Source organism: Dasypus novemcinctus, chromosome 25 (genome assembly GCF_030445035.2).
Source record: "Dasypus novemcinctus isolate mDasNov1 chromosome 25, mDasNov1.1.hap2, whole genome shotgun sequence".
Lineage (NCBI taxonomy): Eukaryota > Metazoa > Chordata > Mammalia > Cingulata > Dasypodidae > Dasypus > Dasypus novemcinctus.
The window spans coordinates 47,486,169-47,630,347 of NC_080697.1; the positions used below are offsets into that span (position 1 = coordinate 47,486,169).

Below are 144,179 nucleotides of genomic sequence, written 5' to 3' on the forward strand. Positions count from 1 at the left end.
GTTTAAAGTAGGACAGAAGGGAGAAAAGTGAGTGTTAAGGAAAGGCTTAGGCTTGAGGTGTCAGACTCCACTTGAAAGATGCAATCATGAATAATGAAAGGGAAATACAGGAGAGCTTGTGGGTGGAATAACCAGTGAATATGAAGGCACTTGCAGTCAATGGTTTGGTTATCTACTGTTTTAAAGAAGTCAGTACCACTCTGAAGCAGGATAGTTAGGGAATCAATAGATGGGTCTGGAACCTGGCAGAAAAACCACCACCATTACCACGTGGACATCGGTACAAACAAGACGGCTGCTGGGAGATTCCTGTGAGATTCCCCTATTTGGAACAAGATTTCCTCCAGAAGTCAGGAGAAGCCCCGGATATTCTCCAGGGGCCTTATCATTGGGCCCTTCCAGGGGGATTGATGGGTGGGGTAATCAGTCAAAACAGCAAACAACTGGGACTCCTCCCATGCCATTAGCAAAGGGGCAGAATAATTAATGGTTCAAAAGGCAGGCACAAAGGCCAAACTGCCCTCTCTGGCCTTCTGCCCCCTCTTCTGGCCTTCTTCACCCCCCACCTGGATCAATATGCAATTAAACCTGGGGATTTACAGTTTGTAATGGGGAAATGTGGTCTGTAAATCCACCCTCTTTATCACTCTTCAGCCCCTTCCCCTCTACCTGGGACCCATGATCTGTTATTTTCTCCCATTTCTCTTCTCACCATTCCATAATAAATTACTGACCTAACTAACCCGACTTGCTCTTGAAATTCATTTCTTGTAGCTTAGCCAAGACCTAGGGAAAATCCAGCTACATCTCTATATTAGTCCACCTTTTTAGAAAAAGACCTTTTTTCTAAGAGAGAGTAAATTTTGAAATGCATAAATAAAAATAAGTAAAAATATACTACTATAACTACTACATTATTGTTCCTGAACTGGATGCAAGGGGTAAAAACTTGCTTAAGGCTCTAACACATTAAATACCTGACAGGAAAATAAAAAACAGAAGCCAGGGCACGGCCCCAGCGCTGCCCAGTGACCTCTAGAGCGGACGGGGTGCAGACCCGGACACGCGTGTTAGGAAGAGCCCGACGGCTGCCATCCCGCTCACTCGCAACCCTGCACGAGCGCTAATTATTATTCACAGACGAACATTATAAAAGGGCAGTTCAAATATGCAAAGATACATCATGAAAACTCAGGTTGAAATTGTTCATTTATTTATGAAAAAGTCTACATGTATTGTTTGCGTTTTAAAATAAGGTTTAAAATGTCAAGAAAGGTACCATTAGCTCTAAGTGATTAGTTAAAGCCATAGTCAGCATTTATATTTAAGCGGATGTCAATATTCATGCAAACTAATAATGAAAGATAAAAACAATATTAACAATACTTTTATTTAAAAAAGAAACCCTCATCATTAAGAATGAATCCTATCTTCTTTAAAGCTTATCACTTTCCTATCAAAAAATAATAATAAAACAACAGTTTTAAGGAGTACAAACAACTCTTTCTTCACACAGTGAAAGACTATATAAGTGTTTACAGAATTCAAACAAATACCCCAAAGTCAAAACTTCATTCTCTCATTAACCTGTTAACATAATAAAGAAATTTGCTTTGGTTAAGTTCTTCTCTCAACAAAATATACTTTGCTCCCAAAGCATACCAATAAATATTCATATTGACAATCACAAACACAGTCATTTTAATTTAATCAGATACAACAGAAGAAAAAATTTTTACATTAATAGATCTCTGTAGATAAGAAAAATCTGATTGACAGCTCACAGCCCAATCCTAATTTGGCTTTGGCTTTGAATTTTGAGAAACAATATTATAAAGAACGGTTTTGTCAAGTGTCCATCACATACTAGGTGAATTACAGGCACTTAACATAACAAGATATGAGGCACAACAAACTTGCGGTTCAGAATTATAGAACTCCCAAAAGGCTTAAGGAAATGGTCTTACCGACCTCCCCACAATTTAAGTTTCAAAACATCATTTACTTTCCTGGGCCTCAAGACCGTATTAGCCAAAGACATGCCTAAACCCGGCTCCTGCTTTAAAATATTTGTATAAGTCATGAAATTCTGCGTGTTTGTACAATCATCGCAAGCATTTCTTTAAAGAGACCAAGGGTTAGTCTGTATACCAAGCTATTTACCTGAGGAAACTTCAGATTTTTCAACTTAGTTATTACCTTAAAAATGGTAAGCTTTCCTCTACATTAGGAAATGAAGAAACCCTCCACAATTTCCTGGAATTTATATTTTAATACCATTTTAAAACATGCTCCCCTTTCAAGGCTTTGTCAAGTAAACTTCTTGTTCTAGTAAAAATATATATTTATTTACTTACTCATACACTATGTTATATTATAACATGTACTGCCACCAGGCATGCTCAGAGATTCCAAAGGAATGCTAATGGAACAGCCCCTTAAAGGAAACAGCACAAAAGTGCACAATGAACAACTTGAGGACAGTGTGTTTTGTTTTTTCACATGAGGGGAAAGCAGAGTATAACTGGAGGTTTCTTGTTTGTTTCTAACAACAACAAAATGTATATATTTATATATATACACACACACAGCTTTTCTTTCAAATCACTTTTACCTAAGATAGATGTCTGCACCACCTGCTTAATAAAAGCCATATTGCTAGAGACACATTACTTGTGAACCTTATACACAGAATTCCATTATCAAAGACAATTAGCAAGTCTAGAGACAACTTTAATACGAACGAGAGTGAAAGAAAAAATTCCACAGTGATGTTCTCAAATTAACCATAAATTATTCCTGTGGGGGAAAATATACAACTTCTTACAGACGTAACATCAATCACAAGTATCTCATTCTGAAAAACCAAAAACCTGGGTATAATAGAAAAGAGGCACTTCCAGTATTTTATATACAGTTTAAACTCTACAGTGAGCAAGTTAATGCTTTCCAAATGAAATTAAGAGCATCAAGTTACTAGATTTATCCACACGTTATAGCATTCTTTAATTCATCTATAAACAAAAAAGGAGAACTTATTTTTCGAAGAAAATAAGATCAAAATTTAAAAGTTTAGGAGAAATAAAAGTAAAATCTCAAAACAAGAACCACCTTTACCTATGTAATGTGTGCACCGGAAGCTGCTTCCCTAGACAATAGGGAATATGCACTTAAAATTGAATATGTATTTTTACTCAGCTACAACCTTTGTTTTTCCAGTATTTAATTTGCATTCGAATTTTTTTATTTAATAATAAGAAATTTTAGTTTGCTACACATTTAACATGACCTTTGAAAGATTCATTTTACCACCTAGATTGCAAATTTCTGGCAACAGAAAACGACTGCACGACTGCTACATTCTGGTGTTTCACAGACAGTACATACATGTTACATGCAAGAATAAAGTATGTAAATTCTGAAACAAAGAACTACAACTAAGGATGGCATGAGAATAGTTTTATGGCAAACTGCAATTTATACCTGATATCTTATGAAACAACATCAAAAATTCACATCTCCAGTTTCAGAAAAACATGGACTGGTAAGCAGTGGATATTTCTACAATAAGGCAATCAAATGTAAAACCCCCGTATATATTTACTAAGGAATCACAGTATGCTTGGGAGTTTCCAAATTTAACATATGAAATAAAATTCCAGATGTGAAACATAAGCACAAAATAGATTCTCTACTCTTTTTAATATGGGAAACAGACCAAACAACTTAATGATATATCAATTTTTTAAAAAATTCTATGATAACAGCAAACTCCAAGAATCTTAATAAAATGAAATACAAAGGTGCAATATTAGGCGGATATTGGTTTGAAAATACATGGAAATTGTGGACTTTTACATAGCATTTCCTCTTACACATCATTCTAATTCTTCCCACTCATCAGTAAGATTACCTTTGCTGTGACGTCTAATACTGACCAACTTTCCAGCTGACTTGATGCTCCACCGGGAGCTATTTCCTGAACTGGCCAGGGTGGTATATTTAGTAGAGCCTTTAGTATCATCCTCCCAGGCAGGCCAAGACATATGGTCGCTCAAGGTGTCACTTGAATCAGCTGCTACATCGTCAAGGGCAATTTTTGGAGGCTCCCAACCTTCAATCTCATCTGGTTTTTTAGACTGTATATTCTGTTTCAAAACCAAATTGTCCCAAAATCCATATTTCTTCTCTGTCTTCAACTCTTCCTTTAATCGCAAATTAGTTCTATAGAGATGAAAGAGTTAAGTGTTGGTGATCCAGTAATTTTTAGGGCCTCAAACTGCAATAATTTCATACGGTTAACATTCTTTAAAAAAAAAAAAAACACAAACTTTGTTTAGAAAGTTAACACAAATCTATTTATAAAATTTAAAATATTAACACCAGTAAGGCTTTGAAGGAATTGTATGGTATGTGAACATATCTCAATAAGAATGCTTTTAAAAACTTAAAAAGGAAAAATTATCATCACTACATGTTGGTAACAAAACTTATATATGCCATATTTTGTGGCAGAATATCTTTTGGCAAAATAAAAGCAAAGAATTAGTTCTCTGACAAGAAGACAAAATTAAGATTACAAAAAGGCAACTGTTTCAAAGCAATATGAAAGGCAGTGCTCTGGTATTTGAGGAAACCAGGCACATAAAAAGCCATGGTCCAAATTAGGGAGTAAGAGCAGGAATTTATTCCATTTATTTCTATGCCAAAACAGATTCAACACGGTTACTCATACAGCAAACTATCACATGCATTTAATTGATAATTTCCTAAGCAAAAATAAAAATTCAGAATGTCTACTGTTAAAAGAATATGAAAAGACAATTAGCAAAATGGCGGCAGAGTAAGGAGCTCCTAGAATCAGCTCCTGCTACAGCGCAGTTAGTAATCAATCACCCAGAGCTAGCTGAAGCACCTGTGTGAGGGCTCCAGGAGACCAAAAGAGCATCCTGTAAGATCCCTGAAGGACGGCAGGAGGAGACTGCCCATCCACAAAGAAGACTTGTAAGTAGAGGCTCCACGCCATGGAGGCCGGTGTCCATCCTCCACTGGAGGCACAAGCCGCCCCGGGGAGCTGTTCTGCGGCTGGAATTGAAAGCCCAACTTCCCAGAAACAGGGGAGGAAGAGACAGTTAGGCACCAACTTCAGCTACTGGAGCGTAAATTCAGCAGGCTACAGTATAATCTTGAGAACAGCTAAAGTTTGAACCTGTCTAAGTCAGAAAGAGGCCGGGAGCCGCCATGTTAACTCCGCACCTGGCATGAGAGGAAGCAGAGTAGACTGAAAATCCCAGTGCTGGTGGGGACCGGCTTCTGTCCATCCAGGTCAGATTGCAGCTCTAGCCTAGGTCCCAGTGCCACCTCCAGCAAGGAGGAAGCTGCGGGGACCTATGTCAGCCTCTCTAGGAAAATACAGGCCATGCCGCGGAGGCCAGTGATCATCCTACTCTGGTGGCACAAGCTGCCCCAGGAGCTATTCTGTGGCTGGTATTGGAAGTTCGATTTCCCAAAATCAGGGAAGGAAGAGATAGTTGGCCACTGACTTCAGCTACTGATTAGGAAATTTGGCTGGCTAAAGTATAATGCTAAAAACAGGTAAAGTTTAAACCTGTCCAAGTTGGACAGAGGCCAGCAGCTGCCATTTTGACTCTGCCTCAGGTATGAGGGGAAGCCAGGCTGACTGAAAATCACAGTGTGGTAGGTACCAGTTTCTTTCACCCAGACAGCCTGCAGTACTAGCCTAGGCTTCATCCCCACCTCTAGCAAGGAGGAAGCTGGCAGACCCTGCACCAGCCTCTCCAGGTACCTCTAGCAAGGAGGAAGCTGGCAGGCCCTGCACCAGCCTCTCCAGGTAACTGCAGGTACATTCAGCTGGCACAGACTAAAGAGTCGAAGTCTACCAGGACAACTACAGTCATTCTGGACCCACACGGCATACAGTGTTGCCCACACCTGTAGCTCCATCCTCACCCCAGGCAAAAGAGAACAGTGGGTGAAGCCTCATCAATATCTCTGGGCAACTACAGTCTAGGCCTGCATGACTTGGATTATTACACATGGCTATGGCTCTGTTCCTACTTCCAGCAAAGGGGAGAGTTGGGAGTAGCTTTATTGGTCCCTGGGGCAATGAGGGCAGCTTGAACCTCAAAGCTTACAGTACCAACTAGATCCTTGGTTCCTATTACACAACCACCAAGGAAGAAAGGGCAAGAAAGCCCTAAACTAAAAAGAGAAACTGCACCCAGAGTACTCTAATAAGCCAGATGCCAAAACACCAACAAAAAATTACAATCTACACCAAGAAACAGGTAGATATGGCCCTGTGAAGGGAACAAGATAAGCCTCCAGATGACATAAAGGAGTTGAGACAACTAATCTTAGATGTTCAAACAAATCTCCTTAATATATTCAACAGATAGCTAAAGAGATTAAGGATATTAAGAAGACATTGGATGAGCATGAAGAAGAATTTGAAAGCATTCATAAAAAACTAGCAGATCTTATGGAAATGAAAGGTATAATAAATTAAATTAAAAATACACTGGAATCATATAACAGAAGATTTAAGGAGGCAGAAGAAAGGATTGGTAAGGTTGAAGAAATGGCTTCCAAAAGCCAACATTCAAAAGAACAAATGAAGAAAAGGATGAAAAAAACTGAACAAGGTCTCAGGGAAATAAATGACAGCAAGAGAAGTGCAAACATACATGTCATGGGTGTCCAGAAGGAGAAGAGAAAAGGGGCAGAAGGAATATTTAAAGAAATAATGGTAGAAAATTTCCCAACCCTATTGAAGGACATAGATATCCATGTCCAAGAGCAATGTACTCCCATCTGAATAAATCTGAAAACACCAACTCCGAGACACATACTAATCAAAATGTCAAATACCAAAGAGAGAATTCTGAAAGCAGCAAGAGAAAAGCAATAACTTGTAAGGAATATCCAAAAAGATTAAGTACCGATTTCTCATCAGAAACCATGGTGGCAAGAAGACAATGGTATGATATATTTAAGATACTGCAAGAGAAAAACTTCCAGCCAACAATCTTATATCCTGCAAGATTGTCTTTCAAAAATGAGGACTATTCACAGATAAAGAGAAACTGAGAGAGTGTGTAATAAAAAGACCAACTTTGCAGGAAATACTAAAGGGCATGCTACAGTATAAAAAGAAAAGACAGGAGAGAGAGGCTTGGAAGAGAGACTAGAAATGAAGATTTTACCAAAGTAAAAGTCTCAAAAGAGTGATGAAAATAAAATATGACAGATAAAACCCAAAGGTCAAAATGGTGAAATAAAAACTGCCTTTATAGTAATAATATTGAACAGTAATGGATTAAACTCCCCAATCAAAAGATACAGACTGGAAGAACAGATAAGAAAATATAAGCCACCCACATGGTATCTGCAAGAGACTCACCTTAGACCCAAGATACCAATAGATTGAAAGTGAAAGGCTGGAAAAAGATATTCCATGCATGCAGTAACCAAAAAAATGAAATTTAAAAAAAGCCAGAGTAGCTATACTTGGATGAAATAAGCTTTAAAAAACATTAGTAATGCACAATCTGAGGAGGAAGTCAGGAAAAAATATTCCATTTACAACAGCGACTAAAAAAATCAAATATTTAGGAGTAAGTGTAACCAACGATATAAAGCACTTGTATTCAGAAAACTACAACTCATTTTTAAAAGAAATCAAAAAAAAGACTTAAATAATTGGAAGAAGATTCCATGCTCATGGATTGGAAGACTAAATATCATTAAGATGTCAATTCTACCCAAATTGATGTACAGATTCAATGCAATCCCAATAAAAATTCCACCAGCATTTTTAAAAATAAAACTATCAAATTTACTTGGAAGGGTAAAGGGTCTTGAATAGCCAGAAACATCTTTAAAAAGAAAACAAAGTTAGAGGACTCTCACTTTTGGACTTTAAATCATATAACCTAGCTACTGTGGTAAAATTAGCACGGAACTGGCATAAAGACAGACACATACACCAATAGAACCGAAAAACAGCCCCTCACATCTAGGATCAAGTGATTTTTGACACTATCATCATTAGTTAAAAATGTTTAAAAACAATGCAAGGTATTGGTGGTAGTGAGGTATGAGAGTCCTGTATGTTATGTATGTTTGTTGTATAAGTTTTCAACTATTACTATACACTTATTGTTTATGTATGTCTATGTATAAGTGATATACTTCAATAAATTTTAAAAAAAGAATAAGAAGTATACATCTCATGAAGAAAGATTATTGGGAATAACAAAAACAACAAAGGACTATATAGAAATGCCATTAACTAGATCAGTGGTTCTCAACCCTGACTAAATGGGAATCATCACCTAGGAAACATTTTTAAAATATCACTGCCCAGGTCTTACCCTAGAGTCTAACCTAATTGGTCTGAAGTGGAGCCAGGGCATAAGTATTTTTAAAAGCCTCCCCAGGAGATTCTAACGTGCATCCAGAGTAGTGAAGCGCTGACGTACTAACAGATCATCCTGGCAGCAAAGAGAACTGACTCACACTGTGGTTTATAGAAAAACAGAAATAAAAATACAGCTTAAGTCGAGTTCCCTTAGCCAGAGCAAAGTTAAGGGTCATATATTTGCCTGATAAATGCAGAAAAGTGCTACGAAGGTTTCCACAGTCCTCAAACAAAAGCAAATTCCTTACTTCTAGGTTTACCAACATGCATCATCTCATCAAATAACTCTTCATATCACTGGGAAAATATGCTGTTAGAAAGTGCCATCACTGAGTTTCTATTTTCAATTTGAAATACACCTTTTAAAATTTCAAAATATTTATAAAGTAGCAGCAATACATCAGTTTAAATGTATTTACTTTTCGAAAATTTTTACCAATCCCTATTTTTAACTGCCTTTTTCTTTATTTTATGAAAGTACTAAACCTCTTAGGCATGGCTCAGGCTTCTATAAGGCTAGTATATTCAATTTACAATGCTAAGTTCAATAGCTGGTTTGAGAAACTTTTTTTTTTTTTTTTTTTGCTTTTCCATAACCTTTTAAGATGCTTATAGTTGCTCCCCCAGCCGCCACCAAAAGTACATTTTACTTTCTTTTGCCTCCAGTACATGAAAAAATAGTTCAGTTTATTTTTACTCATAAAGAAGAAGTAAATCTTTTCATATGAGAGGGGTCCCTACTACTATTAGCCACTCCACAGGAAAAGGGTAGGGGTAAGGGAATGAGAGAGAGAGAAAGAGATGGAGAGGAAAGGGACAGACAGACTTTAACAAATAAACAAGTTACCAAGTATACACAAGGAGTTTTAAGCTAAATTTTATTTATATACCATTAAAACAATCATTTTCCACCTTCCTGAGTGATTTCCAGCCTCTGTGAAATGATCATTTTCTTTAAACACTTATGACTTACCCTTTAGACTTGGGAGATTTACATCTTTCAAGTAGATGCTGTTCATCATCCTTATTAAACAGAGAAGTCACTTCCTTCCAACCTCGGAAACTTGCTCCCTGAACCTAATAAAAGGTTAAGAAAAAGATCCTGAAATATGATATAGTGAATAAACAGACGACAATTTTATACTCTAAAAATTATGCAGCTAAAACTTAGAAATTAGCACAGATTTCCTTGCACCTTGCTGTATCTGCACACATTTAAAACTGTCCCAATTAGCTACTAGTAATCTATCAATATTGTTGAAGAATGCCTAAATTTAGTGATGACAAACCAATAATCATGCAATACTATATCTAAAATGGGTTCATCGTCATATGATGAAACATATAAAATTTTATATTTGTGGTGCATTTTCTTCAAAGACTTATAAAAATGCTAGATCCTGCTAAGACCAATAAGAATTAGGTCTCTTTAAGAAGCAGGAGGTGAAAACTAGAGAAGGGAAACTTGTCAAAGGTCATTTAGCAAATTTGTCACTATCTTTGTGATGATCCTGCACTCACTTCTTCATAAGTACAGACTCATAAGTATAGACTCTATAGAAATAACATCTTTTGTAGATTCTAAGACAAATAATTGTCTTTGGTTTTCATTTCTGATATCAGAATGTGTCTTAAAAATAATAGCATCTCATGGTCAATCACACCAGGGAACTTAAGAGTATCTACAACTCCAAGCAGGAGAAGCACGTCCATGAACCATGTGGGATCTAAGCCCCCTCTCGATAAAAAGGTGGAGTGGACATCACCATCCCAGGGACTACAGGATGGAGGAATAAAGTAGGATTAGAATGAACTTACTGGTATTCTACAATGGAACTAATGTGACTAAAAATGGAAGAAACTATAGCTTTGATCTGGAGAAACTGGACACAGTAGTTGCTGCTGAGGGTAGTGAGAGGGAAGAAGAGATGAGAGAGGCGAGGCATTTTAAGGACTGGGAGTTGTCCTAAATGATATTGCAGGAACAGAGGCTAGACATTATACATCCTGCCATAACCCACTGGATGTACTGGGGGAGAGTGTAAACTACAATGTAGACTATAATTCATGCAGTGCAGCAGTGCTCCAAAATGTACTCAGCAAATGCAATGAATGTGCCACAGTGATGAAAGAAGTTGTTGATGTGGGAGGAATGTGTATGTGTGTGGGAAGGGGAGGAATATGTGGGAACCTCTTATATTTTTTAATGTAACATTTATTGTGATATATGTAGCTTAACGAAAAAAAGACAAATATTTTTTAAAAATAAAGCAACAACATCTTAGATGCAATGAAGTACATTAATAAGAAAGGAATGGAGAGAAACAAACTAATCTTTCCTAAAAGTCCTATTATGAAGTGCCTTTAGCATTAGCTGATTAACACCCCCTAGAGTCCATAATCACATGATGGGCTTTGGTTTTGGAGAGTGAGGGGTTTAGGCCGAGGGCCTCCCACGAAGCAAATCTAGCATATATGAGATGTTGTGGCTGGGGGTAGTCCTAGGAGGTTAAAAAAAAAAAAAAACTAGTCTATGAAATATTAAAAATAAAGCAATACTGAAACCAAACTTAAAGGCTGCATGATAGAATCAGTATAAGACTATCCAGCAGAATAGAAAATTAATACAATTGAACTAATCTATGGAAAATACTGTGTGTAACACAGCAATGGGAAGGAAAAAGATGTAAAAGCTGATCAGTAAATTATCAAGTCCACTTTTCACTTCATTAAGTCTGACTTGCTGAATTTCCCTATAGGCAAAAAGGACTATGTCCTGACACTGGTGATTAAACACTAAATTGGACGACTAGAAAGATGAAATTGTTTACAAAAAAGAACTAAGTATAAGGTATCAGGTTTCAGTATCACATTCTATATTAAAACCTACCAGTTAGCAAAAATAGTCAATCTAATGATCCTGAAATGCTTATATGCGATTACATAAACGACTTTACATTTAATCCTCCACTGGGCTCCATTACATGATGGAGTTCCTGACATGAAGCCATGGTCAACTAGCAATAAAGAACCTATACATAAAGGTTAAATTACATAAAAGTGTATTCTAGACTTTGGACCTTCCAGACTTTAACGGAAGAGTTCTACGAAATTACTAAGTGCCAAGCACTCTGCTAAGTTTCCCGTTCACTTGATCATTAATTCTTAATAATAACCCCATGTAATCGATACTATGATTATTACAAGCAAGGAAAATGAAGCTTAAAGACTTTAAGTAATTTGGCCAAAGCAAACAGCTAAAAAGTGGCAAAGCCAAGGCTTGAACTCATCGCTTACTCCAGCACTGATATGTTAACCACTAGAGCAGACCTCCCCCTTGGCAGATATCACTAAGTATAAACCTGTTCTACAAAGTCAACAAATTCCCTCAAATCTTAACACCTGTTTACATGTATTTTTCCAGGGATATTATCACAACTTTTAAACAGTTATTTATTCCATGCACACCTGAATGCCCAAACCATGATCCCCTTAGTTATCAGTTTCTGATATCACAACAAAAATTGTTAGGAAAGGGAAATTACTCCATTTAAACTGACAAAGCACTTAGGTTGAACTTATAAAGAAGAAAACAGGAAAAACAGTATCTATTTAATGAGCTTAAAACAAATGTCCCTGAAAAGGAAAAATCAACAAACAAAGGAAAAGTATTAAGAGAGAAGTCCCCAGAAATGAACTTAACAGTGAATCAGCAAGTCGAAAAGGCATTATAGCAGTAGACCAGCATGGCAGTGTAACACGCACCAGGTGGCCATTCTACCACAGAATCTTTGAACAACTAGCAAAACTGGCAGAGTCATCTTCTTCAAAACTCCTTCTCAGCTAAAGGGTTTCGATAAAAGGGCGTGTGCAAAGAAAACGTGACTTTACAAATAGTGGCACCTTACTGGTCCCTTCTACACCACTCCCAGGTACTGTGTGGAAGCATCCTGTGCTCCACTGTACATCACTAGTTCTCTTCTGGAGGGAAGAGAACAAGCCCCCTGCACTTACTAGGGTGCCTGTATATCAGTGCAAATCTACCAGGTGGCAGCCTGAACAACTGAACCAGAAAACTCATCTCAGGCTCATTCCTGGAGAACCTGCCTTGCAGGCAGAAGCACCTCACAGAAACCTAAGGCAGTGTAACAAACAATTAAGTAAAAGCATCCTGGAGCAGAGAATGACAAGCTTGAAGACATACAGGAGAGCACTCTGGAGGGGAGAAAGCCTATTTTATGAGGAGTACAGAGGGGACTTTTGGATTCCTGTAAATTGGGAAATTCCTAAGGACTGGAACAAGTAAAAGTCCAGCTCAGAAAAGGTGCAGCAGACCCTGCACTTCGCTTTCACCTTGGCTGCTGATCTTCCTAATGGGAAGGCTAAATTGTGGAGAATACCAGTCAGCACAGAGTCAAAAGACTTTCGGTTTCTCTGCCTTGGTTAGCTTATTTGTTTGTTTTTTTAGTTCCTGACACACAAAAACATCTGTTATCTCACTAGCTGGATTTAAAATGAAAGGAAGAAACAGCTCAGGGAATAAATACCAAAATTAATACATTAAAATATGAAAATGTACAGTGTACTACAAAGATTACAAGGCAAACAACAAAATAGGAGAGGATGGCCCATCCAAATGAACCAGATAAAAATCAGAAACCATTAAAGAAGAATACCACACTTTAGATATGTAAGACAAAAAAAAAAAAAAATCATCTTCAATATGCTAAGAGAGATTTTTAAAAAAAACAACAGAAAGACATAAAGGATAATCAGGAAAATGAATGAATAAAATGAAAATTTAATAAGGTGAAATTTTAAAAAGGAAACAAATACTCCAGTATTTACTGGAGTTAAAGACCACAATAACTGAAAGGAATAATTCCCTACAGGGTTTCAACAGCAGATAAGAGCTGGCAGAAGAAACAGAGAACTCAAAGACAAAAACTGAATGATTCAGGTTGAGCAGCAGAAAGAAAAAGAATTTAAAAAATGAACAGAGCCTAAAAAACCAGTGGGACACCAGCAAGTACACCAATATATGCAAAACTAGCATTCCAGAAAGAAAAGAAAGTGTCAGAAGGAATATTCAAAGAAATAATAAAGGCAGAAATCTTCCCAAATTTAACAAAAGACTCAATGAATAGGCACATTCAGCAAGTCCAAAGAAGCACAAATAGGATAAACTCCAAGAAAACCACACCCAGGCACACAGTATGCAAACTATCCAATGCCAAGGACAAGGAGAAAATTTGAAATCTATAAAAGAGAAGCAACATGTTACTTACAATAAGATTAAGTGGGGAAGTAGATTTGGCTCAACTCACAGAGGGTCCGCCTACCATATGAGAGGTACAGGGTTCAAACCCCAGACCTCCTTGACCCGTGTAGAGCTGGCCCATGCGCAGAGCTGATGTGCGCAAGAAGTGCTGGGCCACGCAGGGGTGTCCCGCGCCTAGGGGGACCCATGCACAAGGAATGCATCCAGTAAGGAGAGCCCCCCACGTGCAAAAAGTGCAGCCTGCCCAAGAGTGGCACCGCACACACAGGGAGCTGACGCAGCAAGTGACACAACAAAAAGAGACACAGATTCCCAGTGCTGTTGACAAGAATGCAAGTAGACACAGAAGAACACACAGCAAACGGACACAGAGTAGACAACAGGGGGAAGGGGAGAGAAATAAATTTTTAAAAATAAATAATTTTTTTAAAAAAAGATTAAATAATGATTTCTCATCGGAAACCAAGGAGGCAAGAAGGCAGTGGACTGAAATACTTAAATTACTGAAAGAAAACAACTGCCAATCAAGAATTTTATATCAATGAGAATATCTTTCAAAAATGAGGGAGAGATTACAATATTCCCAAATAGAAGCTGAGGGAGTTCATCAACCTAAGACATGTCCTACAGAAATATTAAAGGGAATTCTTCAGACTGAAAGGAAAAGACACTAGGCAATGGATCAAAGCCATCAGACCCCCGATCCCATCTTTCTTTTTGTCTTTCATTCCTGATACCCTTCGACAATTCCGACACAAAGCAGCAAAGAGAAACACAGGTAACCATACGGGTAATTACCGGAGCCAGTACTATTAAATTGTATATTTTGGTAGACAACGCCACTTATTCCTTACAGGTGCTAAAATGAAATGGCACAAAAAGTAACAATAAATCTATGGATTCAGACACACAATGTGTAAAGATATAATTTGGAACAAGTAGAACAGAAAGATGGGAGGGATGATAGGGGAAACAGTGTATACTACTGAAGTTTTGCTGGTACCAAATCAAATGTGATTTTATAGATTTAGTATGTTAAATTTAAGTATCATGATTAACAAAAAGAAAATGCATGAAAAAAATAAACAGAAAGAAATAGAAGGCAGTCTGAGAGGGAAATTTATAGCTCTAAATGCTTACATTAAAAAAAGAGAAAAATATCTCAACTAAGAGAACTAACCCCATAGCTGGTAGACCTTGGAAAATAAAAAGAAAACTAAACCCAATGTAAGCAGCAGAAAGGAAATAACGAAGATCAGAGGGGAGTTATATTAAATAGAAAATAAAAGAATAATAGAGATAATCACCAAAACCAAAAGCCAATTCTCTGAAAAGATCCATTAAAGTGACAAATCGTTCGCTAGATTGACAAGAGTAAAAAGAGAAGCAAATACTTAAAATCAGATATGAAGGGGAGGGGGCATTGCTACAGACCTTAAAGAAATAAAAAGGAATTTAAGAGTATACTATTAATAACTGTATTCCAACAAATTAGATAAACTAATGAAATGGACAAATCCCTAGAAAGACACAAACTACCCGTACTGGCTCAAGAAGAAACAGAGATCTCAACAAACCAATAAAAAGCAAAGAGAATGCATCAGTCATCCTTAACCACCCAACAAAGAAAAGTCCAGGATCAGAGAGCTTTACTGGTGAATCTTAGCAAACAATTCAAGGAAGAATTTAAAACAATTCTGCTCAAACTCTTCCAAAAAAAAAATAGAAGAGGGGTGAACATTTCCTAACTAGTTCTAACGAGGCCATCATCACCCTAACACCAAAGTCAGATAAAGATACCACAAGGAAAAAGAAAATTGCAGGCCAATATCCCTTATGAATGTTGATATAAAAATTCTCAACATATACTAGCAAACCTAACACTTTAAAAGGATTAAACACCATGACCAAATGAGATTTGTCCCATATATGCAAGGGTAGTCCAACCTAAGAAAATCGATTTAAGTATAATATATTACATTAACAGTACAAGGAAAAAATCCCTATAATCAATTCAACTGATACAGAAAAGGCATTTGACAAAACACAGCACCCCTTCTTGATAAAAACATAGGAATCTAGAAAAAGAAGAAAACATCCTCAGCATGATAAAGGGCATATGTGAAAAACGCTCAGCTCACATCATCCTCAAAATACTGAAAGCATTCCCTTCGAAGATAAGGAACCAGAGAAGGATGCCCACTGTCACCACTGTTATTCAGCACTATACTATTCAGAGAATAGTTCAATTCAGAGAAATTAGACAAGAAAAAGAAGTAAGAGCATCCAAATTGGACAGAAAGAAGTAAAACTTTTCCTATGTGTAAATTATGTAATACTATACAAAAGAAATCCTGAAAAGCTATAACAAAGTTCACTAGAGCTAATAAATGAATACAGCAACATAGTGGTGTCATCAACATGCAAAGATCAGCAGTATTTCTATACAATAGTAATGAATGATCCAAAGAAATCAAGAAAAAAATTCCATTTGCAATAGCAACTAAAAGAATCGAATATCTAGGAATAAATTTAACCTTTGAAGGATGTAAAGGACTTTGTACATAGAAGATGTTGCTAAAAGAAAGCAAAGACCTAAATAAATGGAAAAACATTCCTTGTTCATGAATTAGCGGGCTAAATATTGTGAAGACGTCAGTTCTACTCAAAGCAATGTCAAGATTCAAGGTAATCCCAATCAAAATTCTATAGCCTTTGCAGAAATGGAAAAGCCAATCATGAAATTTATATCAATGGTTAAGGGGCACTGTATAGCCAAAACCATCTTGAAAAAGAATAAAGTTGGAAGACTCACACATCCCAATTTTAAAACTTACTACAAAGCTACATCAAATCAGTGTACCGCCTGCACAATGACAGAAATACAGATCAATGGAATCAAACTGAGAGTTCAGAAATAAACCCACACATTACAGCCAAATCATTGTTAACAAGGGTGCCAAGCTTACTCAATGAGGAGTAATCTCTTTGACAAATGGTGCTGGGAAAACTGAATATCCATGTATAAAAAATGGAGGAGGATTCCAACCACACATCATATAAGAAAATTAAGCCAAAATGGGTTAAAAAAGACTAAATAAAAGAACTAAAGCAAAAAAAAATCCCTAGAAGAAGAAAGGGGAAACATTTTCAGGGCCTTATATTAGGCAGTGGTTTCTTAGACGTTACGCCAAAAGCACAAGTAATGAGACCTCATCAGAATTAAAAACTTTTTATGCATCACAGGACTTCATCATGAAAGTAAGAAAGACTAACTATACAATGGGAGAAAATATTTGGAAACGACTTATTTGATAAGGGTTTAATATCCAAAAATTTATAAAGAAATTCTTCAACTTCAACAACAAGAAAACAACCCAATTAAAAAATGGGCAAAAGACTTGAGACATTTCTGCAAAGAAGATATACAAATGGCCAATAAGCATATAAAGATATGCTCAACATCATTTGCAATTAGGGAAATGCAAATGAAAACCAAAATGGGATATCATTTCAAATCCACTAGAATGGCTATTATTTAAAAATTTAAAATAAGTACAGAGAGGACGTGGAGAAGTAGGGACATTCATTCATTGTTGGGGGGTTGGTAAAATGGTGCAGCTGCTGTGGAAAACTGTTTGGCTATCTGAAAGTTCCCAACTTCTAACATGGAAAGTTAAATATAGAATTACACCTATGATGCAGCAATCTCACTTCAAGTTATATACCCAAAGATTTGAAAGTGGGGATTCAAACAGGTATTTGCACACCAATGTTCATTGCTGCATTAGCCAACTGCCAAAAGATGCAAGACCAAGTATCCACCAACTAATGAATGGTTAAACGAAATGTGGTCCTTACACACACAAGGGAATATTATTCAGCTGTAAAAAAAAAAAAGTGAATTTTTGAAAAATGCGGCAATACAGAGGAACCCTAAAAGATTCCATGTTGAGTAAAATAAACTAGACAAAAAATGACAAATATTATAAGAAATCACTTACACAAAATTATTAGAATAAGCAAATTCAGAGTCAGAAACTAGAATACAGGTTACCAGGGGCCAGACAGGGGGTAAGGAATAGGGAGTAAATGCTTAACTGGTACAGTGCTTCTGTTGGGGTAACAGTAAAGTTTTAGTAACAGATGGAGGTGACGGTAGCATAACATTGTGAATGTAAACCACATCACTGAATTATGCACTTGAATGTAATTAAACAGAAAAATTTTAGGTTATGTATGTTACTAGGATAAAAATCTAAAAATAAATAAATACACCATGGGACTGTACAACACAGGAAACCCAGAGTAAACTGTGGTCTACAGTGCATACAAATTATTTTTTTGTAGAGATTGAAGTCGCTTCTGTCCATAGAGAAAATAAATCCAGAACTTACAGTTTTATTGTCCTGTAGGAATTTAACTAGTTTTGTATTAAATTTTGTTACCAACACCACTACTCCCAAACTAAGAAAGAATCAACTTCTCAGATCCTCTTTTGAAAGAGCTTTGTCATCCACTGGTTTCCACATTAACGAGTTAATTAAAACTTTGACCAGAACACATCATTTTTTTTAACATTTTGAGAATTATGTTTAACAACAAAAGTCAGGAATAAAGAGAAGAGGCAGACACAAGTCTAGTCTTGTTTACAGCAGGAAACAAAACAATATTGTCTAAAATGAAAATCTTTTTTTTTTTCCTTAAAGAACTGGATCTGCTCTTCTAGTGTTTCATAATTTTTTTTCTTAATCTTCTACGGATCTTTTAAGAACTCCATCTTGTGAAGAATAAATATTTACCTGGCATATAACTATTTACTGTTCTGCTTCAAGTTTTTTCCTTCTATTAAAGAAAAATAACTTTAAATAAAAACAGCATTTATACTATGATCCCCAACCTGCACATATATTGTGATTGATTTGTGATCCATTTTCTGTCTATGTTCCCTACTTTCTGCATAGAAACATGTCTAGAATTTTGTTTACTAAATGTCAACCCTGCTTATTCTCTGCTCTTTTCTTTGAATAATCCTCTATTACTTAAATAAGAATATTAGATATATTAAGTTTATTTTTAAATACAAATATTCTATTAAAAGCCATAAGAGACTGCAGCAACTGGTTCTACAAACCTAAGAGGATGAAATTTATTAAGTGTAATTAGATGATCCTAGGAAGTGGATGTGGCTCAAGCAACTAGGCTCCCATCTACCATATAGGAGGTCCACAGTTCAATACCCAGGGCCTCCTGGTGAAGGCAAGCTGGCCCACGCGGAGTGCTGGCCCATGGGAGTGCTGGCCTGAACAGAGTGCTGCCCCACACAGGAGTGCTGGCCCATGGGAGTGCTGGCCTGAACAGAGTGCTGCCCCACACAGGAGTGCTGGCCCATGTGGAGAGCTGGCACAGAAAGATGACACAACAAGAAGAGACACAGAGGAGAGATAGTAAGAGATGCAGCAGACCAGGGAACTGAGGTGGCACAACAGAATGATCACCTCTCTCCCACTCTGGAAGGTCCCAGGATCGGTTCCGGAGTCTCTTAATGAGAATACAAGCAGATACAGAAGAACACACAGCAAATGGATACAGAGAGCAGACAATGAAGGGAGGAGGAGAACTATATAAATAAATATTTTTTTAAGGAATGGATGGTCCTACACTTGAATCCATAAATACAATGTAAAGTCACAATATTGGGGCAGGAGGAAAAAGTAGGAGTAAATCACAGTTTAGCTGTGGAATACAATAAACTAAAAATTATGGGATTATAATTGATAGAGCAAATGCTAACCCCTGAAATAGAGAATCTTCGTAGCCATGATAAAATTTAATAGTAAATTAAAAAGACTCATTAGTGTCCTCTTTTAAATAAATGTTATATCATACATAGAAATTAAAAATGAAGAATACTTGTTTAGGATGATTTATTTTTATTATGTAGCAGTCTTTTAAACATGCCTACATACATACACACATCTATTTAATGGTGTAGAGCACACTTCTAACAGAGTTTTCTCTATAAGAGGTGGGATTACTAAACTTTTAATACCAGACAATGCATTATAAGGTATTGAAATGAATACAGGCTGCACTAACAGCAATACAGCTCACCCCTTCCCTTTACCTCTAAACAAGGGAGTACTGATATGCAAGTTCACTAAGACAAGTCCTTACCAGGACCCCAAGGGCACCAAGGTGCCCCTGAGGGGAGGAGGGAGGAGGGAGCAGCGAACAGGGAGGAACTGAGTCAAACCTCTCTTCTCTCAAGGATGCTCTATTGATCATCTCTTTGGGGTCTTTTCTCTGCCTTTCCAACATCTCACCCACATGCTCAGCCGCTGTGGAACAGCAGGTCCTGGGCCCTGCTCTTGAAGGGCCTGACACCACAGAGGGACATTAGGAAAAGGGAAAAAGGTGGCTGCATACTGCACCAGGACTACAGACCAAAGAAGTTCTGGTGTGACAGTCTGTCACTAGAGTAGGAGAGCCAGCCCCAGTTAGTAAATTAAAAAATAATCAAAAATAAGTATAAAAGGTAGGAGTGTCCCCTGTGCAGAGCGAGATCCCTCGGGAACTTTTAAATTCATGGTCAGCTGTCAGGGTCAGGGCCTCACACTTAGCCACTGTCCTGCCATTTCCATCTACAATTAAAATATACAGTCCTGTCACATTGATTTTTGGTTAAGCCATACCTAGAGAGTTACTGAAAATACAATGTGAAATTAATATTTAAAAACTGAGAGTTATCGAGAAGGAAATGACTTAGAAGGTGAGGTGGTTTGAAACTATGTCTCTAAGAAATGACTAGAGCTCACATTATTTAGTGGAAAGTAAGGAGACAGACCGCTATCTTCGCATATTGAAGGGCTGTCGCATAGAAGAGAAACAGACACTTTATTATGATCCCAAGAGGGTGAAAAAGAAAAACAGGTGGAAGAAGAGAAGATAGATTTCAGTTCAATATTCAATAACTTTGACACTCAAAACTGTTCAAAGATGGAATCAACTGGTGTCATGGTTAGATACGTTTAACAGGGACTGACTGCTAGCAACATTTACAAAAAGGATCAACTAACCGGCCTTTAGTGTCCCTTGCTAGGATAACAAGGTTCAGTTCAAATACCACTCCCAGAAGGGACTGCTCTTTTATACTCTGTCGTAGCTCTTGCTCTGTATTTGTGTTCATCTGCCAATTTCACTATATTGGAATATAGTAGATAGAAGAGACCCTTTTTAAGTACACGATTGTATCTTGTTTAATTACAAAGATGACTTGAAGGAAAAAGACAAAGTATCTTAAGCCCATGCATTCTCTGCAAGAAAATATAATACTAGAGCACACAAACAGCTATTTAATATTTTTAAACAGAAGTACATTAGGCATTATATTGGATCAAATATTATTTTTCAATGTCAAAGATGATATTTATATTTTCTATTTCCTCTCATCACCTGTAATCTATTCCTAACAATTTCTGAATGTTAAGGAAATTTTATTCATATTTTTCAGTCTTTCTTACAAGCACACTTTGCAAAACTTTGAGAACATAGATTCATAGACTATTCTTTAATAAAGGAATCCTCTTCCCATGAAGTGGACTGTTCTTTTCACCAAGAAAATCAGAGAGAGAACTGGGGGAATAAATGTAGCTCAGTGGTTGGGCACCTGCTTCCCATGCACAAGGTCCCGGGTTCAAACCCCAGTACCTCCTTAAAAAATAAGAGTTAACTGGCTCATTCTGTATGACATTAAATCCTTTGTAAGTTTAAGTATTTGTCAAAAATGTTTAAATATGTATATTTTATTTTACTAGAGTTAGGTGGGCAAGGAAAAATCGGTCCCACACCTAAGGTCTGATGGTTTTTCTGAAAGTCATTTTCTGTTCCTGACTCACTGAGACTAATATTAGGCAAATAATTGTCCTCCTACAATCTGCTGTGGCAATGTTATCATCAATGATCTATTCGCCAGGTGCTTTCACAGGGCACGGCACTGAACATGTGCACAATTGCTTAACGAAAGACTATGAAGATGACATGTGCTCTATGGAATTATAGAATGATTTAACTTTGGCAGCTGAAGTGTATTTCTGGAGAGCTGTCAATGCTGAGACTGTAAGCCATGTAAATCTTCTAAACCCTACTGAGCATTCATTTAGACCCTTTATATTGAAGACAATTATGATTACTTCAGACTCCTTGAGCTTTTATAACTGAGATGCTAAGGAATCAAGGGCAGTGCAGCTTGTCTTGTATCATAAAACAAAGTTAGGAACATACTAGTGAGAAAAACAGATGGGCCTCTATCCTTAGTCCCAAACCAACACTCATGAAATTTGGATATTTTCATTCAGTCAATAAATATTATCAAACAAGAACATAATCAAAGCTTAGAAAGTACTGCTACAACTACTCCCTAACCCTACAGGCTAGAAACTAAGCACAAATCATCCAATCTTAAATTTAGGCCAGTTTTTTTGTTGTTGTTTTTTAAAAGATTTATTTATTTATTTAATTCCCCTCCTCCCCCGGTTGTCTGTTCTCTGTGTCTATTTGCTGCATCTTGTTTCTTTGTCCGCTTCTGTCATCCTCACCGGCACGGGAAGTGTGGGCGGCGCCATTCCTGGGCGGGCTGCACTTTTCTTTCGTGCTGGGCAGCTCTCCTTACAGGGCGCACTCCTTGCGCGTGGGGCTTCCCTACGCGGGGGACACCCCTGCGTGGCGCGGCACTCCTTGCGCGCATCAGCACTGAGCATGGGCCAGCTCCACACGGGTCAAGGAGGCCCCGGGTTTGAACCGGGGACCTCCCATGTGGTAGACGGACGCCCTAACCACTGGGCCAAGTCCGTTTCCCTAGGCTACAGTTTTAAAGAGTAAATCTCTGATGTATCATAAAACAACTAGAAAATAACCACCAAAAGACGCATTTTAAAATACTATTTTCCAAAAACCTAACACAAACCACATGTACCCTTCTGTGTAGTTAGAACATGAGGTCTAAACTCTGCTCATTAATATCCCTAATATTTTTTAAGAACATATTAGCTTACAGCATATCTCCCTGCCTTCTCTTCCCCTCACCCCAAACTTCTTGCCCTTGAATTATTCCTTTTCCATTTTATTATTACTTGTAATTGAGATACAGAAATGGACTTACATTCTGAGTAGATGCAAAAATGTACATGAGATGAGCAGCTCTTTCCAAATTCTCAGTTTTATACTGGATGTGGAAGAGCTTCAGATCCCACCTGTGATGGTAAGGCTATGTGTCAACTCAGCTAGGTAACAGTGCCCAAATTTTTGGTCAAGCAACCGCTGGGCTAATTGTAATACAAGGGCATTTCATGGACTTTAATCATCAGTGAGTTGATTGCATAGATGGCTGATAACATCTACAATTAACCAGGGAGACTGCCGTCAGCAGTGAGTGACATATCATCCAATCAGTGGAAGGCCATAAAAGGGGAAGTGAGTTCACCATTCAGAGAGAGAATTCCCAGCTCCACATTAAACACCTAGCATCTCCTGGGAACTCATCATGGTCCTTCTTCCTCAGAGCCCCTGGTGTGCAGCCTCCCCCACAGAGTTTGTACTTGTGCATCCCCATGGTTGCATAAGAGAATTTTATAAAATCTCCTACTATTTACAGATATCTCCTGTCGGTTCTATTTGCCTAGAGAACCCTGACTAATACACCATCTCAGACCCTGACCTCTAACCAAATCTCAGACCCTAATCTCCAACTGCCTGTTGGACATTTCTATTTACATGTCCATTCATCACTCTTGTATTAGCCAAAGGGGTGCTGATGCAAAATACCAGAAATCAGTTGGTTTATATAAAGGGTATTTATTTGGGGTAGGAGCTTACAGATACCAGGCCATAAAGCATAAGTTACTTCCCTCACCAAAGTCTACTTGGAGCAGGATGGCTGCCAATGTCTGTGAGGGTTCAGGCTTCCTGGGTTCCTACATTCCTGGGGCTTGCTTTTCTCTGGGTTCAAGGTTCCTTTTCTTCCTGGGGCTGGCTTCTCTTTCCTTTGCATGCTAACTTCCTGGGGGTCCAGCTTAAGACTTCAGCATCAAACTCCAACATCAAAACTCCAACATCAGAAACCCCTCAACTCTGTCCTTTGCCATGCCTTTATCTGTGAGTCCCCACTCTTAGTGGGTGGGGACTCAATGCCCTAATCATAACTCAATCATGCCCAGGTACAGATCAGATTACAAACATAAGCCAATATTTGTTTTTGGAATTCATCAATAACATCAAACTGCTACAACCCTCATTGCTCTCGTACACCCCCTTCCTACCCCCACGCCACCCCCCAGCTTGCCCTAACCTCCCCCATTCCTGCTGGTTCTAGAGCTATCCCATCCCAGTCACCAGACTCAGAATCGCTAAGTGACTCCAAACACCACGCACATGTGTGCTTATTAATCCACTCTGCTGGCTGTGTAACCTCCCACCACTCACAAGCCAGGACTACCATTTACCAGTATCTCTATAATACCCACCCTAATGCTGCAGTTCACAGTAGGGCTGGAAATACTTGCCAGATGGCTTAAGAGCTGAGGCTTCGATCCCTACCAACCAGCAGATTTCCTGGCTCAATATCTCTTAGGCACTTCAGAAGAAATCAAAAAAGGAAAAGAAAATCTCTCTCTTTATTGCATGCAGTTATTACAAGAGGTTGGAGTAGTGTAAAAATATATAACAAATGATGGTGCATACACAGACAAAAGCAGTAAGTTCTGAGAGAATAAAATATTCATACACGCTATGAGGCAAATAAGAATCCCTTGGTGCTTAAGAGAGAGAGCAATATTTCAGCAATATTTATTGAATATCAACCATAAGCCAAGTATTGTCCTCTTAGAGCTTACAGTAATCATGGCTGGACTTAATGATACAAAAAGAATATATCAAAACCAAACACCTCTTTAATTGGAGGTATGTTCACATTTCTGTAGTCAGCAAAACCTTGGCTTTTATCTGAATTCTTCTAAGTACATCAGAGGCCTCGCCCCAAGACAGAAAATGATGGAATTTCACAAGTAGATATGAACACTGCTACCAAACAATTTTCAGCAGGGCTCGCAGCCTGAAAGCACTGCTCTTTAAGTCAGTGACACTACCCTCCACTGAAGGAGGTGCCAGTGAATACATGTGCTAAGAACATGAAAATTCTCCTGACTTGGATTAAAATTGTAGGCTGTCTTAAATGGAAGCACTGTGGACAGTGTGGGGGAGAAAGACAGTTTTTCTCATTAGAAGCAGAGTATCCGCAGAGCATACCCTTTAAAGTCCTGGCAAACCCAAATTATTCCTGGAGAGCAGTGAGAATGATGGGGGTAAAGAAACTTTTTGAGGTAAAACAGGACAGCCAAAATAATGAAGACAAATACGATATGCTCTAAAACTCTGAGTGGTACCAAAGACAGCCGACTAGAGAGAGTAAGGGAATAAGTTTCAATGCAGAACTACAAAGAACAAAGAACCTTTTTTCCCTTTTAACAATACCTCAGCTGCAAAGAGCTTCAAAAAAAACTGTGAAATACTAGAAAGAAAACTTAAATTATCCGTAACTTACCAAAATTTTTCTGCTGGAGAGATTAAGTGGAAGTCTCTTGTCACAAAACCTGTTCAGAAACTAGATGTCCCTTGAGTGGGACGGTGTCGCTGACTCTGAGTCTACATGTGGGTGCCAGGGGTTCTGTGGCCTACAGTCCCTGGCTGCCCTAGGAGTCTAAGGTTCACATCTACAGCCCAAAACAGAGAATAGAACCTCCTGGAAAATGGTTTTCTTGAAACAATTGACACTACCAAACGAAATCTCTTTGGATTAGGAAATAGACCCTTATCCAACCAAATTAAAACTCTCCAAAGAGCAATCCTTCAAACTTAATCTTCCAATTTGTAATATTAAAATTCTGAGGAAAAGCTCCCAAATTTAACTTAAAAACAAAGAAATAATGTAATTTGCAATTTCTCCTACTTTTTCTAGAAAAGTTGAAACTAACTTCAAGTGCTTTAATTATTCAATAAAAGAGATACAAATTTCTCATTTGAAAATTTTCTTCCTTCATATGTAATATTAAATTATTGGAAAAGGTCTGCCAATATTATTTATCTACTATGCAAAACCAATAACAACCTATCCCTCAAGCTGCCAGCAGAACTCTTGGTCCAAATATAAGATCAAAACACAAATTTTATCAGAGCGAGAAAAATTGACACCAAAACTGAATGATCCTGGGCGGTGGATGTAGCTCAGTGGTTGAGTACCTGTTTCCATGTGGGAGGTCCTGGGTTCAATATTGAACCCAGGACCTCCTAAAAAAATTTTTTTTAACCCAAAGTGTACAATCAGTGGTATCTGGTATAATCACATAGTTGTGCATTCACTTCAGTCATTATGAGATCATTTTCATTATTCTAATAACAAAAAAACAAAACAAAATTGAATGATGACTCCTCAAAATTAAATACTTTTTCTTCATCAAAAGACTTTGTCAAGAAAGTAAAAAGGCAGTCTACTCAATGGGAGAAAACATTTGGAAACCACATATCCAGTAAGCGTTTCGTGTCCACGTTATATAGAGATCATAGAACTCAATGATAAAAAGACAAGAACCCAATTAAAAAATGGACAAAGGACTTGAAAAGACATTTTTCCAAAGACGAACTACAAATGGTCAAAAAGCCATAAAAAATGTTCAACATCGCTAGCTTTTAGGAAAATGCAGATTAACACTACAGTGAGATATAATTTCATACCTTACAGAAGAGCCATTATTTTGAAGAAAAAGAAAAAGAAAGAAAGAAAGAAAGAAAAGAAAAGGAAAGAAAGAAAGAAAGAAAGAAAGAAAGAAAGAAAACTGCAAGTACAAGAAAGAAAAGGAAAGAAAGAAAGAAAGAAAGAAAGAAAGAAAGAAAGAAAGAAAGAAAGAAAGAAAGAAAGAAAGAAAGAAAGAAAGAAAGAAAGAAAGAAAGAAAGAAAGAAAGAAAGAAAGAAAGAAAGAAAGAAAGAAAGAAAGAAAGAAAGAAAGAAAGAAAGAAAGAAAGAAAGAAAGAAAGAAAGAAAGAAAGAAAGAAAGAAAGAAAGAAAGAAAGAAAGAAAGAAAGAAAGAAAGAAAGAAAACTGCAAGTACTGGAGAGGATGTGGAGAAATAGGAACACTCCTTCTCTGTTGGTGGGAAGGTAGAATGGTGCAGCCTCCGTGGAAGACAGTTTGGCAGGACCTCAAGAGGCTGAATACAGAATTGCTGTATGACCCAGCAATATACCCAGAACTAAAAGCAAGGGCGCGAACTGACATTTGCACATCCATGTTCACAGCCACATTATTCACAAGTGCTAAAATACAGAACCAGCACAAGCGTCCATCAGATGATGACTGGATAAACAAAATGTGGTATATACACATAATAGAAAACTATTCAGCTGTAAGATGAAATCAGGATTCATATGACAACATGGATGCACCTTGAGGATATTATGTTGAGTGAAATAAGCCAGACACAAAAGGACAGACATTGTATTGTCTCAGAAATATGAACTAAATATATACGATGAGTTGGGAAGCAGATTTGCCTCAACTGAGAGAGTGTCCGCCTAACACACGGGAGGTCCAGGGTTCAAACCCCGGGCCTCCTGACCTGTGTGGTGAGCTGGCCCATGTACAGTGCTGATGTGCACAAGGAGTGCTGTGCCATGGAGGGGTGTCCCCCGCATAGGGGAGCCCCATGCGCAAGGAGTGCACCCTGCAAGGAATGCCACCCCACGTGAAAAAAGCGCAGCTTGCCCAGGGGTGGTGCCGCACACAGGGTGAGCTGACACAGCAAAATGACACAACAAAAAAGAGACACAGATTCCCAGTGCTGCTGAAAAGAATGCAAGTGGCCAAAGAAGAACACACGGTGAATGGACAGAGAGAGGAGACAACGGGGCAGGGGGGGCATAAGGGGAGAGAAATAAAAAATAAACACAATGAGTAAACCCACGGAGGTTAACTCTAGAACACAGGTTACTAGAAATAGAATGGAAATAAGTTGAGAATGGGACCTGATGCTTAGCATATGTAGTATTTTTAATAAGGCTTATTGTAAAAGTGTAGACATGAATAGAGTTGTTGGTAACACATTATAGTGAGTATAACCAACACTACTGATTTATAAATGAGATTGTGGTTGAAAGGGGTAGTCTGTAGACATAAATGTCCACTGAGAGGAATCTAGAGAATAATCTAGGGAATGTATAACATAGTAGTTTCCCTGATAGATGAAGATTGTAATTAATAGTATGAGGGTTCTTTTACAAAGTGTTAAGAATATGGTGATACACAAGTAAATTACAACTAATGTAACATAATAGTTAACATAATATTGTAACATTTTTGCAGCAATGGCAAAGAATATCAATTCTAAAAGTAATGAAAATGGGCAGATTTACTGAGGTGATGGCAGCACAACTCTGTGACAAAATGAGAGCCACTGAGTATACACTTTGAATGTATGTATATAACAGGGAATCCAGTAGTGGAAAAATGGACTGTGGTTAACAGGACAAATATGAGGATGTTCTCTCATGAATTAAAACAAATGAATAATACTATGACAGAGTAGTTATAATCAGGTGGGATGAGGGAAAAAAAAATGCACCAAATGTAAGATATGGGCTATAGTTAGTAGTAATATTTTGACGATACTCTCTCACAGTTTGTAACAAATGCTTTACAATGGTGGTGGGTTGATGTATGGGAGCCCTGTATGACAATATTAATGTTTCTTCTGTTAAGTTCGAAACTTTTACTATACACTTATTGTTTACGTATGTTCATATACAAATGATTAATTTTTTTAAAAAATTTTTAAAAATTGAATGATGACACTTACGTCAAAGGGATCCACCAATCAGTGAATGTGGACAAGGGAAAGAGTATACCAGGATATCTTTGAGAATTGGAGAGGGGTGAGAGGAATGCTTAGTAAGAAAAATATAAATACAGTATTTTGGTCAATTCAGTGTCTGCCGTATAACTCCAATTTTCCAATCTAGTCCAGATTCCATGTAATTTTACTATTTTGATTCCAAATTGTATACTTTTTAAAGGTATGTAAATTCACAGGTCAGAAAAAAAGGGAAAAAATCCTTGTTAAGCCATATATCACAATATGGTATTTGGAAAACTTTGTTACCAAATCCCACAAATAGAGAATTCAACTTCAGGGTCACAGTATTATCTTACTTTAGGTGTGAGCTGTGTGATCTGAGGCAAATAATTTATTTATGTAAACTAACAAGTGTTATTATCCCTTTAGTTATTTGCACTCTAATATGTGTCCTCGTGAGGATGAAAATTAGGGGAATGAAGCTAGAGCTAGCTTTATAAAAGCTAAGACCACATTCTCTGTCACAGCCTACTCTAACTCCAGAACTTTAATGCAGAAGGAGCTAAGACCAGCACTGTAGCTGCCAGGATGTGTCTTAAGCTTTTTCACACAAGCAGCACTAAGGTTGTGCAGTTTCGGAGTGGCCCGGCGAGGGAGGGCCATGGGAGGAGCTAAGCACGGCTTCCCCCAGAACCCCTTCTCGGCACCACCACGAGCAGCACCAGCCACAGCACACTGTGACTGCAGAGATCACCAGGATCACATATCGTAAGCCAAACGTAGAAGAGTATCCCCAAATGTTGGCACTCACGATGGAGTACCATACACGGGGTGCTTTGAAACTTGTGCGTCTCAAAGGAAAAACAAGCAGGAAGCCATGGCCAGTTTAATTATGATACCGAAAAAAAAAAAAAGGCATGGAAAATTGGCTTAATTTTCTAACCATTCTAAATTTGAAAATTCATATTTGTTTACACAATCTAAAGTTATTGAGAAACTGGTATTTCTGGAGAAAATTAGTTTCATAACAGAGTTCACGCATTTAGGTCAAATTTTGAAGTCAAATCCTAGACCCTATTTCCAAAGACTAGAATTATCAGGTTGGAGAGAAAATTCTGGTGAGACATTCATAAAATTATAGAATGTTTTAGTTGAAAAGGAGCTTAGAAGTAATGTAGTCTGACTCCCTGATCTTACAGATGAGAAATCTGAGGTTTAAACAAGGAAGGGAAAGGCCAGGTTCAGCCTGCTCAGTACAAAGGAAAAACCTGGGTGGCTGCTGAGAGAAGGTTGTCCTGATCCCTGCCTGTTACTGCTGTCCAAATCAAAGAGGCTATTTAGATGACACAGACATACTTAAGGCACACACAACACAAATACATTATTTAATACCGCAAACATTTTGAAAGGAATTATAAAATGAGTAGCCCTTCATTCTTGCCGATTCTTAACAGATGGGTAAGAAGAGGCTCCACTACTACCGGTGCTGTCAGGGGTGATGAAAGAAAAGCAGATGGCAGATGTCTGCACAGTGTCTTTGTGTTTTTTGCTTTTTCCTCCATCTAAAACATGGCATAAACATTAGCTATTTTACTAGAGAATACAGCCATACCGAAATGCCAGGAGTATAGTGGGGCCTTCACAATTTTCAAAACTAAATTTAGAAGTGAAGCAGAGCCAGGCTGTGGCAGGCCTCTACCCGGCTTGGTGGGGTTTTGTATCTGTTTGCAAGTTGTAAAGTTGGTCCACAGCAATAAACTCCACAAAGACTGCTTAGATTAAGCTGAAAAACAGCTAATTCTTCACACCACACGCTTGCTCTTAAAATAACATTCTCTACAACTACTTCCTGTGGAAATGATCCTTATCTGAGAATTTACAATTCAAAGTGACTTATAACCTATATAGCAAAATAACAAAAATGGGTGCTTACTCTGAAGTTCACATACCAACACTGCATTTGTTGATTTTAACAAACACTTTTAGTAGTTCCTAAAAACAAAAAGAAATATTTGTGCTCAACCACTGATTAAATTTTGGTTATGAGGTCACTTATATCTTTTCTTTTTAAATACCCTAATCATCTTTTTTTAAAAAGATTTTTATTTATTTATTCCCCATCCTTTGCTGTTTGCACTAGTCATCCACTCTCTGTGCCCATTTGTTGTGTGTTCTCTGTGTCTGCTTGTCTTCTCTTTAGTAAGCACCAGGAACCAAACCTCGGACATCCCAGGTGGGAGAGAGTTGCTCAGTTGCTTGAGCCACCTCAGCTCCCTGCTTTGTGGTCTCTCTCATTGTCTTCTTTTGTCTCCTTGTTGTGTCATCTTGTTGCGTCAGCTTGCCACGCCCACAAGCCGTGCCAGCTTGCTGTCTTACTCATCTTCTCCAGAAGGCACAGGGAACCAAACCCAGGCCCTCCCATGGGATAGGCGGGAGGTCAATTCCTTGAGCCACACCCACTTTCTACCCTAATCATTTGACAGTCAATTCTAAATTATTTATGCTAATGGAAATAGAGTTCTCTCTTATTCAAAGCAAATGTCTTTGTGTACAACAAAGCCCATTTACAAGAAAAATACTTTGTGATAGCAAAGGGTATAAACAACTAAATGTCCATCAATAGAAGACTGCTAAATAAAACAGAATGTGGTATATCCAAACAGTAAGAATATGAGAATGAGTAAATTCCACATGTTCTAATATGAAACTATCAACATAATGAACTCAAGTCAAAAAAGTTACCAAACAGTAGGTATCGTATGCTCTGTAATTGAAATTGATATGTACGTGTATTTTTCTATATACATAGAGTATCTGCAGAAGGATAAATAAGAAACTGTTCGTAAGAGGGAAAAATTGCATGTCTGGGAGATAGGAATTTCATTCAATATACCCTTTAGTACATTTTAAGTTTTATACCACACGCATGATTATCAAAAAATATATATTCCTTAAGCTGTCATCTTAAAACATTGTAATATTATAACTTTCTCAAACTACATTGTTCACCTGAACTATAAAAGGATTTGACTGTTTTCTCAATTATTTTAGGAATATACAAAACTAGTATCACTCTAGATACACAGAGAAGTTAATTTGTTTCATGCAATGGATGCACTAGAACATTAGCACTTCATTTTCTCAGAAACCCCAGTTGCAAAAATCATTCTAATGCCCAAACTTCAAAAAGCAACAGTAAGCAGAATGAATTAACCAGGTGGAGAGAAACACGCAGGCTTACTATCCTAAACAACCTTAATCCTTCCCTAGTCAGGTGATTTCAGATCACCAGCTAGGGACTGACTCAAGCTTCTCCTTTTCCAGAGAAAGAGAAGTTAGTACATATTTGGAAGAGGTTAGGAGAGAAGATGAACAGAGAACAAGACTAGGAAATCAGACCATCAAAAGGCATGACAAAGTAAACTGAGCCACTTATACAGAGCTAGAGCATCAAAATGTACTCAGTGTTCTATTAGTGCACTAGAAAAATTCAGTCCTCCAGCATGGAGAAAAAAGGAGGAAGTCTGTATTCATATAGGATTGTCTGACTGGGTGGTAGAGGTGGAGAGGAAGCAGATTTGAAGAAATTAAAATTCAAATGATGGAAATAAAAAGATCAGCTATTACTAAATAGATAGCAAATGAACTGGAAAATAGATCGGAGGAGAAGACCCAAATACAATACAGGAAGATCCCAAGATGGAAAAAAAAACGATAATGATTAATAACCAGACAAAGCAGAAATCAAGACAGAGTCAAGATATTAATATATTTAATGTAAGTTACAGAAAGAAAAGCAGGAAAACGGTTTAATGTTTTCCACAATTAAAGACTGACATGAGTTGGCACTGAGGCAGCACGCTAGTTTAGTTCAAAATTAAAAAAACAAAACAAAAAAAAATCCCCCCCTACATGCAGTCATGGAACTATATAGAACACTATCGGAAAGTAAAAATGCAAAAGGCTACAGGAGCGGGGGGTGGGGGGGGGGGTGGTTGGAAATTCCAACAATACAACAAAACCTGGATAGTAAGCAAAATTCTTAACAGAATGTAATATATGTTCAAAGTACTAAAAGAAAATAACTGTTTATCTAGAAATCTATACAATAGTAAGGTTAAAAAAAAAATAAGATAAAAACCTAGAGCCCCATTTATAACCCACAATTTCAACCTTCTCGGATAGCGTAACTCTTTCTCAAATGCTACAGCAAAGTACTTATACTAAAAATACTTACACTCTGAAATTCCAGGGCAAAAAGGAATCAGTCTCTAAAGGTATTCTTTCTTTTTTTTAAAAGATTTATTTATTTATTTCTCTCCCCTCCCCGCCCCACCCTGGTTGTCTGTTCTGTGTCTTTGTCCGCTTCTGTTTTCGTCAGCGGCACGGGAATCTGTGTTTCTTTTGGTTGCATCATCTTGCTGTGTCAGCTCTCCAGTGTGTGCGGCACCATTCCTGGGCAGGCTGCACTTTCTTTCGCGCTGGGCGGCTCTCCTTACAGGGCGCACTCCTTGCGCGTGGGGCTCCCCTACGCGGGGACACCCCTGCGTGGGCACAGCACTCCTTGCGCCCATCAGCACTGCGCATGGGCCAGCTCCACACGGGTCAAGGAGGCCCAGGGTTTGAACCTCAGACCTCCCATGTGGTAGACAGTCGCCCTAACCACTGGCCAAGTCCGCCGCCCTAAAGGTATTCTTATTATATAAGTTTAAGGCAAATAAATACTACACTTTGAAATATGGGGAGATATAAAAGTTGTAACCTCTGAAAAGAACTCATGGATAGGGAGAAGTGAGGAGCTTTTTTTTTTTAATTATAAACTTTTTAGTTCTTTTTGGATTTGGAAAAGAAAAGCAAAAGACTAAGAAAAAAATTGCTATATAATAATCATGAAAATCCCATATCCTCAACATAAGAGTTTTATAAAACAATATGAAAAATAAAACAACCAAGTAGAAAAATGAACAAATTAAAAGAAAAGAAAAATATCTTCTGAACATTGGAAACATCACCTCGGTTGTAAGAAAAACATGTTTAGACATGGGTCTTATAAATTTAGCATTTTCCATAATGAGTAAGTCAAAGGCATTCAGTTTCCTCTGCCCCGTCTTAAGTTATTTTAGCAAGGCAGAGAATTTTTACTGTACCTAAAAAATAAAAAAACAAAGTATGCAAATCAAGTGGCAGCTCACAAAACCTCTTGTTCAACTACTTTTGTTCTAGTGCTACAAAGAGAAACTGACAGGGTTTCTGGCCTTTGAAGACACAAAAGAATCTTTGTTGACTTCCAATCTACTGTCATTTAAGAAGCCTCCTGATAGCAAAAAATTTTTATCCTAGGTTCTGATTCCAGCTGATTACTTAACTTGTTGCATAAGCTCCTCATCTGTGAAAAGTTGGGATACTTGACCTACAGGAGTTGTTTTACCTTTCTGTAAAAGATATCTTTAAGAAACAAAGGAGGGCAAGGAATCCTTAAAATATTTATTTACCAAATGAAGTAAGCATTGATATCCCTTTCGATAAGCATGAGGAATCTTGTTTACACAATATTCAAAGTAGATTTCAGGCTCCAACATAGACTCTGAATTAACACTAATTTCCATATGATCCTCTTATAGAAGAATTTCAACGATTTTATAAGCATACCTCCTTTGATTGTGTTTCACTTTACTGTACTTCGCACATACCGGGTTTTTTTTACAAATTGAAAGTCTGGGGCAACCATGCATTCACGAAGTCTATCAGAGCCATTTTTCTAACTACATGTGTTCACTTCATGTCTCTGTGTCACATTTTGGTAATTCTCACAGTATTTCAAAATTTTTCATTATTATCTTACCAGTTATGGTCGTTCCCTACACCCCGCCCTGCTCCCGCCCCAAGAATTCTTGGTTTATTATCACTCTGTTTTAGTTTGCTAAAAACTGCTGGGTGCAACCTACCAGAAATGGCTTGTCTTTTACAATAGGGATTTATTAACATACAAGCTGACAGTTTGGAGGCAGTAAAGGGCCCAAATCAAGGCACCATCAGAAGATGCCTTCTAACCTGCAGCTGGGGTCCATCAAGCACATGGTGGTGTCTGCTTATCTCTCCCCTCTTCTCCTGCCTCACTGCTTTCAGCTTCTGCTGAAGTGGCCTCCTCTCAGCTGATACTCCACTGATTTCATCTTCTGGCTCCTGGGGCCTCCTTTCTCAGCTTGCAGGAGTTTTTTCTCTGTAAAGAGCAGCTTTTCTCTGTATCTGCATGATATGGCCATTTTTTTTTAAATTTCTCTCCCCTCCCCCCCCCAGTTGTCTGCTGTGTCCATTCGCTGTGTGTTCTTCTGTGATCGCTTCTATCCTTATCAGCGGCACCAGCCATCTGTGTTTCTTTTTGTTGTGTCATCTTGTTGTGTCAGCTCTCCGTGTGTGCAGTGCCATTCCTGGGCAGGCTGCACTTTCTTTCACACTGGGCAGCTGTCCTTATGGGTACACTCCTTGTGCGTGGGGCTCCCCTACAGAGGCGACACCCTTGCATGGCACGGCACTCCTTGTGTGCATCAGCACTGCACATGGGCCAGCTCCACACAGGTCAAGGAGGCCCGGCGTTTGAACCACGGACCTCCCATATGGTAGGCGTCCTATCCATTGGGCCAAGTCCACTTCCCAGATATGGCCATTTTTGATCTTTGATGTTACTACTGTAATTGTCTGGGGCACCATGAACCACGCCCATATAAGACAGTGAACTTAACCAGTAAAGGTGTGTGTTCTGACTGCTCCACCCATCAGCCATTCCTGTCTTTCTTCCTCTCCTTGGGCCTCCCAATTCCCCGAGACACACTAATATTGAAATCAGGCCAATTAATAACCCTCCAAATGGCCTCTAAGTGTTCAAGTGAAAGGAAGAATTGCCATTCTCACTTGAAATCAAAAGCTAGAGGTGAGGAAGGCATGTTGATTATAAGCTTAGTGAGAAAGGCCAAAAGTTAGGCTTTTTGCACAGTCAGCCAAGTTGTGAATGGAAGGAAAAGTTCTTGAAGGAACCTAAGTGCTACTCCAGCGAACACGCAAAGGATAAGAAAGCAAAATAGCCTTATTGCTGATATGGAGAAAGTTTGAGTGGTCTGGATAGAAGATCAAACCGGCCACAGCAGTCCCTTAAGCCAAAGCCTAGTCCAGAACAAGAGCCTAACTCTCTTCATTCTATGTAGGCTGAGAGAGGTGAAGAAGCTGCAGGAAAAAAGTTTCAGATAGCAGAGATTGGTTCATGAGGTTTAAGTGCATAACATAAAAGTGCAGGGTGACCAAATGAACGTTATAGACCATAGTTGGTGGTAAAAGTCTGATGATATTATCTCATAATTTGTAGCAAATGTCCCACAACAATGTAGTGTGTTGATGGAAGGGTGCTGTATGGGAATTCCTCAAATGTGCATGATTATTTTTATAAGTTCACCATTTCTCTAATAAAAATATATTTAAAAAAAAAAAGGTACAAGGTGAAGCATCAAGCGCTGATGTAGAAGTTGCAGCAAGTTATCCAGAAGATCTAGCTAAGAATGAAGGTGATTCCCAAGCCATAGATATAACCTATTCAAACATGTTTATGCTATCCATTCTGTTTTTAAATTGAAAAAATGTTAAAAGTGTTTATGAAGAAAAGTTTAAATATTTTTAATCTTTAAAAAAAAAAAAAGAATTAAGTTGGCTACTCTAGACAACAGATTTTTCAATGGAGATGAAACATTGAAGGAGATACCATCTAGGACTTTCTTACTGACAGAAAGTCAATGCCTGGCTTCAAAGCTTCAAAGAACAGGCTGACTCTTATTAGAGGCTATTGCAGCTGGTAACTTTAAGTTGAAGTCAATGCTCATTCAACATTCTTAAAATTCTACAGCACTTAAGAATTATGCTAAATTGACACTGCCTCAAAGCTTGGATGACAGCACATCTGATACAAAATGGTTTCTGAATATTTTAAGTGTACTGTTGAGACCCTATTCAGAAAATAAGATTCCTTTTGAAATATGACTGCTCATTGATAACATAACCTGGTTGCCCAAGGGCTCTGATGGAGATGTACGAGATTAACATTGTTTTCATGCCTGCTAACAAAATATCCATTCTACAAGCACATGGATCAAGGAGTCATTTCAACTTTCAAATCTGATTATTTAAGAAATACATTTCTTAAGCTCTAGCCACAACAGATGTGATTCTTCTGATGGATGTGGGCAAACTAAATTGACAACATTTTGGAAAGGATCTTCATTCCATAAACTGTTAAAAATATTTGTGATTCATGGGAGGAGGACAAAATGTTCACATGAACAGAAGTCTGGAAAAAGCTGACCCAGTTTTCATGGCTGACTTTGAGGGGTTCAAGACTTCAGTGGAAGAAATAACTGCAGATGTGGTAGAAATAGCAAAAGAACCAGAATTAGAAGAGGAGCCTGAAGATATGACTGCATTGTTGCATTCTCATGATAAAACTTGAAAGGATGAGGAGTTGCTTCTTGTGGATGAGCAAAGAACACGGTTTCTTGAGATGGAATCTACTCCTCATGAAGACACTATGAGCATAGTGGAAATGACAACATAGGATTCAGTAGATAAAGCAGAGGTAGAGCTGTAGAGGACTGCCTCCAATTTTGAGTTGGAAACTACTAGAGAACCGAGGATTTCAGCTGCCAGAAAGAAGAATTTCTATCTCTACGTTAGCTGGCCCCCTTTTTTCCTGAGGAATTCAAGGGTAACCTTAATCGGAGTTTCAAACTTGCAGTCTGCCCTACGGAATTCAGACTTGCCAATCCCCATGGTCACATGAACTAATTCCTATAAAAAAATCTCTTTTGTGTTGGTTCTGTTTCTCTGAAGAACCCTGCCTATTATACTTATTTACGCACATTTAGGAACTCAGATTTGATCAATTCATTTAATGCTTTTAAACTCAATTTTTAATCATTTCCCCTTCTAAAAGTCTTCTGTCTCATGTCCTTTTAAAATATGTATTTGAAAATTAAATGGTTAATTATATATTAACAGTATATTAATGTTTTTGGAGTGGTATTTGGGGAGTAGGAAAAGGGAATTTTTATTTTACTTTCCACAACACTGAATTTTTTTTAACAAAGTATTTGGCCAAAACACAAGTTAACCTTCTTAAATGACAATATTCAATTTCAGTAGGCAATATACATTACAACTTTCACATAATCGTGTATGCCTTGCGAAAACAAACATAACTTAATTAATATATTTGGAGTTGTTAGATAATCACAATAAAAAACCAGAAATACTGCCTACTTAGCAAATGGATCTATAAGCCTTAAAACAGTCTTGGTACAAATATTCTTTTGTTCAACAGATTTGTGAAAGACTGAAAAGGATTAATTCAATAAGTACATTAACTGTTCCTTACAAATCCACACATACCTATGTCAGTAAGTACTAAATCAGTTCTAAAAGCAGATTCAATATGCAGGCCTGGCCCCTGGTAAAACTCAGGGTGAGAGAGGTCCTTTAAAAGGATGAATATTGCTTTTCACAATATTTAAGATACTTAAATTTCTCTTGTTTTTAAGAAACTAAAAAAATCAATCCCAGTGAAGAATGAGAACCCATTACTTTTGCCAACCAAAATACAAAAGACTTTTTTTCCCTAGAAATATTTCAGAGATGAATTTAATCTGTTGTCAGAAGTCAATGTAAAATTCCATCTGCTCCTAACCACTTCCTATAAGGTTCTTTGAATTTCTTCTTCAATCATAACAACGGGAATATAAGAGCTCACAAAAACCTATGTTGTCATATAATCAATATTTCACTGAAGCTTGGGTTGAGGATAACAAGGAAAAAAAGATTATTCTCAAAGTCCACACAGGAGCTTAACAGTGAAGAACTAATAAAGCAAAATCAAAACTTCCCCCAATGAATAATTCTCCAACTAAAGGTCATCATCCAGTGAGATTTTGGGGCTTGGGGCAGGACATTAACTATGGCCAGAAGCTGTCACCAGAGACCTAAAATCACACACAATCACAGGCATACAAACATAGGACATACTGGCTCAGGTCGGGCCAGTCGCGTAGGTCCTCAGAGCAACAGAGAGCAAGCTCTAAAGGAGAACTTCTGGAGATAGGGAGGAGAGGCTGCTCCACTATGTCCAGCTGTGGGGGCACCCACCACCAGCCTACCTTGCCTCCTGGGATGCGGTCATCTCCTCTCTTCTCCCCAACTCCCCCCAAGTCCTCCATCATCCTCCCTCTCATCTTCTCTTCCCTCCTGAGATAAAGAGCGTCACCACGGTCATCTTCAATTGTTATGACAATGCAGAGCAGGCAGGCCCAGACTCATACTATTCTTTCAAGAATCTGATACTCCAGGTTTCCTGTTTTTGCTGTGGGAAGAAAATGGAAAGGATCCTACAACTTAGTGAAGATTAAGAAAATGAAAGAGAGGGGTGAAGATCAGAGCCAAGGTACAAAGAAATAAGCCTAGGCCATTTAAAGATGAATAAAGTGGAATGAAGAAAAGATTCTTTCATATTCTGACTCCAGTAACTTTTTGTTAATCACACAAAGCACTACATGAGACACAGAGATGCATATGAAGAGGAACAGAAATTCACAACCATTTAAGACACGCAGCTCTCCTCTTCTTCCTGAGCCACACAACTAGAATGTATTTCCCAGCCTTTCTTGCAATTGTGTATGGCAACGTGACAAAAGTCTAGCCTACGAAATCTATGGAAGTGAATGTCATTTCCAAGCCAAGATTTCTAAGAAGCTGGTATGCCACCAAACAAACCCACACCTGCCTAGACTGAAATAAGCAAGAAATAAACTTCTAAAATGTTTGATCACTGTAAGTTGAGGGTCTATTTGTTATAGCAACTGGCACTATCTTAACAAATGAGTCATAAATGTGAAAAATTTAGCAACAAATGATTGCACAAAGTACAAAATAAGCAGTTTGAGGAAAAAAGACTTAAGTGTTAATAGATTCTACAATAAAAGTGAAATTTGTCAGTTCTGAAGAATAGATATAAATTAGACAGATTGGAGTGAGGGTATCAAAATGAAGAGTAGTAGATAAACAAAGGACAAATAAATAAACAGTGCCCTGCCATGTGCTAGTGCTATAATTTCCATCGTTCAGTTTCCTCTCTGTAAACCAGGGGCCTTACTAGGGCCTACCTACGTGATTAATTAAGGAGATAACATACATGAAGCACTTAGGACAGTACACTGCCTTCAAAGTACAGAATAAGTATTCAATAAGCTTTAGCTATTATAAATACTGTTATTATAAACCAAGTATTGCAGAAATAGTTCTGGTTGGTATAAAGCAGGAGGCTGGAATGGATAAAGGGTCCAGATTTCCAAGGCTTAAAATACAACACTGAAACTGTTGGAAGGAAAAGGGGATCAGAAGAAAAAGGAAGAGGGGAGAGACATGCTTAGATAGAAAAAGAGAAAACAGAAGTACAGAAATCCACTTTAGAAAGCTGTTGTAATAACATAACAAAGGAGTGATAAAAGGAGAGATCAATGCGGTAATGACACTAAGACTAGAGAGAAAAAGATATGTGTACTGTTATTAATAGTTGGCTTTTAAAACTCAAACTCCTTAAAACCCTTCCAGGACTTATTATCTTTAGGATAAAACATACAATGGTTACTACAGCTCTGCAGCCTTACATGACCTGAGCCCAGGCTGACCTCTCCAGTCTCAAGCTGCACGTCAAGCTGCACGAGGTTCTGCTTATTCAGGACTCCATAGCTACAGGGGCGTCACCTCATATCAGGAAGTGCCCCAAGCCTGAGGCCTTGCATGCATCACACATGTAATTCCTTCAGCCCCAAATGCTCCCAGCCCCCGCCTTTCTTTTTTCCATTTGTACCACCCAGTAAATTATAAAGCATTATAATATAATGAACAACACTGACCTACTACCCAACCCCAAAACTAGAACATTACAGCAATCTGGATCCAGGTGCTGTTCTTCATCTGTTTCTCTGATTAAAACTATGAATTTATACATAATGCATTTTAAGCAATGTCTATACTGGCTTGCTCAAAGCACCTACCAAAACAAATTATATTCTAGCCGACATAATCCACTGAAGTCAGGAAGATGTGGCATCGCTCTAACATTATTAGTAAACATTATTCTCTAAGTTATTATAATAAGTACATGGCATGAAACAGAAAAAAAAGTTCTAACTACTGGAAAGGAAAATACAATTATTGCTATTTAGGCAAAGACTATATAAGTGAAAAATGAAAGAAAATGAAGAACCACTGACCTGCTGAAATGAGTGACTGTAAAATATATATAAATAAAGAGCTTTATTACAGCTAAAAAATAGGGAAAAAATGCCTTTCAGAAGAACAAAAGCATTTAAAACATTCAGAAAAAAGTTACAAGTTTCCTTAACAAATTGTATTAAAAAGAAGATCTGGATAAAGGAAAAGAAAATTAGCTAGATGGCACAATAAATATTTACAAAACATCATTTATTCTCAAATTGATATATTGGTCTGGGAGAGTAACTCCTAAATGTGGTAGGGGTGGGAGAGAGACAGAATCTATTATAGCTCCAATTAATTCAGACAGGTCTTTGAAGATTCAGATCTGAACCCAACTGTTTTGCCCCAAATGTAAGCTACTGTCACTACTGCACCTCTGTCATATCCCTCAAGAATGTAGACTATATTTGAAAAAGTTGAAATTCTGAGATTACCTTTGCCTAAAAAGTAAACAGGGAAAGGCAGATATTATTTTAAAGTCTAATAAAGCAACTTGTACTATGAGTTATTAAATGCATTATAAGACTTCAATAAGTAAAAATGTGGAGATGAAATAAGAATACACAAACTCAATAGAACAGAATGGAAAACCCAACAAATCCCAAAATAGATTTTAGGTATACAGAAACAGTGTGATAAAAAAGGGGGAAAAAGCAGAAAAAAGAAAATTGATTTTAAAAAGTGGCACTAGGGCAACCAGTTAACTATTTTAAGAGAAAAAAGTTAGATCCTTATTTTCACAACAGACAGCAAAATAAATTCCACACAGATTAAAGTTATTCCTTTTAAATGAAACCATAAAAGAACTAAAAGAAACTAATCTCTGAGAAGGAAATGCCCTTCTAAGCACAAGAACAAGAGGGCAAAAAAACAGAGACAAGACAGATTTTCAACATTTTTAATTTATATTTTCATATTTAAAAAACATACAAAAACCATAAGACAAATGACAAAACAGTAAAAATATTAATACCTAAAAATCAGCAACTATTAAAGAGTATTTGAAAATCATAAAGAAAAAGACAAGCAACACAACAGGGAAAAAAATGAGTAGAGGTCAAGAAACAAGCATTTACAAAATAAAGATATGTAAGTGATGATAATTATGAAAGACCACCACTATTAATCTGGAAAGTATAAGACTCCTTCTCTCTCTCTTTTAATACTAATAATGTTTCGTTGAACTAGATACCTCAAATTCTGCAGGTGAGAAGTTCGTCACATGTGATGGGCTTCTCCCTTCTCTGGAACACCTCCTAGTTTTCTCTTTGGAGAACTAGTCCTCCTACACCTCGCAGGTAGTAGTCCTGTGGTTCAGGTATGGCCGGCCTCAACTATCAGAGGTGGCACAAGGCTGGCCAACTAGAGCAGTACATAGCTTGGGACAAAGGGACTGGTTCAGAGATGGGCGTATAATCAAACTAAGTCAATAGGAGGCAAAAATGCTAAATTCCAAGGTTTTTCTTTTGAGGGTTAGGGGTAGGCACAGTATAAAGAAAGCGAAAACTCTCTTTCTACCAGGGCTGCTGTGGACAAGCAAGCAGTCTGCGTGAAAGTGGATTCAACACGGAAGCCAAAAGAGCTGGGAACAAGTGCAAGCATTATGGGCCCTTTGGCTAAGTCGTAGGGGCATCAGTTGATTCTCACACCTCAGATGACTAGAGCCCCTTTTTTGCTTACACCAATTAGAGCTGTCGGTTGCAATCACGTCTTGATTAAGTGCAATTAGTACAAACATTCTGGAAGGTAGCAGCTACATGAATTAAGAAACCTAAAAAAACACACATACACTTTGAACCAAAAATGTAATAGCCTATGTAAAAGCCTCAAGTATTCCATACACAGTTGTAATTTAAACATTATTTACAGCAATTTTTTTTATATCAGGAAACCTGATCAGGACAGAGATCTGATTAAATAAAACACATTCGTAGCACAGAAATTTAGCAGTCAAACATATCTGCAAAAAATATTATGGTAAAAGAAAACATGCTCATTAAAGAATGTTGAATGAGAAAGAATATGTATAGTATGATACTACTTTTTAAAATAGTTATTCAGACATGAGAAAAAAGATGAATTAAATACTCTAATTCTAATCTAAAATATTAACAGTGGTGGACTCCAGGTAGTTTTTATTTTATTTTTTGTACTTTTGAGTATATTTCTCAAACTTTTCCTGGTGAGCATATACCCATCATATGTTTAAAAGCCCTAAACTTGTGGACTTGGCCCAGTAGACAGGGCATCCGTCTACCACATGTGAGGTCCGCGGTTCAAACCCCAGGCCTCCTTGACCCGTGTGGAGCTGGCCCATGTGCAGTGCTGATGTGCGCAAGGAGTGCCGCGCCACGCAGGGGTGTCCCTGAATAGGGGAGCCCCACGCGCAAGTAGTGTGCCCCATAAGGAGAGCCGCCCAGCGCGAAAGAAAGTGCAGCCTGCCCAGGAATGGCACCGCACACATGGAGAGCTGACACAGCAAGATGACGCAACAAAAAGAAACACAGATTCCCGTACTGCTGACAACAACAGAAGCAGACAAAAAGAAGAACATGCAGCAAATGGACACAGAAGACAGACAACTGGGGCGGAGGAGGGGGGGCGGAGAAGAGAAATAAATAAATCTTTAAAAAATTAAAAATTAAAAAAAAGCACTAATATATGAAAAGTAAACTGTCAGTAAAAAAAACACACACCAAAAAAAACATTGACACGGGAGAAAAAAGCAGAGTCAAATTAAAAGTCAAATCTCGGGTGTAGGTACAGCTCAGTGGTTGAACACCTTCTTCCCATATACGAGGTGCCAGGGTCAATCCCCAGTACCTCCTAAATAAAGAGAAAAAAAAGGCATATCTCACCACTTGCCAAAGCTCTGTCTTAGCGGACAGCTTCTAACACAGAAATGAGATGCATCATATTACCATATTATCATCCCTGATGCCATTAAATATTTTAATCATACAACTAACTTCCCTTACTTTTGGAATATGCTCACCAAGCACCTTTCCAAATATAATTTAACTATTTAATTTCTGATCAACAGTAAATCCAGTAGTTCAGCTGAATGAGCCATTCAGCATTATGATATACAAACATATGTGTGTACATATCAGTCTATAAATCAGATATTTATGCATTTCAATGATGCAGGGGTCAGGCAAACTACAGCCTGTGGGACAAATGCCCCCCCCCCCCATTTTGTAAATAAAGATTTTTGGAACACAGCCAAGCCCATTCATTTACACTTTTTTAAGGCTACTTTCTTACTACAACTGCAGTGTTGATAAGTTGCCACAGAAACAGTAGGGCCTGCAAAGCCTAAAAATATTTACTATCTGGCCCTTTACATAAAGTTTGCCTACCCCTGTTCTAAAGGTTATAAACCAAGAGCCAGTCTTTAGACCACTGTGACATCTCCAAAGCAAATGCCACCCTTTAAGGTATTTAACTCTTTGCCACTGATGACAGCCACCCTACCTCAGCCATGTGTCACTTCTAACCTTTAAGAATACATAACCATCATCGTCTAAGCAGTTAAAACCTGGAAAACACCACCAAGCAGGCTATCACACACTACTCTCTCCTTATGTTAGCTGCTCACTTTAGGCCAGAATCCTGATATGAAGAAAGCTCCAGGAAATGCAAGGAGCTTTGCCTGGTTTCCTCACTGCTATATGCCCAGCATGTAGAACACTGCCTGACATACTGCCAGAGTGCAATAAATATTGATGAATGAGTGAATGACTGAAATACAACTTTAAAAGCTAAGGATGATGTGACAGACACAAAAATAGAAGATTTTCAATCAAGTACAACTCTGAAGATACTAGAAAAAAATTTTGCTGCCAGGAAGACTTAGTATAAATATGTCAAGATTGGATGAACCCCTAAGAGTTTAAATTAGCTTATTTTGTTTGTTGTTGCTTTTTCTAAGCTGGTAGATGAGTATGATTTATTTACCATTCTAACTTAAACTTTGCCCCTAGTCATGACAGTGAATTTCAAATGTACCAAATAAAATCATTACCATTTCAAAAGATATTAAACTGAGACTGGGGAAAAAATAATGGAATACTGTGACAACTTGGGATTATATTATGAATCCCAAAAAGAAAGATCACGTTTATAAACAAGTCTATTCCCCTGGGTGTGATAGCCTCTGCTATATTTAATTCAGCTGAGGGGCCCTTGATTAGATTACCCATTAACATTGTTTTGAGGGCTTTCCTTGATATGACCATGTCAGTAGGTGTGATTCAGGTTGAGTCCCTGCCCCTTTGGTGGGTCTGATATAAAGGAACACTCACATGGACAGACAGACACAAGAAGACACAAAGGAGAGAATGCTGTCATTTTGATCCTGCCCTGTGACAGAAAGGAGACAGCGCAAACAGCTAAAGCCCCAGGGAGAGATGAGCCATTCGCCTGATAGTTTGCAGCTGGCCTTGGGAAGAGACCAGAACAGCTGAGACTACAGATGTAGACGGTTCGGAAGGAGGCCTGGAGGGCCAGAGGGGAAGGAGAGACCAGGTGGGGATCCAAGACCATCTTGCTTCAACACGCAGTGGCTGACTGTGGTCTTTCCACGGCCTTGGGACTGGAATCTTTTATTCCAAATGATGACCCTTTCAGATTTCTGGTATTCTGTATCAGCACCCCTTTGGCAGACTGATACAAATACTATCAACTTGAATATCTGATTCCCACATAGTTTAACCACTCTGAATCCTTGAGACAGAAGTTTGTCATCTCTTTTATTTTTAAGTTCTTTTTTTTTTTGGACCTTTTTTAAAATTATTTCTCTCCCCTCTCTCCCCTGCAAGCTGTCTGCTCTGTGTCCATTCGCTGTGTGTTCTTCCATGTCTGCTTGCATTCTTGTCAGCGGCACTGGGAATCTGGGTCTCTTTTGGTTGCATCATCTTGCTGCATCAGCTCTCCATGTGTGCGGTGCCACTCCAGGGCAGGCTGTGCTTTCTTCACATGGGCGGCTCTCCTTATGGGGCGCACTCCTTGTGCATGGGGCTCCCCTATGCGGGGGACACCCATGCATGGCACGGCACTCCTTGCATGCAACAGCACTGCATGTGGGCCAGCTCACCACATGGGTCAGGAGGCCCTGGGTTTGAACCCTAGACATATGGTAGACAGACACTCTTTATCAGTTGAGCCAAATCCACTTCCCTATCATCTCTTTTAAAGAAATCATTTACTTAAATATTGTCTTAATAAAAAGTCTAATTTGAAATGGATATACATCTATAACAAAAATTTAGGGACACATTTTTCAATGACAAAAATGAAAAGTTACAAGAATATAGCACCCTTAGTCTTTTCCCTGTAAAATTTCTTAGTATACCCTCTGACCCAATTAAACAAAATATCATAGTTACATTGTAAGAAAAACTTTTTTTTTAAAGTACTAGGGGCCAGGGATTGAACCCCAGATCTCATATGAGGGGGGCCAGTGCTCAACCACTGAGACACATCAGCTTCCCTGACTTTTTCGTTTGTTTTGCTTATTAGGTTTTTTTCAGGAGACAATGGGAACGAAAATGGGCCCTCCCATGTAAGAGGTGGGTACTCAACTGTTTGTGCCACATCTGCTCCCTCCATTTATTTTTAAAAACCACAATAAAACAATTTTGTTTTGAAAAAGTATTATTCACCTTCAGTCAACAAGCTTAGTATTAGCCACAGCCAAATATCTGGTAAAGAAAACCTAAAAAGAGAAACAAGTAGTTAAAAGAAAACGCAACATTACACCAGGTTTTATTTTAAAGTTCAAGTAATAGAGGCAGGGGGGCAGCGGATTTCAAGTAGCACTGCATACTGTAGGTGGAGGGGGCAGAGTGAAGTGTTTTGTTTGTAAGAGTCTGCTGTAACAGAAAAAAAGAAAAGAAAAACAAAAACCAATCAGAACTGTATTTCTCTTTCACCTAAGTCCAGAAGAGCAAGTCCAGTGCTCAGTGTCAGGAATCCAGGTTCCTTCATCTTGTTCCTCTGCTGTCTCTGGGAGCTGCTCTCATCCACAGGGTGGAAGATGACCCATCATGTCTACTAACCCAAGTGAAGGGGGAAAGAGGAAGCAGGGGGCGCATCCAGGCCCTTTAAAGGCACGTGTAGTTTCTGCTCACATACAATTGGCCAGAACTTAGTCACAGAGCTACTGCTGCCTGAAAAAGATGTTGGGAACTGGTCTTTAGATGGAAAGCCAAGTACCCAACTAAAACCTGAGGGTTACTACTAGCAGAAGAAAATAAAATATATTAGCAGAAAATCAGAAGTCTCTCCTGGAAAGGTATCTGTTAGCTGCAAGTTCTGTAGAAATAATATGATGAACACAATTCCTAACTGTCTAAAAAATCCAGGGCAGCAGATCTGGCTCAAGTGATTGAGCATCACCTGCCTACCATGTGGGAGGTCCAGGGTTCAAACCCAGGGCCTCCTGACCCATGTGGTGAGCTGGCGCACGCATAGTGCTGATGTGCATAAGGAGTGCCGAGCCACGCAAGGGTGTCCCCCGCATAGGGGAGCCCCACACATAAGGAGTGCGCCCTATAAGGAGAGCCACCCTGCGTGAAAAAAAGTGCAGCCTGCCCAGGAGTGTGTCACACACACGGAGAGCTGACGCAGCAAGATGACACAATAAAAAAGCGACACAATTCTCGGTGCCGCTGACAAGAATGCAAGTGGACAAAGAACACAGCAAATGAACACAGAGAGCAGACAACAGGGGGCAGGGGGAAAGGGGAGAGAAATAAATAAAAATAAATAAATCTTTTAAAAAAAATCATTATCCAATTCCTTTTAGTCCCTACACTGTCAGAACAAAGAATAATGAATATTATCACACATGGTTCTTGATGTCTTTTTCCTGACTGCAAGATCATTGCCCATTTTTTCATGGAATGACATAAAAGATCAATTAAGACAATTTCTATGAAAGCACTTAAAGCTATATAAATGAACACTTGTTTATAAGCAATGAAACAAATATCAATCACAATAAAGCTCATCACATGAATTTTTTAGTTTCCCAATGCATATAAAAGTTATATTTGCAACAGCAGTATGTCTATAAAAACAATGTGCATACCTTACTAAAAAAATACTTAATTGCTAAAAAATGCTAGCCATCATCTCTGTGCCTTCAACAAGTCATGATCTCTGTGCTGGTGGATGTGCTCTACGCTGATGGCTGCTGACTTATCAGCGTGGTGACTGCAGAAGGTTGGGGTGGCTGTGGCGATACCTTAAAATAAAACAATGAAATTTGCCATGAAAATGGAATTTTCCTTTCAAAAAAGACTATTTGTAGCATGTGATATTGTTTGATAGCATTTTACCCACAGTAGAACTTCTTTCAAAATTGGGAGTCAATCCTTTCCAGCCCTGCTGCAGCTTCATCTACTAAGCTGATATAATATTCTTGATCCTGTTACCATTTCAACAATGTTCACAGCATCTACATCAGGAATAGGGTCCATCTCAAGAAACCACTTTCTTTGCTCATTCATAAGAAGCAACTCCTCATCTGTTCAAGTTCTTTGTTGGTTTGCTGGTTTGTTTTTAGGAGATAACAAGGAATGAACCCGGGACCTCGTACATCAGAAGCAGGTGCTTAACTACTGAGCTACACCCACCCCCCATCTGTTCAAATTTTGTCATGAGATAGCAGTAATTCGGTCACATCTTCAGGTTCCACATTGAATTCTAATTCTCTTGCTATTTCCACCACATCTGTAGTGACTTCTCCACTGAAGTCCTGAACCCCTCAAAGTCAACTTCTTCCAAACTCCTGTTGATGTGGATATTTTGACCTCTTCCCATGAATCAAGAATATTCTTCATGGCATCTAGAATTGTGAATCCTTTCCAATCTTGAAAGTTTTCAATGTATTTTGCCCAGATCCATCAGAGGAAACACCATTCATACTAGATAAAACCTTATAAAATGCATTTCTTAAATAAGAAAACTTTAAAGTCATAATGTCTCCTTGATCCATGGGCTGCAGAAGGAGCATTATGTTAGCAAACACGAAAACATTAATCTCATTGTACATCTCATCAGGGCTCTTGGGTGACCAGGTGCATTGTCACTGAGTAGTCATAATTTGAAAAGAATCTTTTTTTCTGAACAGTAGGTCTCAACAGTAGGCTTAAAATATTCAGTAAATCATGTTGTAAACAGATGTACTGTCATCCAGGCTTTGTTTTTCCATTTATAGAGTACAGGCAGAGTCAATTCAGCATAGGATTTTAGAAATGTTAAATGAGCACTGGCTTCAACTTAAAGCCACCAGCTACATTAGCCCCTATAACAAGAGTCAGCCTGTCCTTTGAAGCCAGATATCTACTTCTTCTCTCTAGCTATGAAAGCTCTAGATGACATCTCCTTCCAATAAAAGACTATTTCATTTACACTGAAAATCTGTTGTGTCATACAGCCACCTTCATCAATTATCTTAGCTATATCTCTGGGTAATTTGCTGCAGCTTCTACATCAGCACTTGCGGCTTCACCTTGTACTTTTATGTTATGGAGACAGCTTTTTTTCCTTAAGTCTCATGAACCAACCCCTGCTAGCTTCAACTTTTTCTTCAAACTTTTTTTCTTACTTCTGCAGTTCCTCACATCTCTCAGCCTTCATAGAACTGAAAAGAATTAGTCTTGCCCTGGATTAAGTTTTAGCTTAAGGGAATGTTGTGGTTGGTTTGATATTCTATCCAGACCACTAAAATTTCTCAGTATCCGCATTAAGCCCATTTCGCTTTATCATTTGCAAGTTTACTGGGAGTTGCACTTTTAATTTCCTTCAAGAACTTTTCCTTTGCATTCACTACTTGGCTAACTGTGCAAAAGGTCTAACTTTTGGCCTAGCTCAGCTTTTGACATGTCTTCTTCACTAAGCTTAATAATCACTTCTAGCTTTTGATTTCAAGTTAGAGACTGGCAACTCTTCCTTTCACTTGAACACTTACAGGCCATTTGGAGGGCTATTAATTGGCCTAATTTCAATAGTGTTGTGTCTCTGGGAATAGGAAGGCCCAAGGAGAGGAAGAAAGATGGGAATGGTCAGTTGGGGAGCAGTCAGAACACACACCCTTACTGATTAAGTTCAGTCTTATATGCATAGGGTTCGCAATGTCCCTAAACAATTACAGTAGTAACATCAAAGATCAGAGATCACCATAAAAAGTATAACAATGAAAAAGTTGAAATATTGTACAAATCACCAAAATGTAATAAAAAAAGCACAAAGTGAGCACATGTTGGAAAATGGTGACGAAAGACTTGCTTAACACAGGGTTGTCACAAGCCGTCGATTTGTTAAAAAAAAAAAAAAAAAAACACATAATATCTGCAAAGCTCAATAAAGCAAAGCACAATAAAACAAGGTATGCCCGTAAAGTATTTCATTTGCTGCATGCAATAGCAAGCAGTCATTAGAGAATTCAAACTATCTTTCAAATGCTAGAACTGATTAATACCTGCCACGTTTTTTACCCAATAAAAGTTCTGTATAGAATACTGTACTTCCATCTACAAGATTATAAAACTAAACCATTTTCTTTCCTTAACAAACATTTATTAATATCTTGAAACATTTGTCCACACAAGGAGCTCCAAAAGGCTCTTTCTCCTACTTGGCCCAGGGCCTCTCCAGAGATTCAAACCAATTTTCCAAGTTCTCCATGCACTTATTCTGTTTTCCTCGTCTTTGGTAGCAGCTACCAACCCTCCCTTCTCTGTTTCTATAAAAAATAAAAGTAAGAAACAATCTTCTCCCACAGTGTCCCTGACCAGATTGTAAGACTCCAAGAGCAGAACCTTTGTTTGTCTGATTATCCATAAAATCAACTATTATAGTTTGCCAAAGGGCTAACGATGCAAAGTACCAGAAATGGGTTGGCTTTTATGAAGTGGATGTATTTGGCGTAAAAGCTTATAGCTCCAAGGTTGAGGAAAGTCCAAACCGAAGCACCCTAAGAGGTGCTTTGTCACCAAAGTCAGCCACTCTTGCTTCTATTATCTGGGCACGGGACAAGGCAAGATGGCTGCCAATTTCTGCCCGGGTCTCAGGCTTCTCCACCAGGCTCACCCTCTCCTCTTGAGCTGCTCTGCAGGCCCCACCGGACTCACCCTCTCCTCTTGAGCTGCTCTGCAGGCCCAGCCTCAAGGGCTTCGTGCTTAAACCATCCTCTAGCCCTCTTCCACATGGCAGGGTCAAATACAGACCCAGCGAGAGGCCAGAGACTCAACATGAATGACGACCCACTGAGGTACTCCAATCAAAAGTCCAAAAGTGATCTTATCAAGTCATCTAATCAAAGGAACCTTCAACTGAATTTAATGCAAGCAAGGGTATCACACCCACAGGAATAGATTAGTTTTAAAAATATAATCTTTCTCTTTTGGGGATTCATAAAATAAATTCAAACTGCCACACAGACCCACAAAAGCCCTCACACCCAAGGTACAATGCATGAAAGAAAATGACCATAAAATGAACTACCTGCCATGAGTAGACAATGATAAAACAGAAAGCAAAGGGGGAAGCAATAAAGTTTACAAAATCTGGTAGCCATTCCTAGTCTGACTCTATTCATTCTGAAACAATAGATGAAAGTCCTCCTGAGCACCGTCTTTGGCTTTAAATCTCTAAGGCTGAGGGGCTTTATTAGCCTCTAAACATATACCCTGCCCCCCTAAATCAGACTTGAAACCAGTAGACTACTTCACAGCTCATCTCAAGTGGACAATGCACCTAGCTGAGGAAGGTTTAAGCGAGGTAAGAGACAGTTTGCTAGACCAGTCTTAAAACAAGACAAGTGAGCTAAACTCCATGTTCAATGACGGTTTGAGTCATATATTGAACCCAAGAGACTAACTTAAATGTAATAAAAAAAGCATTTTTTTAAAAACATTCTAAGTCATGCTATCTTAAGCTCTAGTAAAAACCAATAAAAGTGAATCTAACCAAGTAGGGTTTTTAACTCCTTAAGAATAACACATTTTCAATCCAGAAGTTTAATATTAGTTTTTGCAGGTGAGTTATATAGAGTAATATGGTAGGGACAAAGAGAAAGATATTTAAGCCATAATCATTTCTACCTCAAGTGGCTTATTGTACTAAAAGAACATAGTAGAGAATCTCAGAATTTACCTAGCTAATTCCTAAAGAGCTTCCACAGGCTGAGGCAGGTAAATCCACAAACCCTCCTTGATGATTTGTACTGAATTGAGGGACAATTCCAGCACTGTGGTGTCTGATAACACAGTGGCTATTAGCCTTAGGTAGCTTCTGATGGAAATCAAGCTAGTGCAACAGAGGAACTCAATTTTTTATTTTAATGATTAAATTTCAGTTTAAAAAGAGATACTCGTTTCCATTAATTGGAAACTTATAAGTAGGCTTGGAAAAACCTGGGTAGAAGAATCTTTTTCAACAGTAAATTCGATAAAATCAAATACCAATCAAGTACATCTGATAAAAATTTAGTATCCAAAATAGGATGTGCTGATAAATTTAAAATAAAATATACACCAGATTTTGAAGACTTAGTATTGAAAGAAGTATCTCATTAAAAAAATTTTTATATTAATTATATATTGTTATAATATTCTGGATACATTGAATTCAATAAAATGTTTCATTAAAACTAATTTCATGTTTTTTACTTTTTTAATGTGACCATTGGAAAATTTTAAATTACATATGTGACACATTATATTTCTATCAAACAGTGCTGCACTTCAAGTAAGAGAAGTATTCCTTCTAAGACGAGTTACACTGAATCTAGGGTGAAAGGGTTAGTGAGGTGTTTTAACCGTGATCCTTTTTCTTTTCTCTTCTAACTCTGGCTCCTCTCCATCTTGCCTGAAATAACTTTAACTTAAATTTGACTAAAGTAGTTTTGCTTATTAAATACCTGATTTGGCTAATGTATCTTATAGAACTAATCCTACAAAGAAGTATTTGCTTATCCCAAAATGCATCTATATCTAAAAATGAATCCATCTTCTAAAGCTGGAGAACTCCTAGTCATCCTTCAAGACCTAGGGAAAATTAAAGCTACTCTACAATCTCCCCCCTCCCCACTTCTCTACAATTAATTCCCTCAGCACTTTGAACATAACTATATTATAGCAGCCCCACAAAGTGGTTGTGTTATTTGAAAATCCTGTGCCTAGTTCATTCATGTCATGAGTACCAGCTATGTATGTGCCTGCCACTTTCCTTGGCATTAGGGACATAGTGAACCTGAAGTCCATTTAAACACACCTATGCACACACATACTTACACACGAAAGAATGAGGAAGGGGAAGGCTCTTTACATGCAAATAGGAAAGAATGCAACTTATTGTTAAGTTGGAAAAACAAGCTGTAAAACAGTGATTACAGTATGTTGATTTCTATGTAAGAAAAGACTGAATATTTGCTTTTCTTTTTTTTTCCCCCAAGAAATAATGGAAAATAACAAAATGTTTCAACATAGAAGCAGGGAAGGAACCAGGATGGAGGGACAGAGCCCACATTCTATCCTAATAGCCTATACTGGGTCCAATATACCATTCTACAAAAAGAATGTTAGAGCTTAGACTGTTTATTCTCTGGACTTCCTGAAATGTTCCCTGATTTTTTTTTTTTTTAATTGCAATGCCTACAGAACATGTATAAATCTTTCAAACTTTTTGGATGGAAAATAAGTCAAAATTTCTGAGATTGGTTATTAAAGGCGTCAACTTAAATTCAGCTAAATTCTAGCTAGTTCAGCCTTGAAGCAAGTAATCTAAGAATATAAACCACATCAATGTTAAACTGTATTTCCTTCTCTGCTATTTGCATAAAACTTTGAGGGAGGGGGGGAAGTAAAAAAGAAAAATGAATTAGCAACCTCAGTATCTTATAAGAAATGGCTCAATTAGATAAATTTTGACACATCCATTTCATACCACAGGGATGCTGAACCAGAAAGCTCTCCAATACATACATATTATTAAGAGAACAATTCAAGGTGCAGAAAAGTATATATAGTGAGAAAGTAAATGTGTTTTTTTTAAACATACATTTATTTAACGTATGTATGTTCTATGGATGAACATACTAAAAACCTAACAATGACTCCCATCGGAAAGAGGAACAAAGTTGAGGCCTAACATTTGACATCCTCTAAATATTTCACCATATGCATGCTAGCTTTATTTTTTATAATAAACATTAGATTGATTGAAACTTGTCTCTCCTTGTTGAGCAAATGGAATTAATGATTCCCCTCATAAACGTCACCATTCTATTACAAAATAGACATTATGTATGACAAAAAAGGCCAATGGCCCAAAGAGAAGACAGAGAAATGTATTTTTCACAATGATAAAGTTGTTTTGCTAATAGTTTAAAATGGCCCTTAAACCTAAGTTATGATTTCAAATGCCTCACATTTCAAACATATAGAACATTAAGCTATTTTTTCATTTTTAAAAACACAAAGCAGTAGAATAGGTGTTTGTCCTGATTTCCAAGGAAGTTAAACACAACAGATAGCACTATAAACTTTCTTTCTAGAATAAGGCAAAGTATACTGTCAAGCTAAATGTTTAAAAACAAATCCGCTGATTTTTTTTTTGAAAATGAAACAACTGAGATCTTCTTTCCAATATGATAGGAAATTTAACAGATCCATTAAATCCTACTCATGTATTAATTCCTACTTCTCTGAACCTTAAAATAAAAATTTGTAGGCAGAAGTTTTATGGTAGACTTGTCATAAATTTTAAAATTTAATTCAAAGAGAAGTTAGTTTGGAAGAAAGATCAGTCCTTTCGAAGGAATTTACCAAATTTAGAGTATGACTAATCTGTGACAATGAACAAAAATTTTCTTTTTTTTTCCTACAGCAAAGTTTTTTCCTACACATTAAACTATAGATACCTAATAAAGTAGTATAAAACTGAAATAGAATATAGATGACTCTGTAAACCAAAGGGCCAGAAAAAAGGCCTTAAAAGTGGTAGTGTCCCCTGGCACTGAGGGATCACCAGCAAGTACCAACTGATGATGCAACTAGAAAATGACCTTGAATTAAAGGTTCAACGCGGACCAGCAGAATATCCCTGTCTACATATAATAACAGGAGTTAAAAATGCTGTTTGACCTAAATTAAGGCGGAAATGGAAAGGACAAATGAGTTTATATGGCTATGAGTCTCTAAAAAAGAGTCTGGAGGATGTCAGAAGGATTGCCCTTATGCACACCTGAGAGTCTCAGAGACAGATAAAGTAGATACAACCCCAGGTATTGGTTCTTTTGAGGGCTAAAGAGACCCACAGGTTCTATGGTCATGGCAGATGGGGTTCACTGCCATGTCAGTTGTCCCTTCTTTGGAGCTGGTGTTTCTGCGTGATGGAGCTGGACACAGATGGGATCTCTTTTCACAAGGCTTTCATGCTACTTTACTGGAATTGTAGTTGGTGCTGGGGTTTAAGATAAATCTAGGGGATTTGAATCTCTGGACTGACAATATGATAGCCACGCCCTGAGCCTCAACAGACTTCAACTCCTACACTCTGATTTACTGGACTTACCCCACTCAGCTAACATGGAATTGAAGAATGTCAACCACCACACCATGGGGCTTAGAGTGCCTACAACTGAAAGCAGGAGGATTGCATCCAGTATCCATGTGGAATCTAAGCCTCCTCTTGACATAGATGTGCAATGGACACAACCAATCCAATGTCCACAGAGAAAATGTGGCATTGGTGTGGGAAAAGTGGCCATGGTGGCTGATGGGTGCGGGGAATGGGAGGAAGAGATGAGATGTGGAGGCGTTTTCAAGACTTGGAGTTGTCCTGGGACAATTATCGGACATTGTAGATCCTCCCAGGGCCCACTGGATGGAACGTGGGAGAGTATGGGCTATGATGTGGACCACTGACCATGAGGTGCAGCGATGCCCAGAGATATACTTACCAAATGCAAAGGATATGTCATGATGATGGGAGAGAGTGTTGCTGGGGGGGGAGTGGTGGGGTGGGGGGGTTGAATGGGACCTCATATTTTTTGAATGTAATATTTTTACAAAATGAATTAAAAAAATTAAAAGATAGAAAAAAAAAAAGTGGTAGTGTTAATAACAGGTAAAACTAGGCGAAGGGGTTGTAGGTAGTCACTGGATTCTTCCAACTTTCCTGCTGGGTAAAAATGTTTCAAATAAAAACAAAGGCGGAAAGAATAGCTTTAGCCATCATTAGAAGACATGGGAGCAGAACAAATGAAGGATCACCTTGAATTTTCCAAGAGTCCACCCTGAAACAAAATTATTGCTCATCATTGTCAAATCACTGTATGTTCAGCTTCTTCAGGTAACTCAGCAGTCACCTAAAAGTACTCATCGTGACATCTAAGACGGCCGCTGTTTAGAGAAACCATAACATCTCAAGATTTAAAAAATAAAAAGTAGGGCAAGCACCAACACTATCCAAGAGTGACTGATTACTCAACATTCAGCTAGTAACCATATTTAAATGCTTGGGACAGGCAACTCCATTTGACATGGGCTAGGAACCTGCATTTAACTCCTGTAAGAAATATCTATTAAGACAAAACAATTTTAGTCCTCATGAAGGCTCTTTTGATCCAGTTGGGGAAGAAAACAATCTCATGAACTATGCACAGATCCTCAGGCGATACACATCATCAACTTGCACAGCAGCTTCAACAGCATCTCGAGAAAGTTTCCAAACACTTAACAAGCAAAAAAAAAAAAAAAAGAAAAGTAATTTTACGACCCTTATTCTTCAAAACATGCTGAATTCCTGACCTAAATTTCATGGCACATGAAAAGGAATACTGCAGTGGAAAAACAAGAGGGCAGGGGCATATGTAGCACACACAGGATCCACCTGGGACCCTTTTTAATTAAAAATTCTAAGCATTCCAAGCATATCTCGAAAACTTGTACCGCCAGTGCCTTTCAACTTTCTGCATAAAGGGCATCAGCCTTCCTCCTCAAGAAAATCAAAGGGTGAGGGAAAGAAAATAATTGTTAACCAAACAAATATTTACCACACCTAACATTTTGCTAATGATCATCAAAAGCTTTCTAATCTCAACGAACAGGCCATTACAACTTAGGCGATTCAGGAATTTTCGCTCATTTTCCCCACAATATCGGGCACAGCCACCTAGGAACACTTATCCTGGGACTGAACTTTAAAATGTTAGTCTGTGAGAATATCTACCTCTACAGGAATGTATATTTCATCCTCTGACTCAAAGGAGGAATAACAGCAATGAGCAGTAAAAAAGAAAAAAAAAGCAAGGGCCAAAAATTAAGACTCTGCTTTGGAGGTGTGTCCCCGCTTCGCACTTCCACCCCACCCCCAAACCTAAAATTGGCCCATTCTCCTGTTACTGCAATATATATAACTAAGGAAGCGTGTAAAAGCTTATGTGGGACAGGCTCCGAATTCTCTCATCTGCTTAAAATGCTCTCAGGACAAGGTATACAATTGCCTAATACAATGGGGCGTGGTGGGGGTAACGAAGTGCCCAAGAGCAGCATCAACGACGAGGACAGGACGCCCCCGACAAGCCGTCGTGCTCTAAGTTTTCGGCCCACCCCTGCCACTTGTTAGTGACCCCGGGCCGCGCCCAGCTCGCTGCGCCTCCAAGGGGCCGGCTCCCCGGGGACGTTTCCTGGGCATCACTTTGGCGCAGCCCCGCAAGGCTCGCGGCCCCCCGGGTGCGCTCCAGGAATCACCCCCCCCCCACGCGGCACCCCCGCAGCGCCGTGCCGGGGCGGAAGGGGGCGGCCGGCCGGAGGCTGGAACTGCCGAGTCATGCGGCGGCCGCGCGCCCCGGGCCCTGCGCCCCCAGCCCGCGGGGCCTCCGCCGCCCGCCCCGACGCAGCGGCGCGGGACAGGCGGTTGCTCGGGCCGGGAAGCCCACCCCGAGACCCCGGCGCGCACCCGCAGCGGCTCGGGCCTCAGCCGGGGCCCCGGGCGGGCGGGCGCCCCTACCTGCGCGGCGGCGGCGGGCGGCGGCGGCGGCGGCGGCTTCCCCTCGCGCAGGCCGTCCTCGTCCTCGCGGGAGTCGTCCAGGAGCACTTTGCTCTTGCTCAGCTTCCACATGCTCCGGGCCGGGGAGGGGGGCTCCGCGAGCCGGGCTCCGTCCTCCCTCTCGTCGGCCGCTGGCGAGCGGGTGGATGCGCGGGCTTCACGGCTCCTGTCCCGAGACCCAGGCGGGGAACAAAGTTGAGGCGAAGCCAAAGGCGGCGTGCGGGGACCCGGCCAAGTGCGGGTGCGCGCCCCCCGCCCGGCCAGGCGCCGGCGCCCCGCGGGCCTCCTCCGGCGCCGGCCCCTCGCCCCGCTTCGACGCGGGCCCGCCGCCCTCCAGACGCGGGGCGGCCCGAGAGGGGCTCCCCAAGAGGGGTGGGTTGTGCCTCGGCCCCGGGCCCCCCCCCGCGCCGCGGGCCCCCCGCCGCCCTCCTCACCTGCGCGCGGCCCCCGCCGCCCGCCGCAGCCCCGCCTGTCCCGAGCGCCGGCTGCTGCCCCTGCCGCCGGCCGCGGGGCCCAGCCATGTTAGCTCCGGGCGAGCGGCCCGCGGAGGGAGGGAGGGCGGGCGGGGGAGCGCGCGGGCTTGCCCGTCACCACGGCAACGGCGCCGCCGGCGGCCGGCTGGCGCGCGTGCCCGCGGGCCCCGCCCTGGGGCCGGGCTGAGGGGCGCCCCCCCAGGCCGCCGCCCGGGTCGCTGCTCCCCGGCCCCCCGCCCCTTTGGGAGCCGTGTGAGGGAGGGGGAAAGTTCAGGTTCAAGCGGAGGCAGCTGAGGCCCGAGGGCCGCCGGAGGGAAAGCGGGGCAGCCCGGCCGGGGGTGCGGTAGCGCCCTGCGCCCCTCCGCCCTCAATAAGTTACTTACAACCTGGGCGCCCCAACTCCGGGGGCTTTTCACTCAGAAAATGATCCCAGAAGGCCTGCTCGCTTCAGCAGAAAATTGGCATTCGGCACACAGGCGCGTTTTAACCTACTCTCTGTAATAATTCAGAAAAAATGTCATCAACTCCATCGCAGTGTTCATCAGGCAGTGTTTATAATAAATATTAGAGGAAGAGCTGTGGGCCGAGGAGGGAAACGGAACCAGTACCTCAAGATGCCTTGACTCCTCGGTCTCAGATCAGACTCAGTCACCAGGGTGTGGGCTTGAAGTGGTTAACTGAAGGATTATTGTTTTCATATTGTGTTACTACAAAGAGATAAGTGTGTGACACTACCCTGAAAGACTATATTTGGGAAGTAGGATGTATGGGGGAGGAAAAAGTCAACACCCAAGCGTCCAGTGATAGCGTGGTAAGCTCCATAGGAATAAAGAAGTGAAGTCTTTATAGACTAGCTTAGAAAATTAACTGGTTGGTTTATTTGCAACCTGGGCCTGACGAAAATGAATGGATTGTGTTCAAGTAAACAAGAGGAAAAGGAAGGGAGACTTTTGTAATGATTAAAGTTCAGAGACACAAAATGAAGGGTAGACCTGATATCAGCGCCAAATATCAAGCATTGGAACCTAAACGGGAATTATAGGAATGCAATTATGGGTTGACCTTTCGTCAACAGTGCAGATTGCATGTCTTAAATTCATTAAAACAGCAATTAGATGCCTGAAACAGGCAATGCACCCATGCACGCGTGGCAAAATCCATGGAAATAATGTGTAAATGATTTTAAGAGTTGCACAAACCGTCGACAAAGAAAGTGTAAGGTGTATAGTGTAATTTATAGACAATAAGGTAATTTGGGGGGTAATTTTGACAGTATAAAATTGTTACTTTTTCCAGTCAAGATAGATGACAATCATACTTCACAGTGACAATGGTAAACCCCAGCCGTCATCCAGTCTGTAGTCATGGAAGCGAGGAGGTCCCCAGTCTGCGCTGATGGTATTTTTCAGAATGGATATGAATTTGTGATCACAAGATCCATCTTAAAGCAAAAGGTCCTCCTGACCCTCACCAGAATTCTAAAGGAGGAGAGTAAAGGTACTTTAATTTCCTGTCTCAGAAAGGAATCAAGCAACAAAATATGAAAAGGTATTCAACTCCTCTGTAATCAGGGAAATGCAAATTAACATTATGCAAATGTTTATAAAATTGTAGCCAATGTTGCAAAGGGTGTAGGGAAATTTTCATCCACTGTTGGCAGGGGCATAAATCAGTACAAACTTCAGAAGGCAATTTGTTAGTCTTTATCAAAGTTTTAAGTTTATACCCTCCCACCCAGGAAATTAACTTTTACAGAAAAACTTTTTACTCAACAAACTTCAATATTGCTTACACTTTTCACAACCAACATATATTTATGTATTACTTGGGTAATTTAAAAATACATTTTTTAAAGAATCCAGAACTGCAAGCTTCTGTAAAAGTAAGCTTTGTAGCTATAATGCTCTAAACACTAAGGTATACCTTTTGGATTTTCCAGAAGTGATTAGCAACAAAACTTTTTAAATGAAAAGCAGCTGTGACCTAGTCTTTGGGAAAGGACTGCCAGGAGCCAGCCTCCATGCTGTGCAGCCGGTTTCGGGGAGCCCCAGAACAGACTGGATGGTGACTGCACAGGAGGGAAGAGGAGAAAACATCAGGCACAGAAGGTTAACTGGTTAAGGTCTGAGAAGGGTCCAGAGAGCTGATCAGGATAAGCCAAATGTTAAACATCAACCAGCTACCTTGAAACCAAAACATGTAACCTGGATTCTTCAAAACCCCATCTTACATGCTCAATAAATAAAGAGAATCATGAGATAAACAATCACTCATGCACCTACACATACACAATTATGTCCAAACTACTGGACAAGAATATTATAAAATCAAATAAAACCAGAGGACACCTACTAAAGAATATGCCTCCCAGTATAAACTAAATTTAAAAGCTCCTTCTTCAGGGGAATATTTAAGAATGTTAAATATGTGCACCTTTTCAAACAAGCTTGACCTTCCAGGCTACAAAAGCGTAAAGAATTTCAAATACATAGGCTTGACAATGGTTATGATATGTACTACAAACACATAATGAATTTGTAACCCACAGCCCATGAGGTGCTGTCAAAATAAACACACTCCAAGCACAAAACTTTGATAAAAGTCAAAGAGCATAAAACAGAGGCTACAAAACAAAGCCATGATCCAAGCACAGTACAAGTAAAACATGGCACATCAACTCAAAACACTTCAACAAACAAATGCTAAAATAACTTGAATTCCCTTTAGAAAGCTCAGGGCTTTTGGCCCAGACACACCAGCTTTATTTCAGTCTGACATATCCACTGTTCCGGGCATTAAGAATGTTCGGTGTAACAAATTCAGGATGATCTGGAAGAAGGCCAGTCTTATAAATCAAAAAGCTAAATTCTGGAATATTTTAAACAACATTTAGCTTTACTTTGTAAAAGAGTATAGCAGGAAAGGAGAGCTTTCTTTGTAGGAGGTAAAAGCCAGCAACCTAATGCAAATAGAAGGAAGGGAAAGAGGGACGAAGCAGGTAGTTATAAGTGACCATGCTCTGCTGGGAAAACTTAAGGCATTTTGGAATTAGACAAACTTCTCATGAGTTCTATGAATTTGAAATAATCCATCTATTCACTCATTTATAAGTGTGTATAAAATTAACTTACGACCGTTCTGAATGTCCACAAGAGGTAAACTTTAAACAACTGAGTGTCATAAAAATACAACCTGATACATAATTTATTTCTGGATTCGGAAAGACATATTTAAAGAATCTTTAATTTGTTAAACCCTCAATTAGATGAAGCTACTAATTTTAGACCGAATGCCCCCTCTTGACTAACAATGTCCCAGAAATCATTCACTGGTGCTAATAACGTTTTTCTTAATAAAGATCAAGTTTGTCATCATTGTCTGAATTCAACGTGCGTAAGTCTCCACTTAGTGAGATTCTACTCAGGTAAAATTAATCTTAAGGAGTGGGGTTTTGGAGAACATATAGAAAGAACTTTCTAGCAACCAAGGCTGTTTGAGAATGAAATGCTCTGCCCCAGGAGACAGTGAGTTCCTCCTACTTGGAGGTAAGTCGAGGCTGCATTTGAAAAGGAAGAGAGTTGTACCTCCCAATCCTTTCCAACTTCAAAACTGTATTAGTTCAATGAAGTGCAGACTTCAAACACCTGAGAGCTGTGACTAAGCAGGTATATTTAATAGAGTCTGAGCTCCCACATCCCAGTTTCTACATACCGAGGCCAAGTAAAATCCACACAGAAAGAGCCATACTTTTCTGCAGTTAGTTGTTCTTAATAGCAAAGGAAAGATCATTAATAACATCTGGGGAATTTGAGGTAATCTGTAAATGTTAGGCTCAATAGGTTTTAAGACCTACTTTCATATCCTGATGTATTAAAATTTATTTTTAATATCCTCCTAATCAAAGTTCTCTAGTACTCGTAACTATAGGTATATATTAAAGTAACAGTTTATACCTTTTCATGGTACCTAGTTTAGTGCTAAGACAAAATGTTTGCCAAATAAATACTCCCAGATTGGTAATTAATTCTCGCAATATAAAAGCATTAGTAGACATAAAAATAAAAGCTATGGCTAATATTTATTGAGTGCTTATTACATACCAAGTATTTGCTAGTTATTTTATATACATTACCTCATGAAATGGAAAGAGTACAGAAATTGGAGCCATTAACCTGGATTAAAAAAAAATTTTTTTAACAAATCAATTTTATTGATATATATTAATAAAGCATACAATTCATCTAAAGTGTACAATCAGTGTTATTTATTATAACCACATAGTTGTTCATTCATCATTTTAATCATTATTAGAGAATTTTCATTATTTCAGTAATAATAATAATAATAAAACTGAGAGAAAGAAACAAAAAATCTCATCTCCTCTCAATCTCTCTATTCTCCCCAGCCAAATATAACTGCTTATTTCTGGTTATTCTTATGCAATTATTTGTTTATTTATTACGCAGTTCTTTTGAGATCTATGCACATACCATTCAATCTATCCAAAGTGTATAATCAAGGAAGCGGATGTGACTCAAGTGACTGGGCTCCTGTCTACCATCTAGGGGTTCCCAGATTCAGTTCCCTGGGCCTCCTGGTGAAGGCAAGCTGGCCCGCATCGCAAGCTGATGCAACGAAAAAGAGACGCAGAGGAAAGACAAAGAGAGACGCAACAAACCAGGGAGTTGGGGTGCCTAAAGCTATTGGGTGCCTCTCTCCCACATCAGAGGTCCCAGGATTAGTGGCTGGTACCTCCTAAAGAGAAGGTAAAAAGAGAAGTCAAGCACATACTGAAGAATGCACAGCAAATGGACACAGAGAGCAGACAGCAGATGCAGGCAGAGGGAGAGGGAGAGAACAAATAAAATTTTAAAAACTTTAAAAAAAAAACAAAAAACAAAGTGTATACTCAATGACTTTTAGTATAATCACAATCTTGTGCATTCATCACCAAGAAAAAATGTAGAACAATTTCATTACTCCAAAAAGAAAAACTCCATGCAACTTAGCAGTCCTTCCACAGCCCTATATAACCACTAATCTAATTTCATCTTTATAAATTGATTTATATTTCTATTTTATTTAAATGGAATCATACGATATGTAGTATTTTGTATCACTTAGCATTAAGTTTTTATCTGATATTAACATCTTTTAGTATCAGCTTCAAAGAAAAGCAGTCTTATATAATTCAATTTACCCATAATCATATTTCACATGCAGTTTTACTACACTATACAGTTCCATGTTACACTTTTTAACTTTCCTTTTAGTAATATACATGACCTTAGACTGTCGCTTTAAACCCCTTTCATATCCACATAATAGTACTGCTAGTTACAAACATTATATTGGGCTTTTACCTCTTCCATTCATTTGTATAGATTAACACATATCTTTTTTTACCAATTCTGCACAAGTTAACCCTCAGCTATTCATTCTCTAACCTCATTCTATTTTTTGGTGACCCATATTCAAGTTATTAACTCCATGAAATTACACAATATATTTAGTTCATAATAGCACAGTCATAAAGATTTGCCCTTTAGGTCTGGTTTGCTTCATTCAACATAATGTCCTCCAGGTTCATCCATGTTGTCATATGCTTCATGACTTCATTTCTTCTTACAGCTGCATAATATTCCATCATTTGAATACATCACAGTTAGTTTATCCATTCATTGGTTGATGGACACCTTGGTTGTTTCCAACTTTTGGCAATTTTGAATAATGCTATTATGAACATCAGTGTGCAGATGTCTGTGTCACTGCTCTCAATTCTTCTGGGTATATACTCAGTAGTGGTATTGCCAGGTCACATGCAAATCTATATTTAACTTCTTTAGGAACTACCAAACAGTCCTCCACAGTGGCTGTACCATTCTACACTCTCACCAAAAGTGAATAAGCATTCCTATCTCTCCACATCCTCTCCAACACTTGTAGTTCTCTGTTTTTTAATAGTGGCCATTCTGATAGGTGTGGAATGATATCTCCTTGTAGTTTTGATTTGCATTTCCCTAATTGCTAGTGATGTTGAATATTTTTTAAACAAATCAAATTTTTAAAAAGATTTATTTATTTATTTTTCTCCCCTTTCCCCCCACCCTGGTTGTCTGTTCTCTGTGTCTAATTGCTGCGTCTTCTTTGTCCGCTTCCGTTGTTGTCAGCAGCACAGGAATCTGTGTTTCTTTTTGCTGCATCATCTTGTTGTGTCATTTCTCCATGTGGGTGGTGCCATTCTTAGGCAGGTTGCACTTTGTTTGGCACTGGACAGCTCTCCTTACGGGGCACATTCCTTGCACGTGGGGCTCTCCTACACGGGGGACACCCCTGCATGGTACTGCACTCCTTGCGCACATCAGCACTGCGCATCGGCCAGCTCCACATGGGTCAAGGAGGCCTGGGGTTTGAACCGCAGACCTCCCATGTGGTAGAGGTAGGATGCCCTAACCACTGGGCCAAGTCCGCCGCCCTAAACAAATCAATTGTATTGATACATATTGATAAAGTATAAATCCATCCAAAGTGTAAAACCAATGTTATTCAGTGTAATCATATATTTGTGTGTTCATGTCTTCAATCATTCTTAGAGCACTTTAATTATTTCAATAACAATACTAACAAACAAAAAATGAACAAACGAGGGAAGTAGATGTGGCTTAAATGATTGGGTTCCTGCCTACCACTCAGGAGGTCCATGGTTCAGTTTCCTAAAGAAGACAGCAAGCTGGAATGAAGGGCAAGAGTGGCAAGCTGATACAACAAGTGACATGACAAGAGACACAAGAAGAAAAACATAATGAGAGATACAACAAAGCAGGGAGCAGCGGTTTCCAGTGCCTCCTAAAGAGCACAAGCAGGACAGTAAGCTGGCACTACTAGCAGGCATGGCAAGCTGGTGTGATAAGATGATGCAACAAGAGACACAAGAGGAAAAACATGAGAGACACAACAAAGCCGGGAAAGGAGGTAGCTTAAGTGATTAGATGCTTCCTTCCCACATCAGACGTCCCAGGTTCAGTTCCTAGTGCCTCCTAAAGAAACAAAGATGAACAGACACAGACACAGCAAGTGCAAACAATGAGGGGGTGGAGAGAGATAAATAAATAAAATAAATCTTAAAAAAAACAAAAAACTCATCACCTCTAAGTCTCTTCATGCTTCCCCTGCCGTACGTAGTTGCTATTCTGTTTCCTTCTCTCTAGTATACTTGTATTCATATTTTGTAAAAACAGACTTACATATGCTATATCACCCATATTCATGTTTTACAAGAGGTTTACTATCTTATGCAGTCCCATGTTACAGTTTTTAGCTTTCATTCTAGCAATAGACATGACCTTAGACTTCCCTTTTAACCACTCTCATACCCATATAATAGCTCTGCTAGTAACAAATACCATGATATACTTTCTCCATTTCTATTTATTTCCAAAGATTTAAAAACAACCGTTTTTACCAATTCTGCACAGATTAACCTTCAGCTTTCCATTCTCTACCCTCCTTCTATTTTCTGGGGACCTATACTCTAATTATTAACTCCATGAGTTTACACAATATATTTAGTTCATAATAGTGCAATCATACTGTATTTGTCCTTTTGTGTCTGGCTTGCTTCACTCAACATAATGTCATCCAGGTTCACCAATGCTGTCCTACACTTCAAGAGTTCATTTCTTCTTATACTGCATAATACCCCATCATGTGCATACACCACAATTTGTTTATTCATTCATCAGTTGATGGACACCTGGGTTTTTTCCAATTTTTGACAATTGTGAACAAAGCTGCTGTGAACATCAATGTGCAGGTGTCTGTTCATGTCTCTCTTCTCAGTTCTTTTGGGTATATACCAAGTAATGGTGTTGCCAGGTCACATGGCAAGTCTATATTCAGCTTCTCTGGGAACTGCTGAACAGTCCTCACTGTGGCTGTACCATTCTACATTCCCACCAACAGTGAATAAGCATTCCTTCCTTTCCATATCGTCTCCAAAATTTACAGTTTTCTGACTTTTTAATAGCAGCCAGTCTAGTAGGTGTGAAATGGTATCTCCTTGTAGTTTTGATTTGCATTTCTCTAATTGCTAGTGATGTTGATCATTTTTTTCATGTATTTTTTGCTACTAGTATTTCTTCTTTGGACAAATGTCTATTCAAGTCTTTTGCCCATTTTTGAACTGGATATTTTGTTTTTTATTGTTGAGTTGTAGCATCTCTTTATATATCATGAATATTAAACCCTTATCAGACATGTGATTTTCAAATATGTTCTCTCATTGAGTCAGGTACATTTTCACCCTTTTTACAAAGTCCTGTGAGATGCAAAACTTTAATTTTGAGGAGGTCTCATTTATCTATTTTTTTCTTTTGTTGCACGTGCTTTGGGTGTAAAGTCCAAAAAGTCACCACTAACCACAGGGTTTTTAAGATGTTTCCCTACATTTTCTTCTAGCAGTTTTATGGTCCTGGCTTTTATATTAGGTCTTTGATCCATTTTGAGTTGATTCTTGTATAGGGTGTGAGCTAGGGGTCCTCTTTCATTCTTTTGGCTATGAATATCCAGTTCTCCCAGCACCATTTGTTGAAGAGACTGTTTTGTCCTGTTAACAAGGACTGGTAGGTTTGTCAAAAACTAGCTCGGGGAAGTGCATGTGGCTTAACCAGTTGGGAACCCACCTACCACATGGAAGATCCTAGGTTCCTGTCCCAGTGCCTCTTAAATGAAAATGAGCAGACATCCCCCACACACACACCGCAACGAACAGATGCCATACGACAACAGATGCCACAGCCCACAGGGAGCAGATATGGCTCAGGCAGTTGGATACTCACCTCTCGCATGGGAAGTCCCTGGTTTGGTTCCAGGTGCTTCCTGTAGAAGGTGAACAAACAATGAGCAGACAGATGAGAGAACCATCTGGAGGACAGAGGGATAAAGAAAGAAAAATCATAAAGTAAATAAATAAATCTTTAAAAAAACAAACAAACCAGTTGGCTAGTGATTGAACCCCTGCTTCCCATGTATAAGGTGCAGGGTTCAATGCCTGGTACCTCCTGAAAACAAACAAACAAATAAACAAACACAAAATCCAACTCTCATTGGGGATCAGATATAGTTCAGTCAATGAGCACTGCTTCCCATATATATAAGGTCTTGGATACAATCCCTGGTACCTCCTAAAAAAAAAACAAAACATTTAGCCATAGAGGTGAGGGTTTACTTGTGGACTCTCAGTTCTATTCCACTGATTGATGTGTCTAACTTTATGTCAATACCATGCTGTTTTGACAACTGTAGCTTTGTAATATGTTTCAAGATCAGGTAGTGAAATTCCTCCCACATAGCTCTTCTTTTTTTAATTATGCTTTTGGCTATTCAGGTGCACTTCCAAGTGAATTCGGTATTTGCCTTTTCTATTTCTGTAAAGTAGGTTGTTGGAATTTGGATTGGTATTGCATTGAATCTATAAATCAGTTTGGGTAGGATTGACATCTTCATGATATTTAGTCTTCCAATCCATGAACACAGAATGCCTTTCCATTTGTTTAGGCCTTGATTTCTTTTAGCATTTTTTTTTTAGTTTTCTGCATATAGTTCTTGTAGTTCTTTGGTTAAATTCATTCTTAGGTATTTGAGTCTTTTCGTTGCTATTGTAAATGGAATTTTTCCCCCTGATTTCCTCCTCAGATTATTCAATACTAGTGTACAGAAACATTACTGATTTTTGTGTGTTGGTCTTCTATCCTAACACTTTGCTGAACTCAAGTAGCTTTGTTGTTGGCATCAAAATTTTCTAAATATAGACTCATGTCATCCACAAATAGTGAGAGTTTTACTTTCTCTTTTCCTATTTGGATACTTTTTTTTTTTTCTTTTCTAATTGCTCTAGCTAGAACCTCTAGTACAATGTTGAATAACAATGGTGACAGTGTACACCCTTATCTTGTTTGCAGTTTTACTTCCTCTTTGATTACAATGTTGGCTGTGGGTTTTTCATATATGCCTTTTATTATATCAAAGAATTTCCCTCCTATTTCTATTGTTTGACTTGTTTTTATCAAGAAAGGCTGCTTATCAATGTCTTTTCCACATCAGTTGAGATGATCATGTGTTTTTTTTCCCCTTCAATTTGTTAATTTGGCATATTATACTAATTGATTTTCTTTTGTTGAACAACCCTTGCTTACCAGGAATAAAGCCCACTTGATTGTGATGTATAAGTCTTGATATACTGTTGGATTCTATTTGCAACTATTTTGTTAAGAATTGTTGCACCTGTGTTCATTGGAGAGATTGGTCCGTAATTTCCTATTCTTGTAGTGTCTTCACCTAGCTTTGCTATTAGGGTGATGTTGGTTTCATAAAATGTGTTGGGTAGTTTTCCATCCTTTTCAATTTTTTGGAATAGTTTAAACAGGATTGGTGTTAATTTTTCTCACAATGCTTGGTAGAATTCACCTGTGAAGCCATCTGGTCCTGGACTTTGCTTTGTTGGGAGATTTTTGATGACAGTTCAATCTCTTTAAATGTGATTGGTTTGTTAAGTTCTTGTATTTCTTGTAGCATCAGTATAAGTTGTTTGTCCATATCTAGAAATGTTTCCACCTCATCTAGGTTATCTATTTTGTTGATATACATTTTCTCATAATACCCTCTTATGATCCTTTTTATTTCTGTGGGGTCAGTCATAACTTTGCCCCATTTCATTCCTGATTTTATTTATTTGCATCTTCTCTCTTTTTTTATTTGTTAGTCTAGCCACAGATTTGTCAATTTTATTGACCTTCTTTAAGAAGCAGCATTTAGTTTTATTGATTTTTTCTATTTTTTTGTTGTTCTCAATATCATTTATTTCTGCTCCAATCTTTATTATTACTTTCCTTCTGCTTTTTTTGGGTATGTGTATTAGTCAGTCAAAAGGGGTGCTGATGCAAAATACTAGAAATCTGTTGGCTTTTGTAAAGGGTATTTATTTAGGGTAGAAGCTTACAGTTACCAGGCCATAAAACATAAGTTACTCCCCTCACCAAAGTCTATTTTTACATGTTGGAGTAAGATGGCTACCAATGTCTGTGAGGGTTCAGGCTTCCTGGGTTCCTCTCTTCCTGGGACTTGTTTCTCTCTGGACTCAGCTCTCTGCTCTTTCCACAAGGCCAGCTGTAGACTATCAGGTAAATGGCTCATCTCTCTTCCTGGGGTTTCTGCCGCATCTAATGGAGACTTCTCTGTTTCTCTGTTTATTTACTTCCTGGGCTCCAGGATCAAAATTCCCTGCTCCCTTCTCTGCCATGTGATTTTTCTGTGAGTCACTGCCCACCAAGGGAGGCAGGGACTCAACATCCTACTGACATGACCCAATCAAAGCCTTAATCATTATTTAGTAATCACGTAAAAGTGAAACCTCTGAATCTAATATAATCTAATATGCCCAGAGGAACAGACCAGTTTACAAATATAATCCAGTATCTATTTTTGGAATTCATAAATAATATCAAACTGCCACAGTATGGTTTTCTGTTCTTTTTCTAGTTTCTCCAGTTGTTCAGTTTGAACTTTGATTTTAGCTCTTTCTTCTTTTTTAAGATAGGCATTTAGGGCTATAAATTTTCCTCTTAAGACTGCCTTCACATAAGTTGTGTTAAGTTGTGTTCTTGTTTTCATTTATCTAAATATATTTACTAATTTCAATTGCAATTTCTTCTTTGACCCACTGATTATTTAGGAGTGTGTTGTTCAAATGTGTGGAGACACATTTGCAAATTTACCTCTTTCCTATCTATTATTGATTTCCAGTTTCATTTCATTATGATCTAAAAAGTGTTTTGAATAATTTCCATCTTGTTATATTTATTGAGACCTGCACTGTGACCTAATATGTGGCTATCCTGGAGAAAGACCCACGGACACTTGAAAAGAATGTATAACCTGCTGAGTTTGGGTGCAGTGTTCTGTATATGTCTGTTAGGTCTAGCTCATTTATTAAATTGTTCCAAGTTGTCTGTTTCTTTGTTGATCTTCTGTCTAGTTGTTCTATCTAATGATGTGAGTGGTGTGTTGAATTCTCCAACTATTATTTTAGTTTTACCAGAGTTTGCCTCTTTAGTTTTGGGCCATCCTGGTTAGGTGTATAGATATTTATGACTGTTATTCCTTCCTCGTGGATTGTTCCTTTTATTAATATATAGTGGCCTTTTGAATCCCTTATAACTTTTTTGCATTTAAAGTCTGTTTTATCCAATAGTAGTATAGTTATCCCTGCTCTTTTTGGGTTATTATTTGCTTGGAGTATCTTTTTCCAACCTTTCACTTTCAGCAGTTTGTAACCCTGGTCTAAGGTGAGTCTCTTGTAGGCAGCATATGGATGGCTCATGGTTTGTTTTTTTAATCCCTTCTGTCAACCTATATCTTTTGATTGGGAAGTTTAATCCATTCACATTCAATGGTATTACTGTAAATGCATTATTTACTCGCCCCATTTTATTCTTTGGTTTTCATATGTCATATGTTATTTTCATTTGTCTTTTGACTCTTTCAATTATCCTTCCTGCTATTCTTTCTTCTATACTCTCCTCCAAGCCTATCTCTCTTGTCTTTTTCTTTCAGGCTGTCAGGTTTCCTGTAATATTTCCTGCAAAAGTGGATTCTTTTTTACAAAACTCTTTTAGTTTCTGTTTGTTGGTGAATATTGTAAAATTACTTTCATATTTTAAGGACAGTTTTTCTGGATAAAGAATTCTTGGCTGGCAGTTTTTCTCTTTCAATATCCTAATTGTATCATACCACTGTCTTCTTACCTCCATGGTTTCTGATGAGAAATCTGCATTAAGTCTTACTTGGCATACTTGTATGTGATGATTTTTTTTTTCTTTGCTGCTCTCAGAATTCTCTTTTTATCACTGATGTCTGACATTCTGAGTAATATGTGTCTTGGAGTAGGTCTATTCACATTTAATCTGATTGGGGTATGCTGCAATTCTTGGACACGTAAGTTCATTTCTTTCATGAGAGTTGGGAAATGTTCAGCTTTTATTTCCTCAAATACTCTTTCTGCCTCTTTTCCCTTCTCTTTTCCTTCTGGAACCCCCATGATATGTATGTTGCTTTGTTTCATTTTGTCATTTAACTCCCTGAGCCCCTGCTCAGTTTTCCCCATTCTTTCTTTGTTCTTTTCTCTCTTCAATTTTAGCTGTTCTGTCTTTCGTATCACTTATTCTTTATTCTCTCATTTCAAGTCTGCTATTGTATACCTCTAATGGGTTTCATGTCTTTTTGTCTGTCATCTTCCTGGAAGCCTCCGGATTAAAATTTTAGCTCTATGTAGAAAAAATAAAACCTGAAAGGCTTTTCCCCAAACTTTAATACTGGTTATTTGTGGGGGGTAAGCTGAAGGAGCAGAATGAGAAAATTAACTTTGGTTTATATAGTAATATTATATATGTGAATTATAGTAGCTATAAACATTATATAATGTATAAACCTTATATGCAAGATGTTCAAAAAGTACCTGCCCCTTTGAATTTTTAATAAATTTGCTACTTTGTAATATATAAACAACTTGCACATTGCAACAGATAAGTCACAACAAACTTCAAATAAATGTGCTTCTTTTCATTTATTTCTCTTCTTTTTCATGTTAAAAAAAACCAACAATACCCTACAAGCTATGTGATTATATCCAAATATTTACTCAATGATGCTAGATATATAAAAGCTCACAGTCCTGCAATTGTCATGTACAGCATAAATACTACTAACACTTGCGTATCAATATATCTATTAGTAATGTTTTTTCTGTTTTGTACTTTTCTGTATTTTTCAAATTAAAAAGTTCCTTGGCAAAACAGAAATCATTTTAGTTCAACAACTTACTCTGTGTCATGTCAGCATTTTGAGCTATCATTATCCAGCAAAATTTTAAAAAATAACACTTCCTAGTGATGAACTAGTGAGATAAGGTATGGGAAAGTTCACCTAAACAGAAAATACATGAGATAATTAGCTTTGAGATGCTGGGAAGAGTTGGTTGGCCTCTGAGCCTTGGCTTTTTCATCTGTAAACTAAAGAGGATTCCTCCACAACTTGAAAAGCTCGGGCTTAGCACAGTATCCAGCTCCCATAAGACAGTAAGCTCTGGGTAAAGTCTAGCACCCTTAGGTAATACAATATATAAAAGTACCTATTCTTTCAGTAACCTAAAAGCATTCAGCCATTTAGTCATTCATTTACTCATTCAATAAACAAACCCTGCGCCTGGTGCTCCGGCTATTTAGGGGATCCTGAAGCCACTGTTATCTTATTTATTTATTTTTGAAGCCACTTTTATTGCACACATTCACAATTAGATGGTCCTTAAGTGCTGGCATTCAGAAAGTAATGGAAGAGTTAAAACAAGCCTTAGTCCCCCCACCCCTTCTCCACCCCTCAGCCGCCGTTCTCAGCAGAATGCAGAAAGCAAAATACACGGGTTGATCTGGTAGTGTTGGCTCAGCTCTTCCTAGCCTCGGGCACTGAGAACCTCTCCTTTCACTTTTGGGGAGCCTGGTGGTTTACCTCGCATCGCCAATTAATATCCATCCTCTTAATAGCTCATACCAAAGGTTAATGCCTTTTAATTAATTTCTGTGTCCCAGAAATTTATGTTGTTACAAGAACAAAATATTAAAGAGGAAAATAAGTAAACTTGCCTTTCTCTAATAGGCTTTATTTTTAAAGCACTTTTGTATATGGTATCTATCTCACTTGAATCATCTCCAAAATCTTAGCAAGGGTCATATTTATTCCCTTTGTAAAAGTTATAATTATTTTAAAAGGTTATTCTATATGTAAATAATTATATCTATACCCTTTTAAAATGTGGAAACTGAAACTCCAAGCCATGTGTATTTTTGAAATCTGTAACCTATAATCATAGACAAACTAGAAGAACTCCAGACCCCAGACTCTGGGACAAGCCTGAACGGAAATCCAGGCTCCACCACTGGCTACCTGTGTGACCTTGAGTCAGTTACCGAATCTCTCCATGCCTCAGTTTCCTCTCCTGTAAAACAGGAGTACTAATAGTTCTAACACATTACTTACGAGGACGTGAAAATCGTGCTGGGTACATAATAAGTGCTCCATCAGCCTTTGCCAGCATTATTACTGAAGTCAAATGACTAAACAGAGTCACCCTAAAAGTAAGCAGCCACGCCCGGATGAAAAACCAGTCTTTCTGAATAGTGGAGAGAAGATGGACTTGAGATGCCCTGGGCTGAGCACAGCAACTAAGGCCGCGGGAATCTTGCCGTGCAGCCTTTCTCTCTTCCCCCTTCCCCACCCTGACCCCTCCCTCAAGCAGCACCCCCCACCCCCACCCTCCCAGCTCCACTGGAAGCCGAAGAGCCTTCTGCTTCCACCTCGGTGTGTTTAGGATTATTCTGCATTCCTTCGCTTAGGTGTGTTCCAGGCTGAAACTGCTGCGGGCCGCGCTTGCCTTCAGGGCATTTCCACCTCCCCTGCAGTAAAAAGGCTGCAGGGGAGCGAGCGAAGGGAGAGTAATAAGCTGGAATGTAAGTAAGAATTCCGTGGCTTTTGCTCATTTTGACTCTCAGTACTGGGGGTAGTAAAAACAAATCTAAATTCTGCATAATAGGCACTGCCATTTATATGCCGGAATAAAAAATCTTTATATGTGTATAAAATTGTAAGGGCCACCCAGGAAGGCACTTAGGATGATGGAACGCTTGCGCTGAAAGGGATTTGGAGAAATTGCTAGTCCTGCTCTTCCTGTGGCCGTTGAGGCAAAGCAGAGACGTAGGCAGTTAATTTATTCAGGGACACGCCGGGAGGTAGGGTTGGAGCTACAGACTTTGGGCTGCCGGGCCCGTTTGCAAGCCCGTTTGCAAAGCTCTGTGCATTCAGTCTTCTGCCCACTTGCCGTTCACGCGCCGCGCACACGCTCCCCAACGAGAGCAAGGCAATAAATCCACCTCCTGCCGGGGTGCTCAGGCGCGTGTGCGCAGGAGATCCAGGTGGACAGGACCTTCAGTAGTCAGCGTTGAACAGTAACAGACGTTTCAGTGACCCGGGAGTAAATCCCATCTGACCATGGAATTTGCCATTTCTTTTTTAAGGTGTCAAATGTAAAACTTTTTTAAAGGGGAAAAAAAAAAAAAGCCAGAGGCCACGTGATTACACTGTCTTCAGTGGAAGGCTTGTTGACCTTCCGATTTTCTCTGTGGCAAATTTTAAACCACAGAGGAGAAACCGCGACAATAGCAGGCAGTTGTGAAGCCGGCTGCTGCTCACAGGCAGGAAGTCAAAGGACTCTGGGCCTCGCGTCTACAGAGTTTGACCCAGAAAAACTTTGCATTAAACAATTTAAGGAAATTTAGATATTCAATCAACAATGGTCCTAGCCATTCACAGGAGTTTTCAGGTTTTCCGTTCTCATTTGAAGACTGACAGCTTCAGCATTGCATTTCCTGGCTTGGTCCACAATGTCAGAATGCAAATTTCTTCCTTTTTTTTAGGAGGTACAAGGATTGAACCAGGGACCAAGTATATGCGAGGCAGGCACTCAACCACTAATCTACACCTGCCCCCTTGTTTTTTTGTATGTTTATTCTTTTTAATTAGGTTTTAAAGTTTTTTTTCCCCTTAGACAATTTCTTTGTCCCTTTTCATAGAGTAATAGTGACAGATTTTCCATGCTGGCATTAAAATATTCTTTATTTTTTAAAAAATAATTTTTTTCTCGCTTACAAAAGCAATGCATGTTCATAATAGGCAACTTGGTAATTAATGAAAAGCACAAAGAAGCAACTAGACATTATCGAATTTGCAATAACTTAATAATCAAGCTAAGCAACTTGGCACTTCGCCAAACACAAGAAACACAGTACTGACATTCTGCAAAAGTTTTGTGGTTTAAAATCGTAATGTGATTCAGAAGCTCAGCTTGCTCTGTTCCTTTCCTCCCCAGCCCCCACCCCCAACTGCACAATTCGCAGATAGCATTATACAATCACGTAAGATGCTGACTGGGTCAGAGTAATGCTTGATCTGACAAAATCCTTGATTTTTTTTTACAAAGCAGCTCAAATAATTACTCTCGGGTGAGGTCTAGCTCCTTCCCACCTCCTTTCTCAAACCTCCCACAGATGGGAGAGCAACCAGGGCAAGTCAGTAACTCCCGTGGGTCAGCATGACTTGTAGCACTTTCTTTCTGCCCAAGTTACGAACTCCTTGAGCCCCGAGACCCGGGTTCTGGGTGTACAGGAGGCCCTCCCTGGACTTGGAGCCGTCTTCTAGGAGGCCTCTCCACTTCATCACCTTTTGTGACTTTTCCTCGCCCTCCAGGTAAAGGTGTGCCTAATTAGGCAGGACCTTGGTCACAGCTGATCTTTCCCAAGCCAGGCCAGTCACATTCTCCAGACAGGAACTGGCTTTTGAGGTAGAGATGCTCGCAATAATCTATTTATTCAGAGGTTGCTCCTGGAGCTGGGAGAGGAGATAGAGCCAGTGCCAGGGAGGCCATCTCACTACTTGTTTGTTTATATGGAGGCAGCCAGTGAAGTAAGAGAGGGAATTAATAGACATATCTGGAACCTGGCAAAGAGTCCACGTGGACATCAGTGACCCCCAAGACGGCTGCTGGAAGCCCCCCACCCCCAAGATTCTGCTGTCCAGAACAAAGACCTCTTCCTGGGAGCAGGGAAAAACCCCAGATGCTCCCTAGGGACTTTATCGTTGGGTCCTCACTAAGGGATTGATGGGTGGGGTAATCAATCAAAGCAGCAAACAGCTGGAACCACCTCCCCTGCCATTAACAAATTAAAAATCAACAGTTTAAAAGCCAGGCACAGGCCTGAGCACAGGCTCTCGCCCTGCTCTCCTGCCTGTGGTACTGTGCTGTTCTCTGTGTGCCACTTTTTGCCATTTTCCTCTGCCATGTGGCCACGCAAGTAAACCTGGGCATTTATAATCTATAATGGGGAATTGTAGCTTGTAAATCAGCCCTCTTCATCCCTTTTCACCCCCTTCTTCTCTACCTGGGACCCCTACTCTGTTATTTTCTCCCATTTCTCTTCCCTCCCTACCTGAATAAATTACTGGCCTAACTCACCTAGCATGCTCTTGAAATTCTTTTCTGCAGCATAGCCAAGAACCTAGATAGAATCCAGTAACACCAGTCTGAAGAAAGCTTAGAACAACTCAGAAGCTCACAGAGGAACAAGGATGAGGGCCCCACAGGGAAAGAGAGCGTTTCCTCGATTCCTGCCATGCCAGTTACAATTGTAGGCCCATCGTGACCACAGCTGTGATTCTGGCTCTAGAATTTTGTACTATACAGCTGACACTCTTTAAAACTATTCTCTTTTGGGGGGAACCAGGGGCCGAGGATTGAGCCCAGGACCATGTGTGTGGGACGCCGGTGCTCCATCACTGAGCCACACTGGCTCCTCTGAGTGGGTTTTTTCATTGTGTTTTTTGTTCTTGTTTTTGTTTTTTTCAGGAGGTACTGGCACGGAACCTGGGATCTCCCATGTGGGAAGCGGGCCCTCAGACACTTGAGCCCTATCCACTCCTTAAACTATTCTCAATATTTTTTGAACTGGTTAGAGTGAATTGTCTTCGATAGCGAAAAAACCATCACAAAGTCCAGAGTCTAAATGTATGCAGAATGAATGGCCCCCACTTCTGTTTTTTAATGACAGTAAAACTGGATTTGAGCATAGGGATTTTAGGGAAAATCTTCCCTAGTTTAAAAATAGCTGGTTGGAATGTGACAAGGCTGACAGGAAGGCAGAGGAATGTTGACAGAAGGACTCTCCTTCTTCCAGGGCCAGAGATAGGCTCTAATGCCTGGCCTTGGAAAACAGAAACAGTGATGTCGCTGGGGCAGTGAAATGAGCAAAGTGGTCCGTAATGTGACCATGAGTCCACGCGCTCCACGGTAGCCTAATGGAGCAAGGACAGAGCAGACATGTGAAATCAAGAAACCTCCTCCAAGATGGGAAAGGAAGGTGCAAAATGTCTCCTAATAACCACATAGCACAGTAGGGCCACAGGAGACACCCTGGCAGAGGCAAGCTGGCAGCGCCCATCCATCACCCGCTGAGCGAGGAGGTACCGCCGTGTTGGCAGCAGCTCATCCAGCACCAGGCAGGGCCAGCTCCTAAGACACTGGCTGCCTCTTCCAGCTCTTCCTCCCTCCCTCTTTCTCTCTGCCTCTTTTCATTGAACCATTTAAAATCATGTCATATAATACACATTCAGAAAAATGCATAAAACGTAAGGAGAAAAAAAAAGATACCTTCTCCAGAGCTTTCACACCAAGCACGTACCCTAACTACATGTAGAGACATTTGTGAGGCATTTTCTACCCGAACATTATTTACTAAATTCCCAAAGAGTTATATTGGAATTTTTCCAAAAATGAAAAAAAAAACTTTTTAAAACTAAAAATTATTCTGCTTATTTAAAAAATTCCAAATAATGCAGACCCAAAAAACCACCATAATCAAGTAAAATTATTACTGAATCTCACCACTCATAACATGATAAAGGATCACAGCAATTTAATTCCAGCCCCACCTTGGTTTCTGCAAACACCAGGGTCTTTATTGTGGGAGTCCTGTCCTCCATAACCTAATGTTAAAATAGTTTTAGTTGCTTAGTTGATAAATAAAAGTACTAGTTTTTAAAAACATATACATGAAGATGTTTATTGCTGCATTTATTTATTTTTTATTTTTTTATTTTATTGAAGTATGTCGTTTATACATGAACATCATAAGCAATGAGCATATAGTAAAAGTTGTGAACTTACAAAATAAGCATGCATAACATCATACAGGGGTCCCACACATCACCCCTCTACCAATACCTTGCATTGTTGTAAAACATTTGTTACAAACGATGTACAAGCATCATCAGATTATTAGTCCTAACTATAGTCCATATCTTACATTTGGTGTATTTTTCCTCCAACCCACCCTATTATTTTCTAAAATACTTTTTATTACACAGGTTGTGAACTTACAAAACAATCATACGTACATGTAGAATTCTCATACAACCTTTCACCAATACACCAACTATGGTCTGTAGCGTGTTTGGCACATTTTTTCCATATTCCCCATTATCAACACAGTGCATCTTTGGCATTAATCCAAGAATATTACAGTATTGTATCCACAGGTCACATCAATTGTATTTTTCTCATGCTTCTCCACATTCCCACCACCCTGCAATAGTGATGTACATCTGCTCTAGCTCACAGCAGGATACTCTTGCATCTATACCATCAACTACAGTTGTCATCTACCTTGTGTTCACTGTGTTATTCAGTGCCCAGTTTGTTCTGAAGTGAAAATGAAGCCTGAAACTGTAACTGAGACTTAAGAATTAACAAATAATTGTGATTTCAAAAGCACTATATAGATGCCTTTGTTTTGTAAAAGAGCAAAAAGTTAATATCTGATATTGCTAAAACTGACTAGACTTAGCCTAGACTTGCTATTGTGTTGGTCTTTATAAACAGGACTCATCCCTGTTTATGGTCACTCTAGACTTATCCTCACCCTTGTGTATACCGACTTAAGATGGTCATTCTAAACTGAACTTATGTTTGTTCATGGTTATTTCAAAATTAGGCTCACCCTTGTGTGTACTTACTATTGTGATGGTAACCATTCCACCTTCTCCTTTAAATCCATAAAAAGTCTGCTCCCCCCTTGTTCAGGGAAGGCAGATTTGAGACGCCCCAGTCTCCTGTCCTTCCACTGGTGTTAATAAACCTGCTTTCTCTCACGTCCAGCTCACTGTGGACTCTGATTCACCTGCTCCAGGCAAGAACCCAGAGGGACCCCTGTAGGGTTTCCTTCACCGACTTTGGATACACCAGACAAACACCTTTATAAAAAGGACTTGTACACAGAAAACTACAAAACATTGATAATGGAATTAAAGAAGACCTAAATAAATGGTTATTCTATGCTCAGGCGTTGGAAGACTGAAGGAGGTTCTCTTGGAAAATCTAGGACCTTGAGGTCTCTTCAAGAATGTGGCTATAAGCATGGGTTTGGTGCTGGTGGTGATTCTCCCTGAAGGAATGCATGGAAGATTCCAGAGCTTAGGTTTCCTGATAAGAGAATTTTTAGCGTCAAGAATTGTAGTACTCATTCTTTGAATTGGTTGAATTTCTTTTCGTTAACATGAGTATATCCAGGAACAGAGAAAAATATGTCATTATCTAAATAAAGGCAAACTCAACGATAGACTTGTACTCTTTCCATCCTTATCGCTACAGAGTAATTTATGGCATTAAGCGAAAGTGCAGTGCATATAATGAACATTTACAGGCTAGCAAGTGTGTTAGGGCGTTGATTGATATGGGGGATTTCTCTATAAACTGCACGTAGTGCTTTGGAAAGTATATGCTAACCAGATCAATTCATTTCTTGATATAACGGATTATATATTTTGAGTAGGAAAAGCTAACGTATCAACACTAAGTGCCTAAGGACACTGAAGAGGTCTGGGACATGAAAAAGTCTCCCCTATTCCCCATCAAAGAATAGGATTTTATCAGTCTTGAAGTAATATGGGCTTTCTTGTCACAAGCATAGCTGCCTAGCAGAGGAGGGTATGGTCTTGGAAGACTGCTCTTCAGCAGATGTTGGTTCTCCACCTAGGATCACCTGCTTTCTCACTAGCAGAGCCCCAGGTTTGTTTGTTTTTTTCAAGAGACACCCATCCCTGTGCTGACAGGTGGTAGTTTATTCCCAGCACAGGGGTGACTGTTGGTAAACTTGGCTAATCACAGCCATTCCATTCTCCTGTCAGTAATTGCGTTACGCATCCGCCAGGCATCCAAACCGAACAATGCACCCTGAGGTAAACTTAGCAAGGAGTGGGTCAGGGGAATGTCTTCATACACAGAAAAAAGAACTTATGAGAAAACACCCCTCTGGTTTGGTTTATCACCATAGCGCCCACCCTGAAACCATAAGGAGACCAGTCCATGGACCCAGCAAACAGACTGAAAGATGGCAAAGCTAAAAGTGAAAAGGTAGCAAGAGCCATCCTCTGGATGACACCTACTTCCAGACTTCTTGTTCCATACCATAATAAAAATCCTTGTTATCTGTGTTAATGAAAGTCAGGTTTCCCATTTCTAATTGACAAAAACGCCTTATTGGACACAGATCTTCATTCTCACACAGTCATTAAAAAGTTGGATTCTTAGACCAGGGACTTATCTGTAGAAACGTGTACCAAGTATCAATCTTGGAGAAACATTAAAAGCAGAGTAGCCTACACCTAAAATGAACGCCTTTCTAGGAAACCCTGATACCACCCTCATGATAAGGCTGTGAGCGCTGCAACAGGCCGGCTCTGCAGCTGGCCAAGGGAAGGGAAGGGCAGTTGTGAATCAGGCTTCCACGGAGAAGCCCTACTTTGCAGTCTTTGATGCTAAATAACTAAGAGCGGCTATGTGCTAACATAATTATAGTACTTAAAGGAAAGTGTAGAATCAAGTCTATTTGCAGGGTATAGCCATTATTCTAAATATCCCCTTCGTGAATATAAAAACCCACCCAAAGGTTTATAAAACAACCCAAATCCGGTTACAGATCAGTTTCCCTTCCTGTTATTTAAAGGGAAAAAATTCCAAGAATTTTTCCTTTAGAAGTTAAAGGTGGGAAGGAACGAGTGAGGAAGGACTAAGCAAACATACTTGAATTTTACACTTTGGTGTGGTTTGGTAGTCAATGTTTTGTATCCTGGTCCTAGAGAAAATGTCTTATTCTGTTGTAAACTAAACTGTTTCTAAGTGAGAAGGAAAAAAAATGTAGAAGAACAGTAATGTTTTCATATGCAGTTGGCAATTTAAATTTAAAAGGGGAAAAAAAACCACGAAAATTCCAGAAACATGCCTATAAACTTTTTTTTACTGGCCGGGGATTGAACCCAGGACCTCGTGTGTGGGAAGCTGGCGCTCAACCACTGAGCCACATCAGCCTCCCTGAGTTGTTTTTTTTCATTTTTTTTTAGTAGTTACAATACTATATAAGATGTATTTTTTAAAAAGATTTAATTTTTGTTTTCTCTCCTCTTAAACCTCCTCCCCGTTGTCTGCTCTCTGTGTCCATTCACTGTGTGTGTTCTTCTGTGTCCTCTTGTATTCTTTTCAGTTGCACAAGGAATCTGTGTCTCTTTTTGTTGCATCATCTTGCTGCGTCAGCTCTCCTTGTGTGTAGCGCCCCTCCTGGGCAGGCTGTGCTTTTTTCATGCGGGGCGGCTTTCCTTACAGGGCAAACTCCTTGCGCGTGGGGCTCCCCTACACAGGGGCACCCCTGCATGGCACGGCACTCCTTGCATGCATCAGCACTGCTCATGGGCCAGCTCACCACACGGGTCAGGAGGCCCCAGGTTTGAACCCTGGACCTCCCATACGGTAGGCGGATGCTCTATCAGTTGAGCCAAATTCGTTTCCCATGTTTTTTTTTCATTTTGTTTGCATGTTGTTTTGTTTTTAGGAGACATTGGGGACTGAACCTGGGAAGCAGGTGCTCATTGCCCTGAGTCACATCTGCTCCCCACCCATAAAAATTTTTTTTAAGGTAACAGGGATTGAACCTGGTATCTCGTATGTGGGAAACTGGCACTCAACCACTGAGTCACATCAGCTTCCCTGAGTTGGTTTTTTTTTTTTAAGGTTTATTTTATTTATTTATCTCTCCCATCCCCTCATTATTCACATTTGCTGTGTCCTTTATCTTCCTTGTTTCTTTAGGAGGCACCAGGAACTGAACCTGGGACCTCCAATGTGGGAGGGAGGCGCCTAATTGCTTAAGCCACCTCCGTTCCCTGCTTCATTGTGTCTCTTATTATGTACTTCCTCCTGTGTCTCTTGTTGCATCATCTTCTTGTGTCAGCTGGCACCTGCCTGTCGCACCAGCTCACTGTCTTCTTCAGGAGGCTCTGGGAACCGAACCAGGGACCTCCCATGTGGTAGGCAGGAGCCCAATCACTTGAGCCAGTTTTTTCATTTGTTTTGCTTATTGTTTGTTTTTTGTGTTTTTCAGGAGGTTCCGGGAACCTAACCAGAGGCCTCCCATGTCGGTGGTGGGTACTTAAACGCTTGAGCCACATCTGCAGCCCAGCCACCCGTAAACATTTATACTCATACTGAGGAGAGAAATGGGTTTTCCAAAAGCTCAGGAGTTCACGCTGTTATTGGGGATCTTGGATAAGTTAATAAAAGATTAGAGACCCCTGTAAGACATATTATATGTAAATATGCAAAAGGCTAGGGGCCCTCAGAGAGGGGGACTTGAGCTCTTCCCTGGAGAAGGCAGGCAGGACAGGCTCTCCCAGGAGATAGTGCAGGGTGGTTGAGCGTTTGGAGGCCTTAGTGGCAGGGGCCTGCTGGGACTGGTCCAGGGAGGACATTCCAGGCAGTGGCAGCCAACTGAAGAGTTGGACAGCCAAGGTCTGTAGCCGTGACAATGGCCTTGACCACTCGGCATCTGTTTTACACGTATAAACCAGGCGTGTGATACTCAGGCACACATTTTAGAGAAAAGGTATTTGTCACAATCCTTGAGCCTCCTAGACAGCAAATAAGAGGAAGATTAGAGAATGCAGTTAAAAGGGTCTTTTTTACTTGTAGGCACTTGGCGATTAGAGGGACTCTCAGCATTTAATTGAACTAGTCGTTTAACACCATAAGGTATGTTGTGAAAGCAATGACAAAAACAACCACAAAACGAGTCCTTGGCTTTAAACTTCTTGCTAACTTGTGAGGTCACAGAAAATAGAGAAGTCTTACTATCCTCCAATATCATCCTCAAATTCCACCTCCTTTCTGAAGTTGCCCTGGCCTCCATAGGCCACTTGTATCTTCCATTTCTCTGGACTCAAGTGGTTTAAAATGCAGAATTGTGCACATCACTATGCATTGTTTTATTTTGTTCATGTTTGTGAACTTGAGACTGGGACAGTGCAATTGTAAAGCTGGGTATTCCCCATAAATATGGACACTAGATGCCTTGGATTTTCTCCCTTAGCTCCAGTTTCACCATAGCACCCTCATGCTTGTCATATTTTGTCCTGAATTTTGGTTCAGAAAATAAAGTTGTTCCATATGAAGGAAACCCCGCAGGGTCCCTCTGGGTTCTTGTGTGAAGCAGACTAGTGGGAGTCCACACCGAGAGAGTTGGGAGAGAAAAGAGGTTTATTAGCGCCAGCGGAAGGAGAGGAGAAGGGCATGCCTCAAATCTGCCTTCCCCGATTTTGAGCAGTTTAGGATTTTTATGGATTCCAACAGGGGAGGGTGGAGTGGTTTTTTTTTAAGGAGGTGCTGGGGATAGAACCCAGTCCTCATACATGAGAAGTAGGCGCTCAACCACCTGAGCTACAGCTGTGCTCCCAAAGAATTGTCTTTTAAAAAAATAATTGCTGCTTTTTTTTAATTTATTTTTTTTATCACACTTTAACATAAAATTCCTAGAACAGCGATTCTGAGAGTATGGTCTGTAGAACAGCAGCGTCACCCACAATTCCTTAGAAATTCATTCCCAGCCCCAGATCTGCCAGTCAGAAACTCTAGGGGTGGGGCCCACACACCTGCCTGTTAATAGCTCTCCGGGGACTCTCATGGGTCCCAAAGTCGGAGGAGAACTGCCCTGCTCCATTCTCTGCCTTTTACGGTTAGATTAAGTGTCAGGCAGGTAGCAGGAGGGTCCCAAACCCCACAGTCATTTTGTGGCTTCTACTGCCCAGACCAACACACCTGTGATCAAGTATGCAAACCCCTTGGAAGGAAGGACACGCAAGGTTTTGCAAGGTGAATTTGAACTCTCAATGCATAAAATAAACCATTCCTCATGACCGGATGCAGAAAAAATGCATTTATTATTTTTACGGATGGTCTCTTTAAAGTAAAAGATTGTTAGCAATATCTTTGAGCTCTTAAATGTTTTTATATCTGGGTTTAGGATTTACAGTCTAATTACTTGGAAGAGGAATTTGCTAGTTCACACAATTAAAGCAATATACTGAACAAAACCAAATAAAATGAGTTGGACATCCAGGTTTTGTCCTGGTAAACATCCTGCCCTTTGCAGTGGCCACTGCAGATAGTTAATCTCATTCTAAATTAGGTATTGATTTCACTAGAAGTCTGCAAAGGAAACTGAATTTCCTTTATATACAGTTTTTGGAATTGGGGCAAGTCACTTTAATTTCTGACTAAAATTATTAAAAACTAGGTGTGTTTACTAACAAAAGGTGTCAATGTGAGAAAATATGCGGGGGGGAGGGAGTGGGGCATAAGGGAATCCCATATATATATACATATATAATTTTTAAAAAGATGTATTTTATTGATTTCTGCCCCCATATAGTTTGTGCTCACTGCTCTCTGTATCCATTTGCTGTGCACTCTCTGTGTCTGTTCATCTTTTCTTTTAGGAGGCACTAGAAACCAAACCTAGGCTCTCCCATGTGGGAAAGAGGCACTCAATCGCTTAAGCCACCTCTGCTCCCTGCTTCATTGTGTCTCTCATTGTGTTTACTCTTTATGTCTCTTTGTTGCGTCAGCTAACCAGGCCAGTCCATCGTGCCAGTCCATCATGCCAGCTCACTGTCTTACTCGTCTTCTCTAGGAGGCACTGAGAACTGAACCCAGGACCTCCCATGTGGTATGTGGGTACCCAAATGCTTGAACCACATCCACTTCCTTCCCCTATATTTTTTATGTGGTATTTATGTAATCTAAATCTTCTTTAAATATTAAAAAAAAATTTTTTTAACTAAGTGTGTTTAGCTGCTTTCTAAATTTATATGCTCTTTTGTGAGAGAGAAATCGAAAGTTAGGAATTCTCAAGACATGATAGATTTCCAAATTCACCCACTAGCACAAGAAGGCTTGATCCACTAAAAAGTGGTGCTAGTCACCTCTGCTTTCTAAGTATCCACCAGTGGCTATAAACTGAGGTTTACAGGCGGCAATGTTCCATATTGCTTTCAAACTGGCAAAATTAGAATCTAATTTTCAGAAAGTAGTTGTAAAAAAAATAGTTCCTGAGCATTCAGATGTTTCTTTCCCATATCATGCAATGAGGAGGCCTGAGGTGGAATGTTGAAACTGATAAAAGGAGCGGCTGGACTCAGGGAGAAATCCCACCCGGCAGATGGCAGAGAAGCCAGGAAGGTCAGCAGCCAGCAGCCGCTCACACCGGGGGTCCACGCAGGACCAAGGGTGGCCTAGCGGAACACGCCGCGCCTTCTGAAAGCAAAAGCGTGGGCTACCCTGGTTTGCCTAGCTAAATAAATAAACCAGCCAACACTAATGCTGTTGTGCAAAGAGTCACAGCACACTCAGGTTTTTCCTACAGCTTCTCGTTCCACAGCAAACTGTCATTTGTTGGTCTGGGGCGGGAGGCGAGACAGTCAGTTTCCATATGAACTGAATTCAAATACTATGAAAATCTTTTGATCCCTAGATACCCCACACAAATAACTCCGGAGAGAGAGAGAGACAGAGACAGAGACAGAGACAGAGAGAGACAGAGAGGGACAGAAAGAGAGAGGAGAGATGGAAAGAGAGGAGAAAGGAGAGAGAGGAGAGAGAAAGAGACAGAGAGACAGAGAGAGAGAGAGAAGGACTGAAGGAGGAAGTAAAGAAGAGGAATTCCTTTTACATGCAGGCAGAAATCTTTGCCATTGGAAAAGCGAACATTCAGGGAATTGCCCTACACTGGAACGGAAGGGCGGGAGTGCCTCGGGACCAGTTGGGCTATTTCCTTATCTAAATGAGACTGGACTCCTCTTTACAGCCCCTCCCCTGGAATTAACTCTGGTCTCAGGCTTTGAAACCTGTTTAGACAGTCTGTGAAAAATAGTGGAACTCTAGCAACTTGTTTGAAGACAAGAGCAGAGATTTAGGGGAAGAGGAATTTAGATAAGGCTCAGGCATCTGTTCTCTGAAAAAATAAGATACTTTTTAAGAACAAGAATAGAGCAAAGATGAATATATTAAAGGTTAACAGTTCAATGCCCATCTGGAACCCTGCATAAGATTTATTTCTTTCATTTTCTGCACCATACACAGATGTTTCTCTTTTATAGTGACAGGCAAAATTTGCCTCCAAAAGTTCGAATATTCTTGTTTTATTTCCTTGCCTAATATAAAATCAAGAAACTTTTTCTAGATGCATATGTCTTATAAAGCACGTATCTCATCTTCTAATTACATTCAGTATAAAATCATGGCTAAAATAATCTCTTTTTTTTCCTTTTTCTTCTTTTTCTTGTTGAGTCAAGAATCCTGCCACAAAAATAATATCCACCAATTTTGAAATCGATGGGCACCAATTTGAAATAATGGGTAATCACTGGGCTCATCATTTGAAATTGCTTGTTAATCTAGCAATGTCAGAGCTAGGGACCGAGCCATCCTGAAGACAGCTCAATTTCCAGTTGCTGTAGTTCTTTCAGAATTGATTTTAATGTACGTTTACCTTAAGGGACCAAATTACCTACAAAATGAGTCAGTAAAATAGATGCAAAAACGAGAGAGAGAGAAAGAGAGGGAAAGATTCCCCTACTGGAAAGAGTTTTAAAATTACATAGAAATGATGCTAGCCAACCACATGGTCTGCACGTTCCCAACAGCGCTGCTCCACGCAGTTCTTTTCATAAGCCAACTGACTTGTTTTCTCCCAGAACATTCCTAAGGCTTTCCTAATGCTCATTTAAACCAAGGAAATATTAACCACCTGTTAAAATTCTTTGTAGAACAGGATCCTTCTGCTACCAATTTATAGCTCTGTAATAGCAAGGGAAATTTTTATGTCCTCATTCTAGCCTACTGATTACTCAAAGTGCTGGCTATAAATAAAGAAATAGAATCTTGCTTCTTCGGTGAGATAAGAGTATGGATATTATTTTAAAAGAAATTGTGCTCAAGTTAAGACTCTATTAATATGGGATTCAAAAGTAGGCATCAGCATTCCCCCCAGCGTGGGACATGACACCCGGGGATGAGCTTCCCTGGCACCGAGGGATCACTACCACATACCAGCTGAAGAAGCAACTAGAAAATGACCTTGAATTAAAGATTCAATGCGGAACAGCAGAATATACCTGTCTACATATAATGACATGACTTCGGGAAGCTGTTTGACCTAATGTAAGGGGGAAATGGAAAGGAGAAATGAGATTATAAGGCTGTGAGTCTCTAAAAAAGAGTCTGGAGGTTGTCAGAAGGAATACCCCTATGTACAACTGAACAGAGTCTAAGAGACAGATAAGGTAGATACAACCCCAGGTATTGGTTCTTTTGAGGGATAAAGAGACCCACGGGTTCTATGGTCATGGCAGAAGTGGTTCACTGCCATGACAGATAGCCCTTCTTTGGAGCTGGTGTTTCTGCGTGATGGAATTGGACTCAGAGGGGATCTCTTTTCACAAGACTTGCATGCTACTTTATTGGAATTGTAGTCAGTGCTGGGTTTAAGATATATGTAGGGGATTTGAATCTCTGGACTGATAATATGACACCCAGGCCCAGAGCCTCAACAGACTTCAGCTCCTACACTTTGATTTATTGGACTTACTCCACTCAGCTAACATGGAGTTGAAGAAGGTCAACCACCACAACATGGAGCCTAGAGTGTCTACAACTGGAAGCGGGAGGAGTGCATCCAGTACCCATATGGAATCTAAGCCCTCACTTGACATAGATGTGCAATGGACACAACCAATCCAATGTCCACAGAGAAAATGTGGAACGGGTGTGGGAACGGTAGCCATGGTGGCTGCTGGGTGTGGGGAACGGGAGGAAGAGATGAGATGTGGAGGCGTTTTCGGGACGTGGAGTTGTCATGGATAGTGCTTCACGGACAATTACGGGACATTATAGATCCCCCCAGGGCCCACTGGATGGAACGTGAGAGAGTCTGGGCTATGATGTGGACCATTGACTATGGGGTGCAGTGATGCTCAGAGATGAACTTACCAGGTGCAATGGATGTGTCATGATGATGGGAGAGAGTGTTGCTGTGGGGGGAGTGGGGGGCGGGGGCGGTGGGGTTGAATGGGACCTCATATTTTTCATAATGTAATTAAAAAATAAATAAATAAATAAAAGATTTAAAAAAAAAAAAAAGTGGGCATCAGTAGGGTCCCAACTGAAATACTGAGCAGAGGGGTACTAGAACGTCACTATTTTAAAAGCCAGTTTTTAGGGTTGCTCTCTGACACATTTATTATTTTTAACTCATTTATTCATCCATTCGACAAGTCGTTGTTAAGAGCTGAACTTGCCCCAAGTCACACTAAGCCCATCCTTTTCTGTGGGTCAGGAGTCCAGGTACAGCTTAGCTGGTCTTCTGCTTGGTCCCACAAGGCTACATCAAGGACTACATCAAGCCTGACCTGCAGCCTCATCTGAAGATCGACAGAGAAAGGATCCACTGGGAAAGGATCCACGTCTAAGCCCCTATAGCTGGTGGCAGGGTTCAGTTCCTTGGGAGCCATTCCACTGAGGGCCTCGGTTTCTTTCTGGCTCTTAGAAGAGGCTGCCCCAGGCCCTTGCCATGATCATTTTCTTCCTCAAAGCCAGCAGAGAAGAGGCTATCAGCAAGACCTAGCCATCAAACATGGGTAGCTATTGTTTCTTGATCTATCACAGTGCAGAGACCTTGTGTAAAGACAGAAGCAGCATTTCCATCACTTTTCCTGTATTCCGCAGGTTAGAAACAAGCCACAGGTCCTGCCCACACTCAAGAGATTACACAAGGAGGCTGGGATCAGGTGGCCACCTTAGAGTTGTCCACCTCGTGATGTACCATGAGTACCATGATGATGTGTTTCAGGAATTGGATGTTTCTGACCTTGATTGGCAAAAGGTGCAGTCCAATTGCAAGCATTCATCCTATTTTTTTTTTAAATTATTGTATTTATTTCTCCCCACCCCCTCATTGTTTGCATTTGCTGTGTCTGTTTGTTGTGCGCTGGTCTTCTTTTTAGGAGGCACCAGGAACTGAATCCAGGTGTGGGAGGGAAGTGTCTAGTCACTTGAGCCACCTCAGCCCCTCACTTTTGTTGTATCTCTCATTATGTTTTTCCTCCTTGTTCTCTTGTTGTGTCATCTTGTGGCACTGGCTAGCTGTCTTGCTCGTCTTCTTTAGGAGGCACCGGGAACCGGTGGGAGCTCAATTGCTTGAGCCACATCTGCTTCCCTGCTTCCTGTCTTGAGGCTTGTGACCCGCCGTGTGCCCCCGCAGCACTCACAAACCTGCCTTGGGATATGAAGATGGCCTGACTGGACTGAAGACAATCAAGTTCAGTAATTCCTAAATGAATCTGAATTGAAAAATCCCCAGAAAGCCAAATACAGGAAACTCCCAGAAGCTCAAATATACTTGCTGGTGGCTGGGGGGTAAAAGGAATGTCTGAGGAGGGTAGATAAAACTCTTTGTCTAAACTCTCCCCATGGAAATTTCTAAGAACTAGACTTGTTTCGCTGGACTTCTCAAAGACTGTCTGCTACAAAGCCCTCAGGGAACGACTCAGCAATCACAAACAACCCGGGTGCAGGCCAGGATCCCTGTAGGATACAAGGCACTGACTGAGCTTCTGAAACAAAAGCCAGGGAAATCCCCGACTGGGCCTGCTCTCATCCGGGGTATGAAGTTCTGTGTCGTGCGTAGGTGGAAACAGTGGGATTATACCGAAGAATTTGCAAAACCCATTTCCAGGAAATCTTCTTTACCCATCATGATTATTCTGTAAGACATTAGTGTTACTAAATTAATAGATGAAGAAACAAATTCAGGGAGGCTAAATGACTTATCCAAGATCATAACCTAAGTATGTTTGTGTTAAACGTCTTTTGATCACAAACACAGTCCTTTCCTCTGAGTATCTGAGAGTTTGCCTTTGGCAACTGCTGCCAGGTTGCTCTACCTGAGTCAGAAGCTGCCAGTGCTCCTAATATCCGTTAGGAAAAAAAAACAGATTTTACCTGGACACGTGGTCCCTCAGAATAAAACAACTTTTTTTAGTCTTCCAGGCAGCCAGGAATATAATATGATTAAATTCTGGTCAATTGGATCTACTGTATGCAACTTTATTGGAGGGCATCCTTCAGGGAAATGCATACCCTTCGTTTTCCCTTTCTCCATTCCACCACCTGGAAGACACGATGGCTGGGGTTGAAGCAGCCATGTTGGACCGTGAGGTAACCATAGGAATAAAGGACCCGCGTGGCAGGACAGAAGGTTAAGACAGATGGGATTTCCATGCCTAGGAGCATCATTACCAGTTCTGCCCTAGTGCCTAAAAGCCTTTTTCTTGACTCTGAGGAGAAAATGAGTTATTTGAGGTTCTTCTCTTACTTACAGTCAAACCTAATTCTCTCTTGTGCCACCTCAGCTCCCTGTTCTGCTATGTCTTCTTGTTTTCTCTCTTCTGTGTCTTTTGTTGCGTCATCTGGCTGCGCCAGCTCTCCGCATCGGCCGGCATACCTGCACGGGGCAGCATTCCTGTGTGGAGGGGCACTCCTGCATGGGGTGGCATTCTCGCGCAGGGCAGCATTTCTGTGTGGGCTGGCACTCCACGTGGGCCAGCTTGCTGCGTGGGCCAGCTTGCCCTCACCGGAGGCCCTGGGCTTCGAACCCTGGACCTTCTACGTAGTAGACGGGAGCCCAACAGCTTAAGCCACATCCGTTCCCCCAAACCTAATTCTGATAGACCATCTACCCCCTCCATCACAGCTGAATGGGCTAGGGGAAAGCACTTAACTGGGGGACATCCATGAGCTGACCAGTGACCGTAGTCTAGTAAGGAAAATATCCGCTGAGTCAGTCTGAATTTTTACACATCCTTTTGATTTATTCACTCATTTTACAAACATTTCTTGGACCGCTACTGCCTATCAGGTACTCTTCTCAGCAGGTGGTGCTGCGTTGAACAAGACAAAAGCCTGTTGGGAATTTGGATTTAAAAACCTGAGAAAGAGACCTGTTCTCAGTGGTTGGGAATGAAATGAACATGACACACTTGTTACAGATTCAACGGAGGTCAGAGGAGCCAGGGTGTGTGTATAGGAATCTAGTGTGGCCAGGGTCAGCAATCCCGAGGAAGCCCAAGAGCTAAGAGAGCAGAGCTGGTGGGAGCATAGCTAACCCTGCACATCCCTCGCTCCCTGTCCTTCAGGACTTTCTCGGTCTCTCCTAGAGCCCTTAGAGTCCTCTTCAATTCCTTATAGTAACAGCCCTCTCCCCTTTTTAACTGTTTTTTTTTTTTTTTTTTAAGATTTATTTTATTTATTTATTCTACCCACCTTCATTTGTGGTCGCTGCCCGCTCTCTGTGCCCATTCGCTGTGTGTTCTCTGCGTCTGCTCGTCTTCTCGTCTTCTCTTTAGGAGGCACCGGAAACCGAACCTGGATCCTCTCGTGTGGGAGAGAGGCACTCAATTGCTTGAGTTATCTCGGATCCCTGCTTTGTTGTGTCTCTCATTGTCTTTCCTCTTTGTGTCTCTTCGTTGGATCAGCTGCTGCATCAGCTCGCCTTTCCCAGGAAGCACCAGAAACTGAACCGGGGACCTCCCATGTGGTAGGCAGAAACCCAAGCCCCTGAGACACATCTGCTTCCCTTAACTGAGTTTTTAAGAGTGGATTTTTTCCCTTGCAAACCAAAGCCTCACATTTAGAGTATCAGAGCAAAGAGCAGACACAAACTTAGGTGATTCCATGTTTTATTGCACACCATAGCTCCCTAGATTAAAGTACCTTTTAAAAAAGAAATACACAGCTATGATTTCCCAGTCCGTGTGTATATCAGAGTAATGAAAAAAAATGTAGGCAAGAAAAGGTCTTTAGAGGGGAATTGTTTGAATGAGCAAATCAGAATTTTTAATAATAATGATCATATTAATTATTTACAAATAAGTAGATGCTCCTTAGGTGTTTGGTGATCTCTTGAATGCTCAAGCATTCGCCCTGCTGCCCATCTCACGTAGTGAAAATGCTTGCTGACGCCTCATCACAAAATCTGAATTTATGGTGGGAAGTAAAGGTCTATTCAGATCTTTATCAGCTGCTATTTTCTGTCCCTTTCAGGTCAGAGGAAGCAAAACACTCTCCCCTGACCTTTGTCGCATTCCAACCTTCCTACCTGCCTCCACTCCGGAGTCCCTGCTATGCTCTCAACAATGGACTCTTTTAATACCAGTAGAGGGAACAGAACCTGCCAAAGGCAGTGGATGGAATGCCACATATTTACCTCCTTCTGATGCTAACAGCATGGAGCAGATTTATCTTTTTCCTTTAATGGAAGTAAAAAAAAATTTTTTAAATTAAATGCCAGCCTTTATTGCTGCAGCTGTTTAATTAAAAAAATTAAATCCACTTCATGTCTGCATATTTGAAAACAACCCATGAAGTCATTAAAGTATGTATGGCCCAGCACTGGAAGGATGAGAGCTTCCAAAGAACTTGGGATGTGTAAGTTACACCGCCAGCAGGTGGGAGCCCACCAGCTGTGTGAGGATCAAGGTCTGCCTTGCTGAATGTACTGCCAGTTCTTATAACTGGATGGTTGGTGTTCCCAAACTGTAGACACAATCCAGTGGAAGCAGCCTTGGGACTTGGCTAGGACGTTGAGCTGCCCCGGAGAAGCACCAACTGGTAAAGTTACTGCTGGTCACGATCCTGTAAGCGGGAGAAGGAATTCTACTTGGATCAAAGGCAATTTGGCGGCACTAGCATCTCTGCCTCCTGTGAAGGGTATGGAGGGAAAATTCAACAAATTCTGCTAACTGGACTATTGACCCCAGGGCTTCCTCTGTACAAGTTCTGGGCACAGGTGGTCCCAGAGAAGGATTAGGTGTGTTTCCCCAAGCCTGTGGTCTATCCTCAATTTGTTAGCATTTACTATGTATTCACCTCTTGCTAAACACTGTAGAGGTGGGGAGGAGATAGAAGATCAATTAATAAGGTCCTTATCTTGGAGGAGTCAGTTTCTGGGCACCTGTGCACACTTCCTGGCAGTGAGGCAGGAGTGGAGTGGTGTATCCTCGCTCAAAACAACTCTCGGAGTTGGATCTGAGTCCCCAGTTAAACCTTCCCAGGCTTCACAGCTAGGAGTGTGAGGAACTTGGCTATGTCAGGATGCTTTGCTAGTGAGCGACAGAAACCCAGCTCAGTGCAGATCAAGAAATAATGAGGATATAAAATGTAGATTAGTTAAAAATATAAATTTCCTGATAAATGGATTGAAGTTGTATAAGGGGCTATTCTTGGTCTTAGAAAACAGACACTGAAATATTAAAATCAAAGGGCATGTTGCCTGCCACCATCTACTCTCAAATGGCGCATAAAAATAGATCACAGGGAAGCAGATGTGGCTCAAGCAGCTGGGCTCCTGCCTACCACATGGGAGGTCCCGGGTTTGGCTCCCTGTGCCTCCTAAAGAAGATGAGCAAGACAGCAAGCTGATGCAATGGGCTGGCACGGCAAACTGATGCAACAAGGTGATGCAACCAAGAGACACCACAAGGAAACACAATGAGAGACATAACAAACAAGGGAGGGAGGCCTGGAGTTTGGTTCCCGGCACCTCCTAAAAAGAAGACGAGCAGACAGCCAGTGCAAATGACGAGGGAGGGAGAAATAAATAAGTCTTTCTTTAAAAAAAAAAGTCTTTTTAAAAAATAAGATTATATGTATGTTTGTGCATTTATATTTTACAGCAAGAGGGAAGAGAATGATAGAAAATACGTGTAAAATGTTAGAAGTTGGTGAATCTAGGTAAAGGGGATAAATGGTATGCAGTAATTTTCTGTACCATCCCTGCAATTTCTCTGTAAGTTTGAACTTATTTCAAAGTAAAAAGACAAGAAAGAAAAGAAAACGTGGAATTCAGTGGTTCAGTTGTGGAGGAACTCTCTGGCTCTTTCTCCGTCTCTTATTTCTGCTTTATTTCTGCGCTTTGCCTGCATTCTCTTCATGGCAAGTATACCACTACTAGCCACTCTGGACTAACAACCTTCTAGAGCCAAGGCCAAACAGTCAAGATATTTTTTTCCTGAAAGAAGCAGCTTAAAGGATCCTGAGGAAGGATTTTTAATGAATCTGCCTCTGGTCGTGTACCCAAGTCCATGGACTAATCACTGTGGCCTGCAGGTGAAGCGTTCTCTTCTCATCGAGAGCCCCAGCCAGCTTTCCAGGGAGGGAAAGCAGTAGGAACTGCCCCCTGGAGGTACTGGATTCTTGAGGATTTGGTCTGGGGTATTTATTCTCCCTGTTGGTTACACTTGGTTACACTTCCTAAGTATCACAAGGATAATGCTCTCCTCTCGCTCTTAGTCTATATAGCTTGGATGAGAATGAGTCCACTGACTCACTCTTTTATGCTGGACTTGAACCAGGGAAGAAGCAAGCCTGGAGATGCCAGGGACCACTAGGAAAGCAAAGCTTACTGGAGATTAGAGGCAACACAAAGCAGAACATAGTCAAGATTTGGAGAAACACAGCTTCCTGATGGCATCATTTGAACAACTTGATCCAGATGTGTCATCTATGGCGTTATTAGTCATGTGAGTGTAACAGTTTGATATGATTATGAATTCCAAAAGTAGATATTGGATTATGTGTATAATCTGGTCCATACCTGGGCATGATTAAAATATGATTAGAGCTTTGATCAGGCAACATTAGGGTGTGGCATGAGGGTTTTTGAAGTTTGAGTTTTGATGTTGGAGTTTGATGCTGAAGTCTTAAGCTGGAGCCCCGGGAAGTAAGCTCACAGAGGAAAGAGAAGCGAGCCCCGGGAAGAGAGGAACCTGAGCCCAGGAAGAAGCAAGCCCTGGAAAGAGAGGAACGCTGAACCCAGAGAGAAGCAAGACCCTGGAAGGGAGGAACCCAGGAAGCCTGAACCCTTCAGACATCAGCAGCCATCTTGCTCCAACATGTGAAAATAGACTTTGGTGAGGGATGTAATTTATGCTTATGACCTGGTATCTGTAAGGTTAAACCCAGATAAATATCCTTTATAAAACCCAACCAATTTCTGGTATTTTGCATCAGCACCCCTTCAGCTGACTAATACAGTGAGTAAATAAATTACTTGTTTTGTTTAATTGGTTTGAGTTGAATTTTCTCTCACTTGCAATGGATATAATCTTGCTCCATGCATTAGGCACACCTAACATTTAGTTGTCTTATGTCCTGATTTATTATTTGGAGTACTTTGGCTTAGAGATCCATGTGAAAATTAAGTAGCTTTGTTTACAATGACTATGAAATTATCAGTGCTGTTTAGAAAGGAGCCACCTACTTCATGCACCATTATAAAAGTATATTGACCATGTGTAGCAGTTTGCTATGGTTATGAATTCCAAAAATAGATATTGGATTATGTTTGTAATCTGGTCTGTACCTGGCCGTGATTAAGTTATGATTAGGGCTTTGATTGGGCCATGTCATTAGGGCATTGAGTTGGGTGGGGACTCACAGATAAAAGACATGACAAGGGACAGAGTTGAAGGTTTTTGATGTTGGAGTTTTGATATTGGAGTTTGATGCTGAAGCCTTAAGCTGGAGCCCTGGGAAGTAAGTTCACAGAGGAAACAGAAGCAAGCCCCAGGAAGAGAGGAACCCTGAGCCCAGGAACAAGCAAGCCTTGGGAAGAGAGGAACCCTGAACCCAGAGAGAAGCAAGACCCTGCAAGAGAGGAACTCAGGAAACCTGAACCCTTGCAGCTGTTGGCAGCCATCTTGCTCCAACACGTGAAAATAGACTTTGGTGAGGGAAGTAATTTATGCTTTATGGCCTGGTATCTGTAAGCTTTAACCCCAAATAAATACCCTTTATAAACCCAACCAATTTCTGGTATTTTCCATCAGCACCCCTTTGGCTGACTAATATACCAGGCTATAAAGACAAAATGATTTGCAAATCTAAAGAAATTATTGCACACAGATAGATGGCAAGTGCAATGCTCACTCACATCCAGGCATATCCTACTGGCAGTAAGATTCCGTGCATGCCAGAAACTGAAGGGCACATTGGCAGTAAGTAACATATTTCATGTGTGAGCAAAATATTTTCTCTGGAGACAGACCACTTAAATCATAATAAAAGTCAATGAAAATATATTACCAATTTTAAAAACCGAGGAACCACAAGCAATCTATTTCATTTTCTGAGATTTAGCTGCTTTATTGCTGTTGTTGAAGGAAAAGAGATAATGATGAGTTGAGAAGTCATCAAATGGCTTCTGGTGATTCTAATATAGTATTGGGTTGACATAGGACTTTGCGTGCCATAACAAAGGGATAAAAAGGACAGATATAGAATATTTGAGCTGAAAGGGAGCTTCAGAGGTAATCTATTTAAACTCTTCTGTTAGAGCTGGAAGAAACAAAGGTCAAGTGACTTGTTGGAGGTAACCAAGCTAGTTAAAGGCAGAGGTTGGAACCAGAACCCAGGTTTCAGGACTCTAGTCTAGGGCTCTTTCTGCCTTCCCATGAAGTTTACTGAGGAAAACGCCCATGAAAGTCATGACCAATAGATATTTCCCCCTTTCCTTTGCCATTTTACTAAGACAACAAAGAGTAACTGCAAATTGAAGACACATAAAAATCTGAGACAATTATGGCTCTATGAGAAAATGTCCATATTTTTAAGAGATGCACATTGAAGGATGTGAGTGACATGAATGAGTTCTAAAATTGACTTTAAAATATGTCAACAAAGAAGAAAGAGGGAAGCAGATTTGGCCCAACGGATAGGGCGTCCGCCTACCACATGGGAGGTCCAAGGTTCAAACCCCGGGTCTCCTGACCCGTGTGGTGAGCTGGCCCATGCGCAGTGCTGCTGCGCGCAAGGAGTGTCGTGCCACGCAGGGGTGTCCCCCGCAAAGGGGAGCCCCACACTCAAGGAGTGTGCCCTGTAAGGAGAGCCGCAAAGCGTGAAGAAAGTGCAGCCTGCCCAGGAATGGCGCTGCACACATGGAGAGCTGACACAAGATGATGCAACAACAACATGATGCAACAACAACAAAAAAGAGATACAGATTCCCGGTGCTGCTGACAAGAATACAAGGAGACCCGGAAGAATACACAGTGAATGGACACAGAGAGCAGATAACCGGGGGTGGGGGGAGGGGGTGGAGGGTATGGGGAAGGGGAAAGAAATTTTTTAAAAAAATCTTAAAAAAAAGAAGAGAGAGATGAAACAAGTGTGACACAATCTTGGTAACTGTTGAATCTGGGTGATGGGTGTGTGGGGGTTTATTGTCGTGTTCTGTCTTCTTTTGTGTATTATTTTCATAATAACAAAAAAAAAACTTAAAAAATCTGCAGGGGCACATAAAACTGGCCGAATAATGAGAAATAATCATTATTTGAGTATCAATTAAAAAAGAAAGAACAGGAAAAGCTTAAACCACTTTTCTACCTTCAAAATAATCTTCTACAACTTTTACACATTCTTATGAAGTGCACCGTTTTTTGTCATCATTTTTCCCTGTTTTATTGATGATGTTCTCCTGCTCCATCCCCCACCCCACCTTGCCAGTGTTCTTCCCAGAGCAGCGATTTAAATGGCCATGTAGTAAAGGAGGATGCAATCAGGGCAGCTTGGTGACTCAAGGTTAGCTTGCCAATAAAGCGACCAGAGATTGCTTCCTTTCACTTTGACACAAAATAATTTCCTTGGCTGGAATGGCAAGTGATTTACAGAATTATGTGTACATGTACTGCCACATGTGCCACAAGCCCATCTTGTAGCTTCTCAGCTGTGGGAGAAAGTGGGCCCAATTCTCTCTCACCTCTTTTATTTTTTTAGGAGGTACCAGGGATTGAACCCGGGACCTCATATATGGGAGACAGGCATTCAACCACTGAATTACATCCACGCCCAGTCTCTCACCCCCTTTTTCAGGCTGGTGGGAGACATTTGATTTCCCATAATGCTCTCTTGCAATGGCTCTTACTCAACTTGATATTTAAGTACCACAGGGAAAGGGCAGAATGGAAACTCTTTTGGCCTCCCTATGCATTACCTGAAACAACCGGGACAACATTTTGCATATTGACATTCAATTGCAATCCAGTCACTATTCCATTTGCAGATGCCCATGCTTTGGTTGCCAATGGGGCCATCTTAGCAACATGAACTATTTGCTTTGTGTAGTTGGTAGGTTGGGTTTTATTGCCTGTGATTTTCAAGAAATTTCCCTTGGATGTGAAAGGTTATCATCCACCTTAGTGATCTTAAATATTAGTCCTGGGAGCCAAGGGAACAGGAATTTGTTTCAATGTCTTCTGGTGCTACTACTGTTAATCACAGTAATTTCAGGCTATTGCAATGGGCATGGGAAAGTAGTCCCCAAACTAAAAACAACCACCCCACAAGACTAGTCCTTCACATACTAAGAAGGAGAAAGATCAGTCTGGCCAAGATGAGTGTTGTGCTCTATGGGAGTGCCCACTTGTGATCCAGCTACTTGTAGAACTGCAGAAGAACCAGAGTTGTACTGAGAGCTCTGTTTTAACCATGAAGTTTGGCATTGCAGATGACCAGATTTACAATGCCTGACATGAGCAGGCCCTGGATCAGCTGGTAAAAGAGGTGTCTTGGTTTGCCAGGGCTGCTATAACAAATACAGCAGACTGGTTGGCTTAAACAACAGGAATTTATTGTCTTGGTTATGGAGGTGAGAAGTCCAAAATCAAGGTGTCAACAGGCCATGCTTGCCCTGAAGTCTGTAGCATTCTGGTTGTGGCTTGCTGGCCATCAATCTCTGCCTCTATCACATATCTCTTCGGTCTCCTCCTGTCTGTTTCCATGTCCAAACGTCCTTTGTGTTTAAGGACTTTGTGTTGAATTAAGTCCCGCCCTTATTCAGCTCCTCTCCATAGGATCTTCGAAAATCCTATTTACAAATGAGCTCATACCCACAGGACTAAGGATGACTTGAATGTGTCTTGTGGGGGCCAGGACTCAGTCTCCAGCAATAGGTAGCATTGAACAGGAGCACGGCATGAACAAGAGCCAATTCATGAACAAGACACACCCAAGAGTGCTGATCCTTCCCAACTGAAAGGATGCATTTCCCTCCCTAATCACTTGCTTCAAAGCACTGCTCAAATCCAAGCCTTCTGGTTAGGCATGTGTTTGCGGCTCAAATTGCCCATCTACTCTTCCCCAGCCTCTTTTAGAGTCATCCAGCAGCAATAAGAGCATCATTTCATCCCTGGAAGAACAAAAGTCGTAGCTCTTAACACGAGGCAAGTGAGTAAGCACAGGGCTGGGCTGTCACAGGAGTGCAAACTTTCTCTCTCCAGGAGCAGAGATGCAGCAGTGTTCTGGGGAGCTTCCTCCAAGTTTGCAAAAGCACATGCACCTTCTGTAACTTTCATCTTTCTGGAAAACCAAGAGCAAGGTCCGTAACTGGGGGAGAGGGGATGCCATACAACTCTATATTCTGTTTGAATTAGATGACACCAACATCAAAGAATTATTATTTTTTATTTATTTAGAGAATATAAGGTACAGCAAGCCCTCACTTGTTAAAAGGCACAGCCCGTCCTTAACCTCCTTTAGGAGGTCTCCTAGTAATAGGAGACTGTAGAACTTCCAGGGAGACATGGCCTTCTTTGGTGACCTTCCCCTGCTGGGTTTCTTCAATAGTCTTCCTTTGCTGGGAACATAAGGAAACTTTTCAAGATATCTTTCAGGATCTGTTTCCCTCAAAACACTAAAGTTGCAGCACACAAACTATGTCATTATAAACACCAGTATTCTTGGTTGTGGATATTAAACTTACATAGGAAAAGAATCCTTCTCCATAACTTGTCCCTTGTTTAATGAATGTTTTGTTTGCTACAGATTGTATACCAATGAACATGATCCTTCAGTCAAGTTGGTTTCTTTCTTTTCCATAGCACAGCAGCCACTAGTTATTTCAGTTTTTACCACATTAACCCAACGTATTTCAGGGGTTAACAGAGCAGTTAGAAACATTTGCTGTGCCTCTGTAATTGCCAGTCATCCTGCAGTTTTTAGAGTTCACAAGAATCTAGAGAGTTACATTCCTCAGCCCATGGACCTGATGGGTAAATTGCCATAGACTACCAATTTTATAATAGAAATGGAATTGCCAAAGAGCTGGACAGATAATAGCTCCTTGAATGAAAATTATCAAGACAAGTGACATTGTGTTCTGAAAAGCAAAGGTACTACTTGCAGTTACAGCTGCCTTTCACTGAGCATTTTTTGTGTGCAAGTTGCGTGAACATTCTTCCTTGCCTATCACTGCACCACAGTCCTGAAGCAGAGGGAATATCTCAAAAACGATCTAAATCTGGGAAGTGGATGTGGCTCAAGTGATAGAGCTTCTGCCTACCATATGGGAGGACCTGAGTTCAATCCCTGGGGCCTTCTGGTGAAAAAAAAAGAAAGCATGCCTACACGGTGAGCTAGTGCCCGTGTGGTGAGCCAGTGCCCACACAAATGAGTCACGCAGCAAAATGATGACACATCAAAAGAGAGACAAGGGGAGAGTCAAGACAAAGCGCAGCAGAGACCAGAAACAGAGGTGGCACAATTGACAGGGAAACTCTCTCCACATCAGGGGTCCCCAGGGTTGAATCCAGTGAACCCTAGAGGAGAAAAAATGAGAAGACAAAAAAGAGAAGTAGATACAGAAGATCACACAACAAATGGACAAAGCAAGAACAACAGGGTGGGGGAGGGGAGGGGGAAATAAATAAATCTTAAAAAAAAAAAATCTCAAATCCTTCCTAACTCTGAAAATGTTAACAATATACTACAGTTTTATCATAGGTCATATGTCTATTCTTCCTTTTGAGTGTTGTCTCACCCATCACATTCTTCCTTAGCAGACAGGACCAAGCGAAACACGTAAGGAACCATTGGCTCTGTCTAATGGATGTGGTTAGAACTACAGCAAACATGACACATGCACCAAGAAAATACAGGGAAAGACCCTTGAGTTTCTCTTAGTTAAGTTAAAGGGGAGCATAAAAACAGAATTACCTTCTTTACTGGGTTGGCATAAAGAATACATGGTTCACTGGAAAAAGAGCTATGGATTGGGAAAAGACAATTCATCATCTGATTCTAAAATGAAGTTTCTCCATAATTTTTTTTACATGATTTAGGAGAACATTTTAAGATAAATTTTAAGATAAATCACAGATTAAACCAGTACAGGAATTTATGACTTTTCGATTCTCCAAAAAGATTAAAGTGAAGATGAAAACTGGTTTTGTCCAAATAGGAGTCAAGATATATTAATTATATAGGAGCCTAAACAAAAAAGGTAGATAAAAGTAAGGCCTGAGGGCCTTGGAAATTCTGAGGCCACAGGAAACATAATTTAAGACCCACAATCATTCAAAATGTGATGTTTCCACTCTCAGTGGGATTACCTTAATCCTATTCTTCTGCCTGGTGACTGCTACTATTCCAAGTAGGAGAAGTTACTTTATTTCTCCTCATCATCCCAGCCAGCATGTATGGACTAGAAATGCTGGGTTGTCCCCGTGAAGGGAATTGACATAAATTACAAGGCCACTGGCATGCTGTGCCTGGAACCCAGTAAACATAACTGGTCTCCCATGCTGGGGTGTGCTACTTACTCATAATATTAACGAGGAATAGTATGTCTGGTCATGTATCTGTACAGAATTCATGGATGAAGGCTGGGACATAACTCCCTTAACTGTGCAAGAATTCAGAGTGTTTTTATTATAGTAACTGGAAAATGGTATTTCAATGACTCTAAATAAATATCAACAATAACTGATTCAAAGAATGGAGGAAGGACAAAAAGCTACCCAAGGGAGCTGCTTTGGAGATCTGCAGAAGAGAAAAGTGCTGCACATCATCCAGGAGGGAGTGGGACAAAGATGCAGAGAGGCCAAAGGAAAACCATGAGCTACTGGCCCCTGTGGCTGGGAATGGCACACATTCCGTATTGGCAAATAACCTTGCGAACACCACTGGCTCACTGCAGCCACCTGAGTGGGAAAGAATTTTCCCTGAGAGGAAGAGGGATCTAGTGGAGGTGGAGAGTGGTTTCTCTTCAGTGAGTTTGGGCAGCTGAGCCCCCTTGGAATCTCAAAAAAGACCCCAGCTAGCCCTGAATCAGCCCCAGGGAGAGGGGAGGGAGGATCTGATCAGGCAGGCTGTCACACTCAGCCCCTGGGGAGAGAGAGGAACTAGGTCAGGGCAGGAGGTGGAGACAGGCTCCAAAACAGCCCTGCCTCTGCAAACTCTTAGAAGCCCAGTTCCTAAGGGAATGGAACCGGGGCAGGAAGAGCCAGACTCACTTTCAGAAGCAAGCTTAACCTATTGAGCCCAAGTAGCTTGTGGAGGAACTCTTCCTTGCATGTATGAGGTCCAACAAGAAATATTAAACTCCCATCCTGGGGAGTTCTGCTATGTTCTCAGTTAGAGAGACAAGAATCCCTGGAGAAGACAGGCAGTACCTAATAAAAGAAAACAGACCAGTATGTCAAGCCCTCGATATTATTCCAAGTAACTCTGAATCTTATTCTTCAAACATTGAAACTTAGTGGTTACCATAGGTTCCAAGGAGAGGGCGAGGGAAGAATAAAATGGATGAAACATAGGGCATTAGAATTGTTCTGTGTGATCTTGCAATAATGGATACAGGCTATTTTAAAATTCATAAAAACCTATAAAAGTGTATGGTGCAAAAGTAAACCATAATGTGAACCATTGACCATGGTAAGTAACAATGCTTCAATATTTGTTCATCACTTGTAACAAATGTACCATCAGTATGTAAAATATTATTAATAGAGGAGAATGAAAAAGGGGGAAGGCATTGAGTATATGGGAATCCCCCATATTTTCTATGTGACTTTTCTATAACCAAAACCTTCTTTGAAAGTAAATGAAAAAAATAAGACACTGGGGGCACATATGGAAGAAATTGTCACTGTACATATATGATAACACATCTTACAGAGATGAAAGTCATAATGTATAACATTTTTAAGTTTTATTTCACATTTTTAAAATTTAAAAATTTTTAACTTTTGTATTTTATTATTTTTTAATTATTATTTTATTCTCTTAATTTTATTTGGTTATTATTTTTAGCTTAATTTTGGAGAGGCTTTAGATTACAGAAGGGTCACAACTGTGGCAGGGATCACTGGTACAGGGTGTCGGTGCTGGAGAGATATGGAGGGGTGTACCTAGAGCATGCCTCTAAGGCATAGGGATATGTTCAGGTGTTCATGGGGTGATGTCTTGGTGGGTAGAGACCCACACAATAACTGAAAGAATATTGACTTCCCATCCTGGGGAGTCCTGCTACATTCTCAAACAAAATGGCAAGAATCCCCTGAGTACATGAACAGTGCCCAGTGAAGTAAGACAGACCATTATGCTGGGCTCTTGATATTGAAGATTGTACTTTTGAACATTTTCTTGTGAAATTGAAACTTAGCCTAGTATTATATATTGCCTAAGAGTTACCTCCTGAAAGCCTCCTTGTTGCTTAAACATACTTCTCTCTAAGCCAAACTCAGCATACTACCTTTTCTCTGGAGTGGGACATAACTTCCAGGGATAAGCCTTCCTGGCACTGAGGGATTATTACCAAGCACCAACTGGTGATGCATCTAGAAAAAGACCTTGACCAAAAGGGGAAAATATTAAATACAAATGAGTTTTTATGGCTTAGAGATTTCAAAGTTGGTCGGGAGGTCATTCCAGAGGTTACGCTTATACACATCTCAGCAAGATCTCGTTGACTGCCATAGTTAATGATGTCTCAAAACATGGGGCTCCTGGGAGTCTAGAGTCATCTAGACACTATAAGCAGGGCAGGCAGGCTCAGGAATTCAGCACTCTGTCAGTGAGATTTACTTTGGAATTTATGCTTCCCAGTGTAACAGAATTAACTCATGTATAGTTTCCCTACACAAGGCTCTTCTGCACCTTTTATTTGAACCTATAATTAGCACTATACTTGTTAAATATATATCCTAGAGACTTAAATCTTTAGTCTGTTCATATGCCATTTGAGCCCTGAATCTCAGCAGAGTTGCAACATCTATGTCCAGTTCATTGGACTCACCCAGGACAACTTACAAGGAGATGATGGTGGACAATGCTCTTGCCAAGGAACAGAGAGTGTCTGCAACTGCAAGCAAGACAGTTCCATCCATCTGCCCCATGGGATCTAAGCTCCCTCTCAAGTAGAAACAGAGTGGGCACCACCATCCCAAAATCCTCAAGACTGGGTAATGAATAATGGACTGAAGTAGACTTATTATTATTCTATTATGGACATTATTATTCTAGTAATGGAAGAATTTTTATCATTGATATAAAGGCAGAGGCCACCAGAAGTTCTGAGAAGAGGCAAGAATAGGTGATATTGGAATTGTCTTGCATGACATTGCAACGATGGATATAGGCCACATACATTTTGTCACAACTGATGAAATTGTGCTGGGCAAAGTATAAACTATAATGTAAACTATAGTCCCCAGTTAGTAACAATGCTTCAGTATGTGTTCCTCAGTTGCAATAAATGTCCTACACTAATGAAAAATGTTAATGTGGGAGCAGGAGGGGATGGGACACCTGGGAAGCGCCTACATTTTTAAAATTTTTTACATTCATGTAATCTAAATCTTAAAAAAAAATTTTTTTTTAATTAAAAAAAAAATTGGTCTGCAGAGACTTTAAGTCAGCTTGTAGGTAGTGACTAATTCATAGGTACAGAATCAAAAATCATGCCATAATAAGGCATAAATAAGAGTATAAAAATTATGAGGGGCAGGAATTCCATTATTAGATACAGCAGACAGAAACTGAGATTCCCTTCAGGTTACTGGATATTTTGTTTTCCTGTGCATGTGCATTTTCTGTTCTTTTTTTTTTTTTTTTTTGACTTGTGTGTTTGTTTTGCTTAACATCAGGGGCAACAAATTGCTCACAAAACATTACCATCATTGGTCCTTGGAAGCCTCACCCATTTGTTTATTCAGTTATGCCCCTTCACCCTTGGACCTACTCCCATGCTCGTCATTATGATGCCAAACCTAACATGCTTGGTATTTGCCTACTTGTGCATGGAGAACATAAAGTTCACTAGGGTAAGAATTTTAACCGCTTCATCTCTGCTGAATGACCAACGTCTTGAACAAAATGGAAATGTTCCATAAAAATTTGTTGAGTGGCTACATAGCATATTGTTTTTGTGTGTTAATTTTATAAATGACATTGAACTTTAATTTCATTCTTTGCCTGCTTTTTGCTTTCTACCATGTTTTAAATGTCTATTTATGTTACCATGGTACCAGGTAGGCTGCTGCTTCTAACAGCTGTTTAGGATACCATTGAGTGCATCCCTATGTTTTGCTCAGGCTATTGATGGACACCTCAGGATTCTTTCAATGTCCTTTACCACAAACTACACTGTGATAACTGTCCTCATTCATGTCCCTCTATGGGCCTGAGCTTGATTTCTCTCAAATTACAGCGATTGCTCTCCAGAATGGCTGGACTTTCTACAGTTCCACTATTCTCACTGACATTTCATATTCTCATCCAGTGTTCCAATTTTTTTTCAAAACTGATTGATATAAAGTGGTATTCATTATTTTTAACTCTGCATTTCTCATCTTTCAAGTGAGTTTGAGTAACTCTTCCCCTATTGAGCAGAAATTGGTGTTTTCCTTTCTGTTAATTGTGGTATTGGTTTCCTATTGTTGCTGTACCAAATTACCAAAAAAATTAGTAGCTTAAAGCAACACATCTTTATTCTCTTACTGTTCTGGAGGTGAGAAATCTAGAGTGGGTAGGTCAGACTACATTTCCTCTAGAATCTAGAGGCTTGTGACAGTCTGACATTCTTTTATGAATTCCCAAAAGAAAAAGATTATGTTTTTAAACGAATCCATTCCTGTGGGTGTGAGACCCTTTTGATTGACCTGTATTAGTGGTTGAGTCTCTGCCCTCTTGCTGGGTCTGATATAATAAACGGAGACAGAGAGAAAGACAGAAAAATGGAGCTCTGCACTTTTAAAACCCTGCAGTGTGAAAGGAAAACTTGAGGATCATTAGCAGTCAAAGCTGAATCACGAAACCCCCAAGAGGCTGGACCCATGGAGTAACCCAAAGCTGAAGAGATGAGCCATATGCCTGAGAGCTCACAGATGAACTCGGGAAGAGAGTGGAACAGCCAAGATTGGGAGGAGAGGAGCAGAGGAGGCCTGGGAAGAGACAAGTGCTGTGCCTGGTTGCTCACTGCAGGGCTCTGGGAGAGGGTGGATACTGGAGGGGAAAGCAGGGACTGGCAAACTAAGACAAGCCTCAAGGAAAGAATACCTGTCCTTGCCTTTTTCTGCTTCCAGAGGCTGCCCTCCACATCTTGGCTCATTGGCATGGGTAAGTGGCCAACTTTACCATGTGGCAGGACCCCAGAATCCCTGGTAGCTGACTTTGGTGAGGAAGCATCTCTGCTGATGCCTTGATTTGGACATTTCATAGCCACAGAACTGTAAGCTTTCACCCCTAATAAATTTCCCATTTCTGGTACTTTGCCTCAGCGACCCTGTGGCAAACTAAGACAAGCCTCAAGGAAAGAATACCTGTCCTTGCCTTTTTCTGCTTCCAGAGGCTGCCCTCCACATCTTGGCTCATGGCCCCACATCTCTCTGACCTTTATTTCCATTGTCACGTCTCCTCTGCTGACTCTGACTCTCCTTGTCTCCATTGAGGTGATATGTACATAACGTAAGAATAACCATTTTCAAGTGTATAAATTAGTGGCATTTAGTACATTCACAACATCGTACAACCATTACCTACATCTAGTTCCAAAATATGTCATCAACCCCAGAGAGACCCCATATCCATTGAGCAGCCGCTCCCGTCTCACCTTCCCAATTCCCAGCGACCATCAATCTGCTTTCTAACGCTACGGATTTACAAAGTCTGGATATTGCATATGAATGGAGTCATATAATAATTGGCCTTGGTGACTGGCTTGTCACTTAGCATACTGCTTTCAAGGTTCATCCCCATTATAGCATGCACTATACTGCCTTCTTTCTTATGACTGAATAATATTCCGTTATTGAAAATGCCCATTATACGGATGAACCTTATTTTGTTTACTCACTCATCTGTTGATAGGCGTCTGGGCTGTTTCCACTTCTGCCTCCCTTTTATGTGGTCCCTTGGGATTATGCTGGGTCATCTTACCAGGGTAGGCTTTGCAGATCAACATTCGAAACTTAATCACACATACAAAGTCCTTTTTGCCATGTAAGGGGACACAGGGGATGAAGGTGTGAATGTCTTTGGGAGGAGAGGACATTTATGTTCTGCCTACCACAGTTGCCTATCTATATCATTTGCAAATATTTCTGTTGTTTCCTATCTTTTTACTGGTGATTTGTATATTTTAAAGTATAATACTAAATGTTTGAAATATTGCAGATATTTTTCTCACTGTGTTGATTAACTCTGTCTGTGGTGGACTTCACTGAATATAAATAATTGACTTTGGTATAGCAGATGTCTTTTTTTAACTCTATAGATTGTACTTTATGATTCTTGTTTAAGAAAACTTTCCCCACCTAGAAAATACTTAGTATTGTTGTTCTGGTTTCATTTTTAACACTTAAGTATTAACCCACCTGGAATTCACCTTTCTATGTGATGTAAGTATGGGATAGTTCTGTTTTTACCCATGTAGTAAACAAGTCAATTTTCTTAGTACCATTGACTAAACAAACTATTTTTCCTCCTTTGCTTTATGGTGGCTTATAATATATCTGGGCCTATTTTTCTGTGTATATCTGCATTTTTTAAAACTTTTTTTAATTGAAGTATATCATTCATACATGAGCACACATAAACAGTAAGTGTATACTAAAGATTGCGAACTTACACATCTATGAAAACGTTCTTATGCTAGTACCATACTTTTTTAAAAGCCTTTTATTATTAAAAAAATTAATATATAACAGGAGATAGAGTAGTAAAAAAAACACATGTATTCTTCAAGTAGCCTCAACAGTAATCTTTCCTCATACTATTACTTGATACTTTAACTTTGTATTACAGCTTATTATTGGGTAGGTTGTCTTGACTTTTTAAAAAATATATTTTTTACTGAAGTATATCATTCATACATGAACATGCATAAACAATAAGTATATAGTAAAGATTGTGAACTTTATAAAATAAACATGCTTAACATCATACAGGGCTCTCATACATCATCCCTCCACCAACACTTTGCATTATTGTGAAACTCTATCCATTTCCACACTTTTACAGTTAAGTAAATTAAAACTTCTACATACATTAAGCATCAGTAGTTCTAACAACCCTCCCCCTATCTCCTAATAACTTATATTCCAGGTTTTAACTCAATTCTTTGTATTTAGTTCCTATTAATGCAACCATGCAATATTTGTCCTTTTGTGTCTGGCTTACTTCACTTAGTATAATGTCCTCAGGATTCATCCATGTCATCATATGTGTCCCAATTTCATTTCTTTGTACTGCAGCATAGTATTCCATTATATGGATATACCACATTTTGTTTATCTATTCATTGGTTGATGGACACTTGGGTTGTTTCCATCATTTGGCAATTGTGAATAATAATGCCACTATGAACATCAGTGTGCAGATGTTTGTTCATGTCAGATTTTAGTTCTTCTGGATATATTCCTAGTAGAGGAATTGCTGGATTATATGGCAATTCTATATTTAGCTTCCTAAGGAACTGCCAAACTGTCTTCCACAGAGGCTGCGCCATTTTACAATCCCACCAACAGTGAAGGAGTATTACTATTTCTCCACATCCTCTCTAGCACTTATTGTTGTCTGTTTTTTTAATAATGGCCATTCTATGTGGTGTTAGATGATATCTCATTGTTGTTTTGATTTGCATTTCCCAAATAGTTAGTGATATGGAAAATTTTTTTTCATGTGCTTTTTGGCTATTTGTATTTCCTCTTTGGAGAAATATCTATTTAAATCTTTGTCCCATTTTTTAATTGAATTGCTTGCTCTTTTATTGTTGAGTTCATCTTGAAATTTTAATCTTCTTTTAAAAGCAGTCTTTACACTGGATGGAATGGAGGAGAGTATGGGCCATGATGTGGACCATTGTCTATGAGGTGCAGAGGTGCCCAAAGATGTACTTACCAAATCCAATGGATGTGTCATGATGATGGGAACGAGTGTTGTTGGGGGGGGAGAGGGGGGGTGGGGGGGTGGGGTTGAATGGGACCTCACATATATATTTTTAATGTAATATTATTACAAAGTCAATAAAAAAAAATTAAATTAAAAAAAAATAAAAGCAGTCTTTATGTCTATTAATAAACATTTCTACTTTCACATACTTTTTGAATAAATTTGTTGAGATCATCCAAAAATCCTGTTGGAAGAGGAAAATTCACTGCTCCAAACACTGTAACAATTTAAAAAATGAATGAAAATAGATTAAACATCTGACTCAAAAAATGAGAAAAAAGAACAACAAATAAACTGAAGGAAAGCAGAAAGAAAATGTCAGCAAAGATGAAAGTAAATATTAATGGGATAGATTAAAAGGATAATAGGTAGAACTAACAAATAAATTCAAAAGCTGTTCTTTTGAAAAAGAGATAAAATAAGATAAATCATTAAATAATATTATCAAGAAAACACAAAAACAGAGAAAGAAATGGTGAGTTTTTTAAAAATAAAATTTTAAGCATCATAAATGACCATTTGTGCAACACTATTCAAGTTAGTTTGAAAGAACATATAGAAATGTCCAACAAACACATGAAAAGAAGCTCAACATCATTAGCCACTAGAGAATTACAAATCAAAACACAATGAGATATTCCTCACACCACTAAGACGACTATAATTTTAAAAAAAACAACAGAAATCAAGTGTTGGTAAGGATGTGGAGAAATTGGAATCCTCACACATTTCTGGTGGGAACAAAAAATGGTGCAGTCTCTGTGGAAAACCATTTGGCGGTTTCTCAATAAGTTAAACATGGAATTAGCCTATGACCAGCTTTCTACTGCTAGGTGTGTGCCCAAAAGAACTGAAGATAGGTGTTCAAACAAAAACTTGTACATGAGTGTTCATGGCAACATGATTCACAATAGCCTAGAGGTAGAAGCCCTTTCACATTCATCAGCTGACGAATGGATGAACCAAACGTGGTATAGCCATACAATGGAATATTATCTATCCTTGCTACAACATGGATGAACCTCTGAAACATTATGCTAAGTAAAAGAAGCCAGACACATAAGGTCACATATTGTATGATTCCACTTAAATGAAATATCCAGAATAGGCAAATCCATGAGACAGAAAGCAGATTAATGGTTGCCAGGGGATAGGGGAAGGAGGCAGGGGAAGGGGAGAATTGTTTTTAATTGGTATTGCTTTTATGGGAGGTAAAGAAAATGTTCTAGTGGTAATAGTAGTATAACACCATGGATGTACTAAAAATCTCTGAATTTACACTTTAACATGTTGAATTCTTTGGCTCATGAAACATATATCAATTAAAAAAAAAAAACTTCCAAAAGAAAAAAGAAGCTCATGAATGATGGTCTCCAAGCTGTTGGGAGGCCCACATCTGGCAAATGTGGTGTCCTTAATTTACTAGACCTTTCCTATTGCAGGGCCACGTGAACACTTGTCCTCTTGCCTTAAATTGAAGAGCACCCATCTGTTTCCAATTCATAGGAAAATTGAGCAGAGTTGGGAATGTGCCAGGGAACCCTAAAATCCTGTCCCTGCTCGATAGGACATTGGACATTTGCCATGCAAAATTCCTTCCCTTCAATTTGGCAAAAAGATGGAGCAGATAAACTGTCACTAGGAGAGCAGAGTACAGCACTATTCTATTCCCAAAGCATAATTTATTTAAGTTATAAAAGGGAAGAGAAGAAAAGTGTCTTCAAAACTTTAAAATCTTGCTCTAAGTGATGAAAAATTATGCATGCTTCTTCCTATGATATATTTTTATTAGTGAAAAGAGAACTCTCTGAATGCCAAATGAGGCATAACCTCTGCCCAGTAATTGAACCAATTTTATTATGTGTCTTATGTTGTTGTGCTCAAAGGGATAGGATTGAAGAAAGCAAAGCACAGGCCCTTCAATGAATTCCCCGGTGTGTGTGCAAACATATATTCACACAACTGTGATAGAATGCATTCTCATGAAAGGAGCAAAGCACGTGTTAGTTCCAAGTAGAATGCAGCCAAATCTCCTGAGGATTCACTTGAGTAGAAGGAATATGAATAAGACCTTACTAAGTGCTAGTATGCCTGTGTTGGAGGTGAGACAGAAAAAATTATAAGCTCTCAAATTTACAAATTTTCATGAGTATAAGAATCACACCTGAAAGGATAGTAACACAGAATAATGGCTATTAAGTATAAAAGAAGAGCCAATTAAATCAAAAGGCCAAATACATCTTTTCTGAACTCTTTCTTAAAATCTCAAGGGGAATTATATTTATAGTGCATAATAAAAATTTTAGTTATTTCTCCCCTCCTCCTCCTCCTCCCTTTTTTCTCTTTCTCTCTCCACATGCACACATATGCACGCACACACACACACACACACGAGCTCTGTATATATCCTTCTCTCCTTCAAACCACTTAACTTTCTAAAACACAGATGACTTCTCTGACTTCTCCACGGTTCTTTATCTCTTTTCTCCACACATCACACTTCTACCAACATTAACAGTGACTTATAAATTTCACGAATATTGGGAATTCTGTTAAGCTTTTAGGTCGAGTGCCGGGACTAAAAATCCCTGGACTAGATGACCTACAAAGTCAAATCTTTATCTTATATTTAATGGATCTAGTCTTTGATTTTGGAGGAAGGAGAGATTATCTAGAACAGGGGTAGATAGGACAAAAGTTGGAATTGATCTAGGTTTGGAAAGATGAGTACAATTGAGTTAGGCAGCAGGAAGAAGAAAGGGTATACCAGATAAGAAAAAAAATATATATATATATACAAGGCAGAAATAGTCAATGAATCTTTCTTCTGTATATATTGGAGTGTTGTGCATGAAAAATTTTTGAATATGTTACTCTTAAATATCTCTTTCATTATACCACTCCCTAATTGTACCACTCTGGCCACTTCACTCATGTTCATTGTTCAAGAAGGATCTGGAAGTAGTGTTTCATCTCTGCCATTGTTGCCATTCACCTCTGGAAGAACACTGATGCCCATTAAAGGAGAAGTGTCTCCTGGAGAGCCCTGAATTGTCAATCCCTGGTGTGCTCAAACCACCCCATATACTCATGAAGCCATGCTAAGTTCAGGAAGCTGTGAGAAGCCACCTCCATCTCTTATCATCACCAGGGCCTATCTATGCTCCTCTATCTCATTGAAACATCTCTCTTTCTACAGTTGCTCTCTGTGGAGTTCAGATTTAGTTCTGTCCTGTTGGGACTAGGCAGACGGATCACTATTTGAGAAAGACCTAATGGTTACTGTCCCCATCCCCCATTAATATGAATGGTTTTCTTCTGAGACTTTATCAAAGTTCACTTCTTCATACTTCAAGGCTAGAATTGGTCAAAAGAACAAAACTAATAACACAACTCTCATGCAAATTTACTCCTTGAGGCCTCAGGCTTCCTTGGTTCCATATAACAAGTTTAGTCATGCTTCAATGCTAATTTAGGCTCAAGCTGGTATTCCCCTCTATACTTGTTAATAAACACTTAGGGGACCAAGGTCATCATTAGTTAACAAGATTTTTTTTAAACCACCTGTCATACCTGTCAAAGGGGATGGGGGTTGAGAGAAAGAGGTTTTTTTTGTCTGATCTTTCCTCCTATTCCATCAAAATGATGATAAAATAATAAGACAGGTATAAAAGCACAACAACAATAACAATAACTAATAACAAAACAAAACTCAGAGTGGATACCAGAAGGCAGGAGAGATAAACCAAATGGGAAGATGGAAAGCAAACATAACAGTGAAAATTATGAGAGAAGGGCTAGATAACAAGATCACCTACCCCAGTCTATGGAGGAAGTGGCTGAACAAAACACAGGGACATCAGATAGCTGAGGATGGTGGTTTGGCACAGTAGAGAGAGGAGGAGGGAAGGATTAAGTGGCATCTACCTACTCATCCTCTGTTCCCACCAAGCTCTCAGAATAATGACAGTTAGGCTTATACTACCAGAAAGGAGATCCCAGAATTAAAGGATCCTTCTCTGGGGCTGCTGACCAATTAGGAAAGAAAAATCTTCAAATATTCACATTTGGGAATATCCCCCAATGAAATAATGTGGTCACTTCTGTCACTCTCTAGTAAGGTCCACTGGAAAACAAGCCCTCAAATACTTCTAACATCTTTTTAATTATCTGATCTTAAAAATCAATAGACAGGGAGCAGATATGGTTCAAGTAGTTGAGCACCTGCTTCTCACATGGGAGGTCCCAAGTTCAGTCCCTGGTGTCTCCTAAAAACAACAACAAAAAATGATCAACTAGCAAATAAATGAAAAAACCAACTCCAGAGAGCTGATGTGGCTCAGTAGTTGAGCACTAACTTCCCACATATGAACCCAAGTTCAATCCCCAGCCTGGTATCATAAAAAAATAAAAATAAAATTAAAAAAATCAGGAAACAGCCAAAAGGAAAACTTCTATCAGTCAGCGTCCTAGTAGGAACTAGCACATACTCAAATTGGGTAAATTGAAGTGTATCTTGGAGAAAGAGTCAATGGAGGGGAAAGAAAAAAAATCTATAGTTTTCTTTGACAAATGGGGGAGCCAAATAGAATGCAATAAAGCTAAACTTCATTTATAGAACTCTTTGAACTAAAAATATAATATAAATTAAGAAGCCAATAGAAATATTGGATGTTGGTATTGATCAAATCTCCTGGAAGTAGAATAGAAGGCAAGTAGATGAATACTTAAAAAAGACAAAAGAAACAGAGAATCCATTCAGAAAGTCCAACAGGAAAAGGAAGAGATATTAGAAAAATCAGAATTGAGGGAATCAGCAAGGAAATAATACAAGAAAATATTCCAGAATTGGAGAACACAAGTTCATATCAAAAGAATCCAGTGAATAAAACTGCTTTTAAAAAAAAAGATAAGATCCTGTGAATGCGTAGTATAATAAAAAATATTCACATCATTATGAAATTTCATAACATCTGGATAAAGGGAAGTTCACAAAACTTCCAGAGAACAAAATTACAGATCACAAATGGATTGATAGAATGGCATTAGGGGACAACTAATAGATATACACAAAGGAATGAATTTGGACCCATTCTTCTTACCATATATAAAAATTAACTCAAAATGGATCGAAGACCTCACTATAACAGGTAAAACTATAAAACCATGAGAAGAAAACATAGGAGAATCTTCATGTCCTTGGATTAAGCATTGGTTTCTTAGATATCACAACTACAGCACAAGGAGCCAAAGAAAATTGGATAAGTTAGACTTCATCAAAATTAAAACTTTTGTGTTTCAAAGGACACTCTCAAGAATGTGAAAAGATGATACAAAGAATGGGAGAAAACATTTGGAAAATCATATATTTGATAAGGATCTGGTATCTAGAAGAACTCTTACAACTCAATAATAAAAGACACAATTTCAAATGGGCAAAGGATTTGAATAGACATTTCTACAAAGAAGATATACAAATGGTAAAAAAAAAACAGATGAAAAGATGCTCATTATAATTAGTCATTAGGAAACGCAAATCAAAGGCACAATAAAATACCACTTCGCGTCCAGTAGGATAGCTAAAATAAAAAATGACTGACAATAACAAGTGTTGGTGAGGATGTGGAGAAATTGGAACCCTCATATATTGCAGATGGGAATATACAATTGTGCCACTTCTTTGAGAAAATAGTATGTCAGTTCCTCAAACAATTAAACATAAAGTTACATATGACCCAGCAATTCCATTCCTAGGTATATAGGCATATATTCAAGAGAAATGAAAACCACACAAAAGTCCACAAAATATATGCGTGTATAAGTCCACATAAAAGCTTGTCCATGAATGCTTATAGCAGCACTATTCATAATAGCTAAAGGAGGAAACAACCCAAATGGCCATCAATTGAAGAATGGATATACAAAATGTCATATATTCATGCAATGGAACATAATTTAACCATAAAAGGGAATGAAGTACTGACACAAATTACAACATAGATGAAACTTGAATTCATTATGCTAAATGAAAAAAGCCAGACACGGAAGACCACATATTACATGATTCCATTTATATGAGTGGTCTGTAACAGGCAAATCCAAAGTGAGAGAAAGTGGATTAGTGGTGATCCTGGATTGGAGGGAGGAGAGAGAGTCGGTCATGACTGCCAGTGGGTAGGGGTCTCTTGGGGTGATAAAAATGTTCCAGAATTAGATAGAGGTGATGGTTGAACAGTGTTGTGAATATAGTGAAAGTCACTGAATTTTACACTTTAATAAAAGAGTGATTATTTTTGGTATGTGAATTATATCTCAAAAAAATATACGAAGTTTGTAAAAAAGAATGATATTAGGTTTCTCAGCAGCAACACTGGAATTCAGAGGATGGTAAAGTAAGGCCTTCAAAATTCTAAGGATTAACAACTTGCATAGGCAAACCTAGATTGAGGAGATAAAAAAGACATTTTCAAATATGCCAGGTCCTAAAACTTTTCCTACCTTCACCCTTTCTGAGGACATGAATGACTTGTGGCTTCTTTTTTTTTTTTGAATGATGAAATCACTTCTCCTTTTATTTTTTATTTTTTTATCTTTTAATTTGTTCTTATTCATTTTGTAAAAATATTACATTAAAAAATATGAGGTCCCATTCAACCCCACCACCCCCATCCCAGCAACACTCTCTCAACTTGTGGCTTCTTATACCAACATTTTGGACATATCCTCACCGCTCTGGAAATCCCATGTCATCCTCTTTCCTTGTTCACCCCCTCATGAAATCCAAGGAGCAGTAAAGATATCCCCAGAATATCAGTGCAAGAAGTTGCATAATGACAGAATAGCAGCAGGCTGAGGGAACAACTGGTGTGGCACAGGATGGAGAAGGCCAGGAAGGATGCTGCCAAAAAAAAAAAAAAAAAATGGCGTGGCTGGGGTGATCTGAAGGGCTTGACCCTGTGGGAGGTAGTTCATATTTCTGTTAGAAAGCTTGTTGCTAAAATGGTTGTAGCTTCATAGCAATCTAATCACATAACAAAAATGCAACAATTACTAACTCCAAAGGGAAACAGGCTGTACATTAAAGGAAATTTAATCATTTTGCATTGTGTGGCTCAGCTGAGAATAACAACCACATGGTCACAAAAAGGGCAGCACTGGATACTAAATAGGAATTAGGTCAAGTGTGTAACCTGTTATTTGGGAGGACAGGAGGAAATGCAGTGTCTGTGTGTCTGTGTGTGTGTGTGTAAGCAGAAATCAGTAAATGTCTAAAAAATGTTTTTAAAAACATAAACCATCAATGCAGGCATGTTGTTCAGCTACATGGAGGTAGACACCAAACAAAAAAACCAACAGTTTAAAAAGTGGAGAGCAAGAACTGAAGATGAGGAAGCTATTTTCATCTTAAGTCTGGTGATACTGTTTGACTTTTTAAAGTGTCCGTGTTTGTCTGTAATAAAAATTACATCTACAATTTTAAAAGTATATATAGAAAGCAATGCTTTAAGTGCCTACAACTGCAAGCAGAACTGCATCCATCATCCATGTGGAATCTAAGCCCCCTCTTGATATAGAGGTGGAGTGGACACAACCATTCCAAGGTCCACAGGATGGAGGAATAGAGTATGGATTAGAGTGGACTTACTGATACTCTACTATGGAACTATTGTGATTAGTAATGGAAGAAATTGTGGTATTGATGTGGAGAAAGTGGCCGCAGGATCTGCTGAGGGCAGGGAGAGGGAAGAAGAGATATGATGTGGGGGCATTTTCAACTTGGAGTTGTCCTGGATGGTACTGCAGGGACAGATGCTAGACATTGTATGTCCTGCCATAGCCCACTGTGTGAACTCGGAGAGAGTGTAAACTACAATGTAAACCATTATCCATGTGGCGCAGCAGTGCTCCAGAATGTATTCACCAAATGCAATGAATGTGCCATGATGATGAAAGAGGTTGTTGATGTGGGAGGAGTGGGGTAAAGGGGTTGGGGGTTTATGGGGACTTCTTAAAATTTTTTAATGTAACATTTTAAAAAAAGAGAGAGAGAGAGAGAAAAGAAATAGACTCAGTAAAAAAAAAGAAAGTAATGCTTTAAATAACACATGTTTTTGGCATATATATGTATAAATACATAGTGAAACTATTGGGCTTGACTGGATCTCGTAAGATTGCAATTAAATACTCTGCAAATGTATTTAAAATTCATTCATTCATTCCTTACAATGGGAGGGGCCCTTTTTTTTTTTTTTCTGTAGCTTTCATTACATGTGAGCAGCAATTTAGGAATTGCTGAAAGAGGCACAGCTGAAAAATTTGGAATTGTGTCAGGAAAAATCTCCTTTAGATCCAAATCTCACCAATGGCTGGCTGTAGAAGAGGCAAATAAGTGAGAAATTCCTGCGGTGGTCCCAAAGCATACGGCCTGAAGAATGGTGTGATTCAGCCACAAACCAGGTACCACAGGTCAAGCCTCCTCTCCCTCCATGACTAGACCAGAGAGCCTTTTTGTTAATAAAACAAGAGAAAACAGCATGGAAGCAAGTGTCATCTCATCTATCTCTGTTCTCTTAATTAATATGTTGGCTTTAAAAGCGACGTTGAAAGCTATGAAATATTGTTATTGAAGCTGATCTTTGCAAGGATTACATCACTACGGCCTCTTGCAGGGGCCTTCTACACAGGAGCATTTTGGTATCTTTAAAGGCTAGACTAGTTATAAACGGGTGGTCCCTCCAACACCCTAAGCCCTGCCCACCCCTGGAGACACCCCCGAGCCATGAAGCAGCTGGATTTAAATGTAAGAAACCTGCCCACTGCCAGCTCCAGACCAGGAAGGGTCAAAGTCACAGTTTGCAATGTGATATAAAGTAAGATGAGGTCAGGAAATAAAGAATATGATTTTATTGGTGCTAATTAGGCCCTGAGGGGAGCAAAAGCTAACCTTTAGTGGGCTTCCACAGTTAACCCCACTCCTGACCACAGTAAAAACGCCACCTCCAAGACCGCAAACAATAAAATGCTTCTGAGCCTGGCCAAAACATCACGGCAATCACTAAGCATGCCTTAAAGATAAGGGATGTGTCAAAAGGGGTACGCTGACAGGTTTTTGTTTCTTTTTAAAGGAGGTATCAGAGATTGAACCTGGGACCTTACACTTGGGAAGCAGACACTCAACCACTGAGCCATACTCACTCTCCTGTGATAATTGTCTCTTAATTCCTCCCTCTGTGATCCTATTCTTTCTTTCCATCAGGGCAACTTGTTTCTGGCCTCCTTCCCCCTTAAAATTGCCTGAATTTTGGTTACCTGCCTATCTCTTTCATTTCTAACAAGCGTTCCCCTGTAAAATGTATTCACCTTTTAACTTCATGTAATAATATTTTACCTTGGATTTGTGTATTTTAAAAAATGTACCTGTACACCTATATTTTCCCTGAGCCAGTTTTATGATCCAGAATGCTTAGGTAATGCTTTGAGATCAAGAGCATGGATCTGATTCCTGAATGTATCAATTGGATTCATTCATTCAGACTTTCATTCATTCATTTGTTCCCATGTGGACCTTCCCTCCTTCAGGAATTCAGCAAACTTTTTTTTTTAATCTCAAATTTTTAAAGAACAGTATTCAATGAACTTTTACTGGGAAGTGCATGTGGCTCAACTGATAGAGCATCTGCCTACCATATAAGAGGTACAGGGTTCAAACCCAGGGCCTCCTGGCCCAAGGGGATGAGCTGGCCCACACACAGTGCTGCTGTGCGCAAGGAGTGTCATGCCATGCAGGGGTGTAGGGGAGCCCCACGCGCAAGGAGTGCACCCCGCAAGGAGAGCTGCGCCACACAAAAAAGGCGCAGCCCGCCCAGGAGTGGCGCTGCACACACGGAGAGCTGACACAGCAAAATGATGCGACGAAAAGAGACACAGATTCCTGGCGCTGCGAAGAATGCAAGCAGACACAAAAGAGCATATACCGAATGGGCACAAGAGAGCAGACAATGGTGGTGGACTTGGCCCAGTGGTTAGGGCGTCCGTCTACCACATGGGAGATCCGCGGTTCAAACCCTGGGCCTCCTTGACCCAGGTGGAGCTGGCCCATGTGCAGTGCTGATGCACACAAGAAGTGCCCTGCCATGCAGGGGTGTCCCCCACGTAGGGGAGCCCCATGCACAAGGAGTGCGTCCCGTATGAAGAGCCGCCCAGTGTGAAAGAAAGTGCAGCCTGCCCAGGAATGGTGCCGCACACACGGAGAGCTGACACAATATGACGCAACAGAAAGAAACACAGATTCCTGTGCTGCTGACAACAACAGAAATGGACAAAGAAGACGACGCAGCAGATAGACACAGAGAACAGATAACCAGGGTGGTGGGGGAAGGGGAGATAAATAAATAAATCTTTTTTAAAAAAATGGAAAAAGTAGTTTAAAAAAAAAAGAGAGCAGACAACGGGGTGGGGAAGGAGAGAAATTTTTTAAAAACAACAAAAAACAAGTTTTACTGAGCAACTAGTAGAAAACAGACATTATGTGAGGTGTTGATGGATGAAGAAATGAGTAAAATGGGATCCTTGCCTTCCAAGACTTTAACAAAGAAAGTGAGTTAAGGTGCTGTAGGTACTACCGTAGAACAATGTGGGCCCAAAGGAAAAGTTGTCACTTCTACCTGGGTTTGGGGGTAGTCTAGAAAGACTTTGAGACTTTTTCTTCAGTGACTATGAGCTGTGTCCCTCAACCCTACCAGTTTCCTAACAGATTCTTAGTCCCTAGAGTGGCCAAATCATAGAGCTGGGTTGGGTTAACTAAATCCATGCTCATGTATCAAACAAGCAACTGAGAGAATACATCCCACTGGTTTTAGTTTCAAAGCATCACACCTCTCCTTTGAAAACAAAGATACAGTTTTATTTGTCTTGGTCTTTCCCCCCAATATGTTGCTGGTATAGTGTAGACTATGTTTACTGAATGCGTGAATGCAATGAAAGAAAAGGGAATCCAAGACTGTAAGATGCGTAGGAATAGGGATGAAGGCTATTCATCTTTGTACAGCATATAGTTGTATAAATCAGCATAATATACTTTTTTTGACATTGACAACGAAGGAGGAGAAGGAGACAAACTGGAAAAGGAGGAAATGAAGAAAAAAGAACAGGAAGGTAGGTAAAAGAGGAATAAAAGAAATAATGGCCCCAGCATAACAATTAGACAGATGTATTATAAAGTATCCTTATGGAACAATTAGACTTTCGTATTTCTATTTTGAGCATTCATCTTCCATGAACAAAATGATAATATTCTCTACATTTAAAGTCACAGTGAAGCATAATAAGAGGTTGCAAGTTCAAGGCTTAAAGGAGAATTTAATTTGATGAATAGCCAATTCTTTTCGCTAACTTATTTTATTCAGTTTAGGATTTGACGGGGATGTGCGTTTCCCCAGAAGGAGAAGCATACTTTAAGAAGTAACAAGCTCATCTTTTTTCCATTTCAAGGTTACCAATCTAATTCAACCAGCATCAGTGAGAAAAACTCAGTGCAAATGATGGTGGAATCTCTTTTGAACTCAGATGAACACATTATAAAACTCTATTTTCCCTGACTTTGAAATGCTATCTTCCTCCCCATTATTTTCCACTTCAGGGTTAATGATGAAGGAAGACTTGTTGGAATAGAGGCATAATGAAAAGATGTCCAAATAAATAAGGAATTTTTGGAAAATGTTCTAGACCCTTAGAGATACACTAGGATAACATTTTTAAAAATGCTTTAAACCTTAGTGTTTTTAAAATATTAAAGGTAACTACGAAATAACGATGAAAGTATTTTTAAAGTATTTTCATAAATATCATCTTCACACAATGATAAGATAGTTGTAATTCTTTGCATTTTGTAGATGGTGAAACTGATTTACCGGAATGTTGAAGGACTTGTTCAAGGTCGCCTAGCAAATAATGATTACAGTGATCCTCAAACCAAACTTCCTTTTGCCAAACCAAACACAGAACCTCCAAGCTACAGACAAGAACACAGCTGACAAGAGATGCCCATTTCAGGGGTCCTTGGAGGCTGGCTTAGGTACACAGGTAGGCAAGAGAGAAGAAGAAAGAGAAGCAAAGAGAAAAGGAGCAGGTGGCAGGAGATAAGGGGATGAAGTTGGGAAGAGGAATTGAGACCATGTCATGGAGATCTGGGTTCTGGTCTCACTAGTTTGAGGGACCTTAGGCAGGTCATTCAATCCATTTTAATCATCTACAACACGAAACCATTTATCAGAGGAGCAGCCACATTTTACCCTTGGTCAGTCCTTCACCGTGTCATGGATGTTTGCCAACTTCCTCATGAGGATGTCATGGGATTTTCCACTGTCACCTTGGACACTGTCCAGATCCCAGAATCCTTTCCAAGGCAGCCCAGACTGCCAGCAGAAGGCCTGCCTTCAGAGTCAGAATTCATTACCTTTCACCGCCTTCCGTGACTGGCCTCAGCCCCTCGCCGCCCTCCCCAGAGCTCCTGGGACATTGCACAGGTCAGCAGGGGGGATGAAGAGCCTTGCTCTTCTGCTCAGCTTGGGAGGAAGGAGTTGGGTGAGGGGAACGGCATTCCAAGGCTGCATTTGAAGTGAGTAACCCTCCCTGTCCTTGAGGGTCAGCTTTTCCCATCTTTGTGGCTTTGTTCATTCCAGTGTATAACATGCTAACTGAAAATACTTGCTAAGGGGAATTTCCACCCAGGGAGGAACTTATGGCTCATGTTTCAGGGAGATGTATGCAGTCATCCCCTCCTGGAGGAGCTTTGGAGGGAAGGAAGGAGGGAGAGAAATGAGAAGAGAGTCAGAACAACCCAAGGGTGAAGGTGCAGGAGGTATGAGCGGGTGAGGTGAACAGGGACCCGAGGCTGGTGTGGAAAGGATAGAGCGATGGGTCCAGGGAGGCGACAGTCTCAGGCTGGGGGATCCCTCATTGCAGAGGTGAATAGGAGAGGCTTTTATTTAGCTCTAACTGTGTAGAGACCAACAGAAAACGAAACAGGGTTTTTGGCTGACAAAGTATACCTGGCTTTCCCACAAAATCTTGCCGTGCTCTCTCTCTCTTTCCCTGCCCCACTCGTGGGTGGCCTTACGCGGCACACAGATCAGGAGTTTCTAACTGGAAGTCGTCATCAGGATCACCTGTGCAGCTGTTGCCAGCACCCACAATGAGAAGCTACCCCTGGCTTCTAGCAGTAAGACCCCCGGCCATCAGGACCCAGACATGAGCATTTTGAGGCTGCCCTAGGTGATCCTGATGTGAGCCACTGGCTAAGAAGCCCTGATTTGGACTTGTGGGGGGACCAGGAAGCCCTATGACCAGAGGAAGGAGCTCTTTGACATCAGTTACAGCTTCCGAGGGGTTAGATTGCTCTGGCCAGGCCAATGGGTGGGCAGCGCTCCCACCTATGTCTGGATAGGGGCACATGGCAGGTGCTACCTAAAATGAACCTTCACTTGGGAAGTGGATATATCTCCAACAGTGGCTTCAAATTTTTTTGACCTTGGTCAAAGGAATCGTTGTAAGAAAACAACTTGGTACTTTAATAATTCCTATTCTTTTATTCATTTAAAAACATGCTGGTCCAGACACACTGAACTGATTTCACAACCCACTAAGGTTTTACAACTACAATCTGCAAAACACTATACCGTAAAGGAATAAGCCACTCTTGTTTGGCCTCAACTCTAAATGCTAAGTGGTGGATTTAGCTGAGGAGGAAGGAGGGAGAAGAAAGTACACTTTGCTAGATTAACTTTTAGACTTTGAATAAGTTGCACATTAGCATAAGAACAAGATCCTACTTGAAACCTCTCCTTGGAAAGGGCAATAAACACCACTGGTTGTAATAAGATCTTTGCCAGAGACAGTGGATGGATAAATGCCAACTGTAAATTAAGCCCCTATTTGCAAAATTTTCTACTTCGTTATTCAGCCAGCCATCCCTTTTAGTCTTCGGGCACTTCCACCAACCATAAAGCAAGGGCATTCGTCAATCCAGCAATTTATAAGCGCTCCACTGTGGCCTGTAGATTTATTTCTATGCTGTGTCACCTCAGAGAATGGACTGGAGAGAAGGAAAACGGCCACAGGGTGATGGATATTCTACTATACAAATCTACCGATTAATAACAATAACTCCTCATCATATTCCAGGTATTGTTCTAATTGTGTTTATATGTATTAATTCACTTAATCCTGACATGATCTGATGAGGAAGTTGCTATTATTATCATCCCACTTTGATAAATAAAGACCCTTGGGTACGAAGAGGCTTTGTAAATTGCCTGAGGTCTCACTGGTAGGTGGAACCAGGATTTACACCGTTAGTCTAATTCCAGAGCCGGCGTGCTTCACTACTAGGTCATAATACTTTATACTGTGCTGTTATAATTCTCTGAGCTTGTAAAACCGGCCCTGTAGCACCACTGGAGAGAATCTCCTTGTCCTTAATCCCTATTCGACATCACTCGAGTATCAGTAAACATGAAAACAATACATTGACCCTCTAGACTTGGCCAGGATGGAAGCCTAAATGCTGCTCTGTTTGATCACCGGAGAACCAAGAGATTGTGAAATACCCCCGAAGACTAGTTGCTAAATCTCATATTGTGTGTTATTCAGTCGAAAGTAAACTCTCTGATCCTCTTTAGAGGGAAAGACTTACCCAGTGTATGTACATCACTGGTATCCCTGAGGAGAGAGGCTAACTAGCCAGCGGGGAAGAAGAGTCACATTGTGAAAAAATTGGGAGCCCAAATGCTGTTCAATAAAGTTAACACACTCACCGTGTATCTGATTCAGTGTGAGGCTATGAGGAAGACAGTGAAAGAGACTGCAGTTAGCGGTAGTAGCCTGATCGTGTTCTTCTGTAACCTGTAATAATGTAAGGTATTGGAAGTGATGTACGGGAATTCTGCACTTCCTGCATGATTGTTTTGTAAGCTCACAACTTTTGTAAGAAAAAAAAGAGAAAGAAAAAAGGATGGTTCCTGCCTTCAGGGTTCTCAGAGGCTAGCAGATTCATCTAGTAATTTTCTTATGAACAAAGGCCCCAGGTCAGGGAACTCACTATTTCTTTATGCAGCTTCTGCCCACTTTGTGTTGCTCTAATTGTTCAAAGTTTTCTTATTTTGAGACAAAAATATCCCCCGGCCTTTTGTTAATACTTACTCATTGGTTCTAGCTCTGCTCTTTGAAGCTTTGTAAAGTCTAATCCCTCTTTACGTAACAGCCTTTCGCATACTTGGTGACAGTTCTGAGGCCCCTTGTGAAATGGATTTGCCTTTTACTAAATTCTAGGCTAGGATGTGTTGTGGATTTTAACGATGCTCCACTTCATTACAATTCACCACAGACATGTTTGTTTGACTCCAAATATGGCTGCACAGAAAAAAACACTAACCGCATTTTCTTCTAATGTCTCCTATAGAGATGAGAATAGGGCTTCTTTATTTACGTGAATTTCAAGGCACTAGAAAGTTAGACATTTTTGTTGTTGTTTTTTTAAATGGTGCAATGGTATCCGATGTTCATAAAGATAACTCTTGAAAGCATAGGATTTCCAGATTAGAGAAACATATTTAAGGTCATTTTAGAGTTAGGTATATGTAATATTTTATTATATTTAATTTCTTTCAAATTTACATGAGGAAGAAGATGTGGCTCAAGCAATTGGACTTCTGTCTCCCATATGGCAGGACCCGAGTTTGATCCCCGGGGCCTCCTGGTAAAGGCAAGCCAGGCCCGTACATGCTCAGGGAGTGACCCAGCAAGATGATGATGCGACAATAGAGAGACGCAGGGGAGAGAAACCAGGAACTGAGGTGGTGCAAGTGACAGGGTACCTCTCTCCCACCTTGGAGGTCCCCAGGATTGAATCCCAGTGAAACCTAGAGGAGCAAACAAGAAGAAAAGGCAAAAAAAAAAAAAAAATAAGAAACAGACACAGAAGATCACACAGCGAATGGACACCTATAGCAAAAATAGCAGGGTGGGGGAGGAAAAAGGGGGGAGAGGGAGGGGGAGAGAAATTATATGGAAGAAGACTGGATGTGGCTCAAGCAATTGGGTGCTCACCTCCCACATAGGAGGTTTCAGGTTCAGTTCCTGGTGCCTCCTGAGTAAGATGAGCAGACAAACAAGGGAGCCATCTGGGGGTGGAGGGAATAAAAAAAAATTAGATGGAAGAAGGTTACTTAAATAGGGGTTCGGTAATTCATTTTTTAAATTAACCTTTTTATTTTGTAATAGTTGTAGATTCATGTGCAGTTGTAAGAAATAATCCAGAGAGGTTTCAGTGTGATGTATACTTTACCCAGTTTCTCTCAATGGTAACATCTCACAAAACTTCAGTATAATATTCCAACAAGGATACCAACATTGACACAGTCAAGATACAGAAAACAGCTCCATTACCAAAAGGATCCCTCATGTTGCCAAGTAATAGCCACAGCTATGGCCACATCCCCAAATGCTGGCAACTACTAATCTGTCCTTTATTTTTCTAATTTTGTCATTGCAAGAATGTTATATAAATGAAATTGTAAAGCATATACACTTTTGTGATTAACGTTTTTTACTCAGTATAATTACCTGGAGATCAGCTAAATTATTGCATCTATCAATAATTTGTTCCTTGTTCTTGCCAGTAGAATTCCATGGTATGAATGTGACGGTTTGTTGAGCCATTCACCAGTTGAAGGATATATGGGTTGTTTTCAGTTTTTAGCTATTATGAAAAAAGCCGCTATAAACATTTGTGTACAGGTTTTTATGTGGATATAATTTTCATTTCTCTGGGATAACTACCCAGGAGTGCAATTTCTAGATTATAGGGTAGTTGTATGTTTAGTTTTTAACCAAACTGTTTTCCACAGTGGCTGTACCATTTTGCATTTCCCCAACCAATGTATTAGCGAGCTACTTTCTCTTCAAACTCATCAGCCTTTGGTATCATCACTATTTTTAAATTTTAAATTTTAGCTTTTCTGATAGGTATATATTAATAGTAACATATTAATAGTGACATCTCCTTGTGGTTTTAGCTTGCATTTCCCTAATTGCTAATAATGTTGACCATCTTTTCATGTGCTTATTTGCCATTGGTGTATCCTCTTTGGTGAACTATCTCTAGATGTCTCATTTTCTAATTATATTGTTTTGATTTTTAACTGTTGATTTATTATTTTATTAGAGAATTTATTAGTTTACAGAAAATTCATTCAGAAAACAGAGTTCCCATATATAACACCCCTATTAATAATACCATATATTAGTGTGCTACATATGTTACAATTGATGAAAGAATATTATAATTGCACTATTAACTATAATCCACAGTTTATATTCAGGTTCATTGCTAGTGTTGTATGCCTATGGGTTTTTTTGTTTTTTATTTTAGCAACATATATACAACATAAAATTTCCCCTTTTATTTCGGTGCTCTTAATTATGTTCACAATGTTGTGCTTCCACTTCTTTCAAGAATTTTTTCTTTGTCTTTAGTTTTAAGAAGATTAATTGTGATGTGTTTTCATGTAGATATATTTGGGATTATCCAGTTTAGGGTTCACTCAGTTTCTTGCAACTGTAGGTTTATGACTCATGATACTTGAAGAGTTTTCTTTGAGTACTTTTCCAATCTTGCCCTCTTTTTTCTCTCCTTTTGGGACTCCAATGACACAAATGTTAGACCTCTGCTATTGACCCACAGATACCAGAACTGTGTTCATTTTTTGTTTGGATTTGATTTATTTTCTCTCTGATGTTCACATTAGATAAATTATTTTTCTATTTTCAAGTTTACAGATTCTTTCCTCTGTCCCCAACTCATCCACTGATTTTTTCATTTCAGTAATTTTATGTCTGTTATAAATTTCCACTTGGTTCTTTATATCTATGCTGAGGCCTTTCTAATTCTTTTCTTTTGTTTCAAGCATGTTTGTAACTGCTTGTTGAAGCATTTGTATCATAACTACTTTAAAATATTTGTCATATAATTCTAGCATACTGTCATCTCAGCATGTACCTCAATTAGTTGTCTTTTTTTTCATTCAGTTTGGGATCTTCCTGGTTCTTGTATAAGTGATATTCTCTTGAAACATGGAGGCTTTATATATTAAAAGACTGTGGCTCTATTTTAGTTGGCTTTCTCTGATACTGTTCTGGCAGGAGAAGGAGGGGGTATTGCCTCATTATGTTAGATAAAGATAGAAATCCAGATTCCCCACTCAGCCACTTCTGTGTGTGGAGACACTCAAGTGGTGGAGTTTCTTTATTACTTTTGGATGCAGGTGGGAGTTCCAATCCCCTAGATGGTCTCTACTGACACCACAGTGGGATGGTCCTGTTAATACTGGACAATGATCAAAGTCCTGACTCTACAACAAACCTTCTCTGATACTATCCCAGTGAGGAAGGGAGGGACATCCCAAATACAGGTTTCCCATGTGGTTTTCACTGGCATCCTAGGGTGGAGGTATATACCATTACCAGTCAGCTGGTATGAAACTCCCAGTTCTCTACGTGACCTTTACTGGTACCAGCTCAGTAGGTAGACTTGCAAGGGTTGAAATCTAGGCATGCCAAGGAATCTTAGAGGATTTGGGGTCACAGTTTTTTAAATGGCATTGGCTAGAATAGGGCAATTATTGCATACAAATTTTCTGTTTTTCTATGCTGCCCTTTCCTTGTCCTTTGGCTGGAGACTACAAGCTTTTGTTGGGGATTTTATTGTCTGCAACCACTGGCAGACAAGTTCCAGGTGACGGTCTTCTTCAGTTACAAGACTGGAATATAGAGACAAATAAGATCTGGGAACTCACCACCATGATGTTTCTCAACTGCTGGGTACCCCAACTAGTCTGATTTCTCCTCTCCATTTTTCAGAGTCTTCTTTTGTTTGCTTTATACATAATATATAGAGTTTTTGTTAATTTAGTTCTGGGAATAGGGAAAAGTACATCTACTCTGTCTTCCCATAAGTGGAAGTCCTAGTAATTCATTTTCAAGGAAAGAAATCAGAGTTGTTTCTCCTTCAGAAAAGGGTCTTCAATATCAAAGAATATGTCCTAAATGATAGTTATCTTTCAGAAAATATTTTATTTTTGGCTTTTTATGTATTACAATCTTTATCTGGGAACTGAATCTTTCCGTGGCAGCAACTTTACAAATATTCCTGAATTTTCTTCCATTTTCTTGTAACTTTTCAGTTGGAACTCATGAAACGAAGAGGTTTATTTGCACGGTGCATTTTGATTTATAAATAAAGACAGTGTCTTACATTTGTAAGGATTTTATAATGGTAGGCTACTTTAGATCTGGGATTATATCTTAATTATCTCTGAACCTTCTTTTGTACCCAGCACATTATCCAAACCATTAGAGATTTTGATTGAGTTTAATTTATAAATGCAGTTTCCTCACATTTCTCATTATTTGAATATCTCCCACATCCTGTAACCTTGTACGGTTATCAAGACACAATATTATTTTCTCTTTACAGTAGAAGGGATCAAGAATGAGAGCCCTGAAGCCTTTTGTGTAAGGTCAGAAGAGTTAGTAGTTAAGACTAACCCTGTCTGCTTTGAGCCTGTTGCCATTTTAGCTTCTGCTCTAAGCTGCTTTTTAAAATATCTGAGTATGAAGAGAATTTAACTTTTCAAAAATGTGAGTGATTGTCTAGATGCTGAAGCTACGAGATTGATATCTAGCACAGATAGTCTCCTAGGTGGCATGCTACAGCTTGAGGAGGATTTAAACATCATATAATAAAAAAGTGTTTCAACTTCATTCTACTTAGCTCCCTTAGGAGCTGCAGGGATCTCAGGACTTCAGGGTACCACCCTTGCTTTAAGCAGAGTAACTTCTCTTTTATCTTTTTTTCTATGTTGGCTTTTTCTGTAATATTTCCTTTAAACATAGGGTGCTAGAGAAAAAAAAAATGTTTGAAAACCACTGAGCTAACCCGACCCTCTCCTTTTACTTGAGGAGCCAGAGAAAGCAACAATTTACTTAAGGTCACAGAGTTAGTGGTTTGGCAGAGCCAAGGTTGGCCAGGGAAAAAGTCTTGTCATCCTGACCAGTTGACTTCTGGCTGTGGCTGTTTCCCTCCATAATGATCCTGGTATGATTTAGGCTTTTTGCATTGTGTATGGATGCCACTGCTCCAGTACCCCAACTTCACCCACCCCACCTAACACAGCACTTGTGACTGCTGCCTGAAACTCATCATCCTTCATTGTGCTAGGGCCTGCTCCCTGCCTGAAGTCACCCAGACTCCAACTATGCTGAAGACAAGCCCCCACACTTACGACAATCATTCAGCTGTTACAGTCACAGGAATGACAGAGCATCTGGAAGCACACGGCGGCATCCACTCTGCTCCAACGTCAACCCTTCTGAAAGAGATGTGCGTTGCTTGGGAAAATCGAAGGAGTGGATAAGCTGCAAACCAAAAACCAAAGACAACTCTTGCTTAAGACCCTTACCTCCACTGAACAATTACGACAGCAACAACAATATACTGGTTTAACCCTCTCCATATATTGATTACTTGAAGAAAAGTAAAAGCATGGAATATTGCTCCAAGCTAATAGAGAAGCAATGGTATTAAAGATGGATAAGAATAGGAAGTATATAGTGAATCACTTGTTATCCAGTATTCAGTAAAATTTAAGAGAGTCAAAGTATATCCACGACACTGATTTTACCTTGGGGTTTTATAGTAAGGCAATGACACTGAAACAATTGCAAAGTGCTTTCTCATATTCTTTTCTTAATGCTACCCGATCACTTTTACAACTTCCACTGCCTCAATCTAGCTAGAGATACCCATTGTTTTTCCAACATGTGTTCCCATTTTAGTGTCTACTCCTTGGGGAATGTGTGTTGATGCTCTATGTAATAACAGAAAACATGGTCCGTGCGTTTTCTGCAACAGTTACAATTTCAAACATTCTGTTCGATTGTCCCCAAAGTACAGTTATACTTATGAGACCATGTATCATATTTAAATAAAACAAAATGGACCACTTTTATTATTTTTTTAATGATAAAAGAATCTTATTCTCCTTGCAAAAAATTAAGAAAATTCAGTAAAGTGTAAAGTAGAAAATCAAAACAATATATAATCCACCATCAGAGGCAACCATCATTTTTTAGGAAAAATCCTGTGCTGTTCCTAATATTTATAAATATAACTGAAACCATATTCTATGTATGCAATCTTGTTTTGTTTTTGTTTTTAAAGATTTATTTTATTTATTTCTCTCCCCTTTCCCTCCCCTCCCCCCATTGTCTGCTCTCTGTGTCAATTCGCTGTGTGTTCTTGTGTCTGCTTGCATTCTTGTCATGAGGCACCAGGAAACTGTCACTTTTTTTGTTGCGTCATCTTGCTGTGTCAGCTCTCCATATGTGCGACACCACTCCTGGGCAGGCTGCGCTTTGTTTTTTTCGCGGGGGGCTGCTCTCCTTGCGGGGCACACTCCTTGTGCATGGGGCTCCCCTCACGGGTGACACTCCTGTGTGGCATGGCACTCCCTTCATGCGGCAGCACTGCACATGAGCCAGCTCACCACAGGTCAGGAGGCCCTGGGTATCGGACCCTGGACCCTTCATATGGTAGGCAGATGCCCTATCAGTTGAGCCACAACTGCTTCCCTTGTTTTGTTTTGTTTTGTTTTTAGGAGGCCCTGGAGATTGAATCCAGGACCCTGTACATGGGAAACAGGCAATCAACCACTGAGCTACCTCTGCTCCCCGGTGAGAGTTTGTTTGTCACTTTTCCTAGCTGAAAAACTGACTCCTGTCTTTGAGAATTGTCCTCCTCACTCAAGAAGGCAGGTGGTATCCTTCTGCCAAATTCTAGGCTAGGATGCATTGAATGATACTCCATTGCACTACAACATAGCACAACTTTGACTCCACAAATGATTCCACAGATAAAACAAGTTGTACCTCTCCAGTGCCACTCCTGTCTCCTGGCCATGCCTCAGGGGAGAGGGATGGTCAGTGGTTTCCAGCAGGGCTGATCAGATTTTCTCTCACGGGAGCTGGGAATTTTTATTAAAATATGTCCGTCATTCTCTACTCGCAACTTTTCAAGATGTAGCTTGAGAAAGAGGGGAATGTGAAGCAGACACGTGAAGAAAAGGAGAAATGAAGAAGAAAGAAAACTCTTTAGAGATTTCTATACCTGGCTTTAGAAATCCAGTTCCTGTGCCTGCTGCCTGCTTTCCCCAAAACAGCCATGTATTTTTATAAGCCCTTCCTCCCTTTTAGCTTAAGCGAGGTCAAGCTGGTTTCTGTGTTGAATTAACTGAAGTGTGCAATTTTTTTTCCTTAAACTTATATCCTGAGTATTTTCTAAATGTTTTGATGTCTATATAACGTTCTGCTATATGCACATACCATTATTTATTTAACTAGTTTCTTCATTCTGTTAACTTGTTTTACTTAATTATATCAGTTCCTGGCATTGTCTCCTCCAAATTTCTTTTTCCCACAGTGGGTTTCACTACAGATGACTAACCAGATGGCAGCCTCAAAGGTATTTTCTTGTGCTGGTTGATTTAAAGGTGAATCTTTAATCTGCTAAAATGGAAGCTATAAGCCTTGAAGCCAGCTAGAATAGCTGTGTGCCAGGCACTCTGCTAGGTATTTAAGCCTCACAACCTCCCTGTGCTGTGGGTACTGTTAGGACCCCCAGATTACAGATGAGTGTGATTAGGCAGGAGAGTTCAGTGATTTACCCACAATCTCGAAACAAGAAAGCGCAGCAGAGATTCCAACCCGGGAGCCTCTCTGTAAAGGCCAATGCTCTATGGCTCACTTGTGCCAACTCAAGTGGACCAGGGACTCGGGGGAGGGGGTGGGTGGCAGGGCGGGCAAGTGGGCAGGGTGGACTCCTGTCACTGTTCAGGGGGGAGATGTTCCCAGCCTCAGATCACGCATCTCCACAGACTGAACCGCCAGGCTTTAGGTGGCACCAGGGAAGGGGGTAAGGGAGGAAGGCAGAGGGACTCAATGTCACAGCTGCTTCCCGTAGAGCTTCTGATCCAGTCTGCCTGCTCTCAGCACCCCCACACACACGCACCTTAATTTTCAGAGGTATCGGGTGCCGTGATCAGCTCCTGGGCTGGCCCTGGATTTTCCACCTTACTCGTTTAGGGTTCAGTTTTCTCCAGACTTTCAGCTTTCAGAATTGTGTTGCTATTGCGCTGCCAGTCCTTTTCTCTTTGTCCTGGAGGGCTTTTGAGCATTTGTCTTCACAATCTTGTGGCTGTAATTTTATTGGAATTTGAGAAGTGGAAGCAAATGCGTGTGTCAACTACCCATGTTGAACCACAAGTATCCCATTTTCATGGTCACTGTACTAGTTTCTCAGCTGCTGAAACAAACACCATACAAAGGGTTGGCTTAAATTACAGTAATTTATTGGCTCACAGTTTTGAGGCTAGGACAAGTCCAAAACTGAGGCAGCAGCAAGACAATGTTTTCTCCCTGAAGACTGTGGGGCTCTGGGGCTGGTCTTACCAGCGATTCCTGGGGTCTCGGCTTCCCTGTCACCTGGCAACGTGAATGGTGACGTTTTCTCCTTCCCTTCCAGGTTCCCGTGGCTCCAGCTCTACGTTCTTCCTTTCTGTGTCCAATTTCCTCCACTCCTGAGGACTCCGGCCATATTGGATTAAGGCCCCCCTCTTTCTGTGTGGGTACACCGTAACCAATGGCATCTTCAAAGGTCCAGTTTACAAGTGGGCTGGAATCTGACCTTGTCTTTTGCTGGGGAAACGATTCCATCCCCAACAGTAACTGAAGAGCGAATGGGCAGCCGCATGATGAATACACGCCGGTTGTGTAGTCACTGAAATTTGGCATAAGTCCTAGCTTTACAGCTTACCAGCCAGGTGCCCTGTGATCTGCAGTTTGTATGGCATGGTCATAATGAAGATTTTCCTTGAGATGCCTTGCCTAATGTAGCTGAAATGCAGTAAATACAAAACAAATGGCAGTACCTTTCTTTTTTCTTTTTCTGGGTGCTTTTCAACACAAAAAAATAACTAAGTTCAGCCAGTTAAGCCTCGGTTATCCAAAGTGAAGTTAGAAGCTAAGCCTGTCTTTTCTATGTTCCCCTAGAACACTGTTTTCACCTTTCTTGTCCACTTAGCGATGGGCACTTGCAATGGACATTTGTCATTTGGGAGACCCTAAACTCCTGGACCTCTTTCTGCATTTTGGAAATTCCCCATACTAGAGTGTTGGCAGAAGGTGGGGCCACCTCTTATGACACAATCTGATTTCCCCTCACTGGGTGTGTGTACGTGACTCCGGCAATCCAACCCTCTTGTGCAAGACTTTGAGAATCTAAAGTTGAGCACAGTGAAGAGCAGGGAGAGGGGAGAGTTGGTGCTGGGTCAGCAGAAGGGGAGGCAGCAAACCTTTTCCAGGGACGTGAGTGCGTAGTCTGGCATGGGGTGGGGCACGGTGCGGTCCCTGGATGCCTCCCAGCGCCTCCCTTGGCCAGTGTCTGGTGACCCATTTTCAGAGCTAACTCTCTGGCTTTTCCAGAGACCCCATGAGCTACCTTCTCAATATCTCTCAGTAATTCTCTTTTCTGCTTCTATCAGCCAAAGTTACTTTCTGCTGCTTGCTGAGTGAAACAGGATACCAGGAAAGTTTTTGTTTTTTCTAATTTAGCAAAATATTAACCACAGTAAACGAACTGAAAGGTTAAAAAAAAAAAAAAACTTTCAGTGCAAAGCCACATGTAGAGTTAGAGGAATTTTGAATGGCTCATGTTAGATTACCTTCCTCAACCGCCCTTAAAGATATGAAAATCAATGCCTTAGGAATCCCAAATCATTGACTGATATCAATGGCTGGTCAATTTGGCAAGAGCCCTGAGCTAGTCACTAGAAGACTTCAGTTGCAGTATCATCTCCACTTCTTACCAGTTCTATGACCTCAGTAAATCACTCAAACCTTCTTCATTATCTGTTAGATGGGGATAATGATATTTACTTCCTAGGGCTCTTGTGAATTGAATGAAGCCCTGTAAACCGAGCAACCTACTTAATACAATCACCTCAGCATATTTTGCATTTGTCAATAATAGAATTTTAGCGTGGGTTGGAGAGGGGTGAAAGTCTGTGTGATGGTTAGTTCTGTGTATCAACTTGGCCAGGTTATGCTGTCCAGGTGTTTGGTCAAGCACTGACCAAATAGTTGATGTGGAGATAACTTCACAGATTAACAATCAGTTGACTTTAAAGGCGATTTCCCTCAACAATGTGGGTGGTGGACCTGGTCCAACCAGTAAAAAGTCTTAAAAGCAAGAACCAAGGGTTTCAAGAAGCAGAAAGAATTCTGCCTCCAGGTATATCCACTCCTCCTTCCTGGCTTCCCAAAAAGCATTAAGCCATTTCAGTAACAATTCTATGCCTGAAATCCCGTTTAAATCAGTTAGGGGTAACGCCCACCCTGGGACAAGATTCCCCTCCGTCTGTGGACCTGTGAAACCTGGAAAACAAGTCACCTGCTTCTAAAGTACAGTGGCGGGATCGGCATAGGATAGACATTTGCATTCCAGAAGTGAGACCCTGGAAGGGAAAAAGAGGTCATGGGTCCCAAATAAGTCTGAAACCCAGCAGGGCAAATTCCATTAGATTTCAAGGCTTGAGATTAACTGTAGCTCGAGGCTTTGTCCTCTGAGCCTATCAAAGTGGCAGCCACACCTGTCCCAACAGCAGGTGTGCTGCCCTTTTGTGTCCATGTTCCCACTCTTGGAATTGTTCTTCCAGTATTTTATCCCATCCCTGCCCCTTTCAGTACAGGAGGGCAGCAGGGTTTTTTGGTCTGTCTGTTTTTAGGAGGTACTAGGGATTGAACCAGGACCTGGTACATGAGAAGCAGGTGACTCAACCACTGAGGTACTCCCGCTCCCCATGGTTTTCGCTGATAAAAAAATTCTAAAAACCTTGTCAGTCTTCTGTGCAATTCATAGGGGCCCAAATCATCATACAAGAGGGTCCTCCCCAGTTCTTTCAGGGATAAACACATCTCTTTTTCTGGCTTCTTCGGAGATGGTCGATTGGATCCATTAGTCATATGTCTAATCTCTAGCAAATGGTTTTTCAGCTATACCCTTGGCCCTGATTCCAGAGCTACCTGGATAGGCTGAGAATTTGCAAAAACATACAAACAAACAAACAGATCAAGTGCTGGTTCCTTTTTCCCTAACAATTCACTCCTCAATTTATCTCTTGCCACTCATATTTTCCTGTGAGCAGCAGAGAGAAGTGAGGCTGCACCTCCCCCACTTTCCTTAGAAATCTCAGCTACATATCCAAGTTCATCACCGACCAGCTCTGCCTTCTGTCTGACACCAGAAAATGATTTTACCAAGTGCTCCACCACTCTCTTCCAAAACACATTCATCATTTCCTTCTAAAGCCTCCCCAGAAGCACATTTAATACCCACGTTTCTCTCAACAGTCTCTTCAGGGCAATCCAGGCTTTTTCTACCAAGGGCCTCAAAGTCCTTCCAGCCTCTGCGCACTCCCCAAATCCCAAATCCCTTCCACATCTTCACATATTTGTGACAGTAGCACCCACGCCTGTAGTTAGTCAGGGCTACTGAGCAAAGGACCACAGACTAGTGGGCTTAGAGGACAGGAATCTGTTGCCTCACAGTTTGGGAGGCTCCACGCCTGAAATCAGGGTGCCAGCAGGCCCGTGCTTCCGGTGCAGTCTTTAGGCTTCTGGTGGCAACTTGCTGGCAATCGACTCTTTTCCATTACAGGGTCGCCTCGCCCTGCGTCTCGCAGCAGTCATCTGTCTCTGTCCAAGTTTCCTCTCCTTACAAGGACTCTAGTCCTGTTGGATTAGGGCTTACCCTAAACCAGTCTGGCCTCATCTTAACTAATAACATATTCAAAATCTTATTTTAAGGGAAGGGGATGTGGTTCAAATGATAAATCCTCCGCCTGCCGTATGGGAGGACCCAGTTTGTTCACTGGGACCTCCTGCTGAATAAGAAGAGAAGAAACCACGCTCGTGTGGCAGGCCAGTGCCCGCGTGGTGAGCCAGTGCCCGCCTGGTGAGCCAGTGCCCACGTGATGAGCCAGTGCCCACGTGATGAGCCAGTGCCCATGAGAGTGGCCTCACAGTGAGCCGAGTGCCTGCTTGGTAAGCCAAGTGCCTGCATGAGTGCCCACGTGGCGAGCCAAGTGCCCCTGCAGCATGCCGAGTGCCCGCGTGGTGAGCCAGTGCCCACGGAGGTGAGTCATGCAGCAAGATGATGACACAATAAAAGAAAGACAAAGGGGAGAGTCTCTCAACAAAAGAGAAACAAAGAGAGACCAGGAACTGAGGTGGCGCAATTGATAGGGAACATCTCTCCACATCAGATGTCCCCAGGATTGAATCCCAGTGAATCCTGGAGAAGAAAGACAAAAAGAGAGAACTAGATACAGAAGATCATGCAGTGAATGGACTCAGACAGTAAAAACAGCAGGGCGGGGGCAGAGGCAGGGGCAGGGGCAGGGACGGGAAGAAAAATAAATTAGAAAGAAATAAAAGATATATATATTTTTTAAATCCTATTTTAAGGGAAGTGGATATGGCTCAAGCGACTGGGCTTATGTCTACCACATGGGAGGTCATTGGTTCGGATCCTGGTGCCTCCTAAAGAAGACAGCAAGCTGGCATGATGGACAGGCACAGCAAAGTGACAAAAGATGAAAAAACACAGAGAGGCACAACAAAGCAGGGAGCAAAGTTTCCTGGTGCCTCCTAAAGAAGACAGTGACCTCACGAGACAGGCAGGTGCAGTGAGCTAATGCAGCAAGATGACACCACAAGAGATGTGAGGAGGAAAAAACCATAATAAGAGATACAATAAAGCAGGGAGCAGAGGTGGTTCAAGCAATCAGACACCTTCCTCCCACATCAGAGGCCCCAGGTTCAGCCCCAGGTGCCTCCTAAAGAACCAGGGAAGAAGAACAGACACAGCAAATGCAAACAACAAGGAGGGCAGGGAGAAATAGATAAATAAAATAAATCTAAAAAATACATATCCTATTTTAAAATACATTTACATTCACAGGACCAGAAGTTAGGATTTGAACATATCTCCTGGATGATATAATTCAGTCAATAACAGTTTATTTCCATAGTGTTATGTTTCATGAATTCTTTAGCTATAGAGCTACCTGGTCTCCAGGATGTGTAAACTGATTAGTAGGTGAAAGCAGGCATAGCAAAGGAAAAATCGTATTGAAATCCAGTCATGCTTTCTTAAAATTAACTAAAGATTAGATATCTAATGGGATGTAACAAATACTTAGTATCACATTTGACTGCAGATGGCAAACTAATAAATTAGTTCCCATCAACCAAACACCAGTTGATTGTCTAATTTATTTAACTTTCTAGCTGATTTGTGTTTCTGTAAAACTAGCATCTGCTTGAAAAAGTGCTTTAAAAATAATATAAAACCTTTTTCCAAAAATTACCCACTTTCTAAAAACCACAACCTAACTTTTTTCCCCATTAGAATAAGTGCTAATCATAGCTTTTACCTCTTAAAATAAAATCCCTTGTAATTAAGTAAATATACAATTATTTCAGTTAGTTCCTCAGTTGATAGTCCAGAATCAAATAGATTGGAGTTGATTAACTGTTGTGCAACCCAATTCCATTATTTTATCTCCAAATTAATTTTTAAAAAGAATATTAATATGCTAATTTAACTTGCAATGGTAAAATGTCATTATATTCCACACCTTAAGCTCTGTATATCATTTTTTTCTGTATTTCTGAGTGCCCTAAACTGAAAAGCCATTGACACTACATCCTCTGATTAGAGATGTTTCTATGTTTGGCATTCTTATTTGTAAGGATCGAGTATTATATAATTGCAAAATTCTAGACATTCCTACAAATGCTTCAAGAAATATTTGGTTTGGTTCAAAAAGACACAAGAAAATTAATCTTAAATAGAAAGTATAGGGAAAGTACCTTGAAGTGATTAAGAGAAAATAAGAGTTCTAAATGGGGCACATTTGTAGACTTACATAAACCTTGGAGACAAATGACTTTTTGTTTATTTGCTTTCTGTGAGCCCAGATAAAAGTATGTTTCAACTTCTATTTATTGTTTTTGTGTTTCATTTTGTACGGCTAAAACCTAAGGATAACTAAATGGGGATTAGGTGAAATCCTGCCATGAATCACCCTACTTCCTTTATTCTAAAATGTCGTCTGCTGCCAGAATTATGCTGCCAAAATGGTGACAGGCAATTACAGTGTAAGGCCCAAGCCTGAAACACCCGGAGGGTTGGGGCAGAATCTTAGATTTTATGCAAAAATGTCATCCCAGGGACTCTGTTTTTTCAGCATAGAAAGAGCACAAAGTAACGGCAGCCATGAGTAGCCTCGTTACCAGCCCTGGCTAACTGACAGAGGAGTTCAGAAGTTGAGATTTATGACCTAGGAGAGAGACGATGATTTGTGACTTGACTTCTGTTTCTACATCTCCCATCAACGTCCTTCTCTGTTTATGCCTGACAGTTTATTTAAAGAAGGAGGAGAAGGAGATGATACAAATTAGTTGATCAATTTTATTATCTGTGAACTATTGTACAACTTCATGGAGTTATTTTCCAGGCGAAAATAGTTGATAAATATGATACACTGAGAATAATTCCTAGCACACGGTAGCCGGATACAATTGCTGGATAATATTGTTTTGATCATGGAGATGCAAACATATTACCAAGGATTAACTGATGATGTGTAGTAATCCTGGAATTTTACTGGGCTCAAATTCTAGGAACCATAGATTCAGTTGGATTCTTGGCTTCTGCTATTCCTAAAGAAATGGTCAAAATAACCTCATTGGAACCAGAACGGGAGGAATGATGGGAAGGATGGGAAGGAACCCTCCTAGAGAATGGCATGTCCAGTCTCCTCATGTTACAGTTAAGGAAACTGAGGTCCACTGAGTCATTCGAGGCGATACAGTACTTACATGGCACAGATATATACTGTCATGTCTAAAGCCCCATTTCAATTAGTATTTCAGGCTAGATTGTATTTTTTACTAGGGTTAAATATACGATGTCTTTTTTAGAAGAGAAAAAAGACAGTGATATCCCAAATATCCAGTAAATATGTAAATATTATTGCATACCCACACAATACTATGCAGTCATGAAAAATCATATTTTTGAAAATCATATCATGATTATAATTTTTTACTTTGTTTTTACCTTTTTTTATTAGAGAGGTTGTAGATTTATGGAAATATTGTGCATAAAACACAGAGTTCCCATATACTACCCTATTAATACTTTGGATTAGTGAGGTACATTTGTTATAATTCTTGAGTTTTTTTTTTATTGTACTAGTAACTACAGTTCATTGCTATAATAGGGCTCACAATTTGTGTTGTACAGTTCCAGGTTGGTTTTCTTTTTGCTTTTACAAAAACATTTTTTAATTAAAGATGTCATAGGTTTACAGAAAAGTCATATAAAAATACAGCATTCTCATATACCCCCCTATTGTTGACACTTTACATTAGTGTGGTATCTTTGTTACAAGTGATGAAAGAATATCAAAATAGTACTATTAAGCACTACTAACTGGGAAACGGACTTTGGCCCAGTGGTTAGGGCGTCCGTCTACCACATGGGAGGTCCGTGGTTCAAACCCCGGGCCTCCTTGACCCGTGTGGAGCTGGCCATGCGCAGTGCTGATGCACGCAAGGAGTGCCGCCCCATGCAGGGGTGTCCCCCGCGTGGGGGAGCCCCACGCGCAAGGAGTGCACCCGTGAGGAAAGCCGCCCAGCGTGAAAAGAAAAGAGCAGCCTGCCCAGGAATGGCGCCGCCCACACTGCCCGTGCCGCTGACGACAACAGAAGCGGACAAAGAAACAAGACGCAGCAAATAGACACCAAGAACAGACAACCAGGGGAGGGGGGAAAATAAATAAATAAATAAATCTTTAAAAAAAAAAGCACTACTAACTATAGTCCATTGTTTACATTGTGTGCATTTCCCCCATTACCATCCTCTTGTTAGCACCTTGCATTGGTGTTGTACATTTGTTATAATTCATGAAAGAACATTCTTATGCTTGTGCTATTAACTCAAGTCCATCGTCCATAAAAGGGTTCACTGTGTCATACAGTCCTATGTTTTATCTTCTAACTTTCATTCTAGTAACATACACAACACAAATAGTTCAGTGCTGTTAATTACACTCACAAAAATGTGCCACCATCACCATCAGCCTTTTCCAAAGCTCAACCATCAAACTAAATAGAAGTTCTGCACAAATTAATCGTCAGCTCCCCATCTTACCCCCAGTCTATCCCCTGATAACCTATATTTTAGATTCTCACTCTGTGAGCTTGCTTATTAAAATTAGTTGATATCAGTGAGATCACACAGTAGCTGTCCTTTTGTGTCTGGCTTATTGCACTCAGCATATTGTCCTCAAGGTTCATCCATACTGTTGCATGCATCAGGAATTCATTACTTTTTAAAAGCATTAATTTCTTTATCTCAGACTATTTATATCAGGCTGACCTTAGATTGAGATGGGGAAGACTTTGACAATAAGCTTAAACTTGGTTTCGTGTCTTGGAAAAAATATAATTTAGTCATACTTTGAGATCTTATCTTAAAGCCTCTGGTTTTTTTCTTTTTGTATTGTGGTATCATATATACAACATAAAATTCCTCATTTCAATCACTTTCAAGTATACAATTTGGTGATAGTAATTACATTCATAATGTTGCACAACTATCACCACCACCATTACCAAAACTTTTCCATCACCTCAAACATACTCTATGGCCATTAGCATTGACTCCCCATTCCTCATTTCTACCCCTACTCCCACCGTCCTATCTTGTAGTTTATTTTTTAAATTTTTTTTATTTTAAAGGCATCAATTTTATTAATACATATTAATAAAGCATACAATCCAACCAAAGTGTACAATCAATGGTGTTTGGTATAATCACATAGCTGTGCATTCATCACTTCAATCATTTTTAGAGCATTCTCATTATTTCAAATAATAATAATTAAAAAATAAAAAACCAGACAAGCAAACCAAAAAAAAATTCATCATCTCCAGTCCCTCCATGCTTCCCCTGATGTAATTGATGTACATAGCTGCTATTTCTGGCTATTCTTGCTTATTTATTTATTTATTTATTTTAAAGCAAATTATTGAGATATATTCACTTACCGTACAATCTATCCAAAGTATATAATCAATGGCTTTTAGTATAATCACAATGTTGTGCATTTATCACCACAAAAATTTTACAATTTCATTACTCTGAAAAGAAAAACTCCACATCCTTAGCAATCACCTCTCAATCCCTCTATCCTTCCCCAGCCCTACATAACTACTAATCTAATTTAATTGTTACAAAGTGATTTATATTTATATCTTATAGAAATGGAATCATACTGTGTGTCGTACTTTGTGTCTGGTGTCTTTTATTTTGCATAGTGTGTGTGTTTTGTTATGGTTTTTTGGGGGGTCTGATATTATCATTTTGTAACATTAGTATACATTTGTTTAGTTTCAAAGAAAAATGTCATATATATGCAATATTACCCATATCATATTTCACATGAGGCTTTACTGTGCTATACACTCCCATAATACATTTTTTAGCTTTACTATTAGTAATTTACATGACCTTAGACTTTCCCTTTCAACCATTGTCATACGCATATAATAGCACTGCTAGTTACAAACATTATGTTGTGCTTTCACCTTTTCTATTCATTTCCAGAGCACACATCTTTTTTACCAATTCTGCACAAGTTAACTCTCACCTTTCTTTTTCTAACCTCTTTCTATTTTCTGGTGACCCATATTCAAGTTAACTCTATGAGATTACACAATATACATAGTTCATAATAATGCAGTGTTTGTCCTTTTGTGTCTGGCTTACTTCACTCAACATAACATCCTTCAGGTTCGTCCATGTTGCCATATGATTTACCACTTCATTTCTTCTTACAGCTGCAGAATATTTGATCATGTGTATACACCACCGTTTATCTATTCCTCCATGATTATAACTCACTGTTGAATGAAGTCACAAACAGAACATGCAATCACATTTATGTTTAAGAAAAAAAGACAGCCCTTATTATAAGACATACCTGTTATCTCTGTGTGGTGGGTAAAGTGAATTGGTTACCTGTACTGAGGAAACCAGAAAATTAAAAACGACGCTTCCCAGATTCCTTTGCTGTTAGATTTCCAAATGGGATTTCAGTTCTGCCAATCAAAAGCACTCATGTAAGACTTGAATTTGGAACTCACTTAACTGGGGAGAGGTGTCCCAGTGTGAGGGGTCCTTCATGCCAGTGTATACTGTAGCAGAAGCAGCTCGGCTCTGCTGATAGCGGTAGCAGTGGCTTTCTTTCCAAGTAAGAAACCAGCTCCCTAAACATGGTGCAGCTTTTGGGAGGCTCAGTTCTGAGGTGGGGTTTTGGGAGTTGTTCCTGTAGACTCAGCTTCGTGTCTGCCCTTTCAGCCTTCTCCTTGATTCTGTAAACTATTATTGCCCTGCACTAAGTCCCTTTCTGCTTCAGCTAGCTTAGGTGAATTCTGTTCTCTGCAACTGAATTCTGACTGACACCAAACTGGCACTAGGAGTGGTGCCCTCAACAGACTCCTATGAAAAGGAAAAGGGATTGGTTAACAGATTTGCTTTGGTTTGAAGAAAGTGACAATTCTGTCAGCATCAGAAGATGAGCCATCGATAAGCAAAGATGAAACACTTATTTAAAAGATCTGCTCTTCATTACTAAGAGAGAAGGCTCAAACAGATCCTGGCAGCTGGGAAAGAGGCACGTATAACTGACACACCCAGTTGTGCCTACTCCCACTTCTTTGCCACTGTTTGCTCCATCTTCACTTACAACCTTGTGGAGAATTCTTTATGACCCATTGATTATGGAAGAATTTTGTTCATCAGGCAGTACTGGGGATCAAAACCTGGACATTGTATATGGGAAGCAGGTGCTCAAACCACTGAGCTACACCTGCTCCCCTGGAAAAATTTTGAGTCTGAATTATGGATAATTCTGTACAATATGTTGATACCAGATAAAAGTCTCATGCTACAGATTATAGCCTAACCCACTGGTGACCTAAAAAGTATAGAAATCTTCCCAATTGTCAGAATTTCAGGTGGTAGATTTTTTTCCTGTTATCATTTCATAATTTTAATAATATAGTTTATTGAAATAAAATTCATATAATATAGAAGTCACTATTTTAACCATTTTGAATTGTTTAATTCAGTGGTTTTTAATCTATTCATGATGTT

General features: G+C 39.9%; 2 protein-coding genes across 8 annotated transcripts in view; one reads left to right on the forward strand and one right to left on the reverse strand.

Moving 5' to 3' along the window:
* Positions 1 to 1,191: 1,191 nt before the first annotated feature.
* Positions 1,192 to 74,048, reverse strand: TDRP (testis development related protein). Its single transcript, XM_004463144.4, has 5 exons — positions 73,824 to 74,048; positions 58,426 to 58,703; positions 57,953 to 58,157; positions 9,417 to 9,520; positions 1,192 to 4,224 (listed from the first exon to the last, which is right to left on the reverse strand). The coding sequence occupies exons 1-5, from the start codon at positions 74,046 to 74,048 to the stop codon at positions 3,879 to 3,881; spliced, it is 1,158 nt and encodes a 385-aa protein (XP_004463201.2). The 3' UTR covers positions 1,192 to 3,878.
* A 47,740-nt stretch (positions 74,049 to 121,788) lies between these two features.
* The window catches only part of LOC131276009 (ferritin light chain-like), a 178,559-nt gene continuing 156,168 nt past the window's right edge, over positions 121,789 to 144,179 (forward strand). For 5 of the 7 annotated variants that reach the window (XR_011647408.1, XR_011647407.1, XM_071211850.1 and 2 more), the window contains exon 1: positions 121,789 to 122,301. Coding sequence is in view for 2 of the 7 variants with exons in the window: in XM_071211850.1 (XP_071067951.1) it covers positions 122,096 to 122,301 (206 nt within the window). In the remaining 5 variants the exon portion in view is untranslated. The other 2 variants (XR_011647406.1, XR_011647409.1) reach the window with 2 other exon arrangements.

What these genes read in the sequence shown, in the direction of transcription:
- TDRP (XM_004463144.4), bottom strand. Translation starts at nt 74,048, where the DNA reads ATGAGCAAAAGCCACGGAATTCTTACTTACATTCCAGCTTATTACTCT. An exon ending in CGCCCGCCGCCGCCGCGCAG is followed by an intron (nt 9,521 to 57,952) that starts GTAGGGGCGCCC and finishes ACCTTTTATTAG; the next exon opens with GTTCAGGGAGCAAGTTTCCG. An exon ending in AAATCTCCCAAGTCTAAAGG is followed by an intron (nt 4,225 to 9,416) that starts GTAAGTCATAAG and finishes TCATCTCTATAG; the next exon opens with AACTAATTTGCGATTAAAGG.